We start from the raw sequence: 115,541 nt of genomic DNA, 5'->3' as shown, positions 1-115,541 counted from the left end.
CGTACATGTCAGTGTAACATCGTTTGTTCAATTTAACAGTAGGGGTCTATTTGTTTCAATTTTTAAAAAATAAAGACACAATTGAGACAACGAATAAGAATATGACTTATTTGAGATTCTAAACGAAAAAAGAGACCTATCGAAACATTAAACCTAACTAATATTGACCGGTTTCTAATCAATATTTGAAAAAAAAATGGTATATTGCTTAATAAAAACATTGACCAACAACTACAAATTTTACTAATAAAAATAGTCCAAACAAATGTTAATAGAAAAAAACTTAGAATAGTTCCATTCAAAACGCTATGTGAATATTAATTATTCTTAAAAACTATTGTAAAATGACAACTTTTTTAGTTTAATATAGTTTTTATATCGATAATGAGCTTAAAAATAAATTATTATAAATTTTAAATCAAGCAGCTTATTATTTTTTTTATAAATTAAGTACTACAATAAGCATTGTTTCAAATTTTAAATACAGCAAATTGATATATAAATTTAAAAGTATGTTTTAACTTAACGTAACATCTTAATTTAGCATATTTACACTGTTAACTGAAATATTACAAATTAAGTATTAAACAAAAATAAATCAGATGATTATATAACATGTAATTACAATCAATCTTAAAACTTAAGTTAAATTTATCATAATATGTGTAAAATATTTTAACAAGGATTTATACAATACAAAAAAAAACTATATACTTATGTAATAATTATACTTTAACTGATCATAGATGGTATCATTATTTCTCAACTTATATGATAAACCATAAATAAACAAAAAAAAAACACCATGCTAATGTAAATTTAAAATCATACTACTTATAAAAATTAACATTAATTCACATGAATAAATAGTTCTCTTAGAATTTAACACATCATAGTCAATCATTAATAGCATAAAGAATCACATATATATATATACAAAGGTCTTCATGGTTATTTCATATATAATTATATATATATACATATATATATATATATATATATATATATGACACGGCCTTCAAAAGACTATAATGTATCTAGTAGAATTTGATATCAGGTATCTGTCATACTCACTTATGTCTTTCAAAGGTTTTAGTTACATTGTGGTAAGATAGTATCAATACTAGATTTTTTTAAATTTCTTCTAGTGAGACTTTCTCGTCTAATGAGTCAAACACACACATAACTCTTGAGTTTATGATATTTTTTTATTGGCTTAACCAAACTTTTACTTGCTAAATGAGTATACTTTCTATATTGCCTATAACAAATTTGTCCATCGAGAAATAGTTTGTACATTAAGTAAAAACATTAGAAATCTTTGCAATGTAAATTTTACACTTCTCTCTTAGTGAACCATATTTGGATATTCAATAATCAATTCAATTTCACTAATTTATTACTATGATTTCAAATCACTTTTTACACAATAAAATATATCATTTTATTATCACATAAAGATCACAAGTCATCATATAATAGTGTATTTAAATCTTAAAATTATTTTCTCTCACTTGGATAAACGGTCATAACTGAAAAAATATTCTATACAAACTCTAATCACAGTATATAAAAATTTTTAATCAACAATCATAACAAACTCTAACAATCATAATCATAATCAAATAAAGATTCATCTTCGATCTTTAAAGATCACATGTAACCCAAAATATATTATATCTAACATATTTCTTAAAAAACAAAAAAGAAAGGTTTCAACAAATTTAAAGAAAGATGATAATTTTTTATAAAATGAATCATTAAATCTATTTACATTAACTATTACATTCCTTAAACTATTTTTTTCTTATCATGTTAAACAAGTTGTCTTCCCTAAATTCAAATGAAACTAAACATAAATAACTATAACTATAAAATTGAATAAATAATTATTTTTTGAATCGAGTAGTACAAATACAAATAATTTTAATCAATGAATACAGTGATTTGATATATAACTTTAAGAACATGTTTTACCATCGAACCTATTTTGTAAGCTCAATTTTCAAGCATTGAACAAAAAAGAGGTGAATAGAGAACATGTATAATATTAGTTAGAATAAATACATCAGCTCTGCTGTGAACAAGACTTACATAATTTCGAATGCAAGATTTATATTATTGAGTTTAATTTTACTTTGCATATAGTCTCATCTCATTCTATCATATTATTTTTGAGATTTTATTTTAATTTAAAAAGCTTATACTATTCATATTTAATAACTTTTGTTTATATTTTTAATATTTGAGATTTTTTTAAAAGTATCTTTTAATTTTATAACTTGAAATTTTTAATTTATGTCAAACTTTTATACTTGAACGATGTGTCTTAAAAAAAATCAAGAAATACTCTTTTCACACGCTATTTAGTGTTTTTTTTAATGAGATATTAAATGGATTTTAGTCAACACCTACCCACTGCAGTTATTTATAATAAACTAGTTTTATGTTTGATTTTGACAACCCTGGTAAGAAGTAATCTGTAGATGATATATTTTAAGCTTAAGTATATTTTTGTTAGCAATAAATAACATTTTTGTTCAGTTAGTTTTGTTTTTCTTTCTTCGGTAAAAATATATTTAAATTATATTGACTTAGATGAATAAATTAATAGATTTGAATAAAAATGTTGATTGTGAAATAATATTAAAATAATTCAAATGAAAATCTGCACAATTGCATGAAATTAATCAAAATTTTATTTAAAACATTTGTTTATTTTCATAATTTTTTTATATATTTATTTAATTATAATACGATCGTTTCTATCTTTAAATGAATTATTTAAAAACTAATTTACATAATAAATAATTTCATAGTAAATATATATTATATTTTTAATTGTAATACATTTAACGAAATTATTTTAATTCGAAAAAATAAATAAAAAATGGTAAGTAACTACTTTTAAACGTTTACTATATTATCTTTTAAAACAATATTTATTATAAAATCATAATAAACCTAACAAATTGCTTTTATTACCTATTTCTCACAATTAGCTGACATTTCTATAAAAATATCTATTACAAACAATATAAAATATATTAAAACTGAAATTTTATTTTAGTTTACATTTACAAGTAATGTAAAAAGTTTATTTAGTAATAAATTAAGTGATTTTAACCTTTTTAATTTAATATATATAAAATAATCTCAGCATAGCCTTGCTATGCAAGGCTCAGCAAAGTAAGAATGAACCTGTATTTAGATTAGAAGAGGCACAGGGTGCTTTACCATTAACTATACCTAGTCACCAGTCAGACATATTATTCAGGTTCCTTAGTGAGCCGCCGGCGTTGCACATCGTTGCCCTCGTTTTCGTCGTGTTCTCCGTCACTCTTGCCGCCGCCGGAACTTATTCTCTATCCGCCGAACGCCACGAATTCCGTTCAGATGGCTCAAAACGGGAAACCGCCGAAGCTTCCTGTGGAAGGGAAGCGCAACATCCTAATCACCAGTGCCTTGCCTTATGTCAACAACGTTCCTCACCTCGGAAACATCATTGGATGTGCGTTGCATTATCTCTTCTCTCATTATTTGTCGTTTCATGGCTCTTCTCTCATTATTTGTTGTTTCATGGCTTTCTTCAATTTTTGTTTTGATCGATTGAAATCCAGGATTGAATCTGTGTGTTTATCTTGTTTGTGTCACCGAGAGATTAACGTTTTGGTTTGATTTTGACTAGGCGTTCTGAGCGCCGATGTGTTCGCTCGCTACTGTCGGGTTCGGGGTTACAACACTATTTACATCTGCGGTACTGATGAGTATGGAACCGCGACAGAGACTAAAGCCATGGAAGAAAAGTGCTCTCCCAAGGAGATCTGTGACAAGTATGGGTTTCTCTTTATTATTATTATTTTTTAAAATTTAACATGTGTTATATGTGTTTGCACACTCACAATTATGCTATTTCCATGTGATTATTCATTCGTTATGTGGTTAGGGTTAATGGCTTAGCTTGGCTTATATTCAAAGGATTGTTTCAAGTGAATATTTCATGTTGTGTTGGACTTGATTTGCAAGTCTATCTATGTGAAGTTATCATACAGTCACTCATTACTTCAGCGAAATTTCAATAATACTCTTACTCTCTCTGTGTTCGTAGATACCACGCTATACATAAGGAGGTGTACAAGTGGTTCAACATAAGTTTTGACGAATTTGGGAGGACATCATGCTCTCAGCAAACTGAAGTTTGTCAAGAAATTTTTAAAAAAATATTTGAGAACAATTGGCTCTCCGAAAACACAATGCAGCAGGTTGTTTGGCCGAACTGTATCTATTTTTTTTGGCATTGGTATTATCTTCCTATTTGTTTGAAATTGTAAGGGTAGTTTTCCGATTTCAATTATTTTCAAGGATGTGATTGTTAAACGCCTATTGTATTTCAGCTTTATTGTGACACGTGTGAAAGGTTCTTAGCTGATAGGCTTTTGGAGGGAACCTGCCCGACTCTGGGGTGTGAGTATGATTCTGCTCGAGGAGACCAATGTGAGAAGTGTGGAAAACTTCTGAATCCAACAGAATTGAAAAATCCCAGATGCAAGGTATTAACTCGCCCCACTTTTAAAATTTAACACCTGGTTTCACTGGTTTATTAATTAGTGGTTTCGTTCCTATTTGACAAAGCATCTGTTATAATTGTTGTGGTCAATTTTAGGAATTGACTGAATTTCTTAATTGGAGTTTTTAGTAGCTTTCGTTTTGGTACTTTCGTTTTGTTCCTTAAGTTTTGTTTTCCCTTTGTGAGCTTTCTTCTTTGGTTCCTTTCTATACCTTTTTCTTTTAGTAGGGCTTTCTGGAGTACACATGTTCTTTTTTACTTTTAACATACTTGCACAATTGTATGGTTGGGGTAAATGACAGTTGATTTCTTAATGAGATTTTTGACATCTATAACAGTTTTGTCAGAAAACTCCTCGAATTCGGGATACAGACCATTTGTTTCTTGAACTCCCTTTATTGAAGGACAGATTGGAAAAATATATCACTGAGATGTCTGTGGCTGGTGGATGGAGTCAGAATGCCATCCAAACAACAAATTCATGGCTCAGAGAAGGACTAAAGCCACGCTGTATTACGAGGGATCTAAAGTGGGGGGTTCCTGTTCCACATGAAAAATACAAAGACAAGGTCAGTTTTCTATTGATTTTTCCAATATTTTTCGTTGTTTTTCCATTTATTAACTTTGTAGTTTGTCTGCTTAATTTTGTAATATTGGAAGGTTTTCTATGTGTGGTTTGATGCACCGATTGGGTATGTGTCAATTACTTCATGCTACACGCGTGATTGGGAGAAATGGTGGAAAAACCCAGAGAATGTGGAGCTGTATCAGTTTATGGGCAAGGACAATGTGCCATTCCACACTGTAAGTTATTGACTTTCTACAATTTGAGGATTTGTATGCCATTATGTGTCTGTGTTTACATGGGACAATGTATCCATCATCTTGTTTTTTTATCATTTTCCCTCACTGATCAGTAATTCTCCAGCTGAGTTAAACGTTCATTCTAACCTGATGGAATTTATTCTCCAGGTGATGTTTCCATCTACTCTACTTGGAACTGGTGAGAAATGGACTTTAATGAAGACTATCAGTGTTACCGAATACTTAAATTATGAATCAGGTTAGTTATTTGTTTTTCAATGGTTTGTCAGTTGTCATTATAATTATAAATATCTACAAAGAACAGTTATAGATAGGAGAAAAAAATGAATCAAAGAGGTAAAATAAGAAAAATTTTACACTAGATAAAATCAACTTTTGAACCTGAAATTTTAAAAGCATACTTTTTTCACTTCTCCATAATCACTTAAAAACTTATAAGGTTACTAGTTAGGAATGAAATACTTATCTCATTTGAAAAGCCCCCATTGGCTAGAAGTTAATCTAATATTTTCTGTGGACGTGAGGATAGTTGACATTTAGACACTACGAATTAACTAAATTTAGTGAGAAATTATTTTTAGGTAAGTTTTCCAAGAGCAAAGGTATCGGGGTATTTGGTAATGATGTGAAAGATACAGAGATTCCAGTTGAAGTATGGAGATATTACTTGCTCACAAATAGGCCTGAGGTAATTCTATTTAACAAACTTTATGAATTCTGTTTTGCCTACCTGTCTTATCTCTTGTTAAACATTAATGGATATTCTATTCTTTATTCATTTGAATGTGCTTATGTGATGTAGGTATCAGATACATTATTTACATGGCCTGATTTGCAAGCTAAATTAAATAGTGAATTACTGAATAATTTGGGCAACTTCATCAACCGAGTTTTGAGTTTTATTGCCAAACCTGCAGGTTGGTCAAACTCTTGCATCATTTCCCTTCAAGTGTCTACAGATTAGCTGCTCCAAATCCTTTGAAATTACCATCATTAGTGTTGTGACTGTATATATGTTGGAGCTATTGATTAATAGCTGTCCTTTTTTACAGTTTTTGGAAAGTCTTAAGATCCATGGCCATTACTCTCTTCATTATTCCAGTTGTTTATTAATTTTTGTTTTCATTTAGTGTTCATTCTTGTTTTCTAAATCATACATGACTCTGTATTGTATAGGTCAAGGATATGATTCCATTATCCCCTCCATTCCTGATGATGTAAGTGGTGACTCCCATAATTTGACCAAAAAATTAGCTGATAAAGTTGCTGCATATATAGACCAATACATAGAAGCAATGGAGAAGGTAGTCCATCTTCCTCTTGAGACATGATATAGTAAATTGAAATGACTATGGTACATTGTCTGTTGTTTTTACCTGAATATTATCACAGTTTAATGGTATTTCTTTCTGCAATCTTTTTAGGTTAAACTAAAGCAAGGATTGAAAACTGCAATGAGCATATCTAGCGAGGGAAATGCATATCTCCAGGTAACTTTGGAGAGGTGTTGTGTTGCACCCGAAAATACAATACATTATATATTGTATTATGTTCATGTTACATGGCTGCCTTTTGAAATTTTTGTGCAATTAAATTTACAGGAAGCTCAATTCTGGCGTCTTTACAAGGAAAACAAACCACTCTGCGCTCTTGTCATGAAAACTGCAGTTGGGATTGTATACCTTCTGGCGTGTTTATTGGAACCTTTTATCCCATCTTTCACACTCGAAGTAAGTAAACCTCCCAGTAAACGTATGTTGCACTTGTGACAGTACGTTTTAATTATGTTAGGTATTTCAAGACATTCTCAGTTCTTGTCTGTTGTCTGGCATTAAGGTATTTAATCAACTAAATTTGCCTGCGGAGATACATGTCTCACTTTGTGACGATAAAGGAGATGTTGATAGGGTAAAAAGGCCTTGGGATATTGTAAGTTCTGGTCATAAAATTGGAACACCCAAGCCATTGTTCAAGGAGCTGGTAAGTTGCCTTCTTTCAGAAAAATTAGTGAAGTAATTCTAGGTGTGCTTTCACTTTATTGTCATTGATGGTTCCGAAATTGTTGACCAGAAAGATGAAGAAGTGGACTTCTACAGGAAGAAGTTCGCTGGAAGTCAGGCCGATAGGATTGTGCGAGCTGAGGCCGAAGCTGAAAATGTTGCCGAGAAACTGAGGAAAACAAAAGTTTCAGGTGTTTTATCCCACTTCTCCATTTTTAATGAGTGTTTTGAGGTTAGGAAGAAGGAAAGCAAAGTCGGAATATGTGGGTATTATCATATAATTACTTAGGTAGACAACTTCCCCGCTAAAAAGTGACAATTCAAAGGTGGTGTTTATGACACGTTTAGTTGAATGAAAGATATTTTGTGGTAAAAATATACTGCTCATTAAACTAAGAAAATTTAATAGTTTACACAATGTCAGTTCTTGAAACTTCAAATCTTTTTTATATGGATGCATGCAAATGAAAAAGTAAATTTCAAATAGAAAACAATTAAACCACTTAAAAAAAATAATTTTATGATATCTATATTGTATCTGCATCTCTACACTTTATATTTTTCTAAAAGTATTTGTAAATAATTGGTTTAACTTGTATTTTTGCCAATAATGACCCCTTTGGAGCATGAAAAAAAATTTGAATTGTCCAACGTAACAATATTTTGTTACGTTATTTTTGCCAATCATTCAGTTTACTGTTATTTATTTCATTTTAATATTTTGTTAGCAAAGAAAACGTAACAATATTTCACTAAAATTATTAATTTATTTAAAATAAAATCTATAATTTGTTTTTCAAACATAATATTTTCTTCCACTAAAATAGTTTACTTAATAATGTTGACGTCCTGTAATTTACATGTTGAATTGGTTTGAGTTTAGTGTAAAACAAAAACTGATTTTAATACAGATTGTGTTGGTTTGTGTAACCTGGCTATTATAAAAGTTGTTATATTTTTCTTGTGCATATTACATGCTATATAAATTTTTAATTTTATATTGGTTTAAAAATATATTCTTGTTCTTAATTGCTAAACATTTATTACGTTTACTACTTATTTTTTCTATTGTTATCATATTATTTATTTCATTTATACCCAAATTAAGAGGATTGTTAAACCCAGTTAATATAGTAAAAATAAAAAATGAATGAAGATAAAAAAAAGACTAAGAAGAACATTTGAGTACTTAAGTATAAAATATATTAATTTAAAATTAAAAACTAATTGCTCATGTCATAAGATTGTTTTAGGTTGAGAAATAATAAATTCGATAATTGAATTCATTATATTTGGTTTGGTTCGGATCTATAACTGAATAGTGTATAACCTAAGTAATTGGTTTGATTTGGATTGTGGTCTTCATTGGGTCAGTTTTATCTTATGGACACACCGATGTCCAGTATTATGAAGTAGCATTCTTCAGTTAAAAATTTGTGTTAACTCTAATAAGTTAACACGTAAAATTTGATTGGTGAATAACTTAAATCCTTTTTTATTTATTGAATTGCCTTGGTCAATGTTTTAATTTTGTCCCAGAGCTTAAATTTATTTATTGATTTCATGCATTTCTTCTTAATTATTCATTAATTCTTTAAAAGTTTAATAAATACAATTTTCATTCAACTAGTCTTTTAAAATATTAGGTATTTAGATTAAAATATAAAAAATAACCTGTTAATTACTATAACAATCTCAGATCAAAGAAATATATTATGTGTGTTTGGCTTTCTGTTGGTGGGGTGTTCTGATGCACATTCAACTCAGTTGATGGTTGTAGACTCATTGAATTGAAAGTTCATTTGACTCTTTTTGAAAGGAAAACCAAATGCTCTACATTTCCTTTCTAGAATTTTTTATTAATATTTTAATGTAATGTTAACTATTAGGATTTCTTAATTGAATTAGTTCAAGTGGTTCATAGCCAAATGTGCATCATATTTAGAAAAAAATATGCAAGTCTTTAATTATGTAAGTTATTTATGTATGCAAGTTATTTATGTCTCATTCTCAATAATCTTATGATTAAGAAAAAAGTATAAGATTACAAAATCATCATAACAAGTCTTTAATTTTAATCAAGGATCTTGTCAAAATACAGAATGCATAGTAGACATTGGACTAAATATTGGGTATTTAAATATATAATGGTTTTGAGTTTGTATAGACTCATTACATTTGTTATGTATGAATAGAGGATATTTTGTTTCCTGTAGAATAAAGATTACATGTCTATACTAATAAATATAATATATTACTCTGATTTTCAACACTCCCCTCAAGTTGGAATGCATAATTTATATGAACCAATCTTATGTAACCAATTCTTTGCCTCCTTATAGATTCGGCGAAAATATCTGTCAACTCCTCACTAGAGTTGATGATGCTTGTGGTAGTATCTCCCACCTCACATCGACCTCTCTTAAGTATTAGGTTAGAGATGATATGTAAGACAACCTAATTATCACATATCAACATCATTGTTATAGGCCCTCACATCATGAGTTTATTGGTTACTTTATCTGCACGTTAGCAGCGAGCTTAACATCTTCACCATTAACTAAGCTTGTTTGAACCATGATTTAAGCTTAAGTCAGTCTTCAATTTTTGCAGGGCATTATTTTTCTTTAATATATAAACAGAACTGTTCAAGATTACTAATGCATGTTAGGTCTATTGTTTACTACAGATGGGAATGGAAAGAAAAAACCAGCAAAATCATCTAATGAAGCTAAAAACAAAGCCGTGCCTGAACCAGATATTACCATCACAAGGCTTGATATTCGGGTTGGCCTTATAACAAAAGCTCAAAAACATCCCGATGCAGATGCACTGTATGTTGAAGAAATTGACGTTGGGGAGGAACAGACCAGAACTGTTGTCAGTGGGCTCGTCAAATACATACCACTTGATGAAATACAGGTTTTTGTCTAACCAGAATTAATTTAACAAGTTGCGATCGTATTCCTTTTTAACTGATTATTAATTCATACTATTGACTCTCTTCAGAATCGAAAGGTCTGTGTTCTTTGTAACCTAAAGCCAGCCTCCATGAGAGGCATTAAATCCCAAGCCATGGTTCTTGCTGCATCAAATGATGATCATTCCAAGGTAAAGAAAAATACAAAATACAATATCTATGCCATTGCCTCCTGACTCCCTTTATTTTGGTGTTTTTTGGGTTCCTTTGAATTGCTTATCCACTGAGGTGTTGGAGGAATAGATATCTGATTGCTGTGCTTCCTCCAGGTTGAGTTGGTTGAGCCTCCCAGTTCTGCTAAAGTTGGAGAAAGAATTACATTCCCAGGAAGTGAAGGTAATCCTGATGAACTCTTAAATCCAAAGAAGAAAGTTTGGGAAACATTGCAAGTCGATCTTCACACTAATGAGGATCTGGTAGCATGCTACAAAAATGTTCCACTCACCACCTCAGCAGGCGTTTGCAAGGTTTCATCCATACGCGGTGGATCTATAAAGTAGACAAGCATCAAAGTATTTGGAGTTCAAAATGAGAAAAAAAAGGCAATTAAAAAAAAGTAGAAAAACAATTCTTCTCACTTACCATCCTATTGGCAGTTTTGTTGCCTTTTTCGTTAGCAGTAGATGTAGAATTGCTTGTGTAATTTGATTTGTTTTCTTCACCTTCATTTCAACTGCTTTTTTTGATGAGCTGGAGCCAAAATATCGACATTTTTTTTAATATAATTTTGTTTCCTATTGAAGGAACATTGCTGGTTTACTTTTTTTTTCTTAGTATTTGCTTTTCTTTCTAGTTTATATTTAGGAGATCTGATTATTGATATTGTAATTTTCAAGATAATCGATAATCTCCAGTTACTTTAAACACAAATGAATATTTATTTGCTCCCATTTCTAAATAGTTTCTAACATAATTCTTTTAAATGGAGTCAAAATTTTCTAGACAAACCCTGACATAGTCACGAGTTCCATGGCATGGACAATTTGGAGGTTATTATGAATTTTTGAATGTCTTCACTGAAATAAATGACCTGTGGGTCTATCTACCTATAATGTTGGTTTCATATACTATAGAGGTTAAACTATATTTATAGTTTATAAGTTATTTTTGTAATTTTTAGTTGCTTATACTTGCATCAATCATATAAATTTTACTTCATTTAAATTAGATCCTAAATTAACAATTTCATGAGTAAGTTGTTTATTTCGCTGTAATATTTGTTTTTCTTGGAAGTCTGCATTTTTCTTTGAAGTCATTTAGGCACCCTAATTTTGTCATTAATTAATTCAACAAATTTTGTTATCATAAATTAAAAAATATATTTGGGATCATAACAAAACAATGTAGTCTTTATTTATGTCACAATTATCTCAATAAAAATGTCTCCATAGAATTCAAATCAGATATGGAGTTTCAATAATCGTTTTCAACTGAACTATTTTTTTTTTTCAATTATTCTTTTAGTATTAACTCTATCTTTCCTCACTCTACCTTTTCACTTAATTTAAAAATTGTCTTGATTCTCTTCTCTTCAAATAATAAATGAATAAGTATGTAGGGGTGGGCAAATAGAACTGAACTGCACTGTACTACTAAAATTTGTAAACTAAAAACTAATTTGTCTAAACTGAACTGAACTATAAAACAGTTCAGACAAATTGAACTGAACTGTTTTTTGTTTTATCAAACGAACTGAACTATACTAAATTGTACTAAACTACAATATAAACTAAACTGAACTAATAACTATAATAATTTTAAACTGAATTGTACTAGTTTTTAAACTCAATAGTATAACAATACATGTTCTTTTTAATTGAAATTTATTTAATATTTATTTTATTTTATTCATAAGTGTCTTACAAATTAACTTTTTAATTATTTGATATTATTATTTTCTATTTTATTTATATTTCTTTTATCATTATATGTGTATGGAAATTATTTTATTATATTATTTATTTATTTATTTTATTTTATTTTATTTTTTATTTTTTTATTTATATTTATTTTGTCATGAATATTATTTTACTTTCATATTTATTTTTTTAATTTTTTATTTATATTTTTTTGTTTTATATGTGTATATAATTTATTTACTTATTTTATTTTAAAATAATTTTTTATTTATATTTATTTTTTTCCCTCGTAAAATTGTTTTATTAATCAATTATTTATTATTTATATTTTATTATGTAAAAATTAAACTAATATTTATTAATTATTATAATATAATAAAAGATGATACTAGAAAAATTACTCTTAATAACGTTTGTTAATTTTTTTATCATTTGATATTTCTATAATATTAATTATTTTTACTACATTACTATTTTTTTATGATATTTCATTATATATTTATTTAATAAAATTTAACGTTAAAAAATATATTTTAGTTTTAGTATGTAAAATACTATCATTTAAAAATAATAATATTGATATTTATTTTAAAGTAAGTTAATTTTTAAAATAAATAGTTATTTTAGTGTGTGGGCTTACACACATTTTAATATCATTAAAAGTTTATTTAACATATTTTTACATATTTAATATGTTAAAGAATATAATATATTTAAAGTATTATTTTTTTTATATAGTCTTTTTTTTATGATTTATATTACTTAATCATTTAATAAAATTAAATTTTAAAAAATATATTTTATTTTTATTACTTAAAATAATATTATTTAAAAAGTAATATATGTTTATTAATAAAAAAATATAAAAATTTGTGATAAAAATATTTTGTCTTAAAAAATTCATTATTAATTTTTTATTTGAACGGTTTCTTTTATTAATATTAACGTTTTCTTAGCAAGACGGAGCAATTGAACGAAAAAAGAGTAGATACAGTTCTCACAGTTAACTGAACCGAAACTGTTATAAGTTCAGTTTTTAAAAACTAAACCATAAAATAATATACTGAACTTTTAGTAAAAGTGGATCAGTTTTTTTAAGTATAATATAGTATAGTTAACTATAGTACAGTACAGATCAGTTATTTTTGCCCAGCCCTATAAATATGTACTTTAAAGTATATTGTAACACCACGAAGAATATAATTGCTCAATAAGTTTTTAAAACAAACTTTTATACCTTTTTGAGAGGCGTAGCAAGCATTTCAAAAGTTATCATAGAAGGAAATATGAGACAAAAACAAAAAAAATTAACTAAGGTGAACACAAGGATCACCTTTTAAAATGTAAAAGATATATATATATATATATATATATATATATATAAATATTCATCAATATATTTTATTATTATAAAAAATAAATAATAAAAAATGTATTTATTTATTTTTTATAATTTATTTTAATATACTTTTATAGTGAAATATAATTTTTTATTTATTAAAATTTGGTAATATTTTTTATATTTTAATTTAAATATGATGTTGTCTTTAATTTACAATTTTAGAAATTTATTTTTTATAATCAATTATTTTAGAAATTATACTCTAAATATATCAATATACAACTAATTTTATTCTACCACACCAATCAAGTCTCTTTTATTTTATTTTATTTTTCGTCTTTCAAATTCAAAATTCAGTCCTTAATCAAAATCATAAAATTAAATAGATAAATGAATGAATTAATAATAAAACAGGGATAATACATAATATCTACAAAACTGACCTATTTGTAAAAAGAAATTGTATATTTGAAATATTTAAAATTAAACCATCCTTTTATAAACAGATAGTATTGAGACAATTGGCTACATTCCCATGTAAGTTAAAACCTTTCTCTAGGACCTATATCTCTCTCTATATATCATAATTTTCAGATTAAGTTATATTTTTTTTATAAATAGATAATATTAATAAAAATAGTTGGGAAATTTTGTGATGTCATTTGTAAAACTTTTCTTTATAAATGGACTAGTTTTATATTTATTATTATTATTATTAGTTATAGATATATTAAATAATTTTTTTATAAATAAATAATATTAATAAAAATAGTTGGCTAAATTTATATGTACCACCACGTGTAAAACTTCTCTCCAAATGAACTAATTTTGTATACTCTATTATATATTATAGATATGGATAACAGATTATAAATGTTTAACATTCTTAATTTGTAGCGTTATTAAAAAATTAAAATATACATCGTTGTTAGTTTATTTTACAAAGTCTAGATGTGTTTATGATTTATATTTTGTCCATATAGTCTTTAAGACCTTTTTGTCTTTAATAAATTATTTAATTTATTTTCAAGAATCAGAAAAAAATACTTTTGCATTATAAAGAACGTCTAAAAAAATTCATTGAAGAAAAAGTAAGTTATCATTTGTTATTGAAAATAAATCGGAATCTATAATAATATTAGAAATAAAAAACTAAATTGATGACTCGTGTGTGAAGAATATACAATCTAATTTAACAATAAATGGTAATTAAAATAAAATAATTTTCATTATAATTACCAACGACATAGAGTTGAAAATAAACTTTTTTTTAAGCTTTAAAAAAGTAAATAAAATAATAAGTGGGGTAGAATAATGGGCCAACAAAAAGAAAATTTGGGCATCGAAAGAGTGACAAAGCAAAACACAGCCCATAGCTTCCCGAAGCATCAAAATAAAATCTACACAGTCCCTTTAAGTGCGCCTATCTTCCTTTCCTTCAAACTCTGCTTCAAATTCAAGCTGTCTTTTTCATCTCTCCTTCTCTCTATATATACACAAACATTTATTTTAATATTTCCAATAATAAAAATTAAAAGTCTAAGGCAGTTCTTTCTCCTTGAAATATCTCTCTTTCTCTCTCGCGCTCTACTCTAGGGTTTTTCTTGCTCTGCCGTACACTACTCACTCTAGGGTTTTATCACTCTCATTCCATGGCCGCCGAGAAGCTCCGGGATTTGAGTCAGCCGATTGACGTTCCCCTCCTCGATGCCACCGTCGCTGCTTTCTATGGCACCGGATCTAAAGAAGAGGTTTCTCTTTCCGTTCTTTCACTTACACTTAGGGTTTAATCACTCAATTCAAATAACTCTATGTTTTCGGCTTGGTTCTGGCGTATTCGGTTCTGTTTTGTTTTACCAATTCACCTCTTGTTATCACGTGCAATGTGGAGTTAAACTGAACCTATTTGGTTCGGTTGTGTTGTTTTTTTACTAGTGTGGTTAGTTTTTAGAATAATATGTTTTATTTAGAGAATGTGCTACTAAGGAAGACCTTGTGTTGTTCTTAGCCTGACTGACTATTGCGTACATTAATGATGCAGAGAAATGCCGCTGATCAGATTCTGCGTGACTTGCAAAACAATCCTGATATGTGGTTACAAGTCATGCATATTTTGCAAAATACTCAGAATCTGAATACTAAGTTCTTTGCCTTACAGGTTTGGCTTATGTAATTATGAGTTTGTTTTTCTGTTATGCGGAATGGGGATAAATAGTTCTTGTTAAGGATCATTATTAATTTGTTGTTTTTAGTTTCAATAGTAATGCCTGGAGTATTCTTCCAGTGTGGTATTGACTTGCTTATAGTTATAACAACAAATGTGGGTTTCAGTCCTATTTAGTCTTGACTTTAGAACATTTTTGATGGTAATGTTTGGGTAACATGTGTGTGGTCCCCTTCTAACCACATGTTTTCATTCACAAGGTTCAAATTTGATACATTGTTTAAGGAAATTGAGTGTAGTAGTTAGAGTGACACTCTTTCAGTGGGATTGTTTCTAGCATACCAAATTTGAGTCAGGGATCTAAATCTTGGTCATAGTTTGATAATATTAGTTGGATGTTGCATTTGAAAGGATCCTTGGTGAAGTAAGGAGCTTTACTTGTCCTCATGGATGGTTTGTGTGCATCTTGGGAAAATTGCTGTACCATAGGTCTTGAGTTTAGTTGTCAAGAGGATTGCCCCAAAAACAATCATTAGATTTGATTATGGGTTTAAACTCTATTTGAGCAATGACTTGGAAAGCAAGATTTGTCGGGAGGTGAAAAGTTTTCTATTTTTTGATAATGTGATTAAAGATAACTTTATTAGTTTATGTATTTTTTTCTTTTACGTTCAGGTTCTAGAAGGTGTAATTAAGTATAGATGGAATGCATTACCTGTTGAACAGCGAGATGGAATGAAAAATTTCATCTCTGATGTCATTGTACAGGTATGAACCGCATTTAAAGAAATCAGAAACTTGACCTTTTCAGTTTTTCGTAGATCCTCTATCATTTATCTCATTATTGATTTTTCTTGCGTAGCTTTCTGGCAATGATGCTTCATTTCGATCAGAAAGGCTGTATGTCAACAAACTCAACATTATATTAGTTCAGGTAAAAATAGTAGCTCTGTTCTGTTATTTGGACTGACTATTAGGATAAAATTATCAGTCTCACAATCCATTGTTCATCACATATGTTTTATCCCATATTTTTCCATAATTAAATTCAACCCTCTTACGAATATTTTGTCTGTTCTCCATATGTGAGTACATATTGCTTACAAGTTGTTTGGATTAATTCTTTTGTTTCTTCTAATCTGTTATTTGGTGCATATGGCTTGTTTTTTCCTTTTGTTATGTGTATTGGAAATTGCCTCTGCATACACACACACACATACACACACATATATATGTATGTAGATACATGTAGATATAGATATATAAATAGATATAGATAGATATTGGTAACATACATATGTGTGTTTGAGAAGCTTAATACTTTCATATATCAAGGTGAAAAAATCTGCTATGCATTATTTTACCATCATTTGGTATACATGAATTTGTACACTGCTCAAGTCCCTGCAATGTTGGGTTTACCTTGTGCAGATTTTGAAGCATGAATGGCCAGCAAGATGGCGAAGTTTTATTCCCGACCTTGTCTCTGCAGCTAAAACTAGTGAAACAATTTGTGAAAATTGTATGGTTATATTGAAAGTAAGTTCAGACTACTTCACCTTAGATTCTGTCCTAATGTAAATTACTGATCTAAATGATGTCCTTACAGCTTTTGAGTGAAGAGGTTTTTGATTTTTCAAGAGGTGAGATGACCCAGCAGAAGATAAAAGAGCTTAAACAATCTTTGAACAGGTAATTCATTTCGATAGACCATAACTGAATGTCATTTTTTGTGCTTAGCATTTTAATTTTATTTTGTGTTGGGCCTGATTTTGCAGTAGTAGATTTGTAAGGTTTTTGCCATTTAAATTATTTTTAGTTGAGATGCTATATTATTTTTAGTTTACTAGTGTGAGATTTAGTGACTCTAAGAATGTCGAGAGATAATATCTGCTTTTATTAGTTGTTAGGTAGATTTGATGATAATAATGTGGTAGGGGCCAACATAGATTGCGATTGGTGTAATTGTTTATTATTTGGTGAAATAACTGGAGGGCTAGATTAGGTTGATTGACATAAAAGGATGTAATTTTTTATCAGCCATGGATTGTCTTTTTCGGAACTGAAACTATCTTCAGAAAACAACAGAGATTTAAGAATAGTTTACTGCTGGGCTCGTTTGTAACCACACGTTAGCATACTGACTTATTTGTTTCTAAATTGGAATCATTTTCTCCAGCAGTTCCTTTGGTGTAAATTTACCGTGTGTTTTTAGATAGCATACTTTAAAGTGTTTTTGCTAGTTATGTATTAAGTGATTTGGTGTGATTTTTCTACATTTACTTTGTATGAGTTGTCTATTTACCGCTAATATTTACACTGGTTTTTGCAGTGAATTTCAACTCATTCATGAGTTATGCTTGTATGTGTTATCAGCCTCCCAAAGGACCGAACTTATTCGAGCGACTCTCTCTACATTGCATGCCTTTTTATCATGGATTCCCCTGGGTTATATATTTGAATCACCATTAGTATGTGAAGTTTTCAGTTGAAATGTCCTTTTTTTTCCTGAGGATTTCATAGACTGATATTTGCTTTACGTACCAGCTTGAGACACTCCTCAAATTTTTCCCACTCCCAGCATATAGGAACCTAACACTGCAGTGTTTAACTGAGGTATATTCCTCCCTTACGTGCACTTGCACTTTTCCCTAATTTTTTCGACATCAATAATTCACTATTTATTATTGCAGGTGGCAGCCCTTCAATTTGGAAATTATTATGATGTGCAGTATGTCAAGATGTATAACATATTCATGGTCCAGTTGCAGGTTTGTTTTGATCTCCACTTATGTAATCATTTGATTATATTGAATTTATTTGTTTCATTGATTTTTGACATTGTCGTGTTTATTGCAGAGTATACTCCCACCAACTTCAGATATTCCTGACGCGTATACAAAGGGCTCAACTGAGGAGCAAGTGAGTCTTTGTTGAAAAAAGATGCCTAATTTGCCTTATTAATTGTGAAAGTATTTGACTGACCCTTTTTTCTTTTGTGTAGGCATTTATACAGAATCTGGCACTTTTCTTCACATCCTTTTACAAGGCAAGTTTAATTTTTTTCTGTATGACGTTTCTCATGGGAGATGTCTTCTCTTTTATTTCTAATCCTCGTAACAATATTTTGGAACCTTTCTATTTATGCAGGTTCACATTCGTATCCTGGAATCCACTCAAGAGAATATAGCTGCTTTGCTTGTAGGCCTTGAATATCTTATCAACATTTCTTATGTTGATGATACTGAGGTTTTTAAGGTATGCTGATATTGAAATGTTCTTGCTTTTAAATATTTCTTCTGTTATGAATGCTTGTGTTTAATTTTATGTTAGTCTTATAGATGTCTTCTGCATTCCCTCCCAATGGTTAGCGGACATGTGTGCATTCTGGTTTTGTTTGCGTTCCACTTCGGACTTTTCTAAATTCCTAGGTTCATGCTGTATCTTGTTTTATTAAAAAATAACAGGTCTGTTTGGACTACTGGAATTCCTTGGTGTCGGAGCTGTTTGAACCACACCGAAGTTTGGACAATCCTGCTGCTGCAGCAACCCTGATGGGACTTCAGGTGATCTCTCTCTAATGCTACCACATTGATTGTTAAAGTCAAGGATTAACAATTATCTTTTTCTTAACTAAAAAACTTGTTTAGCAAAATCTGAGTTGGTTTATAATATTCATACTGAAAAATGTGCTAGGAATAAAATTATTTCAGTTTTTTATATACTGCTGGTCTTTTACTCATCTTTACAACAATTTCATAATTTAATAGCATAATCTTATTAGGTTAAGATAAGATACATAGTTGTGAAAGCTCTTAATTAATTAAACTAGTAAAATTACAAGGCAATTAGTTTGATAGCAGTTGTGCAGTCATAGTTTTACTTCTTTTACTCACCCTTTTCTCTGCAATTTTGCTTCCTTTGCTCATTTTCTTCATTGATTTACTCTTTATTTTTTGAACTTTTAGAAGAAGCTTTGTAATGTATAGTTCTCTGTTTTTTTGTTTTCTTGTGTGACTTCCTCTGTGTGTTTCACTCTTTTAGAAGATTTCATTTTCAAGTATGACAAAATAGATTGACCTTAGGTGTTAAAATGTAAAAATATTATGCTGGGTTATATAATGCATGAATCATTTGTTTTGTTCATATATATTTTAATCAATGTAATTATTCGCATATTTTTTATCTCCATGTCTTGCATGCTTCAATCTTCTTTGCAAACACACTTGGAATATGTTATGCCTAAGTGTTACTTATGTATTTTCATCAACGTAATAAGTAGGTACCAGCAATGCTCCCTGGTATGGTTGATGGACACGGTTCTCAGCTTCTTCAGCGCCGACAACTGTATGCCGGTCCCATGTCAAAGCTGAGAATGCTCATGATATGTCGAATGGCAAAACCTGAAGAAGTTCTCATAGTTGAAGATGAAAACGGGAACATTGTTCGTGAAACCTTGAAAGACAATGATGTTCTTGTTCAGTACAAGGTTATAAGATGACATCTTAATTCTCCTAAATGTCAGTGTTGAATATGCATTACTATACATGAAAAAACTGTCTCTGTTTTTTATCCTCAAAATAGTGTTTTAATAGATTGGTTACATTTAATATTGGTCGTGATATTTATTTACTTTTAGACACTTTTTCATGGATAAGCAGTGGGGAAAATGCCATATTACTACTCTAGATGCTTAGTACTCTGATTCAATTTTGATACTCTGAAATATTATCATAACTCTAGTGAAATTTAAGCATATCATAGAAATAAGTATAATCTAATCCAATACATATTAAAAGCTAATGCAAACTAATTATGCTGCTTAAGGAAGTCCTCAAATAAGAAGAATTAAAGTCCTAAATAATATCTAATTAGAGTTAATCTAATCTGTCACTCACTTGTCATTGTTTTTTATACAGATTATGAGGGAGACTCTTATTTATTTATCACATCTTGATCATGATGATACTGAAAAGCAGGTATATGGATCTGAATACCTTTTGTTTTGTTGGGAAATGCAATCGTATTATTATTTTTGTTTCGTATTATCTGGTTTAATAATTGTTATTGCTAGGAAATTCACTGTTGTTTTATAAAGTATGAGCCGAACTTTCATTTAGTGAATGGTAAAACCACAGTATCAAATGTTAAAATACAACATTAGTGGACTCGAGTCAAACTGAATAAGCTGAAGATGTAGCTATGTAATTCTTTTGGCTTAGATGTAAAGGCTACCTATAATACTGTTGTATGTTTGGGCTGGTACGTATGGCTTTTTGTTTCTAATGTTATTTTGTAATTCCAGATGCTGAGGAAATTGAGTAAGCAGCTTAGTGGTGAGGATTGGACATGGAACAATTTAAATACACTATGCTGGGCAATAGGTTCTATATCCGGTTCTATGATGGAAGAACAGGTATTCTAAACTTCATGCTCTTGACCAATTGATATTATGATCCTATATGCATTCAATTTGAAAATCAAATGGGGAGTTGTACAGCCCTTGAAGTCTTCTTTTTGTAATTGTACCATGTTGGTTTTAAATTTTTTTTACACATAAATTTTAGGACAACCGTGTTCACTTTGTTGACCTAAGTTTTATTAAGTAGAATATTGGAGAACCTTGAATGATATACTTGAAGACATGAAAGTGAAAAAAGAAGAAGCTTACGAGAGATTGTTTTATCTCAGCTAACTCCTCATTCGTTTATAGGAAGCCTTGCATCAAAGATGTACAACAAAAGTAAAGATCAACCTACATAATGGTTAGATAGGTAAAATATGGTGTATACGTCAATCTATTCTAAAAAGTTAGCGTATTCAACTAACTCTAACTTTTTTGACATTCCCTCAAAGCTGAAGTATACAAGTTATATGTACCAAGCTGAAATTTGTACACTGAATTTGAGGTCCACTCAAGGACTTAGTCAACATGTTTGCTAGTGTGATCGTTGAAATTGTCAATTTTTTTTGCAAATTTCCTTATGTATGTTTGGACATCAATTTTTCTTGAAGAAAATGACATTCAATCTTTTTGTATGTTTGGTTTTCTAATTTAAATACATGATAATGGTTGCGAGTTAACTCGTTAACTCAGACGAGTTATGTTGGTAGTCATGGCTTCCAAGTCAACTCGGAAGCAAACTTGTTTTTCAACTAGAATAGTTAGAACCGGATGTGAAATTGGTGAGTTTGTATTGATTTGGCGAGATTGATTCATTCATAGCTTGACTTTCTTAACTGTTTTAATTTTGTTGACTACCTCTGTATTTTTGGTGGCATTCTTTTATTAGGTTTGATATTTTTCTTCACTATTTGTAGTTAAATCATCTTGAATCTTTTGCAGGAAAACAGATTTTTGGTTATGGTCATTCGTGACTTATTAAACCTTTGTGAAATTACAAAGGGAAAAGATAACAAAGCTGTTATTGCAAGTAATATCATGTAAGAATTGTTTCCATGTGACATTTTCTTTTGTATTTTGTTGTTTAGCACTGCTTTTATTTTTCTTATGTATTTTTTGCAGGTATGTTGTGGGCCAGTATCCAAGATTTTTAAGAGCTCATTGGAAATTCCTTAAAACTGTTGTGAATAAGTTGTTTGAGTTTATGCATGAGACACATCCTGGAGTTCAGGTTATTTTTCCTACTTTGGAGCTTTCTGTCTCTACTTTTGCTGGCATGTTATTTCGCATGATACAAATCATGGTTTGGTGGAATATGATCTTAATCTAAGCTAACCTCTTGTTATGTTTATTTTGTTTGTTGGTCGTCAATTGTTAAAGCTTTCTATAATTATGTTTCTTTATGTTTCAGGATATGGCTTGTGACACATTTCTGAAAATAGTGCAGAAGTGCAAGCGTAAATTTGTGATCACTCAGGTAATTGGCTGCAAGTTTTTCTTCCAAGAAATGTAGCCATTTTATTATACAAGCTTGCATATTGAGTACACGGTGTTTTCTTCATTACGAGATTGTCCCTAACTGTCACAATGATTGGTATTTCAGGTTGGGGAAAATGAACCGTTTGTGTCTGAGCTTCTGACAGGCCTTCCCACCACCATTATGGATCTTGAACCTCATCAAATACATTCCTTCTATGAATCTGTATGCCTTTATAAATCTTTAATTCATTGGTTAAATATATATACATAATTTCCCATACGCTCTATTTGTATACTTGTGTTTGCACATACTTAAGTTATATTCTTGTATTTGTATACTTGTGTTTGCACATACTTAAGTTATATTCTTGTATTGTAGGTTGGTCACATGATTCAGGCAGAGTCTGATGCGCAGAAGAGAGATGAATATCTTCAGCGATTGATGGAGCTCCCAAATCAGGTATATGCTAAATATTTTTCTTGATAGACAAGAATCTAAATCTTTTTTTTCTTTTTAATATTCTGTAAACCATAATATTATATGTATGCGACTTTCCACTTTTCTTCAGAAATGGATGGAAATTATAGGGCAGGCTCATCAAAATGTTGAGTTTTTAAAGGATCAGGATGTTATCCGGACAGTGCTTAATATATTGCAGGTATGGCCTTAAAATCATTATAAAATTTTGTTGTGACTCTGCTGTATGTTCTTTATTTAGCTCTCTCCATGCTATTTAAGTAATTTGGGTTTATAGGCTTATTTAGTATATTGTTTCATGTTAAGTGATAGAAAGTCTTGAATTAATTTGTTGTTGATGTTTGCCTAGAGAATGGTGAGTTTGTTCTCCTTGTCTTGTCCTGGGATTTTTCAGCTAGGAAGCACCAACACTTACATAGAATAGGGCGGTGCTGTGTTCAACTTTCCTTAACTGTCACAAATAAAATATTTTTTTCAGCTAAAACATTTTGTTGACACATGTTGTACACCTTTATATCTCTTGCTTGGAGAGGAATAAAGAAAGTGACACCTTGAATAGAAATAGTAAAAGATGATTTGTTATTCCAGGCAAACTATAACAATTGTTTTTATAGTGTGAATTTTATTTGTCTTAATTCTCAATTGAGAATTTTGTCATGATGAGTATCTATATTAGTGGTGTCACTGTGTCAGTGTTTTCTTCAGTGTCCATGTCAGAGTAGGTGTACATGTTGTGTTAAGGGAACATAATTCCTTATTTAGTCCTTTAGCAAAATAGAATGTCTTCATTCATAATCTTTGTCGTTTTAAGTTTCCGTCAAGTTGGTTTTCATTTTTAATAGTTAATTGTTCTGCTTGTAAATTAGCATTCAATCCTGGGTCCTACCCACTTTTGTTGTTAAGTTTGTGATTTTAATCTCTCTTACTTTCAGACGAATACAAGTGTTGCATCTTCTTTAGGGACATATTTCTTGCCCCAAATCTCGATGATCTTTTTGGACATGTTGAATGTGTACAGGCAAGTTCTAGTTTTTTATATTCAGGGACTCTCTAGTAAGGAAGTTGTTATTCAGCAACAAATAGTTTGATATATATTTTTTTTTTGCTGAATCATGTTTTCTTTGTATTCTTACCCCAGAATGTACAGCGAGCTTATTTCAAAGAGTATTACTGAAGGGGGACCTTATACTTCTAGAACATCCTACGTGAAACTTCTACGGTAAGACCATCAAAAAGATGTATTGGTTGTGTACTCTGTGATTATTGTTGACTCTACTACTAACCATGTTTATATTCACGCAGTTCGGTCAAGAGGGAAACACTCAAGCTGATTGAGACATTCTTGGATAAGGCGGAAGACCAACCACAAATTGGCAAACAATTCGTGCCTCCAATGATGGATCCTGTTCTTGGAGATTATGCGAGGAATGTTCCTGATGCTAGGGAGTCAGAGGTTTTGTCACTGTTTGCCACAATTGTGAATAAGTATGCTTCTGTCACTTTATTTTTGTTTCCATTCTTTATTGACTGGTGTGGTGCTTTGAAATCTAATTTTCAGTTTGTATATGTTCTTTACCTCCTAAGAATAGAGTAGTGATGTCTTTTCTGTTAGTTTTGAATAGTATGTGTCGTTCATCTCTTTTGTATCTCTCTTCCAGATATAAATCTGCAATGATTGAAGATGTACCACGCATATTTGAAGCTGTCTTTCAGTGCACACTTGAGGTACTGTGTAGGATATTCAGCTATGATACAAATGTCCTTGTTTATTATTATTATTATTATTATTGTTATTTGTAATTGAGACCCATTTATTCGATAAGTAGCTCCTTCCATTCAAATATTTTTAAATAGCTTTCTTTTGTAAAAGTATATTATGTTATTTTTATATCAAAATTGTGTTTTAGATACAAATTTACTGCAAATATTCAGCTATGATACATATGTTCTAGTTTATTATTATTATTGTTATTATTATTATTATTATTATTTGTAATTGAGACCCATTTATTCGACAATCAGCTTCATCCATTCAAATGTTTTTAAATAGCTTTCTTTTCTAAATGTATATCAGAATTGTTTTTTAGATACAAATTTACTGCAAATGTTAAAAGGCATATTTGGAGAAGAGGGATAAATTTGGACATGAGCATATTTCTGATAAACTGGTTGAGTTTCTCCACATTTGATTTAGACCTGTGTGGACAGACGTGCAGAGTTCTAGTAAACAGAGTAGATTAGATGAATGGTAGTGTAATTGTCAAAGGTGGGCGGAGTTATGGGAGATTTTTTAGTTAGTTGTTTGTTTGTAGACATGATCGACTATAATAGAACACTGGTGTTGTTTCATCCACTATAGAAGGCTTAGGGTGGTTACTTTTGGATGCTTGAGGTTGAAGTTCTGTAACTTGTAATTTCTATCAATTGTGATGGCACATAATTATTTTGTATTTGCAGGTGTTTAATACACTGAACAATTGTTTTTCTTTTTATTCTTTCGTGCAGATGATTACAAAAAATTTTGAAGATTACCCAGAGCATCGCCTCAAGTTCTTCTCTCTTCTTCGTGCCATAGCTACTCATTGTTTTCCTGCATTAATCTGCCTGTCAAGTCAGGTTGTGTTATGTTCTCTATCTCTGCTTACGATATACCAGTCATAAGCGGTTTTTATTTTTGTTTTAATTGTTGACTGTGTGTGTTATCAAATTTTGTGATCTTGTCTGTCTGATGTTATTTGTAATTTTTGTGCCAGCAATTGAAGCTTGTTATGGACTCTATCATATGGGCTTTTCGGCACACTGAAAGAAATATTGCTGAAACTGGGCTGAACCTGTTGTTAGAGATGCTAAAGAAGTTTCAGGTGTGGTCTTTCTGCATACTAGTTTTATTTGTTCACTTTATGCAACCTTTTCTTTTGGGATGATTCGTTACACGTTCTCTATTCTAAACAATAAGTTATAATTTTTCATCCACAGTAAAATTAATCTTGTTCTGTGTTGGCGAATATGTTTGTTTTCATATATATTTTGGTGGAATGTTCTTTGTAACAGGGCTCAGAGTTCTGTAATCAGTTTTATCGGACATACTTTTTGACAATTGAGCAAGAGATATTCGCCGTGTTGACTGATACTTTTCACAAGCCTGGGTTCAAATTGCATGTCTTGGTGCTTCAGCATTTGTTCTGTTTGGTACTGTGTCACAATCCTTTGTTTTTCTATTTTGTAAAATATAGCAAAAATAACGAGCTGTCTTTTTCAGGTGGAAACTGGTGTCGTAACTGAGGCTCTTTGGGATGTTGCTACTGGTCCATATCATTACCCAAGTAATTCTGCGTTTGTACGAGAGTTTACCATAAAACTTCTAAGCACCTCATTTCCCAACATGACCGCAGCAGAGGTAAATGTAGAGAAATAAATAATATTTGTCTCTTGAAACAAATGACTAATTTGAAGAAATTTGCAGGTTACTCAATTTGTTAATGGACTCTTCGAGTCAACCAATGATCTATCTACTTTTAAAAATCATATACGAGATTTTCTTATCCAGTCCAAAGAATTTTCAGCTCAGGTATTTATTTAATTCATTGAGCTAATGGTATGAGTTATCCTTCACATTGTACCTAGAAAGTTACACTCCACCTTACTTCGCTTTGGGTTGGTTGTTTTAGTGACTTTATGGATTAGCATTTTGCTCTCTAATTGGTAAAATTATCAATAGTTTTAGTTTGCTTTATATGTGCTCTGTAAATTGTTTTGGAACTTCCGTGAGTATGTATAGAAGAGAAAATTAAGAAAAAAATGAAATTAATTTTGACTTCTCTAAATTTTTAATATGCACAAAGATTTTTTTTTTTCTGGAGAAAATTGATTCGAACGAACTCAATGTGGGGTTTGTTGACATTTTGACTATAGTTTTACCTGTAATTCAATTCAAACCTGAGGTTTATCAATTGCCTTTTCTCCGCAGGATAACAAAGATTTATATGCTGAAGAGGCTGCGGCTCAGAGAGAGAGAGAACGACAAAGAATGCTTTCTATTCCTGGGCTTATTGCTCCTAGCGAATTGCAAGATGAAATGGTGGACTCGTAGATATGCTAGATAGTGTCGGAGTTAATAGTAATACGGTGGGCATTTTAACTTGTTTCACAGGCTTTGATTGAATCCATTGCCAGGTACTTTTGAGAAGAGATGATGCAGAGTTTTCCTCCAACTTTAGTTTTCCTCCTCTTCCCAATATTTTAAATTGGGACTGGTTTGGCAGTTCCCGATTTCAAAGTTTTGGCTGGCCGGGGATACTGCCTTGTTCATGGGTGAGTGTAGATTATTCAATTTCTAATTGGGGATATGATAATATTCTGTTATTTGTAAGGGGATTCATGAAGGCATCTATATCTTTATATAGAATCGCAGGATGGAAGACTCATTCCGAGTATTGATGACTCCTTAGGTGTGACCTCCTAACCTCGGGCGGTTTGTGCAGAAAACCCTTGTGGTTTGATATTTTGTATTTTTTTCCCTCACCAATTAATTTTTAGGGATATTGATTTTATGTACCATGAGTGCACTTAATATATGGTTTTTCATTAATTAGTGTGTCTTCATTCTCTCCCAATCGAGAGAAGATATTTTTTCTATACTACTATTGTCTTTCCATAGTTAGTAGTGAATATCTTTAGTTTATGGTCTTTTTAATTTTATTTAATTTTAGGTTCTGTAATGTAACGCTTATTTATATTTATTTAGAAAAAGGTGGCGGAACCTTAGGGTAGTGTGCAGTCAAATTTTTAGGGGGACAATTAAATACTTTTCGAAAATTATTTTAGTTAAAACTGTAAATTTTTAAACTTTATTAAAATGTTATTTGTGAAGACTTTCTTTACTTTCTTTTGTATGCCTACTAGATCTGTGCTTCTTTTCCCTATATATCTTTCTCTATGATCTGTATACCTTTTATTTTCATCGATTGTGTACTTGTTTTCCCTTCTTCCCAGTGACTCCCTTTTCTCTTATTGTCAATTTTTCTTCTCTACATTGACGGCAAAATGTCAATATTTACATTTTTAATGTACTTAGATATTATTTTACTTATTATATATTTTAATGAATTGATAATTATTTTCAATATTAAGTATTTGTTTTGATAATATATCGTAGGGACTAAATTATTCCATCTTAATTTATTAAGTATAATATTTTAGAAGATACAAATTATTTAATTCAAAATAGTTTTTTATGTTTTAAATTTCAATTTTGTATCCAAAATTTTAATGGCCAAACATTTCAATATTTTTTGTGGAATCCCTCGCAGTTGGGATGGTGATTGAATACAAAGTTCGTGTTGGTAGTTGGAGTTTTGTATGAAATCCGCTCCTAAATCTTGATGTAATTTAGAAGGGAATGAATGACAATAGTTGTGGAGAGAGGATTTTGTGAATCATTTGAGACAGATTATAAGTTTGCCCTTGAAATGATCGCGGGAGGAAGGAAAGCATTATCTTTTGGTTGGTTAAATTTTTTCATACTATTCAGCCCATTCTAGCCAATACCCTAGAAACTTTATTTTAGGCTACTTAATTTCTTTCTGTTATTTTCTACCATTGCCACTGAGAGAAAACTTTATATTTGAAACTCCATCTACTAACTGATGATGACACTTTATGGTGGTTGTATTTTTTTCCTTTTATCAAAGCCAGACGTCAAAATAAAGTAGTTCACTCATTGGAATTGCAGAATACGATAATTGCAGATGAAAGGAAAAAATAAATAAATCAAACATACAAACATTTAGCAGTTTTAGTTTAAAAACACCAATTTAGGGCAAAACCCACACCTCTGAGTAGAGTTGAGTATGGAGTTGCAGTTACCTAAATTTGCATTATAGACACTCTATTTGTATAGATTTGCATTTTACGGAAATTACTCTTTCAACACACAAGCTATGCGGCTAGTTGACACCTATAAATCTTTTCTTAAAACAAATTCACACACACACACACACACACACATATATATATATATATATATATATATATATATATACCATTTAAACACTGAACACAAAAGTTTGTTATATTTTTGTATTATATAAAACTCTTAAAATGCCATTTGAAAAGGAAAAATATATCAAAAGTTCAACAATTTAATTAGCATGTAAATGTAAATAACAAATTCACTCAACTCATGTTTTTAAAATATTAGTTTTAACTTTTTAAAATGTTACATTCAACATTAATAATAATTTAAAAATATTTTTGGTAATATTTTAGAAATAACAAACACTGAAAAAGTTATACAGTCCTTTTATATAATTCCACAATTTTAGTAGAGGATTATTAAATTTTATTTGTAATACCGTTACATTCACGCGAATATAATAAAAGTATATATTCCATCGGATTGTTTTAAATTTTACTTTTGGTTCATTTATTATTATTTTTTATTTATATTTTAAATTTAATTTATATTTTTTTCTATTATAAATAAAATATTAAATTTTTTCAGATAATATTCATTAATAATTAATTGTTTCATCTAACATGTGTTAAGTTATTAGATATATATTTTATTTTTAGTTAATTTGTTATTATTTTTTATTTATATTTTAAATTTAGTTATATTTTTCTATTATAAATAGAATATTACATTTTTTCAGACAATATTCATTAATGTTAATTGTTTCATCTAACAAGATCTTACGAAAAAAATATTCGTCACCAAATTCAACACATTTCTATTGTGTACTTTGTTTTATTTTTACAAATATCCATAAATTTCGAAATTAAATTGTTACTTTTTATTCTAACTAATATTAAAATAGACTGTGATCTTCGTATACATTTTATTTTAAACTTAATAAAATGAATTATTAATGTCAACATGTGACGTTTTTCATTAAATCAGAAATTGTATTTAGTATTATTATTTAAATCGTATACATACAAATGAAATAGAAGAATGTTTTTGTTTAAAATATTGTTATATAAAGTAAGAAGGAAAAGGAGAAGATCACATTGTTATTTTGATTTGTATTATTGATTATTGATTTGTGCATTTGTTGTTAACATGGAAGTGATGGTAGGGGAAGGAATCGCCCATTGAAATCCCTTACCTGTTATTCTGATTAGATTCGAAGCTTCACAATTCATCTTCTGCTTTTCTCATCACAAATCGATTATTCTCGATTTCATCCAACGCAACATAATAGAAGAGAGGCATGGGTCAAACTTTTCGGAAGCTCTTCGATACATTCTTCGCCAATACTGAGATGCGGGTCTCGTCCTCATTCCTATTTTTTTTTTTTTACTTTTAAAATTTCAATAACGATTAGTAAAAGCATGAATATGTCATTCTTTGTAAGTTTGATTTTGTTTCAATTATTTGCTTTTAATAGTTTGCGTTTACATTCAGCTATCATCATGAATTATGATGTTGCCTAGTCTCATTCATCTTCTAAGCACTCATTCTTAATTTTTGGATGAGTTTCATGTTTATCCTTTTCTTAAACATTTTCTTGGTTTAGGTTGTCATGCTTGGTCTTGACGCTGCCGGCAAAACTACTATACTGTACAAGCTCCACATTGGAGAAGTTTTATCTACTGTTCCTACAATTGGTGGGTTTCATTCTAAATACATAGTTTAATTCTTTTGAACAGATTTCATAGTATAAGCTAATTATCCATTTCTGTCTTGATACCCAACGGATGCCAATCGTGTACTTGTCAGTGATCTACATATATGTGTGTGTGTATTGTTTCCATGTCTGTTTAGATTTGTTCGTACCTATGGAGATTTTTTTTCTGCATTGCCATGGTAGTTTTTTTATTAATGGGTTTTGAGGAATATCTATTAGCACTTCAGTTTAGTAGAAGAAAAATTAGAAAGAACCAAACTATATGCCGTTTGTTTGAGGCTTATAAATTTCTAGTGTTTTGCAGGTTTTAATGTGGAGAAGGTTCAGTATAAGAATGTTGTTTTCACAGTTTGGGATGTTGGAGGGCAAGAGAAATTAAGGACACTTTGGAGGCACTATTTCAACAACACTGATGGTTTGGTAGGAATTAGGAACTTGTGAATTTTTCCTTGTGTTACAATACAACCATGCAATTTGGAACCTGTGAATCTTAATGAAAATACAACTCATGCAATTTGGAACATGTGAATTTTTCCTTGTGTTACGATACAACCATTCATCTATGCGATTGAACTGAAAAGACATGATACAGTTCTATAGTTGCCAGATTGATAAATATATTATGCATTTATGCAGATATATGTTGTTGATAGTCTGGACCGTGAAAGGATAGGGAAAGCTAAGCAGGAATTTCAGGTAATAAAATCATAACATGAACACATATGCCATGTTATTCAAAACTATGTTTGAATATATCTATGGATTACTTGCAGGCAGTCATAAATGATCCGTTTATGCTCCACAGTGTAATATTGGTGCTTGCTAACAAACAGGACCTGGTATGCCTTCATTCTTCATTATCCTTGTTTTTTTTGGATGAATGAATTGTTTATGGTTATCTTCATGAATAACTATTTTGTATTTGGCTTTCCCAGCTAATGCACCCCACCATGTTGCATCCTATTGTGCGAACATTCCTAATCAAATTTCATTTTAAACTGTATCAAAAATTGGTTTTTCTTTACCTTTTTTCGCTTTGTTTGTGTTGTCTAAGTTGGAAAGGGTCAAACTTAACTATAAGCCATGTTTGCCTAACTTTTTATGACTTAAACTAATTAATGGTTAAAATTCAAAAATCCAAGCCTTAATAAAGTTGAAGTTTTTTTTTTTTACCTTTTAGAACTACTTGTCTTAACTTTTATTTAAAGGCTACTTCCAGCCCTTGGTTTTCTTTTATAAGAAATAAGCTCTTTAACAATTATGTATTTGTCTCAGCTCTTCTCTCTTACTCCAGTGTTTGTTACGGAAGAAATAAAGGCGGGTGGGCGATGAAGGGAGAGAGTGAAAGTTGGAGATTGTTAGTTGTTTGGTTGGATGGAAGTATAATGAAATATTAAAAAATTATTTGGGACAGGCAGTAAAAATTTTGGCAGTGAGAGACAATGATCTGTGATGGAATTCTTGATTTTGTGACTATAATTTCTTAATTTCTTTTAATATTCAGAGTTCTCAGAAGAAGAAAACCGAAATAAAGTGTGGTAGAAGATAAATCTTTTTTCTGTTTCCTGGGTAACATTTTCTATTAGTAAGTGCTTTGTTTTCTTCTTGTCTGCTCATGATTCTGCATGACCATAAAACATTTAATACCAGAAAAAAAAAATCACTCTATGTGTTAGGATATAGGATGATAGAATAGGTGGGTTTAGGAGTTAAGGGTGTGGGGGTGTCGGTTGTAAAACGGGTAGCGGGTCAGTGCTGATATAAATAGAGCTCTTGTAACTCTGTAGAGGATTATCGGGTATTATTTTGTAAAGTCAGGTTTAGCCTATAGAGAGAGGTTATGCTCTCAACCAGGGAGGTTATGCTCCCAACCCCATTCTCTGTAAAGTGACAATTCTACTACTGTGAATAAGAAAATCCATTCTTTCATCTCTATTATTTGTTGTCAGTGGGTGTTATTGTTTGGGTTTCATCTCTTTTATCGGCATCGAGAGGGTGTGTTGTTAGGTTCCAAACCCAGGAACCTAGCAAATTGGTCCGACCTGCCGGATCGAGATGCCGTCGGAATCGTGTGAGGGTGAAGGAAATTGCAGTTGATAGAATGAAGGCGCAAACAGGGGAGCTGCGAGCAGATTATGCAGCAATATGCCAAGATTATGCTGCAATAAGCCAAGATTATGCTGCAATACGCCAAGATTTGCAAGAAATCATAAGGAGGTTGGGTGGTCGAGGCCACAACCAGGACGGCCAACATTGGGACCAGCGAGAGGAAGAGGAAGGGGAGAGAGGGGATGAACGCCATGAAGTGTAACCCAGCGGGAAGAAAAGGGTAGAATTGCCAACTTTCGAAGGGTTGGACCCGTTAAACTGGATCAATAGGGCGAAGAGGGTTTTCGAGCTTCAAGGAGTAGCGGAGGAGGAGAAAGTGTGGTTCGCAGACATAAGCATGGAGGGCAGCGCGGGCTACTGGTTTAGAGCCTGGAAGGAGAAAGCCATGGTGACAAGGTTTGGAACCTATGTTGAGCGTTTGGCAGCATCGAAACAGACGGGGACGGTGGCGATGCGGATTACAAAGGATGTTGAAGAATTCCAGGGAGGCGAGAAGGTCGGGAACGGGAGCGGGATTGAAGACCAATCGTCTTGGGGACGACCGAGCGAAGAAGTGACACTGTCCGAGACCTATTGCAAGTTACCGAGCGGTCAGAGGCCGATCGCCATAATCCAGGACGACCGTTCGGTCCAGGCCATCAGTGGCCAAAAAAGAGTCGAGGGACGGTTATTTTGGGGAAGGATGAAGAGGTGGAGACTGAGGAAGCTGAGACCGAAGTAGAGCGGAAGCAGATGGAGATGTCTGTTTTCTCGGCTGGAGGCCTCACTCAGCCAAAAATGATGAAGCCGAACGGTTTGATAGGGGGCCGAACGAGTATGGTTTTGACCGACAGTGGAGCCAGCCACAATTTCATAGGCAAGGGACTGGTCGAGGAACGGGGTTTACCCATGGAGGATACCCAACCATACCAGGTGAGCTTGGGGGATGAGCAGAGGAAGAAAACCAACACAGACTGAACGGTCTGAGGTTAAGCGCAATATCCCGCAATATCCCAGGTGAGGTTGCCTAGCAATCCAAGACTGAATTAGACCTGAAGCAGACGGAGTTGTCCACTCTCTCGGCTGGAGGCCCTATTCAGCCAAAAGCGATGAAGTTGCACGGTTCGATAGGAAACCGAACGGTGTTGCCCGTTAAAGGACGAAACCGAATGGTGTTGCCCAGTATAGGACGAAACCGAACGGTATTGACTAGGGTGTTCAATCAAGGAGGGAAGAAGGTATTCAGCAAGGGGGATCCAACACTAGCTAGAAGGTGGGGGGAGCCAGAAGATTTGTTAAAAATAAAGGAAGTAGAACTGTGGACCTTGGTGTGGGATTTGGGGGTGATAGGAAGGAAAGACGAAGAATGGAAGATAGTGGAGGAGGAATTGCCACCACCTAAGCCTCCCGACCTGAATTGGTGGGCAGTAGCCAGTGGATTCTCTTCAGATGATAACAAGATGATGAAGAGGAGCCAAGAGACCAAGTTTTTCGGTTTCAACCTTGAGGACAAGGTTGTTCTGCAGGGGGTGTAATGTTAGGATATAGGATGATAGAATAGGTGGGTTTAGGAGTTAAGGGTGTGGGGGTGTCGATTGTAAAACGGGTAGCGGGTTAGAGCTGATATAAATAGAGCTCTTGTAACTCTGTAGAGGATTATCGGGTATTATTTTGTAAAGTCAGGTTTAGCCTGTAGAGAGAAGTTATGCTCTCAACCAGGGAGGTTATGCTCCCAACCCCATTCTCTATAAAGTGACAATTCTACTACTGTGAATAAGAGAGTCCATTCTTTCATCTCTATTATCTGTTGTCAGTGGGTGTTATTGTTTGGGTTTCATCTCTTTTATTGGCATCGAGAGGGTGTGTTGTTAGGTTCCAAACCCAGGAACCTAACACTATGATTATCAGTAATTGTGGTAGTGGCAGACCGTTCTTTTTGAACAAACTAATCCCTTCCAAACAGTTTACGGAATTTTGCACTATTATCAGTCTAATTATAATATCTGTTAATATTATTTTTTTCTTTTTCAGAGAGGAGCAATGTCACCAAGGGAAGTATGTGAAGGATTAGGTCTCTTTGATCTCAAGAATAGAAAGTGGCACATACAGGGCACTTGTGCTCTTCGGGGAGATGGCCTTTATGAGGGCTTGGATTGGCTGTCCACAACTCTGAAGGAGAGAAAAGCTGCCGGATATTCTTCAATAGGACTAGGAACTTCATCCATCTAATTTTTCAAGGTTTGAATTACCATATTATCTCAATCCTTAGCCACCTGCTGTTTATCATCCCGTTACACTGTATGTGTATTCTTTACTGCAGACGTATTTTGGCCTCAGGATGACTTTGTAGAGTGCGTGGCTGTTCAAAGATGAGGTGAGTGATTATCAATTTATTTGGTTTACATCTGAAGCACTGTTAGTATGAAGCTGTTTTGGCTTCTAGAGTGGGTGCTTAAGATACGTGACTTACTCCAGTTATACAAATTTGTGTATGAAGATTCATCAACCAAATTCTTTTTGGCTTGTGTTATGCCTTTCTAAGTGAACGTGCACCACATAAAGGGCCATGGATACTAGATCACTTGTTCATTCTCCCGCCACTATTTCTGTGTGCTTCTGACTAATTATTGCATTGGGAGCTTCTCGTTATTCTCGGGAACGTTTTATTGTAATTCAATTCAATTGGGTGGCTGCTATTATTTACCTTCTTTTCCCCCTTTATAGCATTATCGTTGGAATTTATGATAATAGAAGCTACTAATGCTTTAGTTCTCACTTCAGTCAACATCCATGAAGTTTCTTATGTATATTAAAACATAGGCTTAATATTTCTGGTTTTCTTTCTATTTACGTTTGACTCAATGTAGTCAGTTATATTTTTTAAAAAGACTCTTGGATCTTTTTCGGTAGATCAAACATTAAAACTATTCTTTCAATTTTGTTTTTGGGATTGGACAATAAATGTGTAAAAAGACTGAGTGATTATATTTGTAGATATTAGTTCATCCTCATCTAAACGAAGTTAAATGTGATTTAACAAAAGGGATTTAACCGCATTAAGTAAAAAATAAATAAATAAAAAATATTGAATCAGTGTTATAAATGTAATATCAAAATTACTATTAAATCTTAAAAATTAAATCATTATTATAAATATTATTATTATTAGTAGTAGTTGTTGTAAGATATATTCTTTAGTTATTTTCTTTCGTTTATATGATCTCAATGAGATTTTCTTTAAGATTTATAAGTTCAGTTTTATTCGGACTGCCATAATATCGACAGACTTCATATTTTCTTTTAGAGAACAAGATGTTTTAGTATTGTTTTTCTAACGAATTAGTACAACAGTAAATATGATCCCATATTAGTTTGTAAGAATGATAAAAAAGAAGCACCATATAAAACATGATCAGTATATTTCTCCACAGATCTTCACTTATTTTAATGTATCGGCATTTCAAATTATATTAAGGGTCCAAATTAGGTCTCAAGAAAATTCTGAATTTAGTCTTATTCATAACGGGTAAGTTGTTTTTTTTCTTTCTTGTAAATGATTTTAATTTGTTTTTGTTAAATTAGAAATGTTGATGAAGATTAAAATATGAAAACTATGGTTACACAATACCTAATACAAATTCAGGAAGACAATAAAAATACAGAAAGAGAAAATGAAGCGAAAATATTAAAATAAAGGAAATAAAAAGAGAGAGAAAGAAATAGTGATAAGCATTTTGGGAGTTGCCAAATGTTGAAAAAGAAAGGATTAAGTGAAAAGGATGGAAAAGAAATCGCAATTTAAGTTCTAAAGTTGTACTTGCTTTTGAAGAAAATACCAAAGAAGAAAAGCAGGGTCTGTTATATTTCTGCAAGATTTACATGAATATGATTCTTTCACACGGTTCAGTGGTAGCACCATTAATTTGTTACAGAAGAACCATTGTACAACAATTAAGATATTCAGTATAACTGAGAGGCAATCAGTGTAAGAATTCTCATCCAATCCAACTGCGAGATTTATGCAGCTATTATTACAGGTGATGCACAAATCATTAGCCAAACATTCAGAGACAAACACCACCCAAACCTAAAACTTGGTGCATGATTCTATCTATCTATGTCTCTATCTATATGTACATTCAAATTCAATTGCAACAAAACACTCCAAAATTTATACTCACCACAGAATCACCATCTTTCATCCTGTAACCAATTATTTTTCTCTTTTGGCCCAGTGGGACCTTCCTCACCATAAAGTTCCACTGGGAACTTGTTAAATAAGCCCTTCACAGAATACTTGAGCAGCCGAGGAAGAGCATTGATTACCTTATCCAGCTCAGTTTTTGAATCATAAACAATTTTGGGGCCCCATTCTCTCATAAATTGCAACCATTGAGGTTCAGTGATCTCATTTTCAAGATACTCAGCTGCAACAAGCTCATACTGAATACTAGAATCCACATACAAATTACTGCGGGCAGCATCATTCCTAATGCCAATGCCAAGTTTTGAAGAACCTTGGATGCAGGTACCAGCATGAGGGTAACTTGCATGTCCAGATTTTGATGAGTAAACAATAGCTTTATTACCTTCAATATATTCCAAGTCACATGCATCCACCCATTCACCACCACTGTGCTGTGAGAAGTATATACTGTAGAGTTCTCCACTGAAGTTGCTTATGCGAAGTGTAAAATGCTCCCAATCACCAACATGCTCTCCAATCCTGCTCAAAGGAATATCCTTGATTCCAATTTTCAGAGTGGCTGGTCCATTGAAAGGGCAAAACACCCACATTGCAATGTCAGTAAAAGTTCCTCCAAAAACAGGCTTCACATGAACATAAAGCTTTGCACTTTTCAAGTTCCCACGTTTGACAAGCTCCCTTTTATCATCTCTTGGCAAATCTATCCAATATTGACCATCATTTGTTCCCCCACCTGGTAGATTTGATCCATTTGCATCAATTTTCTCTCCTGCAGATACACCCTTTGTGTACAAAACTGCTCCATTGTTGAAAAACCATTCCACAGAAGATGGCAAGTAAATTTCCTTAGGATGAAAGAAAATAGTAGGGCCATAATGCTTAATAAGTGCATGTATTTGTTGCAAATTTGGCATTGCTTGCAATGCAGGATTTAAATTCTTCAAGCATGCAACAGGTACATCTTCTCTCACGGTCCACCAGCCATTGCTGCAGAAAAAAGTCCCAACAGAAACTCCTTTCCCTAGTATGCCACGATCACAAGGTCTCAAACTCCACACCTGAAATGAAAACTCCGGAACTGTTGAGCCAGCAGTGAGTATTTGGCGATAAGGGTCACATCTATAGGTGAGATCGGTACGAACACAGCACATTTCATCCAAAAAAGGCTTCACAGGTTTGGTAGTAACCAAACATCCAAGGGCCTTGTAACCTGCAGGAGGTTCAGGTACCCAAAAGTATACGCCTAAAGTTTTCAAACTTCTTCCATTTTCACCCCAAACCAAACTAAAATCAAGGGGATTCTTCATAGGAGGTAACTTATCTTGATTGTTACTATCAGAAGTTTCAACTTCCCTTGCAACAAGTACAAAACCCCTTAAAGGCTTGTTACTGGATTGACAATAATGACCAAGAATACGAAAACTATCAGGTACTCCTACAGGCCTATAGAATGTAACAGCTTTTTTAGTGTCTTGCATAGCACTGCTACTCCAAATAAACTCAAACCTAGTGACCTTGGAAACTTCTATTTCACCAAGATTTATACGGCCGGAAGCAAAACCTTGTCCTGTAATGAAACATACATATAAAATTATTCAGATGTCTCAAAATGTTATGTGGCATTGAGACTGCAATGTAATGCAAGCACAACATTGTCATTTTTTTTTCTTGGATAGGATATCACAGCAATCTATCAGGGTAAAATTGTTACTTTCAGCAATAAACTTACAGCAAACCATCCCCAAAGATAAATTCCTGAAAGAATTCAAATTTGATGAATTATAATATGTAAATCGTACTATCATGAAGATGTTAATGCACTGAACTTTCATTAACATCAAGTCTCATCAAGCATGCAATGGGAAAAGGTACATAAATGATGACCCAGAAAGGAATGAGAGTGAAAAGAGCAATCTAATCTGCTCTGCATACACTGGAAGAAAAACAAGACGTAATTGTATGCATAAAGGATGAAAAAAATTCATAGTAGTCCTCAAAAATCCAAATAATAACGCATATTGATATTAAGGAAAAGGCTGATATGATAAATTGACACCTTGAGGCCATATAATAACGCATATTGATATTAAGGAAAAGGTTGATATGATAAATTGACACCTTGAGGCCATTGAGGGATCGGAGACGGAAGAGAAAAGGTTTGAGGAGGAAACGATAGAGCCATTGCATTTGTATTCCAAGGAAAGAACTTTGAGCCACCCATTTCTCCATTAATCGCAGGTTCAGAGTCCTTTCTAAGTTCTTGCATGTTACCAACAGCCCTTCTTATTCTAAATTAATAAAGGAATTTTACATGCACTCTTCATGCGTCATCAATATTAAAAATAAGAAAAAGAAATGATTTTGAGATACAGATTTCATCCTCAATGAAACATGGAAACAAGCTCAGTTTAATCTATTTTTATTTTGTGTTGGAACTCTATTGTGAAAATCATTTCTTTTTTAACTTATCTTTTGACATGCAATTGTTGATGTATACAAAGGAAGGAATAAAATAGAATTACCGTTTCATTGTGTGGATATTTTTTCCTAAACGAAAAGGGATTCTTTTATTAATTAATTGTGTTATTATATTTTAAATAGTTTAAACGATAAATCATAGTGAACTACCTTTTATTTTGTTTAATTTAGTCTATTTCCTTAATAATCTCTTTGAAACCTTAGTTAAATATAAATAAAAACTTTTTCTATTTGAGTTAGCTATTATAAAAAAATAACCGATTTTTATTTGAGTTTCAACTTTTTACTATATTTTATGAAGGTCTAAAAATGCTACAAGGACAATCCATAAATGACCTAGCCCAAGTCAAACCAAGTGCTGGTCCCCTAAAAATGCATGTACTTCTGACATAAGTTGCATGTTTAATCTCTTGTACAACCGAAACCTCTTGGTTACGATCTCAACATATTAAAATTTTGAGAGGTTGTTCATTGGCCATTTTATGAGGTTGTTCATTGGCCTTTTTAGTTCTAGGGTGAGCAGGAGAATGGCATTAATGATCCAATCATTGTTAAAAAACAACTAATATACAACAACTAACAAATCACGGATGACAAAGTTCATAAACAAGTTTGTGTGTTTAACTTTTAAAAGCAAATCTACAGTGAGATATATTCAACTTCATGGCACCAATACAAGCATTGCATCCAAAGTTACAATATAGAAACTTCGTTCTGTTTTTAAATGTTAAGAATGTCTAGCTCCAATGATTACCAAAATAGGGATTAAAGCACTCTGAAATGACCAAGGGTCCACGTTGTCCTCATAGCATTTGGAGCTCACTGAACATGAAAGTGTCCAAGTCTTTCAGCTCATCAGAGTTTACGGGTTTAAAGATGCACACTAACCACTAAGCTTAGAGATTATTAGCATTAGGTTCAGCATTCGTTTCAGAATTCGTTTCTGATGATTTATCGCCTTCAAAAGTTTCCATGTCAATGGTCATATCATCTCCCACATCAGCCTCAGTCATTACTTCGTCTTTGTCAGGCAACTGAGGCTCGACGCCATTCTGTGCAGTAACATTCTGAGCAGTATCCGGTTGCAGATTCTCCTTTTCATTTGTCTTCTCTTGGTCTCCTGGCACTTTTGCTGTTGCTTGCGGGTATGGATCAGTGCAGATTGTCAATGTAGATGTAACTAATAAGTTCTACATAGAAAAACACCAGACAGACAGAAGTCGAGTAAATTGTTTTTTGTTATTTGCAATCATAAAATATCTAACTTAAGTAGCAATCATAAAAATCAATGACTAACCATTTTTGAAGTAAACGATATTATACAGTTCTTAATTCTAAAAATATAAAAATTGAACGCAGCAGTGCACATGCCAAATTGTATAGCATACCTTTTCAAGAGCTAAAGCAAGCTTAGAAAGATTTGGGTAAATGCCTTTTGCATCCAATAGGATCTGTTTAATGGTAACATTAGATATTACGATGCTAGCATGTTAAACATGATGGTAATAAGGTTCCATATAATTCACAGCAGAAAGCCGGATTTACCTCACAAAGTCTTTGCAACGTAAATGGAGGACCATCAATGAAACAAGTAAGAGCTGCAATTCATAAATAAAAGCATATCAAAATATTTTAGTGGAACTTATCCCCCCAAAGAATATCAACAATAAGTCCAACAGTAAATAACACCTATGCAAAGAATCTAAGCAACAGTATGAGATCAAAATATGCAATGAAAAAAGATGATCTTGTTATTAAACTATTTAAGATTTGTTGCAGGCTTAAAATTGAATTTGGCTGGGTTGAGTCTATGAAACTAGCTATCCGAAAGGATTTCTCTAGCAGCTAAATGGCCATAACTTTTGGAGACAATATCATTGACATCGAATAATAGATCAAAGGGGATTCAACCAGATAATGTCAACCTAATGCTCAATGGAACTAATCTCAGGGGGTACTCTTCGAAAACTTTCGGTTTCTTTAGGAGGGAATTAATCCCCAAATAGACATGCAGTAAAATGGCAGTCAAAATTACTAAAGAACTTCACATTTGATTCTAAATAATTGGCATTGTCTGTCAACATTGAGCACTCTACCGGAAGATTTTGTCAACACTAAATATTCTACACGAGGAAAGAAAAAACTGACCATAAATAGCTTGTAACTTATCTATGTAGATAACCATAACTACACATGCAGAAATATATTGAACACACACACTTAAAGCTACGACAATGTTTTGAGAACTAGACCACACTGACTACACATTCCAGTCATGAATTGGTCCGATCAAGTCTAGAATTAGTAGCAAAAAACAGAGAAACTGGTCAAACTGTTTGAATTGGCCTCAGTCTGACAAGTTGAACCAGCTCAGAGCTTGTTTATAAAATGCACCAAAAGGGAGGAGTGTACCAAACATGTATCCCATAAATTTTAATAGGAAACTTCAACAACTAGACCATTGCTGTGGAGTTCAATAGAATTAGAATGTGTTTCAACATTATTGTCAGCAATCTTATTAGTTATTGTCAAAAGTAGTTATAATGTTTATGAAATATTTTTAGATCTTAATGGAAATTCACCAATGTAATGATTTCTAATATAGATATAGCAAAATTAGATTCACCTAGTTAATGATACTGAACAAAATAGTAACATTTCTAAGTTATACATCTTGAACCTAGACAGGACTCACTATTGGTTCAATGAATGGTTTGGACTTTAGATGGGATACCTTCATCTAGTTTATTAACCAACTCAATATAGGATTCTCCCAAAGTCGCATACTGCTGCTCAGTAGTCAATTTTGCCTCAGGATACTCTGCCAGCACCTGTATAACAAATTCAAATACGTAGAGAAAGGCAAAATTTCAGAGTGAAAAATACAATATATGCTGTAAAAAAAACTATGATAAATGAATAATGAATTTAGGAGTAGCATGAACTGAGACAAAAAACTAAAACAAAAAAACAAAAAAGTTACATCTAGCATACCTCTAAGAATCAACAAAATATATATAAAAATGCATGCTAGCATACCTCCCCATACCTGCTTCAGCTGAAAGGATAGCATGCTCTTCAACTTATCCCAGTCATGCCTGTTATTAAAAATTTCATCACATTAGCCTTTTAAATACAGATCCATGTCCAAGTCAACTATCATTAAGTTTATCCGTGGTAATCAATCCCAGATAGCCATGCATGCTACAAATCCTGAGAAGTGTTAAATTCAACACAAAATTATGATAACCATGTATGAATGCTCAAAAATCAAGATTACCTAAAGGTCATATAGGATAAAGTACACAATGATTTTCGAGCAACATATCCAGCAATTAAGAGGATAACACTGTAAAGACTGAACTTAAGAAACATATATTAAAACATGTCACAGTAATTCCAACACCCTGTCGCAGGCTGAGCTTGTGACCACACAATAATGCTGTGATTCAGCACAACTAAATACTAATGGATTTGCTGGGCACACTCTGGGCCCGGCAAAGCAACCAAAAGCAATAACTGAACCATACTTAATCATTGCTTCAAACATTGCAACATCATTGTAATTAAATTGTTAATAATAAATGAAAATGTTAGAAAAATAGAGTACCACCGCTTACATACAATTCTTGCCCCAATTGATTTGCAAAAGATTTAATATAATTCACTTAATGCCATTAACAACAACACTGTGCCTCAAGTTTTTCAACTGATCAAACTAAATCCACTATCAAAAGACCACTCAATGAATGAGGCTGAGTTTGTGCCAACAATCAAATGACAGTCTCGCATTTGAAAACTCGGCTACCTCATTCAAACATCATCCATTTCCATTTGCAATTCGCAGTGGCACGACATAGATATTGAAACTTAATGATATCAACTAAAAAATGCCAAAAGGGTAGTATATTTGAAATTGCAAACAGTGAGGATTAAACAGCACTTCTTTAGAACCAAAGAGCCGTAAGGATATTTGAACCTAGAAGTAACTTATTCTCACAGACTAGTGACAGGCTAGATTGTTTTTCATAAAAAAGAAAGGTGCACACGTGCAGTCTAAGGAACCAACAAGCACGCTTAAGTTGCAGAGATGAAGAGCTAAAACAAGTAGCACTTTAGTAGTGCCTTTCTGGGTCAAGCAAGACACATCTTTAGCACATTACTGATAACAATTACAGAAAAAAGAAGAAAAAAGTTCAACTCCCAGCCATCTAGATTGCACACTCACACCAATGGACTGAAATAGTCAAATGGCTAAAAGAGGAACTAATTGTAAGTCCATGGGATGGAACTCTTAATAGGGAAAAGCTTACTGCTTTCAAGCTCGAAAATCTTAATCTTTTGTATTTACTGCAAAAGTTACACACCTACGTAATAATTTAAACAAAGATACAACGCAAAATAGTAAAATCATTCACTACTGTCCTCTTCCATTCTCTTTCAGGGAACCTTCGGCCTAAAAGTGTTTAGAGTTAAAACTCCAAGTACCAAGTACAAACCCTTGTCTTTGACTAAAATCACAACCAAAGACATATCATATCCTGTATATTATCTAGTAAGATGTTCGGTAGTGCTACATCATATCACACGCATCTGAACAGAACCTACAGTTTGTAGCTTCTGCATTATTTCCAAACTCAACATAATTATATACTGACACGAGCTTCCTGACGTGTGCCCAAACAATGCCCTACCAAGTCCCAAGAAAGTAGGATTAACTCTATAATGTGAATAACTAACTCAAGGGAAAAAAAAAACACCGCCACTATCTATCATATCTTTTGAACAAAAGCCTGAGAAAATAAGTCGGTACTCCAATAACTCATACCAGAACTTCCCGGTAGATGCAATAACTTGCAAAGTCTGCAAAACTTCTTCCCTCGAAACATCTTGTTTTTGCTCAGCCTCTCTACTGAACCAAAAATCGTTGAATTAGGTATAGCAGTGATTTCGCAAAAAGGAGAGAGTGAAATTGCAATCACCTGTGGTTCGACGCGTCATCATTGTGGACTTCATTTGAAGAAACCGGTGGCTGATGTAAAATCTCATGTGGTTGCGTCTCCATGAAATGAAACTGGAATAAATCGCGAAAATTAACAACTCCCTCGCCGAAAATTGAAACAGCGGCAGTGCACTGGAATTGGATACGGTGGAGATAAAGATACATACCTATAATATTAGTTGGACTGGATTGGAAAAAGTGAAGCGGCGTGGTGACGAGAGGTTTCAGAAGATTGTTTTCGTTAGCAGCCTCCGTCGCCGTCAGCGGAGGAACTGCGTCGAGGTGTTGTATGCGTTCGTTGGGCTCTGCCTACTTGTATTGGTCCAATGGACTCTCAACGTCCTGGGCCTTTCTTATAACATCTCAACGCAGCTATTCACACATCCTTGCTTCTTCTCGTCGCTCTCTCTTTTGTTTTCTTCATTTTCCTAAATTACCCCTTTTCTCTTATATTCTCTGCTGATAAAAAAAATGTTGTGAATTTTTTTAATTAATTAAGTCAACTGAGATGAAAAAGGTTAGAATTAAATTTTTTAAATTTATTAATAAATGATCTGTATTAAATTGATTCACTAAATAACAACACGAATGAATCAGATTAGATCAAATAATCTTTTGACAGCTCCATTTTTCCATATTTTCTATCGCTTTCTTTATAACATATATTAAAAAAATTTAATATACATTAAAACATTAAAATCAATATAAAAGACACCACACATTCCATCAACTACTTACTTGTACACTTTTTTTTTTACAGAGAACTTACACATGTATATTTAAATTAAATAATTTTTTAACAATTACACATGTATTTTTTATTTGTTTTATTTTCAACCAAAAAATTATATTTCACACATTTATACTTTCTTTATATTAATTATTATTCATTTATTTCGCTTTTTTTTTTCTTTTATTTATGTTTATTTTTCTACCAAAACACATCATAAGTGGTTATAATAAAATAAAATAACGTAACTTTAATCTCAATACTTGTAAAATTCATTTTCAATTTAACAACCATCTTAAAAATATAGCAATGCAGCGAGTCATTATTGTAAAAAAAACTAAAATGTTTTGGACAGGTGAAAAGCAAACTCGGGTGTGAAAAAAAAAGAAAACTACTAATATTTCATGCTTATCAAATACATTTTCAATTTAAAATAAATAAGAAATTGACTTTTAAATCTATATAATTTAATTTTAACATTTCAAGTATAAAATAAATTGATTTTAATTCATAAATGTTTAGACAAAACCTTACAATATTCTATTAAATTTTATGGAACTGTTTATTAATAAAATATATTTTAACAATCAATTCAACAGTGAATGTTATTTTATGATTACATTATATGACATTAGAGACTAAATTAGCAATGCCTTCAGAAGATGAAGATAAACAAATATTTATTATTAATTTCTTCGAGAAAATACTAATTAATTAAGAAAACATAAAATCCTAACCTGTGAATTTTCGAACCAAAAACATAAAATATATATTTTACGCAATGCATGGCAGAATAATCTACTAACTCGTGATTTTTTTTAGGGTGAATTTAGTTTTAAAATAATTATCGAATGGGTTAAGTCATGTTTCGTGGACACTACTTTATTTTAAAGAAATGATGAAATATATGTATGATTTTTTATCTTTAATATAAAGTAATGAAAAAAAATACATTTTTCATCATCACATAACTTTAATGTAAATTAAGGTTGTTAACACGACTTTAGTGTAAGAAATGTTTTAACAGAGTCTCCTAATTCTATGATGACTTTAATGAAATTTACTTTTAGCTAAAGTCACGTAGCCTTACAACGATCTTGAGCTTAATTAAGAATTCGTAATCTTCTTCCATTCAATAATTATCCGTAATTTCATAACTAAATTAACTCAGATTTGATAAAAACCTGCAACTTGTACGGTTCACCTATACACATGCACATGTTTATATAAGATTTCAATATTGCATTTTATATGCCCTTGTAATATTTTCCCTCTTTTCACCATCCAAGGCCAAGCAGGCTATATTGCATTTTAGTTTAATTCTATAAAAAATATGGTAATAAATAACAATTTGCTTTCAGTAAAAATGCACTTGGGATATAATTAGGATATACTAAAAAGGCACTATTGGTGCATCGGAAATAAAAATTCCAGAAAAAGAGTTCTTGCAACCAGCAAAATTACAAGAAAAATCTGCCAAGTGACTAAGAACACAGCTATAGAGCACCAAACCAAAGGTTTGGTCTTATGCTAAAACATCCGTAAGATTTATTTGGAGAGTGCAAAATTTCAAAGTTCAAGTTTTCGCTATGATATTCAGTCATCAATCTGAGCTTCCCCATTTGTCATCTGATTCTGTGGCAGTACCTGCAGTGCAGTTCTTTTCTTATCCACTTCCTGCGCGTGTAACATAAACAGTGAGCACACGTAATCAAATATAAATAGATGGCGAAAGAGGGATCAGCCTAACCTTATTAGTAGTCTTGTTGCAGTTTGATTTTTCACCACCTAGCTTTAAATTCTTCAGCATTCTCTTAAGTTCCCCCATGGTCTTGTTATGCAGATCATCAGATGTCACATTTTCCTTCAATGGGTCAGAAACAACTGATTGAACCGGAGCATCGGAGGACACGTTTTCCGAAGAGACTATGACGTTATCTTGGTCTGGCATGGCAGAAACTTCTTCGGAAACAACCTCGCCATCAATAGGACTCGAAGCAGATTCAACTGAAACCTGTTGATGAACAAGAGAGATTTGAGGACTACATTATCAACTGAATACCAGAAAATACATTATCAACTTCCAACATAGCTTACCTGTCCTGTTACAGGTTCCTCGGATTCTTCAGCTTGTGCCTCAGCAACATCAGGAACGCTATGTGTCACTGCTTCCATCTGCTCTGGTTTAACTTCAGCTTGGAGCTCACCAGAACTAGAAATTGAGTCGAGCTCGGGAACCCCTTCAGAACCAATCATCGAGCCACTTTCCTTGGCATCTTTGTCCTCAACAGCAAGAAGCTGGTACTCTTCATCTTCTTCAGTTTCATCCTTCATGTCCTGGTTAACATCGCCAGTGTTGTACTCCATAGTTTCATTTACGCCCGTTGGAGCATCACCGCCAGGTGAGGTGATCGAGGCAGCGACATCCTCGTCAGCAACCACAACAGTCAAAGTTGGAGTATCTTGGTAAGTAACCTCCACTTGAACTTCAGATGTCTCAGAAGGCAAAACCTCTAGCGTTGCCACAGTGCTATCCTCAAGTAAAGGTAACACTTCGGAACCTGCAAACCGATCAATAAAGATTAACACTTAGAGCCCATGCTGAAGGACGCTATATGTACAAGTACTAACCATCTAATTAACAATTGCTACAAAGAGCATAAACAAACCTTGATCATCAGATCTTCCTTCCAGTAAACTAGAATAATCTGATTCATCCTCCACTTCTGGCTCATTGTTCTTATCTTCTTTATCATCACTCTCATGGCTGATTTTTCCATCCATGAGCTCAACTTGTTTCTTTTGGCTGACCAAAGCGCGATTGTTGACATCTTCATCACTGCTGACTTGGTCACCACACTTATTGTTGACTTCGTCATAAATCTCGCAATCAGTTATCATAGAAAGCGAACCAGCAACACCTTGATCAGTAACATCCACCGAAACGTTATCAGGTACCATAGCATCAGCGGATGCCTCGACGGGAAAACTTTCTTGGCAGGCTCCAACGCCTTCCTTATTTTCAGTTTCTAGGTCCGAGGACTCACAAGTTTCCTCCAGATCAAGTAACGGGTCAGGTCCTGAAATGTGATCAAATGTCATTATCCAATCACTTCACTGACGCAGTGACGCATGCAATCAACAAAGTAGAACTAAGCACAATAATAGACAACTGTTTAGAAGAAGAAAAAACAAACCTGCTTCATCTGATTCATTTGGTTCAGCCCCCAACTCCAAGCAGTTGATTTTCTCCCGTTCACCTTCATCTGAACAATGTGGTTCAACTACCGTATCAATTTCTGTCACATCTGAAGCAGACTCGTGTGATTGGCATTCATATTCAGTGTTTTGTTCTGAAAAGACTTCGGACTCCTGAGTATCTTCAGAAACCACAGTCGAGTCCATCTGCAAACTAGATCCTGCATCAATCACTCTCACAAGTTAGTTTATTAAAAACAAAACATCGTTAAAAACAATAAAAATATTCAGAAAAGGACAGATCCAACGTACCTTCTTCAGTATGACACGAGTCTTCCACTTGGTTCGAGACATTACTCAGTTCTTGAGAAACATCATCATCGTCAATCTTGACAAATCCAGAGTCTTCAGTGTCAATCAAACTCATCTTTGACAATCCGTTCTCCAACAATCTAACCGACCTCCTCGTGCTATATGTTCTCTGCACTGAATTACCCCCGGCGGTCTCATTCTTGGTGGTGCAAACAGAAACACTAGTAGCTCTTCTCCGAGCAACGGAAGCTGCAGCAACTGTTTTAGGTGCATCATTCTTATCACCATCTTCTTCAACAATCTCAACCTCTTTCTTCTTACGAGTAGAAACTGCAGTAGCCCTTCTCCTACCGGCAGCAGGAGTGACTGGTGGAACATTGGCGTCTTTGTTCTCTTGCTCCGTTACTTCTGATGCATCATTCCTATCACCATCTTCTTCTACAATCTCAACTTCTTTCTTTCTACGAGTAGAAACTGCAGTAGCCCTTCTCCTACCGGCAGCAGGAGTAACTGGCGGAACACTGCCATCTTTGTTCTCTTGCTCCGTTACTCCTGATGCAACTCCAACTCTAGCCCCACGTAGAGGCCTGGCAGAGGCCGAAACCTTCACCGTTGAACCTTCAACTTCTGCTTTCGTTGCTTTCCTTTGACTAGAGGCCCTACCAGCCGTACGCAGATTGACATTTGGGGTTCCAACATCAGCCTCGCTTGAATTCAAAACCTCATCCAATCCTTCAACCTGAAAGCAATCAATTAAAAGAAAATGAAACCCTAGTTTAAACAACGGAAACCTTGCACACCAGTTCAAACAAGAACCTCCGTCTCTGTGAATGAATGGAACAGTAACACGTTACAACAATAGGCGTTTCATTTCCACATCGCGCAGTGATTGAAAAAAAAAACAAAAATTAAAACAAAAATGGAAGGAAAAAAGAGTGGAATGTTTACTTGATCGAGAGCAGCGAGAGCGTCAGCCATGCCAAGATTGGTGATGTTAGCGGGAATCTTGTTCTTCTTGCAGAGTGCTTGTAGCTGCTTCCTTGAAAGGGAGTGGAAATCCATTGATAAGAGAAGGATCGAAACAAAACAAGGTGTTTTGGGTTGTTGAAGATGCGGCGATGGAGAGCGGGAGAGACAGACACTACAAGCGAGTGAGGAGCCTTGGAATCAGTGGGGGTATTTATACGTTCAATTGCAAGGGTTAATCGACGTGACGTTAGACAATATAACCGTTAGAGCCTACTTTTCAAATTTGAATTTTTGGGCCTGGGCCAAATGTTAAATCGGTGGGTCGGTACATTCACTTTGACCTAATATATTCAAGCAACCTAATAACAGTTCAAATTACTTTATATATTTATTTTAGATTAATCATCAATAAATATTTTCCTATTCAGATATTTCATATGTTTTTTTCTCGTTTCCTAATATGGCTAAAACAATGTGTATTTTACTCATTTATTTATAATTAGTGCTAAAAATCCATAAGCCTAAACAATCTGCCTTTTACTCTGTTATACCTTTAATACAACTTTTAATCTTTATTTCTAAAATAATTTCTTTAAAATTAATTTTGGACATTTTTAATTCTTGATTCATGATTTTGATTCTTCAAAAAAAATTCCCACCATTTTAATCCTTATATTTTAAGAATATGTAATTTCAGTCCAATCTTCAATTTCGTACTCTTTTATTTCTTTTAAATGTTTGTATTTTCATTAATTGATATTTTTTACGGTACCTTAAATGAATAGTGTCGGATATAGACTTAAATGACGCTAAAATAAATAAATTTAAAAATTCAGAATTCATTAAAATTATATATAATTTTTAAAATATAGGAACTCTATAATCATGATAAAAATATAGGCCAAAACTGCATATAAAGAATGAACAGTAAACAGAAAATTTTAACTTATCCAGTTAAGAATAACTTTATATCATAATTTAAATAATTTATTACAAAAAAGAAGTATAATTTACATATTTAAAGATATTTCTTATTATAAACTTGCTTATATTATAATTTGTTTTAAAAAAGCAGAATAATTAATAATAGTTTGTAATAATAGTAATGCTATTGAAGACGAATTTTTTAAGATATTCACTATCATAAAATTACACAAACATTTTCATGATTTGTTAATTAAATTAATCTTTTGAACTAAAAATTTATACCGTTAAGATTTTTCGTAAATTTATATTTTAGACTTTTTTAAATTAAAAGGTAACTAATATAAGCTTTTTCAAGAAGAAAATGTCACTTTAAAATTCGTTAACTTTAATTCACTTAAAGTTTTATTTAAATTTATGTTAAATAACCATGGCACTTTCCCCATATAGATACAACATTGGCATTAATATTTCACTGTTTCGATTGTTATTTTGAATTTTACTTTTTCCTCGTTGAAATGTATTTTGAATCATTGTTTACTTAGCCGCCAACGTGGTTATATAGATAAATGTTAATCAAAGCATCAAGTTATAAAAAGGATTAAATTTTAACATGAAATATCAACTTTTTTACAAAAAAAAAAAAGAAAAAAAAGATAATAATTCACTTAATTGAATTATTAGATCAGTAGAATGCATTCGAAACGGTTTAAGCATGCTGGCACTTTCTGATTAACAAATTAAATTACATATTTAGCAATGTTTAATACTGAGTCTGTAATCTAACTCAGTACCACTATCATACCATAATGCATAATAAGAAAACAACAAAAAGAAATGTCTAATGCAAACCTACCAAATGCCATAATCACAAATAGACCCAGCAATAAGCAGCTATGTACATGTTCATGCAACAGATGCATCAATTTCCACATTAGATATTGAGCATTTTATGTTAGAAATAAGCGATAAATAACAAACTGTAGTAATGTATATTTGTTTGTGTATTCAGAAAAACTTGGGACTTAATAGATTTTTCCGCTAAAACACATCAACATTTAACTACCACTGCACTAGATTCGAGTAGAGTTTGAACTTCCCATCAATATTGGAACAAATAAATCAATAACTAGCTAGTTGCAGTTCTCAGGAAACCAAGATCCGGCAAATGTACACTTACAAGACAGCTAAATAATTTCATGTACCTTTTATTTATCTAGACTAGATACATGATGAATAGGGAACTATACAGCATATTAATCCTTGAAATGCTGACACTAAATTGAATAGGAATTCCCTATGTTGGAAAAAAGACATGCCTAATATATTGTGCTACAACTGTAAGATTATTGTTGCCATATAACAATGTACATGTAACCTATGAATTTCTATCCACACCAGTATTCAGCAAAGCCACATTACTAGGTGTTTTCAATGGAGGCCTATTAATCTTCTCGAGTAATCTACTAAACACTAACTGGACTGGTATGCAAGCTACTGTAGTGGACCCAGAAATGTCTGGTTTAGTCAATCTATCTGTTTGATAACTACTGCTATCATGTAATGGCTTTCTACTAAAATTATGCTCAGTAGATAATGAGGACAGAGTTCGAGTTTTTTGGCAAGATGACAAGCTCAATTTCTTAGGCACCTTTTTTAAGGATCTTTTTTCTGCTGAAGAACGATGACTTTTAAGGCCACTCCTCCTTTGAAGGCTAGCCTGGTGGCTGGAACTTCCAGCATTTAAACTTTTATATTCAAAGCTTTGTTCTTGATCTGAAAAGGGGAACTCAGCCGCACCTTCAGCACCATTTGATGATGGTGCATGGGGGCGCGGGATGCGAAAATTTGCAGTTCTCCTTGCAGTCCTCCATGCTGGTGGAAGCACACTACTTCCCTCAATACCAGTCACATCATTACTGAAGTCATCAATTGTAGGAAATAGAATATCAGATGAGCCATCCCTGAGAGCCTCAACCTGGATTGGGTGCCCTACTATTGCCCTCCCATCTAATTTACTCATGAGCGAAATGAAGGGCACACACTCTTTACGATAGCTTGCTTGAACTTTCAAATCTACATCAACTAGCATCGGCCTGACCCTACCGCCAAAATGATTACGGTCATCGTACAACGGAGAATATGCTTTAGCATCCCAATGTCTTTTAGAAGCTAGATGATCATCATAGGCCAAATCATTCCAAGCTGCACCACGATGAATTTTACTTTGACTTCTTGATATAGATCTAGAAGACAGAGGGTATTCATCTTCCAGTCCAAAGTTTTGATCATCGTCATCAAAGGTATCACCAAAATCAAATTTGTAGCGGTGCAAACTTGGACTATTTATATTGTGCCTTAAATGACTACTCTTTCCTTCAACATCTGCTCCTGCTCCATACATATTACATTTTCCATCAGAAGCACCAACAGACCTCTTTACTAGATTCCGATTATTCCTTTTCCCTTTTAGTTGCCATTTAGACACAGCTTCATTACTTGTTATTGAGTCACGAGGATAAAGGTGAGGCATGTCACTGGAATTTGCTAATTCATCAAGCTCCTCGCTGCTAGTGCTTTCATGTTCTTCAGCATCATGACCAGTTTCTGCAGTTATAGGAACATCCTGAGTAAAGCCATGAAGGATGATGTGAAAGAAAGCTAAAACAAAGTCAAACACAAACTGAAACCTAAGTGCTTATGATGAATGAGACACTAAATCCCACACAAATTGGAAGTGACTCCAAATTTACATTACAAAAAACCAGTCAAAACTAAAATATGCACGATAGGACAATTCCTTCTAAATCCCTCTCTAAAGACTCCAATGATAAGCCTTGGCAATTTGGCATGTTCACAGAGCACACAAGAGAAGTGAAAACACTAATTTAAAGATACTGAGAGAATGGATGTGCCCGTTTTTTACGTAGTTTTTTTCTCAGGGTGTGGCAAATAGATCACACTACTAATACAAGGACAGTACGAAAATGGCAGAAATTTAACCTGAAAATATTGTCATCTCTTCATCCAAGTCTGGTTCTGTCTCCGAAGAATCAGAATCAGAATCACTACAGGCTGTTTCTGAAGAATCAGATTCAACATCATCCATAAAAGTATATTCAGTCTCTCCAACCATAGAACCATGATAAGCAAACTCCCTTCTGCGTTGGGAAGGTGACATCTCAACACGGGGTAGAGTCTCTCTGTAATCAAGAGAATCACTGGACTCGGTCGGAAAATACACACATCTGCTCCTCTTTGCTCGTGAAGCTCCTAATTGCCCAGCCCCTGGAAACAGAACTAGTCAGGTTAAAATATTCAATAAAAAGGAGTGCCTTGTATGCTTCTTAAAAATATTTATCACTCTAACTCAATCTCTCGTCTACCCTTTTTTTTATCTTTTCTACGGAATTTTACCATTCATGTGAACAGTACTGCCAGCGCGTATACCACCGGTTGCAAGAGCCCGAGCACCATCATCAACCGTACGTTTCTGGTAAATGTTAGGTTCAACAAAAGATGGAAACTTCTTTTTTGCAGGGGCAATTCTGAGCCCAAAATCCTGCAAGTCTCTCATCCGAGGTGTTGTTTCAGAATAATCCACTTCCCCGCGCAGCTGATTGCCATCCTTGGCCATCTCTGGAAGAAAGAAGCCTCCAGCAGACTCACTTTCACAATACATAAAAGAACTTGCATGGTTTTCATTGTCATTTCCCAGTGTTTCCGGAGGCGATGCAACTGCACCCTTTTTAAAGGTATTTGATGGTCTACCACCTGATCTCCCTTGCTTCTTCAAAATCTGTTTCTCAAGCTCAAGAGCATGAAGAATGGCGTCTTCTCGGCGCGCATACTTCTCTCTCTTCTTCAGCGGTCCCCCCTGAGCAGATTCGGCCTTTTCAATACAATCATCAAACTCACCACACCGAAATGCCTTAACACGCTTGGATTTCTCCAAATTGTACCAATCCCTAAAAAGACAGAAAAATAGCATAGACTGTCAAAGAATGCTAACAGATGGATGCATTGCACACAAAGAAAAGCAAGAAACTTTGCAGTGGTAGCTAACACAGTCGCGAATTCGAAATCGGTGAAGAAAACTTACACGCTGGCGTCTTCTCTGCCGAGGAGCTTGACGGGGGTTCCGGATCGGGGTGAGGTGAGGTGAGAAGCGGAGAGGTCGTCGGGGCCAAGGATTTGACCCGGCCACCACGACCCGTTCCTCCGACGCACCCACACGATGGATCCAACGCCGCAATCCATCATCCGCTTCCCCGGCCAACCGATGAGCGCAGGATCCGGGAACCGTCGTCGTGACTGGAGGATCCGAATAGAGGGAAATGGGTTAGGGCAAATGTTCCCATTCAGATTTGGGGAAATTTCATTTTTTTGGAGCTTCAATTTTATTCGTCCTTTTCTTCCAATCCCTTGTATTTTTTTCCGGCTATACTAAAATAACCTACTATTATACATACACTTTCTTTGTATTTTGGTCTTCGTATACGCTTGGTTTGGGTAATTCGCAACTCTCAATAAGCCTTTATTATTTATGCATTTTAAACTCTGAAATTCCGTGTCCTTTTAATACTCCACTTTATTTTTTTTTCTAAGTTAATTAATACTAATTACAAATTAAGAAAATAATAATTAATTATGCTAATTTTTATATTTAGTAAATAAAGAAAGCATTAAATGCTTTTGACCTATGACTATTAAATGTATCTGCTCTTTATTAAATACTTTCTTCGAAAGTATAAAAACAAAACCATGCGGTGATTTATATTACGCGTAATCTAAATTTATCTTTCTTATTCGATTAATGTATTGATAACAATTAAATAAATAAGGAGGAATAAGGTTTGATTTTTATGATATCATAGGTAATTTTCATTAAATAAGAGTCATGAACTTTTTTTTTTAACTTTTAATAACTTTAATTATCAATAAATAATGAACTGTAAAAAACTTTAACAGTAAATTATGTGAGTTCAAGGCTAAAGTTTTGAGCAGCTTCGAAATGAAAAAGAAAAAACAAAAATGTCATTAGAGGGAATGAAGAAGACAACTTTTAGATAGGAGATTAAAATGCATTTTGTACATTTTAATTTCTGAGACGCGAAAATAAGTTTAAAATTAATGAAAAAAAGTATGTTTAATAATTAAGGTTTGATGAACATAGCGACTTTTCTGATGTTACATATAACCAAGTGTTTGATTCTATAGATGTTATACGTGTAAAATACAAAGTAACAACAATTATAAAAAGATTATTTATATCCTTTTAAGTTTAATTAGGTTTATAAATTTAAATATTTTTAAGAAAATCTTCAATTGTATTTTCTTTCAAAGCTTATATCAACACCCATTTAGCGTAATGGATTAATATTTGATCATTTTAAATAAAACGTGAGTTGAATTGAAGATAAACAAAAATTAAGAAATTACATTGAATAAACTCCACAAATATTAATATTAAAGTACTAATTAATGTTGTTTTTATATTAATTACATAATTTTACAATCAACCTCACATTAAACAAATAAGAAGCAAAGGTTTTTCATTTGATAAGTTAGCGGGTTTAGGTAATAAAAAAATATAAAAAAAAACTAGAGCTCTCAAAATGGGTAATCCGGTTCGATCCGTCTTGACTCATCACGGTGGGTTAAACGGGTTGACTCATTTAATTATAAATTTTTTAAAAATAAAAAAATATATAATTTTTTTTAATCCAAATCTAAATAAAAATCACACTAAAATGATGTTAAACTCCAAAGATAATTCAAAATAAAAAAAAAAGTATTGCATATAATCCAAACGTAATCGAAAAACATGTACAAAAGATGAACAAATAAGTTTTTAATATTGCTAATTTTTAGATCACTTGTTCATTTATAATATTAGAGTCTTGAATATATAAATCTATAATATTTTTCTCTTTAAAACATTTTATTCTTTATCACCATCTACAATATAATAAAAAAATGCTAATTAATAATATTGAAACACAAAATAATAAATAATTAAATTAAATTAGGTGGGTTGGTGAGCAAACACGGCTTACCACGGGTTCAACTCGGTGAGTCGGGTTCTAAGTGAGCCGGATTGGCTCGCGGGTTACAACCCATTTTGACAGCACTGAAAAAAACAATCATTTAAAATTTTTCAAACAATGTCAATACTAATTTAAGTAAAATGATTACATTATATCGTTTTAAATAAAATAGAGACTGAAAATAACAAATTAAAGATACACATTAAATAAAACCCCTAAATATTGAAATTAAAATACTAGTTAAGTTTATTTTATATTAATTACATAATCTTATTTTTTATAATGTATAAAAACAAACAAATAAAACGATAAAATAAAATGTCACATAAACCAATTAATATTACTATAAGAAACTAACTAACTTGAAAAATATACAATTTTTTTAAATACTTAACAAATTAACCTTTTTAATAAAAGTTGAATTACAAATAACTAAATCTAGAAAAAAAAACTTAAAGTTTAATTAATTTTTTTAATAGTCTAGTTAACTATAGTTAAAAATTGAAAGAGTGTTTTTTTATTAAAATCATTCAAAATTAAATTAAAAACATAAAAACTGACAAAAAAACAAATGTTTGATCACATGGATAGTTGTAATAAGATGACATATCATACTTTTTTAAAAAGGTAGAGATGTCAAAATAAATTATAGCTCACGAGCTAATTCAACTCACATAGATTAAAATCGGATTGACTAAATAAATTTTAGATTTTTTTTAATACTCGATTCATAAGATAAACTAATTTTAAATGAGTTAAACGTAAATTAATTTATAATTTATAAATAATAACATTTTATAAGTTGTTATTAGTCTTTATTAATCTTTCTATCATTTGTATAAGTTTGTTTATTAAAAATGTTTACTAATTCTAATTATATAGTTCACAATTTGATAATTTTGTGTAGTATAATATTATTAAATAATATTTAAATAATTTAAATGTTTAATTTAATTGTTTGTTTGTAAATTATATAAGTTAATATTCAATCACAATCTTTATAATAATATTTGAAAAATTAAATAAATACCTGTTAGTCTTATAAAAATTGAATTAAGTCCATGTATTATGATAAATATACAAATAAATTTTAGAAACAAAATATTCTTAGTGAAACAACACACTAACATACCAACCAACTTATAATGAATCAAGCGAAATTACAAAATTTATGATTTATGAGAAAATAAGTTAAGCTAACCTTATATTCTTTTAGGTCAACCCTTGTGAATTAAATTCGTTCATTTTAAAAAGTTTATTACAATTTATCTGTATTTTAAAATGATAAAAGTGAGATAAAAAAAGTGAGATAAATTAGAGAGACTAAAAACAATCCAGTTTTTATTCAATCAATTTTTTATTTATTTATTTATTCGAAATCACACCTGACCCAAAAAAAAGTTTTCTCAAAACTATATGTCAACACCATGCACCTTCACACTAAAACCATCAATAACATGATAAATCACAATGGCATGGATTGAAATGTTAATCGAATGCACGTGAATTAATCATGTTTTAAAAAGCAAAATATGTGATCAATCAATCAGGGACGAAAATAGTTAACCCCGTTAAACAATACATCAATAATTAGACGTGTTTCTAAAATATATAATAAAAAAGTAAATTGATTAAAATATGAGTTCATATTATTTATTAAATTTTTTATATTGTCTTCTCAATATTAAAATATTTGATACTTAATTTTTTTAATATATTTTAAAATATCAAAATTAATGTAATAAAATGTAGTTTAAAGACATAACAAAATAAAGAGATAATCCAAATTCTTAAAATCCTAAAATATAAAAAAATAAGCCAATTCCGACGTTTAAAAGTGTGAAGAATGCGATACGAAATATAAAGCGATTGAAGTTGTATTTGCCATTGTTGAATATCGATCACTGTTCCACCATTTTCTCTTTCACCATCACTACCTCGTGTTTCAATTTTGGAGGTTGTAAACTGAAGATGAAGAATTGGCAGAGGGAGGGTTGGAAATGGCTATCAAACATGGCAAGTTCCTCTGTTCGTTTTCATGGAAACGTTGCCGTTGCTGCCAAACACAATCGCAATCCCTTTACTCTGACTCGGCCATTCGGAAGCGCCATTGATGGTGGAAATGAAGTGGATCTTCATCGATTGACGAGGGAGTTCCTCGCAAAGCTTTGGGTTGATGATAGAAAAATGAGAAACTACGGAGGGAGGAAATTAGTTAAATATTGTGGAGGTTATGGTGGTGACCCGCGCTGGTTTTCTGCTTCATCTGGTGCCGTCAGAAGAGGTAAACGACGGCTCGGTTTGAAGCAACCCCCTATCAGTCAATCCGTCTCTGAATTCTTCGAATCACTGTCTCCCGAAGAGGTATTTTCCTGTCCCTAGTTTGCACTTTTTTTGTTAATTCATGTTATCATATATCCTGTTAAGCATTGTTGCATTGTTATGCTAGATAGTGAGTTTGGATCTTGATAATCATGCTTGTACTTCCTGCAATTACTTGGGTTGAACTATATCATGACTGCCACTCCTTTCATGTAGATACAAATAAGGGTGTTTTTTGCATAAAATTTTGAAACCAATGAGCATTTATGGTTTTTGTTTTTTATTGTTTTGGAATTTAGTTTAGGCATACTCTTGTTTACTAATTTTGTTCCCTTAAGAAAATCACAAACAAATGGTCCTACTTTTAGATCCTTTTTGTCAACTTTGATATGGACGTGTTCTACTTGCCCCTTTTTTATTAGGCCAAGGTAGCACCACTGCTTGCCAGGTCCAATTTGCTGATTACCAGAGATATCGAGTGGGCAAATCTTGTAATGGGCTTTGAACAGGTGATCATCTTTCTTCTAGAATCCGAAGCTTGGTTCCTTTAGCTATATTTAAGCAACTTTTTAAAAAGTCCATTTCACATTGTGTGTAAGGGATACTTTGTATTTTGAGGCTGTGTGACTTTACTCTAATATTAACTTTTGTCCCTTTTGTTCTTTCTCTCTTGACTATTACTCTTGACTCCAAGTCTAATTTTGTGATTTTGTTTGGTTGGATTGAAGGAAAATCGTTATGCAATTGTAGATGCGTGCTATCCCCAGTCGGTCAGTGACAATTATTATCTCATTTTCATCAAGTTATACCATCTGTATGTATTTTTCTTACATAGCTTGTAGCAATGATGGTTGACCTTTTAGTCTATTTGTTGCTATGATGCAGCCCGTAGGTTTTATTCGTGAACAGAGCAATGTTATTACCAGACAGGTATTCATTTCAATCCTTTGAACTTATCTTCCTTTGATTGTTTTATTCTAGAACATGTTTCAAGTATCATCCACATGGAAATAAAGTAGTAATTATATATTTTTGTTGTTATAAATCATTTTGTGGTAAAAGGGATCTCATGGTCAATAACATCACTGAAGAGTTTGGTTTTTAACTGATTCCAATGACATCATATCATCTATGTAGCCAACCTCACCTAGCTAATGGATAAGGCTTTCATTATCAACCAAACTTAGATGCCTGCATATTTTTTAGATAAAGATCCTTTCGTTCTGTTATTCATTTCTATATCATTCCATACTTGTAGACTGTTTTTTTGGCAACCTCCAAGAACAAAAGAAATTAGAAATACCAATACTTTCAAATAGAGGGTGATAGATATAGTTTAAAAATCCCCAATAAAGAATAAACAATTACATCAGCATGGATATAAATTTTTCGCCACATGTCCTGAGAAGTTGTTCGGTCAAGTCCTTAAAACCTTACTCGTTGTCCCTTATATGGTTCAGAAATACAATTGATATTTCAAAAACTTCCAAAGGGAAATGGGCATTGCATAATCTGTCTTGATGACATTTGGCAAATCCACCTCCCAGCCTTTATCTTACATTTAAATCTTGATTTCCCAAATCAGATTTAACAGATAATAAGTTCCAGTAATATTAGAAGACACAGGCAATTTACGAGGAAAAACACACCTTGTTTGAATATTAGTGCACCAAATATCGTACTACAACACATTCCTATTAACACTTACTCTAAATTGCAAAATGAATGATTAGAATCCTGTCTTACAATATGTGGAATGAAAACATCCTTTTAACATGACAAGTCTAGTTTTGTGTTATGAAAGGGTCATCTTTTTTGCTAACTTTTACAGGAGAGTGATCAACTTGGTGTCCATTAGTAAGTTCTTTGTTTGTCCAAAGAGGTAGATATTTCTAAAGTTGTGTTGGGGTTCAGATTTGGGTACTTTGTGCATTAGTTGGGATCTGGAAGGAGTAATTCAATTGATGCATTTGCAAGTTATGTGATTCGTCTTGGTTTGATTTGTGTGTGCTTTTCATGCATGTATTGTGAATTTCATTTCATTCCATTTCAACCTTCTTGTTGCAGTTGCTTCGTCTAAGGCGGCCTTTTGTTGCACACATAACTGACGGCTTGGGGAATGAGCTCTTTAGGGTAAGGAACATATATTTTTTCTGTTGGTTTTGTTTTATGCACATGAAAAATTTATTTTTATTCACCTTAGCGAAATAAATCAAACAACTTTCATGGTTAGGTTCGAAGACCCTTTTGGTGGATAACAAGCTCAATTTATGCAGAAGTTGATGGTAAGGTATGCCAAATGTTGTAAATTGTTTTGTATGAGTAAGTTGTTTTTCATGACTTTGGTTGTTAATTGTGTTAAGTCCTCTCTTTAGGAAGTTGGAGTAGTTCACAGGAGATGGCATCTCTGGAGAAGAATCTATGATTTGTATCTGGGGTAATATAAAGATACTATTTTTTTACTTGTTATAATGAATTATCAAAATCATAATGTCCTTACATATCTTTTTACATCCGAATAGTTCTTTCCTATGGCCATTGGATTCAATTTGATATTGCTAACAGTGAAAACAGAAGTTTAACTGTCTGTAGAGGAAGTAATATGGACCGTGTGATTATTTAATTTGTGTCCTTTTGTTTTTTTTTTTCTTTTTCTTTAGCAACCTGAACTATATTTGACATGGTTTTGATTTTTGTGTGTATTTAGTATGACATTTATATTTCAAATTTTTCTAAGATAACTTGATTATTGGATGCCAAAATTTGCAGTAACAATTATCTATTATCTATCTGTAATTTTTCACTTCATGAAAGTCAATTAGCATGTTATCTTTCCCTAACATATTTCCAAATAATTGGTCATTTTCTTTGTCTTTTTATGTTTGGGAAGGAGGAAAATGGATTTCATTATACCAGTGGCCATAATAGGAATTGAGTTGGAAACAGTTGAAATACTAGAATTAGTAATGGAAGAAATAAAGGTTTGGTGAAGATAGCTCTCTGGCCCCATTGGATTACCACCCTCCCACCAAAAAAAAAAAGGAATCTGTATATAACTCGATAGGAAGTTTATAGAAGTTGATTTTGTTCTAGAAGAGATGCAATGGTAGTAATCTATGATGCCATTGTGTATCCATATGATCGACCATCTCGATATATAGTTCAGTTCTCTGACACAGCTTTCAATATATAGTTCGGACAGCTTTCTAGCCAGTCCAAATATTTAGGAAACTTTAAGCCGTGGGGTGCTAATGCTTAGAGTTCACTGGTTGTATGGCTGCATTGTCCATGCAGCTTCTAATGAAGCAAGGGGGAACTTTATAGCATTTTATTCTAGATCTTGTGTGTTTGCCCTTGTTCCTCATCTAAGTCTTTTTCTTTTCGGTTTTCATTTACCATTTGTTGCTTGTATTTAGTAAAGATAGAACACGGGTCTTAGATCTTAAAGATAGAACACAGCTTCTTGGATTCTCCTTGATACAAGTTTGATTCATTCTGCAGTTTTATGTGTGTGCTGTGTCATCAATAATGATGCTCTATCTGAGAATAAAATTTGATTGACTACTTTTATTCGAAAAATTGTTCACATATGTTCCTGACCTATTTGATTCGTTTTCTTTGAATTCACTTTTGTTCAGAGGGATCTAGTTTAAAATTTGATTGGCTACTTTTATTAGAAAAATTGTTCACATATGTTCCTGACCTATTTGATTCGTTTTCTTTGAATTCACTTTTGTTCAGAGGGATCTAGTTTAAAATTTCATAGCATTCGTCTTTTGTACAAAATGTGAGTCTAATAACGAAATTTGCAGGAATAAGCAATTTGCTGTGGTAGAGAATCCTGGCTTATGGAATTGGACATTCACACTGAAAGATATTAATGGTGAGGTGCTTGCTCAAATAGACCGTGACTGGAGGGGTTTTGGCTTTGAGGTTGGTTTTTGGCATTTATGTATTGCTTTGTTAAAAAATTTTAGCTTACCTTTGTTAAACATGCTAATCATTGACTGCTATTTTTATCTTTTATCATTACTTGTCTTTTAAACATTCCAAGTAAATTTTTCCTTTCGAAAATATCTATGGTTAGATTGCGATTTCCATTGGTTTTGTTCTACAAATTAAATCTTAATTTGATATTTATCATAATCAACCACATTGCTAAGTTATCTATATGGCACCTGGTAATTGACAACTAATGTTATTAAGCACAGTTTTTTCAAGTTTCAATTGAAAGTTGAAACGATAGAATCATCTAGTATATATTTATATATCTATACTATAATTATGGGTTCTCCCTCCAGCTTTTAACCAGACCAACAGCCCATTATTGACCTGTGTACCATAAATCCTTGCCTTGTTTTTTGTCTTCTTGTTTTTCAAGTGCAATGGATTTAACTTCATACCTATATCAAATATCAACTTTTCTAACTGTTATTGTGAAGTCATTTAACCGAAGAATTTCATGTTCAGTTCTTCAGATATTTCAAGTGTTGTGTTGGAATTCAAACCTGAATTATAAGTTGACCGAAATGTGCAGATTTTGACCGATGCTGGTCAGTATGTGATTCGATTTGGGAGTTCTGACCCCAGCTCTAAGATTGGTGCTGCTAATGCAGTAAAGTCTCCCTACACCTTTTTCTCTAGAAACCTTACCCTTCTCTACTCTTGACTAATTGATATGATGTTCTCTCTGTAGATTGAAGACCTGGAAGTCAGTCGCACACTGACCCTTACAGAGAGAGCTGTAACTGTAGCTCTTGCTATATCATTAGATAACGACTACTTCTCAAGACACGGAGGCTGGTAAGCTCTTTGGATTGTTTTAACATGACTGTTTATTGTGTAAATAATGTTTTGAGAAAAGGATCACCTTCAAACCTGTTGGAAAATATCACCTGCCTGCTTGCTTTTTCCTTATTAGTACATTTCTCTTGTTTTACTTGCTGGCAGTCAGAAAATTGTAAATGGTATTGATTTTTTTTTTTTAATTTGGGATGTTAGGGGACTACCCTTCCTTGTTGCCGAAGAGTAAAATTGATTTGACAGACAGTAAAATCTGGTTATCTACTGCCAGCATATCTCTGAAGCCATTCTCTTCCAAGTAGTTTTTAAAATTGAAGGTGTTCTATGCTATAATATCAAATTTGACCCCGTTTCTATACTCGACCTGGTTTGTCAGCGGGGTATAGGTGTATTAATTTGTACTTTTAATCCCTGTACTCATCGTTAGTTTTATTTTGGTCCCTGTGAAAATTAAAGCAGCTATGGGACATTTGAATTTTGAATTAATTTGAATGTTGACCAAGTAGTTAATGCCGTTATTTACCTAGAAAATGACAGTCATTCTGATATTAGTTGATGTCTTATTTACCAATGAGATAATCTAGTTGATTGAGCCACTGCATATTATCGCAAATCATGTGTTAAAGAAAGTAAATTGAGTTTTAGAGTTATCCATTGAAGAACTTTTGTTACATGTTAAATGCACTACTGATATAGGCAAAAGCTCAAAATGTCAGCAATTGAAAAACAATGCATCACTAGTAACAGGCGATATCAGTTCTCTCACATTGTCTCCAACTGCTCTTTTTTGTATTCAATCATGTCACAAATGCATCAGAAATGCTCAAATTTCTGAAATTTATTTCTTAAACGAGTCTGACATTGATTCTAGCAAACCATTATTTACTTCGTGTTCGTCAATGATATAAGGCTATAGAATCTACTTTGTGAATATGAATTGAAGCCGTAACAATTATTTCTTGGGTAACATCTTTCAGAGTTAGTTGAAAGAATTAGAGATAAGGAAATTGACACATTAACGCTTACATAAATGTTTGAAATTCTTATGGTTCAAGAAATGTTGTTTTTTCTATTTCACATTAAAACGTTATCTTAAATTGGTAATTTCTGGATCATATTCATTGCTGTCGTATATGTCGTAATTAGAAGCTCAATATCCAGATAGAAACGAATGATTGTTTTCCGGAAAAAAAAAAAATTACAGAATTTTTGTGATCGGAAAAATAGATTCCGTATGTGATAGGGTGCAGATAGAAATGTGATAGGTATAAGAAGCAATAGTCTTGAAATTTTGATAGTATGGGCCGGAAGCCCAAAATAAAAATCAAGATCTTAAACCGTACAATTATAATTAGTAACTGCACTTACAATAACATAAAAAGACTCTAACACCCTTCATAAAAAAGAAAAGGAGAATGTTGTTGAGAAAGGAGAGAAAATTCTGAAAATAACTCGTTCCAAAATGTTTTTCCAACATATATTTCACTTAAGTGTTTTAAAATACTCGTTCTATAAAATTATGCATTTCAAAAAGTTCATTCGAGAAACCTTATTCTGAAAAAAATTGTTCGAAATGCATTTGATTCATTTCAAAAATTCTGTTTCAAAAATCTTCTGAAAATTTTTCTAAACATATTCCAGAAATCACTCTTACGGAAAGTAAGAGTAAAATGATCATTTTTAGAATTTAAAAGGGTCCGTCCGCATAGAAATTGTGGGGTGCAGGAAGCCACCAAAAGATGCTATGAGATATAGGTAAAATATTACAATATTGTTTAGTTTATACTTTAATTCTCTGAAGTTAGAAGATGATACTTATAGGTTACATAATTGTAGGTCTCTTTAAACATGATATCCAAAGCTACTCCTGCTAAAGAGTTCTAACAAATCCAATTATAAACACAGCCAAAAGCACAATTTCCCTCTCAAAAGTGAAGCATATGCACATACAAACCCTAAATATTAGAATTAGGGTTTTGGTTAAAGCAGTAATAGGAATCATGTGAACTGTCGTCTAACGTATGTGTCTTCATGCACAAAGACTGGATCTTGATTAGTCTGAGATGGAATCTGAGGTTGTGCCATGGCTATGACCCCTTGGTTGGGATATGGGTATTGCATAGCATTCTTTTTCTCAGTTAGGGAAATGTAATACACAATTCCAAATGCAGCACTTGCAAGGGATAAAATTGCACCCCCTGCAAACACTCCAGCTTTCACCACATAGCAGTAGTAGTACCCAAAGTACACATTCTCTTCACCTCTTTGATCATTCAGTGCAGCACCAGTAAGCAACAGCAGAAAACCAATTACAAATGTGAACCTGTTTCAACACACATTTACACCAATCAACTCAACTATTTCAATTATACAAGCATGTGATTTTTCTACTAATTGTAGATGAAATCATTTAGCCTACTGTTCTGGAATAAACCTCTGCATCAGACACAAGTTAATGTTGTTCCACTCCACACACAAAACCAATGTACTCGTACAACAGAACAGGCTTTGTTTGTGTTATAAACTCAAACGAGATTATAAACTCAAGAATAAACAAAAGAGATCTATGGTAGAGAATGGTATTTGTGTTCATGAACTTGACATTTATTACTAAATAAAATCAGACAAATGCACACAGTTTAAAAGAAAGAAAAGAATCGAGACTGATCATACAAATAGTACTATGTTTCTACAACCATATGTATATGCATATATATCAAAAGAATAATCATGATTATGTACCTCAAAACTCACTAGTGTAATCGTGATAGTTCAAAATTGCTTCTCATTCAAAAATCTTTGCTATCAGTTCCCTATGTGTGTACATTGTAAATAAAATACTAATTCCATATACTCCACATTGTAAATATCAAAATTGCTTCTCATTCAAACGTCTAAGCATGAAGGAATATAAGCCATCGTGCAAAAGAAACGGAGAAGATTCCTTTAAAAAATAAAATACTAATTCCATATACTCCTCCACAGTTTACCTTAAATATACTACCCTAAAAATGAGTTATCCAAATCCATCTTCACTGCTGAAGAATCATGTCTGCTTTGTTTAAAGCCGGATTCTCTTTAGAAGAATGAAAGCACCAGAAAATCAACTACTAACAACAGTTTTTAAGCTCCGCCACATTAAAGATGAACTACTTGATATGGTACTTTTTAAGCATAGAGGTCCTCCCACCTAATGGACTGGTTTTTTGGATTGGATTATCTTCTTGTGTTTGAGTCCTAACAATTAGTGTTTTTTATTGAGAGTTGGGTCACAGAAAGGACTACCTCTTGGTTGAATTGAGGTGCAAACTAAATACTGATAAATGAGTGAAGTCATCTCAAGGAGAAAAGAGGAAACACCAGGTCAGTGACAACAGAAGGTGACAATGTTAGAAGTCTCATGCTAAAGTACGATGAAGTAGATGACTGAAACCATCTCAAGGGGAAAGGGGCTACCACCAAATCAGTGTTGATAAGGTGAAGTTCTAACGGATGTCAGTCTTAAAGGAGGTTCAAATTGAGTAGAATAAGCTACGTGATGAGATACTTAAACTTAAGGTTCTCCCACCCAATGGACTAGCTATTGGGTTGGACTCTCCTCCTGTGCTTAAGACTTAAGAGTAACTATCTAATAAATCTTTTTAGCTATATATTGTTCGTCTTTTCATTTTTATCCAACATGAAACTTCTAGCACTACTTAAATTCCTAACATGGTATGACAAACAAAAAGTACAGAGTAAAAATTACCAGGACAAAACAAAGCAGGCCAGTGCCACCTTCCAGTTGGAATCTGGGATTTGGGAACTTCTTCTGCAACAAACACACCCAGTTGCAACATTTATGATTATTTGAGATACCATAAGAGCCAGAGCCGCAATTAAACCAAGACCCATGGCAGGACTTCGAGGATACGTGCACTGATTGATAGAAACAAAATGAACTTGAGAAGCCTGCATAAGTTACACAACAATACTCATTATATCAACTTTTGCTTATAGTGAACATAAACACAGCAAAACTTACAACGAAAAAAAAAAAAAAAGGAATGCACGTTCCTTGAATACTGAACTGGTGTATTATCTACTCAAAACCTGTCAACATAAGAGTTTACATGAACGACATCATCGTTCCCTTTCCTTTCTCTCCCCTCCAAGGATTCACAGAAAAAACCCCTTGCATGTATCTAAATGCATGTCCTTTCTACAGACCCTATCCGTCCCAAAATTCGTAGAAAGAAAAGGATAACGGACTAATCACCATACACAACAAGTAAAGGGGAAAAGCAAAATCTTCAAGACGAAAATGGAACCAAGGAAAACAAAAAGTACAATTTAAAAACAGCCAATCATAAACGCTTAAACAAGCGAAAATCGAAGATTTTGAGAAGACTCATGATAACCCATCAAAGCATGCCCTTAACAGTGGCAAGCACAAGCATTAGACCCAACAGACATTGAACTAAAAATAACGCAAAAGATTGATCCTTTCGTTGATGGGTATTCGAGAAAACATTAACAAAAGACACAAACCTTAATCCTTGTCGCTTCAGCAGCGAAGCTAGTTGCAGCCGCCAACAGTCCGAGGAAGCCAACGACGCAGCACACTATCAAAGCCTTTCTCTCCATTCTCTCTGCGAATGGAATTTGGTTGACAGAGATAGTGAAAGTGTCTCTTTCAGAGAGTGATGTTAATTAAGAGAAAACGAAAAGTTGGTAAGCAGCGATGAATGGAAGAGGACAAGAAGCGTGCACCAGGCGACAAGTTCAGAAGACCACGAAACTCAAAATTAAATATCCTCAAATTAAAATAAGATTTTCCAAAATAATTTTATATTTATTATTTATTGAAATCTTAAGATTTGTAGAATATTAGATGAAAATAATTCAACAGAAAGGGTGAGATAATTAGTTTCGATTTTTCTAGAGAAAATTTAGGGGAAATCCTGTTAATTTTTAGAAAAATTAACTAAATTGGGTAACTATTTTTAATAGATTTTAATTAGTTAAAACAAAAGTTATGTTTAGTTACGAAGTAGCAATGCTAAAAAAATTTGTTGATACTATGGTTGTTCATGAAAAATTAAAACCAAAGAAACCGAAAAAAGGTTAAAAAATCCCAACATTTAAATATTTATGTATATTTTTTATTCTAAATAATTTTTTTAAGTCAATTGTTAACGTGAAGTTTCGAATTTGACTAAAAATCAACGCTAACTGAACTGAGAACTTGTAAATAACTTTTGTCATCTTCTCAGTTGCTTATTTATAATGATATTTCCATTTTGATCTTCATTTGTAAAATAAATTTTAATATTTTTTGTTTACAAAAAATACAAATTTTCAAGTTGATATGTCATTTGTGTCCTTAAAGAATATAGTGGATGATGAAGTATATTTAAATTAATATTGATATTAACTGTTAAACGGTGAGATTATATTATTGGAAATATTAGAACAAAATTCTAATTATAAATATCATTACTTTCAATATTTCATCATACATGATGTCAATATTTCATCATCAAGTCCGATGAAACAATGCTACTAAAATTAATTATCACTTGTATTATTTACTTTGGAATTTAATTTAAATATGATTATTGACCTTAAAGATATTATATTTTAATTAATATGATTCGAGATTGTTTTAAAATTTTAATACAAACTTTTGACGGAATTTTATTTGTTCATTGTTCACACCATAAGAAAAAACTTTTGCAACTTCCATATTATGAACTTGATAAATTTATTTAAGTACGATGCACTCAATATATTAAGATATATTTTACCATGACATAATATATACACAAATTAATAAAAATAAATATTTAATAAGCTATATATGAAATACTGCTATTTAAACATGAAATATATGTTAGATTGTGATTAACTGTACTTTTTCATTATGATATTAACCTAACATTATAATTTTATTTAATATTATATCTCCTTTTTGCAATTATTACTTGCGTTTATAAATATTTTCATTTTTTGTAGAAGTAGATTTTTCATAATATTAATAATTGAAATTAAATTATGTTTATAGATATTAAAAATTGGGAGAAAAATAAAATTTGTTTTCATGTGTAGAACTTTTAAAAATAATCGTTATTTTGAACTATATTATTTTTAAACATGTTTTTTAGTTCAAAAACATTAGCCGGAGTTAACTTACTACAAGCTTTTATGCACATTGTTTCTTACTATGCATTGGACTATGTGAACTTCCTTTCCTCCTAGCCCTTACATTGAATTAAATGTAATTTTTGCAAAAATTAAAATTAATCAATTTTTAAAAAATTGTAAACTAATTTAATCTTCTATATTTAAAATTGAGTAAATTTAATTTCTTAATCAAATTTTAATAAATTTATTTAAAATTTTAAACACTTTTTTCAATCAACATTAAAAATATATATCTCTCAAATAAAATATACAACTCAAATCTTATTAAAACATTAAATAAATTTAACAAAATTTAGTTAAAAAAAACTAAATTCATACCATTTTAAAGTTAAAGAACTAAATTAGTTTAAAAGTTAAAAAAAATCAATTTTCACTTGATATTGAAAAATAAAAAACATACTTAACATTATTTTTTTCCTACAAAATTATATTTTCGAATTATACATATGTAGATATTTGAAAATATAAATATAGATAATATAGTGTAAATATATTAAAGAAATAATACACTTCGAATTACACAACTCAAAATATAATATTTTTATATAAATCGAAATATTTTAAAAGAATAATACAATTCGATCGAAATATAATATTTATTTTAATATATTTCGAATATTTTTTTAACGTATTTCGAAATTTCTAATCCCATTTTCCTATCATTATATACATTATTGACAGGCCTTTTTCTCTTAATTCCATGCATTCTAAATTGACTCCCTTCGCATGGAGTATTGAAAACGGGTGAAAAGGGAATAAAATTATAATCCGAGACAAGGATGCTCAACTCAAACGCCTGCATTTACTCTGAAAGACATGCTGTGTTTAATATATAGACCATAACATTTGTAGCATCCAAACCGAAAGGAAAACATAAGTCCATGATTGCATATGTAGGTTCCTTGGACACTTCCATCTTTAATGAATAACAAGAAGATTTTACCATAAAACTCAAATTTAATTATATAATACTTGGGTACACTGGTCCCTTAGACAGACCAAGGCGAACTTCCATCCCATGATGCATGTCGGATGGCCTGAAAGTCTCCGAGTCACGGGGGTCTGCAAATAACGTCAATGACATTGAGAGACAGAAGTAAAGCAATAATACGTCGTATCCCAATGAATAAAAAAACAGCAATAGTTAAGATTGCATTACTTAATTATCATGGATACCAAATTCACGATCATAGCCTCAAATCATTAGAAATAACGTCGCTCAAAATATTAAGCCTAGTTCATACATCCCATGCATTTATCTTCAACTATAGCATTTAAATTACAATGCTCGTCAAATCTTAAGCGAGTCAAATATGTTTTTCTATTTTGAAAAAATTGTGTTTCGTTCATAAACTAAGATATATATCTATTTCATTCATGTGCTATATAAAAATCATGTAAAACATTTTTTCCCACCATTGCATATTTTAACACCATTGAGTATTTAAATATATTTGACATCCTTGATCCCTGATTGAGGGTTCAAAACCTGATCTAAGTCTAAATAAGTCGAAGATTCTCAAGATATATGAATCCACTTCGAAGATTTTAATATAGATTTCTCTTTATATCCTCAAACCATGCAAGTCTACCTTTATAAACATCTCAAAACAAAAGGAATATAACTGCATGCATGTATCCCTCCTTTTCATAACAAAAGCTTTGTTACAATCATCTCAAAACAAAATGGTATTTAATTGCATATAACACCCAACAAAAATTATCATTCAGTTATTCCTACAAACATAACAGTTCCAAAACAGTTGAGAATATTGTTTCAAGGTTTGGAGCGTAAGTTCTTCCGATTCTTATATAAAAAAGAAAAGATCCAAAACCCTGTTGTGGAGTTCATGTCAAGTACTGATAAAGCACAATTATAATATTTCATTTTAATTCAGAAAATGAAGCACAACAACCACAACTCTTAGAAATAACAATTACAAGATTTTGTGCTAATGAACCATAATTTCAATATATCATACAGGAAACACAACTTAATCTGAAATCAAATGTTTCAAAGCAGGCTAATAAACACGAAAAACAAAGACAGAGCTTATTACCATTTAGACAATCCTCAAAACCGAAGTGATCAATGCTTCCTGTAACAGTCTCCAAGCCCAGCATTGAAGATGGAATTGGTCCAGGAGGCCGCTGGAACCTACAAGGAACATTGGCACTCCATCAAATTCAAATGCATTTTTCCATTAATAAAAACATTTTTTATCCCAAATACAAGATCTATAACGAGTCAAGCTTCTGCCTACCTAACCATCCCTACGAACTATCAAAATGGTAAGGTGATATTAATTAATCACTAATCAAAATCTCATTCACATGTTCTTAGCTCTTTTCGTATTCATAGAGACACCAAAATTTTAGTGTACAATACAACTCCTTAACCAGCAACCAATGACACAAACAGGAACTCATGTCAAATTATCACTGACGCTTTAAATTTTGAAACACACTAAGAAACTACACCAAAATATGCAATAGATAAATCGAATCCAAATGCAGGTACCTAGACAATATTTGCCTGTCAAGCTCCTCCTTCAGTGGAAAAGCAGTTCCATACAAATTAACTTTACATTGCCTCTTCATAGCTTCTTCCATCCTCCTTGTCTGATAATCACAAACACACACACACAAAAAAAAACGAACACTTAATAGAGAAGCGAAAAAACAAACACGTGAATATGCTCGAATCGATGAAAGTTTAGACTATTTTCAGCTAAGCATTTTTTGTTTCGAAATGAAACCCTAATTAAAAAGGGGAAATAGGCAGCACGTGGAATTGGAAGAAACGGTTCTATAGTGAAGTTGATGAAAACGGAAAAGGATTAAAAGGAGAAATTGCAGTGAAGAGAGATAAATAGGGTTGAGAGAAATTACGGATTGGAGAGACGATTGGAGAGGGTGAGAACCAACAATGTCGCTTTTGACTCCATCGAGTCCGAATCGAAACGAGTCGTTTTGGAGCCCTCCGATCTGGTGCGGGATGTACTTTGATGCAGATGCGTCTTCCATGTTCGTCTTCTTCGACCTTCGTTCTTCGTGTTCTTTTTTCTTCACCAAGAAAAGAATGAAGAAGCCACCGTGCAAAGGAACGGCTTTTATATAAAGGGATTTCTCAGTCGCCAAAAACTGGAGTATTTAGCAAGTTAGACTTATAAATTTATAATTTTCGTAATTTGAAAAAATAAAATTGAGGCTAAAATTGTTATTCTCATTCTATATTTTTGTTTTTCCAATTTTAATTTTTTAATATCTGGCATATTTTATCAACATGCGATAAAATAATTAAAATAGAAAATTAAAAAAATAAACCTCTATACATTTTATTGTAATACTAAAATTACAGATTTTTTATGTAAAATATCACTGATTTTATTTCTATAAATATAAACTATTTTATTAATTATTCAATTATTTAAATAATTAAATATTTTTTATAAAATCAATTTCAGTTAATTGAAAATTAATTCATAGCTTTAAACTTTTTTTATCAAAATATTAATGTCATATTTTAAAAACCACTCATAACCAATTTTTAGATTCTCACAATTTATGTATGTATTATGTAACATCCAAAAAATACAGTATAAAATCATATCATATAATACTCACAATTAACAATATTACACTTTAGTTATGAAAGAAAAATGAGGTACGTTTATGGCCGAACGGCCTTACAACAATACTTCAAAATTTAAACTTTACAAAATGAAAGACTAAATCGAACGGTTCTAAAACTATGCTTACACCGAACAGTTATACAAAATAAAACTAATTCTAACAACCGAACGGTCCTATGGTTCAGCTTTTACGTTCACTTCTTCCAAAGCCTCTTCTAGCAAACACTCGTCATCTTCTGCTCACATCCATAGGATGATCATTGCAACAAGAAGAATAATCGGATGAAATGTGTTGGATTATGGACGAGCGTTCCGGGGAGGAATGACTCATGAATGAATATTGAAATTGGTAAAGTATGAATGTGGGCATGCTAAGTTGGCGGTTCATCCTGATGTTCCGTGAGTACTCGTCCTCACGTAGAGGAGGGTAGGTCATGTGTGGGAACGGCAGGAGGTCCTAGTCCTTATGGTTAATTTGGACAAATAGGACTAACCTCGGGTGGCAGCTGTTGAGGGTATCCCAGTTACTACATCACCCGGGTGCACGAACGTCGTAGCTACACATATTTCATACAGTCCGGACAGTCAGTCTAGTATTAGGCTTTGTATGAAACATATGATGAATTATCTTGTTTGTTTGATTGTGTGAAATGTATGTTTATACATGAATTAAATTACATAAGCTTACCCTGTGTTTCCTGTCTTGTCTTGTTTTGTACGTTCGTCTTTGTCATTGCAATGATCATCCGTGTGGATGTGAGCAGAAGGAGACGAGTTGCTCGAAGAGGCGCTGGAGGAAGAAAACCTAGTTGAGGTTGAAATCAAGACCGAACAGTAGGACGTTCGGTCAGTAGTTTAGTTCTATAGTGAGGTGGTCGTTCGATCACCTTCCCCTTTTGATTTGTATGACCGTCCGGTATTTGGCTTTTGTAAACCGTTCGGTCAGAAGTGTACCCTTGTATAGTTGAATTTTCTCGTACTGCTTTGTAAAGCCGTTCGGCCATAACCGTATGCTCTCCTTAGTGTAAGACTGATCTGAATTATTATTAAATGTGATTATTCTATTATATAATTTTAAACTGTATTTTTGGGATGTTAAAGTAATCCAATTAAAATATCATAACACATAATTATACTTATCACAATTTTCATAAAAATAAATAGAGGCAAAATAAAACTTGGAAACAAACAACTAACTTGTCTTTTATAATTAATTTTTCTAACTATGTCTAGTTTACATTTTCTTAATCCATGAATAATAAATAGTCTGAAATTTGTCTTTCTTTCTTATTAGCATGGATGACGATGAATGCACATAGGAGTATATCAGTGCAGAGACACCAATTAAGACTTATATTAGTTACTAATAATTAATAATCAATAACACAAATTGGATTTGGATTTGAATTTGATTAGGGCAACCTAATTCTCTTTTGTTTTCCTTGATCATCGTGAATAAAGTTCCATTGATATAGATTCCGTCCAGGTTCATTCCTGGCTCTTGCTGGTCACATAAAAACACTCACCTTTTCGGTCTGCGTGTTTGTCCCACACTGCTTATTTTTAGGGAAGGATATTTACTTTCCACGCGCTTCATGCAGTGTACGCCGGCGAGTGCTTTACACTCACAGTGTTGTAACAAAAACTAAAAAAAAGTATGCATGCGCGTGGCACACACCTCCCCCGAGCGAATATAGGAATCTTTGAAAGCGTTCTCGTGGTAGGCACGTGAACAGAGAAACAAAACCCACTTTCTCTTTCTCACCAGTTACACCACTGCCACTACCACCCAATCGCACTGCTTTGTTTTCACTCAACACTGCACAAAACCCTTATTCTTCATCATCTCAATCTTCTTCGTCGTCCTTATCTTCCAATTTTCCTGTTTTCTCGCTTCCTCCTTCTCCACCTCATGACGACGTCGTTCGGTGCAGCTACCACATCGGCGGCGCTGAAGGACGCCAAGCTTCAGATCCCAAACTTCCATGGCTTGAGGCCTGCCGCCGCCTCTTCTCTCACGCGCAATGCTCTCCCGCTTCCTTCATCCACGCGTTCTCTCGTCATCACACGTGCCGTTTCTACGGTTTTTTCTCTCTTCTCTGTCCATTTCTTCACTTCAATTCATTTTCCATTTACTCTTTCTTTTGTCCTTTTAGTTATTATTAATCTTTTCAATTCTCAATTTAAGCTTCTGTGTTCGATTTGTTTAATGTTGTTTTATAACGTGCGTGGTCGTTTTCAAAAGAATAAGGTGGATTACTCTGGAGTAATGTGGAATTCTAATCTCGTTATTTGTTGTGGTTGTGGTTTCTTTGTAGCCCGTGCAGCCTGAAACTACCACTGTAAAGCGCAGCAAAGTTGAAATATTCAAAGAACAAAGCAATTTCATAAGATATCCTCTGAATGAGGACATGTTGACGGATGCCCCTAATATAGGTGAGGCTGCCACTCAGTTGATCAAGTTTCATGGAAGCTATCAACAGTACAATAGAGAAGAGCGTGGTTCTCGGAGCTACTCTTTCATGATACGTACTAAGAACCCTTGTGGGAAGGTTTCAAACCAACTTTACTTGACCATGGACGATCTTGCTGACCAGTTTGGGATTGGGACGCTTCGGCTCACCACCAGACAAACTTTTCAGCTCCATGGTGTTCTTAAGAAGGATCTTAAAACAGTGATGGGTACCATTATTAGAAATATGGGCTCGACTCTTGGTGCGTGTGGTGACCTAAACAGGAATGTGCTTGCTCCTGCTGCGCCCCTCGTGAGAAAGGATTATCTTTTGGCTCAGGAGACTGCGGAAAACATTGCTGCGCTCCTGTCTCCCCAGTCTGGTTTCTACTATGATATTTGGGTAGACGGAGAAAAGATTTTGTCATCAGAACCGCCTGAAGTAGTTCAGGCACGGAATGACAATTCTCATGGGACAAATTTCCCAGATTCACCGGAGCCCATCTACGGTACTCAGTTCTTGCCAAGGAAATTCAAAATTGCTGTTACAGTACCAACTGATAACTCGGTGGACATTCTCACAAATGACATTGGTGTTGTTGTTGTCACCGATGAAGCAGGGGAGCCTCAAGGGTACAACATATATGTAAGATGGATGTGGATAACCGTTGAGGGATTTTTTTCTACCATTGTTCTGACTGGGATCTTTGAATTTTTCTTGCAGGTAGGTGGAGGAATGGGAAGAACTCATAGGGTAGAAACCACTTTTCCTCGCTTGGCCGAACCGTTAGGTTATGTACCAAAGGAGGATATTTTGTATGCAGTGAAGGCAATTGTTGTCACACAACGAGAAAATGGGAGACGAGATGACCGCAGGTATAGTAGAATGAAATATCTGATCAGCTCTTGGGGAATTGAAAAGTTTAGAAGCGTGGTTGAGCAGTATTATGGCAAGAAATTTGAACCTTTCCGTGTATTGCCAGAATGGGAATTTAAAAGTTATCTTGGCTGGCATGAACAGGTTGGTTCTCTAGATGATCGAATAAAAGCAATGTCTCTATGTTTGCTTGTGTGTCCATAGTATTTTTCATCGATGCATGCCATTCATAGTGATATAAATTTGGAATGATGAAAGTTGGATGATAGGATTCACATGTTTGATGTCTATTTGTTGATTTAACAGCTGAGATGGATCTTATACTTGCTTTATTGCCTTTGATGTGTGTACTTGTTTCAGTTCTGATATGCCTGAAAAAGTTTGATAAGCAAACATAGAAACCTAAAAAAAATCTGGCACATTAGGTAAATGAAGATTAGTTTAAATTTTCATATTGTTGGTGCCTTGTAGATTTTACTTATAGATATGTGTGTGTGCGTGTCTGTTCTTGCTTTGTGACTGAGATATCCTTTGTATGTTGTTAAGCATTCTGTTGTTGGCTCATTCTTTGGTGTTATTGTCTTCTGCTAAAATAAAGTTCCATTTCCTTATGTTTTATGTATGGGCTCATTTGTTGGATTTCATCATCCAGGGTGATGGCAAATTATTTTATGGGCTTCATGTTGATAATGGTCGAATTGGTGGAAAGATGAAAAAGACATTGAGGGAGGTTATTGAGAAGTATAATTTGAATGTGAGAATCACTCCAAATCAGAACATCATCTTGACTGATGTTCGTTCTTCATGGAAGCGTCCAATTACAACAACTCTTGCTCAGGCTGGTCTGCTGGTGAGATGCTTACAGTTTAATCTTTACATTGTTTTCTGTATTAAACAGTGTTTGTTAATAAAGTATTTAATTGATTTGTCCCTGCTCACTTGACACTTGACATTGCTCAAAAGCCTTAAATTTTGAGTTTCATTTATAAATCATAATTTCTTGGCATTTTCCTTGTGTTTCATTGGGAAACGTGCATATCATTATTACAGATAACAATGGTAACTTTTAGGAGTTTGTAGATCTGATTAGCAGTCGCCCTTGTGATGGATTGTTTTTTCGTGTACTAAAAGTTCCAACACTAGGGAAAGTTGTTAGTATTTATTTTCCTTTTTCAATGCCCTTCTGATTGATGCTTGACATGTATGATGAACTGGTGATTGAAATTTCCCTTATCGTATTTTGGTTAATTTCTTCCATAGTACACTTGCTTGGCATCATGCTCAATGTTATTCTGCTCTTCTATTTTCCTTCTCATTGCTTACTCTTTTTTAGTCTCATCTCTTTCTTTGTTTCTGAATTTATATTTTCAGTATTTTAAAATCTTTTTTTAATTAGACTATAATGACCTGTTTTTGCTGTGAACAGCAACCTAGATTTGTAGATCCCCTCAACATAACAGCAATGGCATGCCCTGCTTTCCCATTATGTCCACTTGCAATTACTGAAGCTGAACGTGGGATACCTGACATTCTTAAGCGTATTCGGGCTGTTTTTGATAAGGTATCGCTTCAGATATATATGGCATTATTGATTTGATGGAAATCACTAATATATACTTAAACTCTTTGCTGTCTGCAATTCAGGTTGGTCTGAGGTATAGTGAGTCTGTAGTTGTAAGGATAACTGGATGCCCTAATGGCTGCGCTAGACCATACATGGCTGAACTTGGGCTAGTTGGTGATGGCCCAAATAGTTACCAGGTTTGCTGATCAGCAGTTCAACCCAATTACAATTGGTAGAAAAGTTCAGCAGAGTAACATGCTCACTTTTCTTTTCTCGTGCAGATTTGGCTTGGAGGGAACAAGAAACAAACATCATTAGCTCGAAGTTTCATGGACAAGGTGAAGCTTCACGACCTTGAAAATGTTTTGGAACCTTTACTTTATTATTGGAAGCAAAGACGTCAATCTAAAGAATCATTTGGTGACTTCACAAACAGAATGGTGAGTTTTGACGGTATATCTTTTTACATGTGATCTGTACTAACTCTTGCTTTAATCTTTAAAGTGATAGGTAAGTTTGGTCTAAGTTACTCCGTTTTCTGTTTCCAGGGATTTGATAAGCTTAAGGAACATGTTGAGAAATGGGAAGGTCCGGTGGTTGCACCATCACGCCACAATCTCAAGCTTTTTGCCGACAAGGAGACGTACGATGCAATGGATGAATTGGCAAAGCTTCAAAACAAAAGTGCTCATCAGTTGGCCATGGAAATTATCCGTAATTATGTTGCTTCTAACCAAAATGGAAAAGGTGAATGATTTCCGTTTACTTAGTCAGGAAATGTATGAGAGATGTTCCTTCGTGGTTGACAGAAATGGTGGATGGGCAACTCAACACAACTCTCTGTTGTTACTGTGTGGTAACTCTGGGGATAGACTAAACTAATGTTTGGGTTATTAATATTTTTTATCCGAAACCGCTTTGGCAAGAATCTTTCGGTTCATCATTTTCTTCCAGTTTCTGAACACAAAATAAGCCTTCCTATCATTTCTGTATCAAATTTTGGCTGTCAGACAGCTGGGTTTTTTCTCCGCAGTAATGTTGTTAGGTAAGATCTTGTTGGCTTTTTGTTCTTGCTCAAATAAAGTTCATTGATCAGGATTGTAAATTGCAATCATGTTGTCAGTGACTAATTACAGAACATGGTGTGGGAACCGTATATGTATGTGTTCATCTCTTCAGTTGGTTATTGTTATTTTTATCGGCAATTCTATTGATTAGAATGTAAAGCTGACATGGTTTTGAGCATGAGAGAGTTGCGGCAAAAGCACCAAAATGGTACAAGTTTTAAAAAAGTCACATAGATAAGTCGTGTTTGGTAGTCTTTACTGTGAAGTTGTACTTATTAAAGTGAAGTTAATCTGATAGTACTTCTTCGTAAAGGGAAACTGATGTAATTGTTGATCAATCGAGTAAAAAACTCGTTATAGCAGAAAAAGAGTAAAAATGCTATATGTTCTTACAATTATATTATAGATTTAAAAATAACCAAACATTTATAATATTTAATCATTAAGGAAAACACCATCACATGATTGCTTACACAAGTTTCTTAGTTTTAAATTTGATTAAGAAGGTTTTAACTAACTTGAAATAACTTTCAAACAGATAAATTTTGGAGACATCACAAAGACGTATATACAAAGCTGTTTTTTGAATTGTAGAAAGAGTATATAAAGTTTGATTATGAAGAGAGAGGAAAACATAAAGGACAAGAAAGTGCTTTTGGTGGCATTGAATAATCTCTTAATTAGCATTGATTATGAGCATAATGCATAAAATAAGCATTTGACTTGTCTGGATACTTCCATTACCAACATGTCAGAGCAACAAGGCAAATCTGCAGTAATGCTAAAATTCTTTAATTTCAAAAGCTGCTATAAACAAATAAATCAACTTTCATATTGCAAATTCAAGTTTTATTATAAACAATTTCTCATCTCACAACTTGCATCAGATAAAGACAAAGTTATAAATAATAGTACAATTTGCAACGGTAAAATCATGAAAATCTTCGAAAGGAATTGATTAATAAAACGTAGACTCTGCTTTTTATTCCATAATTTCTTTGTTCCGTTTTCCACCCACAAAATTAAAAATTGAAAAACATGTCTACACAGCTTTGAAAGAATTGAATTTTTTTAATTATTTTTTAAAAGAAACGTTGACAGCACTGATGATGAAATAAATAAACTTGGTTTTAACGCACTATCGATTTGAATTGCTGATATTTCAAATTCCAATGCTCCCACTATATTTAAAAAACGAATGTTCCAGTTTTATACAGCTTAATTCAATTTCAACCAGTGCTTCCTGTCTTCATAGAGTTTAAATTCAATTTTAACTTATTCCACCAAATGCTTTGAACTTTTATTTTATTGTCCTGAAATTTATTGCTCACGAGTTAATGTTATTAGTTTACTTAAATTTAAGTGAGTTCAAACAAAAGGTTAATTACAAAATACAAAGTTAATTAATATATTAAAAAAATTGTATGCATAAATGTAACTACTCGTATGAGCCGGTCATCGAGACGAATTATCGATTCTACGATACAAACACAAAAACATGAGTCCAACTATATAAGAGATTGATATCACTTTATATCCAAAACTTTAAGGTGATGGATTAATGAGTCTTACACCTTTGTGTAATAATCTACTCTCTCATTTTTATCTAATGTGAAACTTGTCACAGTTAAATTTCTAACTGAAAATAAAAACTTGTAAATTTTATATTCAATATAATTCATCATTTATCATATAAAAAAATAATTAATGTTTTTGGATAAAAATGACTAAATTTACGTTTAGTTTCTGTATAAATACCTATCATAATCAAAGTTTAATACAGAAAATAAAACAAAATCATATCATAGTTTTGAGACATCCATAATTAACTAAAATAAAACCCAAGCAAAAAGTGGATGAGTGACTTCATAGATCCAAGGTGTGCTCTGAAATTTAGAACGGTGAAGTAAGATCCGTGAGTGGTGAAGACAAAAAGAGAGGAAATAATTTCGATACAAGTTTCATGGTTTCTTACATCTACTAGCACTTCATTATCAAATTTCACCAAACTTTGTGAGTTTTGGTTTGTTTGAGAGTGATGACCAATCAATCGAAACGAGAAGCCCAAGAGAATCTGAGTACCTATAGTGCATGAGACAGACACAAAAACAAAACACCACACAAAGGATAACCTTATACAATTTTCTCTTATGTCTTTGGTTCTAATTCATTTAACTTTATCTAACTTTTGAAATATCATCTCACTTCACAGTTTAAACTTAAGTGAACATTGTACTTGTTAACTTATTCTAATGCCTCTTTGATTTTAACTTCAACGTGCGTAGATTAAGAAAAAATTAATTTTTATTAATATAAAGATTTATTATTTAATAGTTGAACTTAAGTAGGAAATATTCACCTGGTTATGATACTATGTGAAGAAGTAAACTTAAACCCAACTTAACTCCAGAGACTTATAAAATGATGTTTGTATCCATATATATATATATATATATATATATATATATATATATATATATATATATATATATATATATATATATATTCCAAATTAAAAAATGTTGGACTTTTTACATATATAATAACATATATTTGATAAAATGATTAAAAAAATATATTTTTTTTTAAATTAAAGAATAAAGAATTAATGTAAAAAAGTTGTATTTATTAATATATTATTTCTCTAATAGAAATGATCCAACCCAACCATGCAAAAAAAGAAATTAAAAAAAAACGAAAAGAAAAAAACAAAAAGGAGAAGGTGCCAATTAACTATGTCCAAACGAATAAGATATAAAACTGTGCTGACAGCGTGATGCCATTAATAGCAACTATTCACTCTCTCTCTCTCTTCTTATCGAATGTTTTCAAAATATTAAAAAATATTTCATATATTCAATAAACAAAATATTTATATTCAATAAACAAAATATTTATATTCAATAAATCGTTTTAAATTCTTACCATAGACTTTAATCGGTAAGTTTCTATCTCGTGATGTTATTTATTAATATACTTCTTTTATCACATTCTCTAGTAGAATATTTATTAACCTTTTAACTCCATTTTTTTTATTTTGAATGTAAACATAAACATGTCATAAAATATCAGTGATATTTCTCTACAATTAAATATTTTCATATTCATTAAGAATATTCGTTAAGTATATTTTTTCAAAGTAAGATATTTTGTATTTCTACCACATATATCTCTTATACAAAAAATTATATATTAATTGATAAATTATAAATACATAAATTAATCACAACCCAATTATAGTTAATTACTTTCTAAATAACTATTATCAATAATTTTGATTTAAAATGATATTTAAGACTTTCGTCTGATCTCCCATCTTTTCTAATCATGTGATTAGTATATTATTTATCTGAATTGTAATACTTTGTAATCATAGACTCTAATCTATTATCATTAATTTTTGATGACCTCTTCTAATCAGTCTTACTGTTATAACCGTCAATCATATACTAAAAAAAAAAATATATATATATATATATATATATATATATATATATATATATATATATATATATATATAATATGTTCAAATTCCTAAGTAGGGACAAGTTATATTTATTAGAAAAAAATGTATTTTTAGATTTAAAGATTAAGCAAAGTTTAAGACATAATTAAAATATAATTATATTTAAGTTGATGAAAAAGAGACATAATTGGTATATAATTGAGCAGATAATAGCAATAAATAAGAATTGAATAATGGATAACGGCTAGTGTGAAATTGTGTGCATTGAAGAGAAAAGTAGAGAGCAGTAAAGAATAAAAATGGTGGTTGAGCTTGAACGGCACGCACCAGTGACGAATGAGAGAGACGCAGTTTCAGAAAACTCCTTGTTTTCTGTGACTTTCTTTAAAACCCTTTCTCTTTCTATTTCAAAAATCACCACTTTCTTAAACATGTAAAATGATCATAAAAAAATAAATATTTGTATTTTTAAAAATAAATTAAATAAATGTAAAAAATTTATGGATATCAAAATATTATTTTTCTTTTCCTACCATCTTCAATGCTGTTTTCATTTTTATCTCATATTAATGGACAAACCAAATAACCTGCTTTCTACACTTTGTTTTCAGTAATTCAATCTACCCAAAGCTTCTCAAGAATGTTTCAATTTTAAATTAAATTTTCTTTTACACAAATAATAATTTTCTTCATCGATAATACTAGCATTAATTAAAAATACATAACGACATAATTAATTAGCATTAACCGCACATTCTTTTAAATAAATCAATTTCAACCATATTCTTTTGAATAAATCAACATCATTAATCATAAATTCTGTAAAAGTTTTATTTCGGGTGTAAGTTTTTTTTTTAATTATGATTAATTTGATATATTATTGGTTTATTATGTGGGGATGCTATTTTATCATTCATTGGGTATCACTTTTATTTTTTTTGTTATTTTGGTTGTAATTATGTTGACTTTTAATTATAATTTGGCTTCTCATTTTTTTAATCAATCATTGATTTCCAATTACACAATTTTTTGTGCTTTTCAATTTTAGTTGAAGAAGATGTTTTTACTTTTAAGAAGAAATGAAGCGATATATTTTCTTTAACTAAAATTAAAATCCATAGAAAATATTTATAAATTGAAGAACTCTCTTCCTTTGATTATACTATTTGTGAAGGATAAAAATGGTTTGTAACACTATAAAAACTTTTATTGTATTATGAGATGTTTGTATATTGAAAATTTTCACTTAATTTTAAAAAAATGTGATTTTCAAAGTAAAATTGTTATAACTACCCATATTAATTGATTATGTTTTAATCTTAATTGATTATATTGTTCTAACTCACTCAGAAATTGAAATAGTTTTAGAACTAATAATACTAAACCTAATCAAACAAATATATTATAATTAATAATTAATGATTAAAATTTATTTTACAAATCATAATAATAATCTAAGTTACACTATATTATATTTATATCATTTAAATAGTATAATATAAACAAATTAACATTTTAAATCATTGTTTTTAATTTTTACTTAGTTAAAAAAATTATTTTTATCTAAAGTTGTGAAAATAAATCAACTCATCCCCTTTAAACTCGACCTAACTTTGACCTCTAAAAAACATATCAGATTAAACTGGCTCTATCACTTAAGAATGATTTGACTTTTACAATTCAATCACATAAGATGTCGGGTTGTTAAACAAATTGACGGATGAAGACTTTTCAAACTAATTATAAGTTAAAAGAGTTTACTTAAACAAGTTGTCGTTACAATTATTTCATACATCGATCGAGTAGTATCAAATCTGAGTTGAATTATATCAAATATTGATCAATTGTATCAAACCTCAATCAATCTATTGGATTGGTTAGTTTAACATGATGAACTTTGCCAAACTATCAAATTAAAGTGATCATTCTACCTTTTTTTAACTGGATTACCAAACTAATCCACTGAACTCAACCCTTTTTAGCACCTTTAGTTTTATTTCGGTTTCAAACTTGTAATTTGAAAATAATATAAAACCAGATTAAAAACACTAACCCAAACCGTCAAATAAATTATTAATTACGAAGAAGTGGTATGCTTAACCCTAACCTACTAGACTTACTTTAGTGTATTTATGAAGGGTTATCTTTTGTTCTCCCTACTAAATTATAATTATTTTGTTGTCCTCTTATGGAATTAAGTATGAAAAAAATCTTACTCAGCTCAAACTTCATTCGTGGAGACTCTGTTTTGCAACCCTCCACGTTACAAAATCAACCATATTCATTCTATATTTCCTCTTTACAATCTTCAACAACTTTCAACTTCAAAATTTTCCAGTTAGAATAATGAACTCATTTTAAAATTTTCAAATTAAATTCTACTTGTGCGCATCTTAATCATTTTTTTAATTGACCTCATGTTTTACTCGTATTGCAGAGTGAAATCACAACACGAAGAATCTTCCTACACATTGAAGATCATTACCAAACTCTACGAAAAAGAGGAAAATAACGTATCTTTGAAGTATTTCTGCTAAATTTTATAATAATTAATTAAAACACACGTTTAGATTATTTTTAAGTTGATAACACAACAACTTCTGTTCACTAATAATATATTAACATTACATCATATAATCTTTTTTATAATTGTGGGTGCCAAATGGTATAAAAAAAATTCATTTATTCTTTTAATGAAAATTATCACATTGAAATTCGAAAAAATATCATCATTAATGAATGTGAAAAGATAAAAATATATAATATTTCGAGGAAATATAAAACATGAATGTTTCCTTAAAGTTTTATATTAGAAGAAAGATCAAATTAATTTATACCTCAAAGATAAATACATTTTTGTGTGATAAAATCCACTTGTAATTAGAATCAAATAATGACTGATGTGTCAAAATAGACGAGATAAGTATGTCTTAGATAAAAATAAAAGAGTTAAATGATATGCAAAAAAAAAAAAACTTACAAGTATTAAATCTAAATATTTTATATTTGAAGTGATGTCATATTTCTTAAGTAAAAAATTTCTTCCTTCAAAATAGTTAATCTTTCTTGTTTGTTTTAATTCTAATATATATAAAATTATATTTTAACACATAAATTTTTATATTTATTTTACATTATTTTTTTATTTTTTTTAACTTCTTAAAAAATTACAAAAAAATAATTTTTATGATAATTTTTTTCTTGTTAAATGAATATAAAAGTATCTCACCGTATCATTATATATATATATATATATATATATATATATATATATATATATATTATATTTGATTTTTTAAAAATACTGAAAACTTATAAATAAAAAGAGTGTTTTGAAATGAGGAAAATTGAAATAGTTAATAATAGTTATATATTTAAAAAGGTACAAAAGGTAAGTTAATGATGTAGTTCACTGTAATCTAGGGATTGTGTGTGGGATTAACGTAGTAAACGAAGTGTGAATAAAAAGGTAAAATGAGTCGATGAGTAGTAGTAAGTAACAGTGGCCAAGGTTTTAACGTATTGTGTTGTGTTGGTGCAAGCAAAGCGATGACAGTGCATGTTGTGTTTGTAATTTGAAAGTGACCTTTTTCAAATTCCCGTAAACCAGTAACAGTGTCCAACGTTGGAAATAAATAGAAGAGAGAAGCTCCAACCACAAGCCACCCAAACAACACAAAAACGCATACCGTAAAACCTTGTCATTTACAACACACACAACACAACACAACCTTTTTCCATTTCAAATATCTGTTCTTCCACTTCACGAGGTTGCACGCCAACAACCTCTTTCTCTCTCTTTCTCTCTGTGTGTCTGATACTGCTGCTGCTACTTCTACTACATACATACATAGGACTATCTCACATTTAGATATTCTTTGTTCTTTTTCTTTCAACTTGTTGTTTCCCTTGCATGAAATTGAAAACATGGCAACTGCAGCATCGAGAAGACCCAAGTGGCGCCACCACCCTCCGCCTCCTCCAACCCCGAGGATCCTGCACTTTCCTCGCCGGAGACCCTCTTTCCGGAGGGACGTTAAAAGCAACAATAGCAACAGGTTGGGGACTCTGATTGATCGAGAAAGACGTGCACGTCCTCCCATAGTGCTGTTGGACAACAACGGTGGCAGTGAGGGTGAGAGGAGGAGGGAGAGAGTGGGGAGTCTCGAAGGGTGGGCCTTGGAGGAAGAGAAGTGGAAGTTTCAAGCAGAAATGTTAAGGGCTGAATGTAACTTGTTGAGGATGGAGAAGGAGATTGCGGTTAAGAAGTTGCAGAGGACTCGTGTTAAGATGGAGACAACTCTAAGATCTGCTCTTCACACACTTGTTTCTGTTAGTCTCTCTCTACCCTCTTTCTCACTTTATTCATTTCATGTTTCTAAATTTTACCTCCTTTTTCAAGTCTGTGATTATGTTCCAATTTTCATGGTTGATGGTCCAAGTCCAAACTTTTGCTACTTGATTTGTAGAAACGTCTTCTTCCTTGGTTTTCTGAACAAAATCAGTTTTTTGTCACATTTGATGCATTGTGAATCGGTTGGGGGCTAATTGGGTAGATGGTTTTCAGTGGTCGTGTCGTTTCACTTGTATTAACTTGCAAAGTGGGATGATGCAGGGAAGAATCAGGATTTGTGAAGGGAAGAATGTTGATATGGTTTTGGATGAGGAGATTCATGAGTTGACTGAGAAACTTCAGAGATTGCAGAAGAGGTCGAAAGTGAAGGATTTAGGAGCCAAGAAAAACAAAAATTTTGACAAGCAAGTCTGTGTTCTGCAGAGCCGGCTAGAGAAGCTTGGAGGATCCTCAGATGAGATATATATGAGGGAGTTTCAAGAGATGGAAAACATAAGCCTGTCAATTAAAAGGTGTAGCGGAATTGATGATAGCATTGTTGCAAGTGGAAAACTGAATGTAAGTATGATATAACCTTGATGTTTTGCCCTGGCACATGTTTTGAGTTTTGACTATTATCTTACCTTCTGATTTCTTATGCTCCAGTTATGCAGATTTTAGTAAAACTAACTTGGAAATGACTAATTTGTGTTTGAGAAGGATATTTTAAAAATGAGTTTAAAAGATCTTCGAAGCATCGTATTTTTGAAGTGGCCACTGTACTTGAAACTTTGAAAAATCAAATTTTTACTCAACCAATTATAATCACTTCAAATTTGGTTTTGAGGAGGAAAAAATTGTGGACTTTTGTTATATTACTGTACAAAGCAATTAATATTGCTGCAGACAGGTTCTTATCTGTTTGATTATCAGGATGAAGGAAATCACAGTGCTTCTTTTTGTTATGTTTTCTAGAGTGAAATTTCAATCTCCAGTGAACTTATCTAATTTGAGCAAAGCTTGATTAAGGCACTTTGTTTTGTCATGTGATGTTTTGTTCTGAACGGATTTTGTTTAATTTACAGGTGGAGATTCTGAGGAGAAAAATGGAGGGATTGTCAAAGGGAATATTATTACAGAGAATGGAGGAAGAGTATAACTCACTGCTGTCCAGTGCTACTTGTTCTCTTGCTAGTTCTGCTTCAACTTCCAAGAGAGTTGAACTTCAAGATTCATCTTCCATGAGAGTACCTCAGCGGGTATATTCATGATTTCTTTGTTGATCACTAGTTCATAGCAGGCTATTGTTAACAATCAGTGTATACTATTCACAAACACAATGTTGGCTAAAGTGCACTGCACTTGATCTTGTTTCATCCAAGTAAAAACTTGCAGCATCAATAAGAAAATCTTGACATGAATTGATTTGAGTGGTCAATCTTTTTGATGTAAAACACAGTTTTCTTTACTAACTGAATCAAGAAAATGGATTCTTACCAAACTTTGAACTGACAAACCATGCAGGAGAAACTATCTTGTGAAGGGAATCCATGCTCAGGGCACTGCAAAACTGTCGTACGGAGAATTGTAGAGCAAGTTAGAGCAGAGACTGAGCAATGGTCACAAATGCAGGAGATGCTTGGTCAGGTGAGGGAAGAGATGGAGGAATTACAAGCTTCTCGAGATTTTTGGGAAGATCGAGCCAAGCAATCTGATTTTGATATTCAATCCCTTCACAATGCTGTAAGATAGATACAAGTTCACTGATATCAAATTCTTTAGTCATATTTGACACCTATAAATTTTTGAACTTTACATGATCAATGTTTCCATGTTTTTCATCTGATGATCAATGTCCCTCTAACTGAATAAAACATGCCATGTTTTTCATTTTCATGGATTTGGTCTCTGAATCTTGGCACCTGTGTTTGTTTTCTGTGGCAGGTGCAAGAATGGAAAGAAAAAGCTGTTTCATCTGAAAGTAAAACGAAGGAACTTGAAGCAGAACTCTCCATGGTCCGTGGTGATCTTGAAAGATTGAAGAAGGAACAGAATGTGGTGAAGGGGACCAAATGCTTGCCCATTCCAGTGGACACACAGAATGAGCTGGAGAAGCGAATAGTGGTTTGTTCATCAAAGAAAAATAGCAACTTTACAGAAAATAGCAAGCACGGTGATGTTCAAAGGAGTGGAGAAAGAAAAACTCATGGTGGTAATGGTGGATTCTTAGCTCCAAAAAGATCACCACTCAGAGACATTGGCAACTCCTCATTGTTGATGAGACAGAATGGCAAAGCAGTTTTCCCTTTGCGTTGTCATATTTCTACTGATGTTGAGAAAATTCACTAGTCACTCTCTAACTCTCCACTTCAACGTATTAGGCCTTTTGGTTCTGACATAAAATTGCACATCCTAAGATAACAGTGCACAATGAATCACTCAGGCTTTTCATGTTTTAAGATTTGTAGTTTGAGATCTTTCATGTAATATGTACTATATGCTATGAGAAATAAGGTAAGCATTCTGAAAATCCCTGATCAGTGGTGTAACTGGAGATTTTGTTTGTCAAAACAACAAAATTCGTACAAAGTTCCTCAAGTAATTTTTAAGTTGTTCTGCAATGAGAAACTGATTAGATAAACTCATGTTTTAACTAGATCACCGTCAAAGAATTCAAATCTAAGTCTAAGTCTTACATTGTATAAAAATGAGAAAATGAAACAGTATAGTAAAAACTCGTTAACTCGTTATTTTAAAGTTTTAGGCAAAGAATGATATCAATTTTTAGTTGGACTGAATCTTGATGTTGTATGCCAAACACAAGATGTTGCAACATTCAAAATGTATAAGGAGTTGTATTTAAGTTAAAGTTTGTCACGAGGACATCAAATTCAACAAAGCAATTGTATTGTTCAGTGAGGAACATGTTAGCATTTAATAAGGAGATGGGTTTTTCTTTGTTCCAACGTCATGCACCATTTAATAAGGATGTGTTGTTAGCAATAAGCTGGGAACTTTTCTTGTTGAAAGTTGATAATGGATCCATTGAATTAAGGGCTGCTACATTGTTTGAAAATTTTCGCTAGTTTTTTTCTGGGTTAATACTTGTCTTCTTGGTTCCATGTTTTTGAATTTTTAGTGTTAAATTTTTTGTATTGTCCCTTTATTAAGTCTTCAAAATTTAATAATAGAAACAGATTTGATATTTTGAAAATTCAACATTGGAAAGTATAGGGTTTGAACTCTAAATATAACCACATGCAAAAAGTCATTTTTTTTTTTTGCTGTCTAATGATGATGAGTTCATATTTAAGATTGAAGTTCTTTTAGAGTTATATGAATGGTGATTTAATAGAATGGAATGGGATAAAGGTTCTTGTGTTTGTGGTAAACAATGCACCCCCATTTGCACACCCACCTCAAGCAATTCAATCTCAAGTGAAAACAAAATTGTAAAATGCATAAAAAAGGTGAAAAAAAATAAATATTATAAATTTTGTATCATAACCCTAGAACATAATAGTACTATTATTATGAATTTTAAGTATAATATATATATATATATATATATATATATATATATATATATTTTTTAATTTGTTAAAATAAATATTTATCTCATGCATTGAATATATATTAATTTGTGAATTCTTAAGAACCATTTTTAGGGGATATTTTTAATCTTTTTAATCTCTTATATAATTAAATTTATTTATTTTATTTAAGATTAAATTTAGGTCCAATTATTTATTTTATTATTATTTTTGTTGAAAAGTGTCAAGTTGATCTTTTAATTTGTTTTTGTCTGTGTTTGAATTTTTTTAAAAATTGATTTATTTTTTATTCTTCTACAAACAGTGTTAAAATGAGTGTCATAGGTTGATTTGTAATTTTTTTATTTTTTTTTAACTTTTTTTGTGAGTTTAATGTGACATGGTCTCAATTTAATTTTTATGTTTATTTTTTATTTAATTTAATTCTAATTTTTGTAAAAATGAAATAAATTGTCCCTCAAAATTTACTTTTTTTTCAATCTATACCTTTAATTTTATTGACTTTAAAATATTTAATATCTCAATATATACAAATATTTAAAGTTAAAGATATAGATTTTAAATGTCGTTTAAAAATATTTTCATAAATATTTAATAAAAATGTTATTTTTATTAAAAATATCAAGATTTATACAAAAACGTTTTGTTTAAATATGAAGGGAACAGTGTTGTTTAAAAAATTATGATTAAATTAAATAAATAAAACAAATATAAAGACTAAAAAAACTAAATTAAGATAAAACGTTGTATTATTATTGTTACGTCATATTGATTATATAATGTTATACAACTTTAAAATGACAAGTAAAAATAATATAAAAAATTAATAAAAATTAAAAAAAACTCACAAATTGATACGTAATATTAATTTAACACCATTTATCCGATATTAATGGAAAATATGAAGTTGAATCACTTTTAAAAAATAGTGATGAAATTGAAACTAAAAAAACAATTAAACAACCAACCTAACAACGCCGTATGAAGGTAAAGTGTCTGGGGAAGCTTTGAAGGTGTTTGACAAAACGTTGAAGAGAAAAATGGGAATGGCGTGGTTGCAGTTGCAGAGAATCATCACCAAAGGAGGTGCTAATTTGATCTCAACACTCCCACACTCTACGCCTTCTTCTTCTTCTAGACTCTTCTCCAAATCACCCCACTATGCTGGTAATCTCTTTCTCTATCCTTCTGTTTTGCTGCATTGATCTCTAACCAAACAAACACGCCCTAATGTATTTTTGTTTGCGCCAAATGCAGTGAAGGTTGGAATACCAGAGTTTCTAAACGGAATTGGGAAAGGGGTTGAGTCTCACGTTCCCAAGCTCGAATCCGATATCGGAGATTTCCAGAAGCTTCTTGTCACTCGCACCCTCAAGCTCAAGAAGCTCGGCATTCCTTGCAAACATGTATATATTCCTTATTCCTAATATTTTGGCTCCATTTTTTCTTCTGCTTCACGATTGCTTTCTGCTTCTTTAGCTTAATGTGTGAAACAGATTCATTGCTCTTGCAAAATTTGTATATAGAGTGATTTTTTTTTTCAGCCTACTCTGTATAAAATTTGGGCTATTATCGTTTCCCTATTTGTCGCAAAGAAATTGGCAATTCTCCAAAAGTAAAATCTGGATGGTGACCTGTAGAGGAAGAATAAGATTACGCGTTATGTGAAAATGGTAATAAATAACAATGAAGGGAGATTGGCGAATGCTGACAGTTGAGATCAAAATTAAAAGTAATACAGGCTGAGCTACATACAGAAAGATAAATGCATTTAACTTAAGAACTAATTGATCACATCCGCAGTTTACACGCGTACTTCAGTTACAATCAGTCAAGCAAGACAACTAACTAGTAACGGAATTAAATACCTCAGTTTGATTTGTGTTTAGTAACTCCTGGAAGGCACTGGATTGACTTGTTTGCTTTATTAGTTCAATCTATGTTGAATTGTGGCCTGGTTTTTTCTTTAACTCTGTAAGCAAATTTGTGTTTAAATCGTTGAATTTTATGACTGGCATTGTAACTTTACATTTTGTTTGGTTGAAGGGGAATTGAGGGAAGGGGAAATGAGGAGTTGAGCATTCCTCCCCTCCAATCATGAGATGCCATTTCCCATTCAGTTCTCTCCCTTGTATTAAATGGTCCTTTAAAACGAGGATGAATGACCATGGTTTAGTGAAATTTATCAAATTGAGGGTCTTGATTGTAGGATTATCAAAGGGCTTTTTAGAATCTCTATACGGCTCATAGTGCACCTTGTTCTACGTGATAATTTGTTAGACATTAATAAAGCCATTTGTGAGCCGTCATTCAACAGTTTATGCTTTTAAAGGAACTGGTATTTGACACAAATTACAGATTAGAAAAATATGTATGACTTTTGAACCTGCAGATTTTCCTGTCTTTGACAAAATTTATTCTCCTCTCAATGCCTGCTACCTTTTCTATTAATTTCCCTTCTGCTCTGTCATCAAGCCATTGGACTGGCTCTGACATGCTAGTAGAAAAGGGTTACATGTACACATTGTTAAGTGATTAGATTTTCTGCATCTTTCTGTGTTTACTAAGATGTTTTATGTACTGTTGTCATCTTCATCCTGGCACACTACCTGTGTTAGATACATGGTTATATGATTGGATCTTCTTAACATGGGTTATCTCAGATGCCACTATAACCTCTATTCTGTCTTACATTCGCGTATCCAAGATAAATTTGGACAAATCATAGGGGCTGTTATTGACTCTAATATAGGAAGTAAAACGACTCCTTGTCATGGTAGTCAGTTCTTGTGAAACAATTCAGGTCAGATTTTTAATCCCATAACTTGTTCATTGGGACTGAAATGACCTCCACCTTATGTTAGGATTGGGTTTTTGTACTTACATGGATTTTAAGATACAATCATTTCTATTGTCCACAAGACATACAAATTGTTCGATTAACTTGCAAACTCTTCCTAACGACTAGTTTTTGCTTTGCAGAGGAAGTTAATATTGAAATACACACACAAGTACAGGCTGGGATTATGGAGGCCACGTGTTGAGTCCATCAAAGCTTGATTGGTTTCTAACCAGTACGTGGTCACTGTCTGTTAGATCATATTTCAAATGTTTAGCAGCAGCAGCAGAATGACAGTGCTCGACTTTACAAGAAAAGATCAAGTCACTTTCTTTAGACACCACAGATCTTTTACAAGAAAACATATTCCAAATTGGGTTGCTTAGGAAATTCGAATTCTGAAATATCACAATAAAATGTGTTTTTTGAGGGGACATTGCTATTTTGTGCGAAATTTCTATTGGATATGACTACCTGAAAAAGTCATCATTTTTTTTCTGTCTAATGATGAATTCATTGTTAGTTAAGATTGAAGTTCTTTGAGTGTTATAACTTGGTGATTATTAAAAGGGAATTGATGGAAGTTGTGGTTGTGGCGAACAATCCACCCCCACTTTGCACAGCCAGCGGAAGCAATTCAATCTATAAGTGAAAAAAAAAGAAGTGACAAAAGAAATATTGTATATTTTGTATCATAAATCTAGAACATAATATATGACTTTAACTTACTTCTATTATGAATTTTAATTATAATATAATTTTATATTTTTATTTTTAATTTATGAAAATCAGTATTTATCCCATGCATAGCAGAAGTCTATATATATATATCTTAGTTTGTAATTTTCTTTTAAGAACTATTTATGGGAATATTTTAGTTTTTTTATTAAATTAATTTGTTTTTATTTTAAATTGAATTTACTATTTTTAAACGTTTATAATAATTGAGAATAATTTTATTGTGAAATAAAAAAAATACCTTTATTATCATAAGTGTGTAATATAATTTAAGAATTTAATTATAATATAACTAATAAATTCCATAATATTTATTTTGGAGATTGCACGAGGAAAAAAGTAGTACTTAATAATAAAATCACAAAAATACCAAATATCAATAAATTTGATAAAGTGGAAATAAAATTCTTAAAAATGTATAATATTTTCTTCTTATATATTTATTATTATTTATCTCTTTTAAAAGAAAATTAAAAAAATATTTTATATTTAATTATAAACTAAGGCGTGATTGATTCGTTAACGTCAGTGTTCTTGTTAATGTCATCGTTATTGTTATATATTTATTTAATTAATATTATTGTGAGTTATTGTTATTGAAACAACACAACACAACCCTCCCAAGGGAACATTAAAACCCTTCTTTTCCCTCTTCATCTTCTTCCAAATTCTATTTGCTTCAACTCATAACGTGGTCGTTTGAAGAGTTTCAATCTACATTTCTCACCGTCATGGTATTTTCCATTTCTCTGTTTCTTGCTTTTCATTCCTTTGATATAACCATTATGAATTGTGAGGATTCTAACCTAACGAATCCTCCTTATTTCTCAGCGTTTTCTTTTCTGTTGTATGTTAAATTAGGATTCAGATCTACAATCTTGTACTTGTTTTTTCTCTCTCTCTGTTATGCGAGTTTTTTGGTTGATTTTGTTAAGTTTTATGGAATTTTCTTTGAGAACTGAGGATTAAGTAAAACTTGAACCAGTTAAACTTCCGTTTGAAGCTCATTTTGATTCTTACATAATTTAAACACTTCAGTTCAAAATTACGAAGCCGCATTTCCAGTTCATTACAATTCTGCTTGGTTTTCAAAACCAAATAATGCACAATCCTTGTTTGTTATTTGGTTTGTTCAAGATTTTTTCCTTAGAAATGCTGAATGCAGAACAAGATATTCCTGATGAGGTTCCATTAGTATCCAGGACATTTACAGTCTATACTGCTCTAAGTTTCCTCACCTACTAAACTGAACATTCCTGGCTTGTGGAGTTTCTTCTAGCTCAATGATGTGGTTGGTGATAACTTTAGTGTGAGACTATCTTTAACTGTTACCGAATAACGTGATGTATAATTGCTTGATCTTTATATAATACTGTTAAAAGTTCCAATCTATTTGTCTGGACAAGTGATAATAACATTAATTAATCTCGGATATTGTCTATTATGTGGAGTTACCGTTCCCCCCTCATATGTATGCAATTTCATCATCTATAATTGAGAATATCTAGATGACATTCATATGTGTCGTGAGTTGCCTATTTCTTCATTACATGTAATTTCATCATATTTTATTCTTCAGATTATGAAGATGACTTTCATAAACAAGCTTGAAAGACAAGAGAGTGGAACTGAAATATGACATTCTCTACCCTGTGATTGCATGAGACAGATGGCACACGTCTATGGAGCAAGATTTATGTAGTAAAGGACGTTTAGGTCTTTCCATATAATAGTTTGGCCCCGCAGGCCCGTCTGAAATTAAAGAACTTATTGCAATGGATCCTGGCTTGGCTAATAATTCTTCATCGCCTCGTCCCAGATGGAGAAAAGTAGCATATGGTGGTATGCAACCTGGTTATGATGACAATCATACAGATGAATCTTTCCTTGAAGGAATGGTGATGAATGCCAGTGTTGTAAAAAGGGACATGCTAAAGGTGATGCTGGACTCAGTATCCATTTCTGAATATTTATGCATTGTTGCTCTTGTTGTCTTGGTCTGGACTTGTACACTTACATCAACTATTGATGAAAATTCTCTCCTGTTGATTGATGTAAGTCTGCTTGTTTCAGGCTTTTTAATTCTCCTTTTCACTCAAGAAATGCTTTCCCTTAGTCTCCTTCTCCATTATGTCCTTAATATCTCCTTTTTCATAACCGTGTTATATGTTTTGGCTCCCATCTATCAAACTCTTACAAGGTCCATTAGTTCGGATTCCATTTGGGCAGTAGCTGCATCACTTCTAGTACTTCACCTTTTTCTGCATGACTATTCAGAATCCACGGTCAAAGCCCCGGGGGTTCTTAAGAATCCTGCATTGACCAGTTGTATCTCTGTAAATGCTTCTGTAGTAGCCTCTGTTTTCATGGCTTCTCGACTTCCATCAAGACTACATGTGTTCGCTATCATGTTATTCTCCCTTCAGGTTTTCCTTTTTGCTCCACTTGTTACTTACTGTATTAAAAAATATTCCTTCCGCATGCACCTATGCTTTTCTCTCAGTTTGATGGTCATGACCTTAAGTTTTGTGTACATGCTGCATCGCCTCCTTTTTGTGGTGCTGCTTAGTCTGTTGGTTTTTGTGAACGTGGTCTGTCCTTATTGGCTTATAAGGATTCAGGAGTACAAGTTTGAGATCAATGGACCTTGGGATGAGGCTAAACTTTGTTTTGACATTACCGACTGAAACCTGGATCATGGTTAATGTTACATTGTAGGACCTCGTGTGTTGTTTAGGTTGGAGTATAATTTGCTGACCCCTTGAACTAGTTTTAAGTTAATAGTTTATGGGAAAATTGTTGCAGTTCGTGTCGGGGGAGGGTTGGAAAATGATGATTGTATTCATGCTTTAGTGATTAATGATGGTTTAAAATTCTGTGTACAATGGAAGTACATTGACAATTTGGAGTTTCATTCGTTTTTTACACATTCAAACCAACTACTTTTGATCACCTTTTCACTACATTCTCTCAAAGAAATAAATAAATTCCTAAGCGCTTTAGCTCTTACATGTAAGGCGTATTGCTTATACCTGATAATTTTAAAGATTGTTGGTTACAGAATGGCTCATGAATTTGAAGTCATTTACAAAGTGTATACAGCAAAGCATCTTTTCTCCGACTCTTGTATATGCTTTAAACATGTGTATTTCCCAAACACAGCTGCACATGACAGTGATTTGCAGCGTTACAAACCAATAGATTCTTGTGGAGAAATTGTGATGTAGAATGATGAAGGGTCAGCAACATTAGTATAAGCTTTTTCATTATTGTATCATTTGTGTATGATAAGAAAAAAAAATAGAGAAGACATTTGTCCCATAAAATCTTTTTGCGTTCTTTGAAATATGGTAGTGAGAATATTTGTTTCCATATTTGTTAGGAATTTATAAAAAGTTACCATTTCTATAGTCTTTATTTCCTCATTAAGTGAAAAAGTTACCTTTCTATGAGAATGCGGAAAGTTATTTTTAATTGAAGGGTACTTTATGGAGGCTTCAGGATGCATGCCAGTGATGGTGACGGTGACGCATGCGTTCTTGGACGAGTGGAATGGAATGCGCAGAAGATTTTCATAGAGTATCTCCAAGGTAAGTGGACCATGTATGTTATAGCTTTACCATTATTTTTGACTTCTTGGATTGAATCACTCTAGTAATGCTACAATGATATTTTTTTTTTCTATCGTGCATTAATCTTTAATGATAAATCAAAGTAGATCTACGTTACAAATGTTATTATATCATTAATACAGGTGAAATTCAGAACAAAGGACATAAAGCATAAGTCCACCCAAGTTCAGGAATAATGTGTGCAATTTATTTATCCTTTTATATTCAATCCCGTGGCAAACAATATTAACCTGATTGATTAAATACAGACCATATTTCACAGTTAGGATAGATCACGGATTAAAAGTTGATAATCTTCTTTTCTCTGAAGCTTTCCACAGTCTCCCTGACACTCACTTCCAAAGGAGTAAACTCTATTCCAAAGTCCTTCTTTGCCTTGTCTGTGGAAATCTGGTATGTTGGCATATACGGCTCATCGACCTCACACCTGAAAACATTATTGAGATTTGAGAAAGTGCAAATGTTGTAATTAAAAGCAAAAGCTAAATGTTTAAATGTTCTGTGTGCACACACAAACACGGACCATGATATTTTAACAATTTTTTTTAACAATTTTTTGATAACAGATTATATATCACTATTTTATTAGTCGGACCAATTACAAACTATCACATAAATTATTGTAAAAGAATTATCAAAAAAAGTTGTTAAAAAGATATTTTTCCACACAAAAATATAGAAAGATAGAAAGAAGTGAGTGACGGTAGATTATCTATGGAATTCGACATTTACAGGAGTCAAAGTTATATAGAAGTTGCTTAAAAGACAAGCTCACTTGAGACAATCATTTTACACATATGGAGTCCAAATTATTTGGACATCCGATATGATGGAATGTATGCAATTATGGCATCACCATTAAATCTCAGGAATAGGTCATTAGGTACACTAAAGCAACCATAGTAATCCTGACGTGTGCACACATACACAAACATCTACACCAACTTAAAATTAACGTAGATCGGGTAAACAACATTAGTCTTCAATAATGCAATTTACGCAAACCTGGGTCTCAAAGAGTAATAAAATTTTAAGAAAGAAAATCTGAGTGTAATTTTTGTCACTTTACTCCTGTCATTAGAAAACCCCCTACACGATACACTTTCTGCCATTTTGGTCCAAGAACTCCACCATTTACTATCACTTTCGTTCTTGAACTTTACCACCATTTAATCCTGATTTTACTTATTTTCTTTTTGATCCTTGAACTTAACCACTTATTGCTATCTCAATGATAATTTTTCAAAAACATTAAAATGAGAACAAGTGATTAAGTTTAAGTGCTAAAATGAAAACAAATGGTTAATATCAGGGACTAAAATGAAAGTAATTCACAAAGTTTGGATACTGAAATTTATAGTAAGTGCATTATTATACTTTTCATAGACTTCTTTTTTAATTTTCATACTTCAAAATTTTAACTAACAGTGCATTATTCTTTTGGGACTAAAGTAATTGTTTACCGTAATCATTTTCTTTGTTTTCCACGATACCCGAGAGCACGACTGGTATAGTTAATATATTTGATGGAGCACATTTCTCAGTTGAAGGGTGCCATTTAAGGTGTATTATGTAACTAAGCTTAGAAAGTTTAGATAACAAAATTCAAAAAATAATATGCATAAATTGATGTTAAATAGCAACAAAAGTTTGATTTACTTTATCATCTAAATTTTTTATCTTACTTGTCAAAAAGTATATCAATTTCAGTACAAAATAATTTCGTTTTCCAGTTGAATTGAGTTTTCAAACAAGCCATATTGCTAGAAAAGGAATTTAAAAAATGGGGGTTCCAATTCATGCTTTATAAAATTAAACTTACTTATCTGGAATTTGAAATGTAGGATACAAATCACGTAAAGTCCTAGCAAGCTCAGAGTAGTGTATGACTCTCTCGGACAAACAGTATCTTCCACTGGCCGAAGCGATCTCATAAGCCAGAATATGAGCGTTGGCAACATCTTTCACGTTGACCCACCCAAAAGATCTATTTAGAAATGGTTTACCTGCATTAAATAAGCTAAAGAGTTAGTACTTGTTTGGAAAATATATTAATTCAATTCTCCCAGTGAATATTTTGGTTATTGGATTTTAAAATAACTGGTTAATTACTCATGAGTAAATGATAAAGTTGGAACAATCAAATATGATAAATTCGTAAGTGTTTCAAATTCGTTCGGATTTTTAACTCTTTTTTTTCATGAGAATGGGTGAAAAGGTAAAATAATGAATTGTTGAACTGTATCGGTATACAAAATACAAAGATTCACTCATGTATCGTATCTCTAAGATAGAGTCAATTAAGATCCGTGTAGTGATATGTATCAGTAAATAGTAAAACTCAATACTATCGTAAGATATGAACCAAACAATGACATTAGATAAAAAGAAAAAAAGATTGCATACTAAGATGGATGGGTTGAGGAGAAAGAACTTTCAAAGGAAAGCACTCTTGCCTCCAATGCAAGAAAACTACTCCAGAGACGTAAACATCACATCTTAATTAGCATATATTAATCTTAATAGTTTCATTTCCATTTTCTTTCTTGAAAACAAAAAAGGAAAAAGATTGGATGGTACTTAAAAGGTCCAGTCTTTTGTGCTTATTTTGTTTCAACAATGTGATAGTTACTCACCTATACGACAAATAATAAAAACAGTTTCCCAGTTTAAAACTTTTGTGGAAGCACTAAACAGTATAATTACACTGTTGTTAAATATAAATACGAAAAGATAACGAAATCTTACTACAGAGTTAAAGTTAGCGTCTGGCAAACTTTTTATTTATCTCTTTTCTCACCAAATATTAATATTAAACACCATACATATGATAAACCAACAACTCAATGATAATAAAAGTAAATATATCGGTCCAAAGTTTATTTTGTCAGGGTTTATTTTATTAGTTCAAAACATTACTTATATCAATAGACTACATCATTCTCAAATTTATCCCAAGAAAATTCAGTTCTCTGAAAATTAAATTCATAAAAACTTAGGCAATATATATTCTTAACGGAAACAAAAACTGATATTAAAACAATCTTCTAAGAATCAAAATATTAATCTATTGCAATGATTAACTTTAGGGCACAATACTCCCTTCAAAGGAATGCAACTTGTTCTGAAGTCGCACTTATTTTATTGCAATGTAGTGTATTTGGCTTAAGCATATTGCATGTTTTACTAAACTAATCCTGACTCAAGCTTTATCAATGAAATAGGATGCTTATCTATCTTTCTTGAGGGTGACAAAACATGAGTTCCGAAGTGGATCTATTTATCTTATAGTAGATGAACATGGGTTATTTTAAGCTTAATGTATCCTAATTTCTAACCTTGACCAAATTGAACGCCGGCACCCATAATATCACGATGAGCAAGTCCCCAATAATTCTAACCCTTAGTCCCCACAAACAAAATACCCTGCCTCCAAGTTTGTTTGTTTATTTTCTGCGAGATAAAGGAAATCTTGAAAGGAATCAATCCATATTTGACCCTCTTATAAACAGCATCAAACGCACACAAACCCCAAGGGTACAAAACCTAGCGATCCTCCAAGCTACAGCAGTAGTAATGCATTAGAAGATTCAATTATCATTAGGTACCTTAATCTTATCTAATAACATAAAACACCGAATAAAAGCATAAAACACATTTGATAATATTTAGTGTGTCTCGTGAACATTTATAGACATTAAACAGTAGAAATTAGTCAAGGTAGAACATATTCAGAGCTAATAAGTAGGGAGGCATGAAAATATGTCATTAACTCGTTATGATTTAAATGCAACATTTTCATTCCTCAAACATAAAGTTTAACTAAGAATTGTAGTTATTATATTATTAATTCGTTATAATATTTGCCTTTGCATATTTTCTGTTTCCTTTTTCCTATTTCAGTTCGAACACGTGTACGTCAGAATTCTAAATGCAGGAAAAGGAGATAATAGAATTTTCATACAGCATAACTTCAAGAGTAAATACAAATTACCGTTTATTAGGTTTAAAATTGGCTCAACGCTTTCATTAATCTCTGCTTGTAAGAGAGGTCCTGCTACCATTGTTGGGTTAATAACAATCATGTCAATGTTGTTTTCATTTACAAATTTCCAGGCAGCTTCCTCGGCCAAGGTCTTTGAAAGCGTGTACCAGAACTGAAGACAAAAAATAGAAAATGCACGAAAATATGAAAGCATGGTAACACACTCTAGAAGACAATTTACAGAATATTGGAACAAATATATTCGAGATTGACTTACAACTTAACAGCTATTATCTACTGAGTACAAGATTGACAGTACTAAACACTTGTTGAATAATGTTAAAACTTGAAACAGTTTAATGGCTCATCTCTTCCACTACTGTAGCACATGCACTAGTACTACTGGTGATGCCAAAGTGGAGTCAGTTACTGCAGCAGTGGTTGTGTCGGAAAAACGGTTTCTCATTATTCACAGAGGAACAATTGCTCTTAAATAGAATACAAAGAATTAATAACAGAAAATCCTAAGTTATGATTGATATAATCTATCTCTACAATTCAGGATCCTGTACAATAAGTATAAAATACATTGTGAGCATATTAAACTTCCTAATTATGGAATGTCATTAAATCTCCTAATTATGTAACTAAAACTGTACAATTGTCAGCATATAAACTTCCTTAATACAGATCAATAACTCGTGTTATTCACATGTAGAGGTAAGACATAAATTTTGTTTACAGAAAAACAAATGTCACTCAGTTCCCAACAAACTACATCAAAATCATATATTCCACCTTTACGAGCTTCAGGATTTCATTTCAACTAAATTTTAGCAAAATAACACAAACCTCTGATTCCCTACAGAAATCTGGATCTGAAAACCATGTCTCATCAACAACTACTTCAGGACTTTTTGGTTTTCCAGTAAATGCAACTGCAGAAATAGAAGAAGTTAAGACAACACGCTTCACAGATGGCGATTTTGCACATGATTTGAGAACATTAAGAGTTCCCTTCACTGCAGGATCAATCAATTCAGCCTGACACAGGAAAACAAAGGTCAAAATAAAGGAAACAAGAAGAACAACTCTTCAGCATAATATTTCCTTCCAAGAGGAAATGCCGAAGGATATCTGTCAGTCAATTATCACATGCAATAAATCTATCCTCCAATCTACCATACTAAAAAAAATGATTTAATTAAATTTTTTACGAATGTTTCAGAAACCTAACAAGCATTGAATTGTTTTTGGAATAGTACTAGTACCTGTGGATTGTTGACCACGAAACGTACAGGTGAAGCAGTATGAAAAACAGCGTGGCAACCTTCGACAACGGAATCGAACGAACCTTCTTCTAACAAATCCGCTTTAAACAGATGCAGCCTCTCTTTTGCTCCCTCAAGGTTAGCCAAGTGCGACACCTTTTTCGGATTACCTACATAACCATACCATTCACATCCATTCATATTGATGCCAATAACCGATTAAGAGACACGGATTAGGGATTAGGGTTAGGGATTAGGGTTAGGGATTAGGAATGTGAATGAAACAGACCTTTGTCGCGAACTGTGGCTCTGACTGTGTAACCACGTTGAAGAAGGAATTTGACGATCCATGAAGCAATGAAACCAGAAGCTCCGGTCACGCACACTACCTTACCTCTCGTCTCGTTCATCACTCCAACCTACTCTCTCACTTCCTTACAGCCCTCTGGATTTGAAAACCATGTCTCATCAGCTACTACTTGAGGACTTTTAGGTCATTCGTTATATACCACTGCAGCTGTAGGAAGTGAAGAAAACCCGTTTCACATATGCTAATTTTGCATAGGATAACCATGCTTCGTAACGACAACATTTTAACACATGCGATTCGCACATATTGTTAATTATTATTATTTATTGTAAAATAATTTTGGATTAATAATATATATATATATATATAATGTTAAAATGTTTTCAAAAAAAATATTATTAACATATTATTATTTTTTCACATATTATTTGCAAACATTGTGACGAAAAAAGGAAAACAAAAATAAATTGAAATATAAGATTTTTTTTCATAAATGGTAATAAAGTGATTAATTATTGCTCTAATTTCAAGTGACATCCTTAAATCCCTGTGTTGTACGTTTTAGAAACTAGGGTTCTATATTACTAATTTTAATGTATGTTGATGATATTTTGGTCACGCGAAACAATGCCACCAACAAACTCTAGCCAAAGCCAAGATGCTAAATCGCAACCATCACCAATGATTTCTTCTTCAAAGCTTACTGCTCATGCTTCAATAACCTTTTTGGATCCTACTCTGTCTAGACAAATCATCGGAGCTCTCCAATGTTTTACGTTCACCAAGCCTCATATCACCTTTTCTGTTAATAAGATATGCTAGTTCATGCATAATCCGCAAATGCATCATTGACAAGTTGTCAAAAGAAGGTTAAACTCATTTAGTGAGTTTTTCTCAATTAGATTTTCATTTTATCTTACTTTTCAATTTAATCTTAAAAAATAAAAATTTAAGTCAATTAAACTTCGTTAAAATAACGGAGTTAAATATTTGATGAGCGGGGATTTTGTCGTAGCCATTTTTTGAAACGTGGCATTCTTACGTCTTTATGCGTGGAATATATAATTAAAAAAAAAATTATTAAAATACCCAGAAAGGAACTTTCCCTTACAATGTCGATTTCTGATTAAGCAACTAAGACATATGCAACAAAAAGAGAACGCCGTAATGGTAACTCCTCTAGTTCCAAGAATCAAGATATCCCTCTTGTTATGTTCATCAAGCACCACTAACCTCTCTCCACGAATCCCTTTTGCAAACCTCAACCGAAAATTACTAGTCATATCGAACCCTTTCCCCAGACACTCTAATGTCACCATCTCAACATTCTGGGAGAGGCTTGGAACAATTGGAGTGCGCCTCTGGATTTGCTGAATTTAGGGTTGTTGGATTGGGAATGGGATCGGAAGTGAACCCTAAATTAGTTTCTTGATACACTATTCACGCAACTTAGATTTTATTTCCCCCAAATCTAAGTTCCTCTCTTGCGGACAATAAGTTCTCCTCCTCTCGTGGCGAGTGAATGTTGTAGTGGCGTTCCGACGATTTAGGGTTTCCTTTTGCCTTTACTATTCACGATTGTGATGCTTGATGGTTACAAAATGAAAATTTTGGGGTTTAGGGTTTCCAGAATTGGGAATTTAGGTTTTGTTATTATCTTAAAATTGAGATTTTTGGTTTGGAAATTCTTTTTAGGAGTTATGTTCTTGTTTCTCAAATTATGTTTAAGGTTCGAATTCTGGTTTGAGAAATCTTATTTTTTGATCTGGTTGCGTTTTTGTTTGGGGATTGGGATTGTTTGTGGTGGTTTCTACTTTAAAAGTGGCTTGTAATGGCGAACACTAGGTTAGACTCGTTTTAGACTTGATGACAATAACTTCGAGTTCCTTACTGCTATGAAGAGAAGTCATACTTAACAACAGTGACTTTGTTGCAGAAACAAAAATATTATTAAAAATAAAATAAATAGAATTTAAAAATAATATTTAAATTGCGAGTCAAATAATGATAATAAAAAAAAATATTAAAAATTGTCAAATTCTATATATAAAATTATATGAATGACATGTTTCAAATACTAGTCACATCAACCTACCAACTTATTAAAAACTTAATCCGTTAACTCAATTTAACTACCTGAGCTTAATTGTAAAACTAAATTGGAGAATTAGATAAAACGAGCATCTAACAGAAAAAAAAAACCATAGGGCTACTGAAGGGTTTAACATTAAAAGAATGCTGCAATATATAGAAAGCATTCAATTTCATGGCATTTGTTTTTCTCCGTCATCTAACATCTCCTTACAAGCTTTTTAGTGACTATGACTGGAGTTTCGATCCCCCCAACGTCAAATCAATATCATTTGTATTTATTTTGACAACAACATTGTTTTTATGTTTTTTTTATGTCACTAATTATTGATCATGGTTGTCATTGTTGTGAACTGTGAAGAGTTCAAATTTGTTACCTCCACCATAGTACAAAGTTTGATGATTTTTCATCCTTCCACCGTTATTGCTATCCCTATCGCTATTGCCCCTTGCCTTTTTAGCACGTCAAGGAACCCAATATTTAGTTGTTATATTTGAATTTTCTTATTATAGCATATGTTTGATGATTTACAAAAATTTAAAGGATCATTTTATTTGTATGATATTTTGGTGTGATGATTTATACATTATTATTAATGGTGAAGATTCCTTATATGCTTACTCCTAAATATTTTTTACATATAACATAAATTAGTACATAAATAAAAATATTTACTTTTAATTTTAGTATATTTGATATATTTTTCATCCTTGAATTTTTAAAAACCTAAACAATTTCTTTTTGCACTTCTAAAATATTTGTTTAAGATCACTACTTATTAGGATGTCTTCTATCTGTATGACCATTATTTTATACAAAATTTAAAAAGTTTGTACGAGACTTTTTATTTCTAAATAAGCATTGATATGTGTAGACTATATTTACCTAAATATAAAATTTAGTTAATCGTTGGTTTGTATTTATTTTGCTAATTTTATTTAAAAGAAATATTGTATAGCTGCACACATTGAATAAATCTTAGTTTTCATTTCAGATTTAGTAAAAATATTAAACATTAATTATTTTATACTAAATCTTGAATTGTCCGATTACACATTTTTTGAAAAATTACTTTTCATAGTTTGTTAATACATGTGTATTAAGTATAATCTTAAAATTAGAGTAATTTCAATTCAAATCATTAATGTTATTTTCCATATACTTTGAAGACCAATGTAAAATTTTGTCAAAATTTTATCAAATTTAAGATAATAGATTTATTTTGCATGTGTTAACGAGTCAAGAAAAACATTAACTTAAATGAATAGGATCCCACCTTCAATTGAAAAAAAATGAGGATTGTATTGCATTAGTTATAATAATGGAGTTGCATTATTGGATCAAAATTGAATGAATGCATGTCAAATTAAGAATAATGAAAAAGGAGTTTATGACTACTTGCAATGTGTTTGGTAAAATGAATAACCTATAAAGGGGACATTTTATTGTCCATGTGTTCTATTGAGAAATTCAAGTGAATCTAAGTCTCACATTGAGTAAAGATGAAAAAATTGAATAGAAAAATTCTTTATAAATTTGTTGTCTTTTTTTTTCTGTTAAAGATGATGTCAATCATTTATTTAGATTGGACTCATATCTAATTAGTATTGTCGTATCTCCTTAGTGAATCATCTTTCAAAATTTTAATCGTGTTTGTTGTTTAAAATAAATGTATTAGAAATTTAATAACATATGTAATTACCTATTTATCTTTATCTTTGTATTATCAAGAACTATTCAACATGAATATGACACAATCAAATATTGGATATTTAAACTATATTGAACAGAAAAAAACGTTTAAGAATAAATGAAAGATCATTGATAAAAAGATGATATATAACGCCGTTAATCTATATTTTTTTAGATAAATAAAGATAGTTATTAGATTTATTATTGTTTAAGTAATTTAAGTTAAATAAATAATTATTATTTTAATATAAATAGAATATATAGATTGATATAGCTTTTTTATTTCTTTTAATCAGATTTTGGATTTAAGTCAAAATGAACGTTTTTTTTTAATTCTAAAGTTTACGTTGATTAATACAATATTTCATAAATTTACGTCAATGGATATCACACCAAACATAAATTTACTTATAGTTAAACTATATCCGTCCTAAAAATTAGGATTAAAATACAATACTTTTGCTAAAGCTCATAATCGGCAATGTTTATAACATAAGAAAAACTCATTTTTTATATTTGTTTACGTGAATTCATTGTAAACGAATTTTGTTTATGAAACTCTACAACAGTCGTTCGTTTATTATCATTTTCTCATTTATATATTTTTATTTGAAAACAATTAATATTTAGTATATTAATAAGTTTTTCCATCTTATTTTTCAGTACAATATATTAGTGATGAGATATTGTTAGGTAGTTTTGTCAAAATGGATTGAAAAAATTATAATTATCTTTTTTTATAAAATTTATATATATTCATCTTCAAAATTGTTTCTGTGTAAGCATTTGTTTTTCACATAGGTTTTAATCTGTCAACACTTTCTTATTCAAAACAAAAATATATTCTTATAGAAAATTCCTTTTATTTTTGTTTTTCACATATGTTTTAATATTGTTACATTTTGAACTTGTTGATTACCATTGTGTCTAAATATCATGTCATGTCATGATGTTATTATATTCAAAGAAAAATGTCTAAAAACTCAATATAGTCTGGAAATTATAAGATTTTCTTAGAATTAAAAATATTCATAGAATACCATAATACTTTCTATAGAAAATTTATTATTTTTAATTTCAATTGAGTATACCCGTTTTTTTTTTGGTTCAGCTTTGAATGAATTTAGTTGAGCTTACAAATTAACCAAAATAAATAAATTAACATATTTGGTATACTAAAAAGTTTTTGTATCTTATTTTTTAATGATATATTAGTGATGAGAAATTGTCAGGATATTCATTTAATAATTTGATCCAAGCAGCAGGACAACGCGTATTTAACACATATAAGACAAGGTAATTGGAATATCTTGTAATGTAATAAATGTAAGGATAATGATATTTTGATAATATTTTTTTTACAATATTTTTACACTGTTTATGTGTCATTCTGTGATCGGTCTATATTAGTGTTTATGACTATTATTATTAATTTTGAAATAATTTTGGACCAATCACAGAATGACACGTAAACAGTATTAAAATGTTGTCAAAAAAAATATTGTTAAAATATCATTATCCTAAACGTAAATATCTTAAAGCAAAAAGGTGCATGCGTAGCAGTAAGGTGCCACCCTCCTCACGTTAAGCACTTCAAAAGTAGTCATTGTTGACGCAAAGTCAATGGACCAATGAAATATTAATAGAAAATATTTTCTTAACAACTTTTTTATAATTTTTTACCTCAATTTATGTGATTATTTATAATAAATTTAATTTAAAACTAATAAAATAGTGATATATAATTTAAATTTAAATGCATTGTTGCAAGCTACACTTTTTCTGGTGCTTAGTTTTTTCTTGATCTTAGTACTCCTCTTCCATTTATATTGCTGTAAACTCTGATATAAATGGAATAAAAAAACTATTGGAACAAAAAACACATTATTTTTATTTATTGAACATTCATATATAATAATAACAAAAATAATGTAAAAATTGTTTGCAGAAAACCCTAACTCAGAAAAATAACGCAATACCAGTACTTATATGCGTAAAAAGAAATTGAAACTGGAAGAGAAAATTCTTATTCGATCAGAGTTGAAATTAAGAAAAGGTTTGGTTGAGTATATAAATGGAATTGTTTTATAGAATGACAGTTATATATATAAACAAATAATCATACAAATTTTGTAAAAATTCAATAAACAAAAATAATTCATTAAAATTTGTATTTATTTTTCGTTTAAACTTTTAGTAAATAAATAATGATATCATTTACATTTATTTGATATTCAAATAAAATATTATATCATATCACGATGTTGCTGTATTTAAAGAAAAAGGGCTAAAAGTAGTCATTGTTGAAGGAAAGTGAATGAGCAATAAACGATTATATTTCTTCTTTATATGCTATTGCCAGCTACACGCTATTGCTTTTTCAGCCACTTTTCATACTATGCATTATGCCATTGCAAGCTACACACTATTGCTTTTTATTTCTAAATAACCATTGATATGTGTAGGACTGAATTTACCTAAATATAAAGGTTAGTTAATTTTTGGCTTGTATTTATTTTGCTAATTTTATTTAAAATAAATATTTTATTGATGTATACTTCGAGTAAATCTTAGTTTTCATTTCAATTTTAGTAAAAGTGGTTAAACATTAATCATTAGTCTTAAATTGTATGGTTAGACATTCTTTGAAAATTATTTTTCATATAATTTGTTAATACATACAAAGTAATCTAAAAATTGGAGTAATTTCAATTCAAACTGTTTAAGTTTATTTTTTAGATACATATTGCTCACTTTGGATATCAATCTGAAAATTTGTCAAAATTTTATTAAATTTAATATATTAAATTTAATTTGTATGTGTTAATGAGTTAAGGAAAGGTTAATTTAAATAAGTATGATCTCACATTGAATTGGAAAAAAATAAGAATCATATTGCATTATTTATTACTATAGAGTTTGTAACATATGTTATGGATTAAAATTTGATGAATGCACGTCACGTTAAGAATAATAAAAAATGAGTTGACAATGATTTGCATTGTGTTCGGTAAAATGATTAACATATCAAGGAGACATTTCATTGTCTATGTCTTCTGTTAAAAAAATTCAACTAAGTCTAAGTCTCTTCAGTAAAAATAACAAAATTAAACAATACATAAAAAAAATATATATAAAAATATCGTTTTAAGTTTTTTTTTTTGTTAAAAATTATTTCTGTATCTTATTTGAATTAAATTTACTTTTTATTAGTATGGTGTCTTCATAGTGAATTATCTTTCAAAAAAATTATCAAGTTTATTGTCTGAAATAAATTACCTATTTATTTTTTATATTATAAAAAATTACTGAATATGATACAATCAAATATTATATATTTAAACTATATTGACAACAAAAACATGTTAGAAAAAGAAATGAATGATTATTTATAAATGATATATAATGTTGGTAATCGATTTTATTTTTTTACATAGAGTATTTAGATTTATTATTTTTAAGTAATTTAAGTTAAATATATTATTTTAATATAAATAGTATGTCTCGATTGATATAGCTTTCTTATTTTTTTAATCATAGATTTTGGATTTAAGTTAAAATGAACAATTTTTTTTTTTAAATTCTAAAGTTTACGTTGATTAATACACTATTTAATTTCAATTGAGTATACCCGTTTTTTTTGTTCAGTTTTGAATGAATTTAGTTGAGCTTACAAATTAACAAAAATAAATTAATTAACATATTTGGTATACTAATAAGTTTTTCTATCTTATTTTTTAATATGATATATATTAGTGATGAGAGATTGTTAGGATATATATTTAATAATTTGATCCAAGCTGCATATAGGACAAAGGCGGGAGTGCTGTTAGCAATTTGAATATGTTGTAATGTAATAAATGTAAATATCTTAAAGGAAAATAGGTAGAAAGTGCAATGCAAATAGCAGGAAGGTGCACTTCAAAAGAAGTCATTGTTGACGGAAAGTGAATGGACCGACAAACTATTATATTTCTTCTTTTTATGCTACTACACGCTATTGCTTTTTCTGGTGCTTTCTTTATTTATTATTGCAGACACTTTTCATAGCATGCATTATTGCAAGCTACACAGTATTGCTTTTTCTGGTGCCTTCGTAAATCTTGTTACTCTTCTTCCATCACCAACCACATACCCAGTATCACTGTCTACACGCTCGTCCACCCTGTAATGGCAGACAGTGTAGTTTCCTTTGTTTTAGATCACTTAGCCCAGCTTGCCGCACGCGAAGCTAACTTGCTCTATGGCGTGGAGGACAGAGTCCAATCCCTACAGTACGAACTTCAGATGATCAAAGAGCTCCTCAATACCACAAAGAGAAAGAAGGGAATGCAACATACTGTTGTGAACCAAATCAGAGATGTGGCCCACTTAGCTGAGGATGTCATCGACACTTTCGTAGCCAAAGTTTCCATTTACAAGAGGAGAACCCTTCTGGGGAGGATGCTCCGTGGCTTTGGCCAAGCAAGGTTGCTCCGCCACGTAGCCCACAAAATAGACAAGCTCAAAACCACTCTCAACGAGATACGCGACAACAAGGACAAATATGATGCTTTCAGAGAAGCCACTAATCAATCCGCAGCAGAAGAAGAGGAGGAGAAGGAAAGGTTGCAATCACTGCACAAGCTAAGAAGAGACGTGGAGGAAGAACACGTGGTTGGCTTTGTCAAGGACTCCAAGGATGTCGTCAAGCGACTCCAGGAAGGTGGTTCGAATCGTAAAGTTGTCTCTATCGTTGGCATGGGGGGATTGGGGAAGACCACCCTTGCCCGAAAGGTCTATAATAGCAGTCAGGCGAAGCACCACTTTGATCGTCGTGCGTGGGTTTATGTCTCAAACGAGTGCAGAGTTAAGGAGCTTTTGCTTGGTCTTCTCAAGCATTTGCAACAACAACGTAGCGGCAACAAGAAGGGTAAGAAAAGCGTGGAAGACGTTAACAACCTGAGTGAGGAGCAGCTGAAGAAACAGGTGTTGAAATGCTTGGAGAAAAAAAGGTATCTTGTGGTGATAGATGACTTGTGGAAAAGGCGGGATTGGGATGAGGTGCAACATGCTTTTCCAGACAACAACAGAGGCAGCAGAATATTGATAACTAGTCGTTTGAAAGAGGTGGCCTTGCATGCTGGTGATGATGTTCCTCACAATCTTCAGTTCTTGAGTAAAGAAGAAAGTTGGGAGTTGTTTTGCAGGAAAGTGTTTAAGGGTGAAAACTGCCCTTCTGATTTGGAGACCTTAGGAAAGCAGATGGTTCAAAGTTGTCGTGGTTTGCCGCTCTCCGTCATTGTTTTAGCAGGACTGCTAGCCAAGAAAGAAAAATCACATAGAGAATGGTCTAAAGTGGTAGGTCATGTTAATTGGTATCTGACTCGAGATGAGACCCAAGTGAAGGATATAGTTCTCAAACTCAGCTACGACAACTTGCCAAGAGCATTAAAACCATGTTTTCTCTATCTTGGGCTATTTCCTGAAGATTTTGAAATACCTGTTATGTCATTATTGCGACAATGGGTTGCGGAGGGTTTTATACAAGATACAGGAAATAGAGACCCAGATGATGTTGCGGAAGACTACTTGTACGAGCTCATCGATCGCAGTTTGGTCCAACCAAGAGTGGACTGGGATGGAGATTTGGAGAAGTTTCAAGTTCATGATCTTCTTCGAGATCTTTGCATATCAGAGAGCAAAGAGGAGAAAGTGTTTGAAGTTTGCACAGACAATAACATTCTAATCCCTACCAAACCTCGCAGACTGTCCATTCACAATAACATGGGTCACTACATTTCTTCAAGCAACAATGACCATTCATGTATTCGTTCCTTGTTTTTCTTTGCGCCATATCATGATGTTGGTGGGAGAGAGTGGAAATGGCTTTTGGACGAGTGCAAATTGGTTCGAGTGTTAGACTTTGGATCTAACAGGTGCCAAAAGATCCCTTCCAATTTAGGGAACTTCATCCACTTAAGGTACTTAAGAGTAAAAATTTTAAAAGAGCCATTTGTTCCAGATTCAATACTTAACCTTTGGAATCTACAAACCATTGACCTGAGTTTTTATTCCATTTACGACATTCCAATTTCTTTCCCTGTCCAAATATGGAAACTCAAACATTTAAGGCATTTGAGTGTAGGAGAATCTATGGAATTGCGAGGAAGATGTTCAGAATTAGATGAGAAGATGTGGAATCTTCAAACCATCTCTCGTCTTAAGATCAATAAGCAAGCAACATCTCTAATAAAGAAAGGAACATTTCCCAATATTAAGAGGATGGAGTTGTACGTTGATTACCAAGAATTACCTAATTTATTACCAAACTTAGAACTATCGAAGTATCAATTCAGGTTTTTGACATCGGAATTTCTCTCGGAACAAGTGACTCACATCTTACAAGAAACAAATAATGGAGTTGAAGTTGAAGTTGATGTCAACGATTTATTTTAAACATTTATTAGTGTGAGATTTATTACAGTAAATAGTTGGTTATTTATTTTATAAATGTATGTTACATGTGAAATATTAGTAATATTTTGATTTTTTGAATTTAAATAATAATTAACTATATCTATATCTTTTAAATACTGAAAGGTTTTCTAAAAATTAATTTAAATAAATATTTTTTAACAGAATAGATCCGTATATTCATTTTCATTTTCCACATACTCATTTTTATTTGCATTTTTATATTTAATAAGTATATTTCATCATTCTCATGTAATGTCACGACTATGTCAATTTATTTACTATTCTACACATTAATTACTTTTTTTTTATAAATATAAAAATAAAATAAACATAATATTATTAATGATTTGATGGATGAAAAAAAATATTCATCATCAAATATTAAAAATATATATAATTACATAAATATTAAATCAAAATAACAAATAATAATTGAACAAAAATAAAAATGATAAATAAGTAAAAATAATCAAATGTTAATTTAATGAGATTGAAAATTGTATTTTATTTGAACAAAATCATTAAAAAAAAGGTAACTAAAGTTGTGATAAAATAATCAAATTTTTATCTTAAAAGTTATTTATTCAATGAACTTGAAGTTTTTAAAATGTCATAAAAAAGTAAGTTTTTAAAATACTAAAAAAATTGAAAATAAATAAAAATTATCTAACTAAAATTTTAAGAAGAAAAAGTATTTTAAACCTTTCGGTTTATTTTGAGTTACAAATAAAAAATGAGTATTTTAGAATTTAAAACAAAAACAAATATAAAAATGAAAACAAAATAAATACATGCATATCTGTATAATTAATTTTAAATATTAAATACAATTTATATTTATACTGGATATGTTGAATTCTCTATAAAGCCTATAACAAGTTCAATGAAAAAGTTTATTTGTCATTCTTCACCTAAGCATAGTCTACAAATTATAAACGGGAGGACTTTCGTTACGAGGATATTTTTTTAATTTGTTTTTACTATGATTATATATACAATTCTATTTTACCTTTTTCATCACTATATATTTGCTTTCCGATTAGTTATAAATTAATTTAGATAAAAATTTCTATTTTCGGTTCCAGTTATTTGGTTGAAGTGGTTTACCTTTTTATTATATTAAAGAAAAATATCATTTTAACAATTTTTTTTAATAATTTTTTATAATATAGACATGACGATTTGTGATTGGTTCGTTTCAAATATTTTTTTCAAACAAACCTATCAAACAATGACATGTGACCCATTGTCAAAAGGTTGCTAAAATTAGTTGTTAAAATATCATGATCGATACAAATATTAAAAAACTAATTATTACATATTTTTTATATTTAATGTAGGATCATGTAATACTTAGTTTTCTAATATTTCTATATCACACTACTCATTCTATTAGTTTAATGATAAATTTTAAAATATTAAAACTTGTAAATAATATTTATTCAGATTAAAATATTCTTTAACTATTACATTAATTAACATAATAAAATATTATGTCTACTTAAAAATATTATATAGTCGGATAACGAAATCCATAGGATGTTAAGAACATGTATATGAAGAAACATCCATTTGTT

The 115,541-nt window shown here is 31.8% G+C and overlaps 16 protein-coding genes across 20 annotated transcripts; 9 read left to right on the top strand and 7 right to left on the bottom strand.

Annotated features, from left to right (window-relative positions):
* The first annotated feature begins 3,179 nt into the window (after window positions 1-3,179).
* LOC108340578 (probable methionine--tRNA ligase) lies at window positions 3,180-11,131 on the top strand. Its single transcript, XM_017578054.2, has 17 exons — window positions 3,180-3,511; window positions 3,689-3,833; window positions 4,109-4,262; window positions 4,395-4,550; window positions 4,906-5,136; window positions 5,228-5,371; window positions 5,540-5,630; window positions 5,974-6,080; window positions 6,195-6,309; window positions 6,569-6,696; window positions 6,817-6,882; window positions 6,994-7,122; window positions 7,229-7,372; window positions 7,463-7,583; window positions 10,082-10,314; window positions 10,402-10,503; window positions 10,642-11,131. Exons 1-17 carry the CDS (start codon window positions 3,397-3,399, stop codon window positions 10,870-10,872), a joined length of 2,412 nt encoding a protein of 803 aa, XP_017433543.1. The 5' UTR covers window positions 3,180-3,396; the 3' UTR covers window positions 10,873-11,131.
* Window positions 11,132-15,011: 3,880 nt separating this feature from the next.
* On the top strand, window positions 15,012-27,686 carry LOC108340452 (protein EXPORTIN 1A). The gene is made up of 32 exons (XM_017577849.2): window positions 15,012-15,324; window positions 15,615-15,731; window positions 16,413-16,505; window positions 16,600-16,671; window positions 17,169-17,276; window positions 17,347-17,429; window positions 18,070-18,208; window positions 18,285-18,353; window positions 18,431-18,508; window positions 18,597-18,659; window positions 18,742-18,786; window positions 18,888-18,995; window positions 19,205-19,303; window positions 20,020-20,226; window positions 20,657-20,716; window positions 21,043-21,153; window positions 22,084-22,181; window positions 22,264-22,372; window positions 22,553-22,618; window positions 22,745-22,843; window positions 23,000-23,080; window positions 23,190-23,279; window positions 24,031-24,116; window positions 24,237-24,317; window positions 24,401-24,583; window positions 24,757-24,823; window positions 25,604-25,714; window positions 25,852-25,959; window positions 26,150-26,287; window positions 26,358-26,495; window positions 26,562-26,666; window positions 27,066-27,686. Exons 1-32 carry the CDS (start codon window positions 15,226-15,228, stop codon window positions 27,186-27,188), a joined length of 3,234 nt encoding a protein of 1,077 aa, XP_017433338.1. The 5' UTR covers window positions 15,012-15,225; the 3' UTR covers window positions 27,189-27,686.
* A 2,410-nt stretch (window positions 27,687-30,096) lies between these two features.
* On the top strand, window positions 30,097-35,520 carry LOC108340679 (uncharacterized). 3 transcript variants are annotated; one of them, XR_001833245.2, is made up of 8 exons: window positions 30,097-30,369; window positions 30,619-30,709; window positions 31,034-31,149; window positions 31,366-31,425; window positions 31,503-31,568; window positions 34,849-35,055; window positions 35,138-35,191; window positions 35,315-35,520. XR_001833245.2 is itself a non-coding variant. In XM_017578197.2 (7 exons), the coding sequence occupies exons 1-6, from the start codon at window positions 30,313-30,315 to the stop codon at window positions 35,044-35,046; spliced, it is 588 nt and encodes a 195-aa protein (XP_017433686.1). In that variant the 5' UTR covers window positions 30,098-30,312; the 3' UTR covers window positions 35,047-35,055; window positions 35,138-35,520. The 3 variants fall into 3 exon arrangements, 2 of the variants coding, with proteins under 2 accessions (XP_017433686.1, XP_052733629.1); XM_017578197.2 differs by having other exon boundaries at window positions 30,098-30,369; window positions 35,138-35,520; XM_052877669.1 differs by lacking the exon at window positions 30,097-30,369 and adding an exon at window positions 30,419-30,451 and having other exon boundaries at window positions 35,138-35,520.
* A 1,070-nt stretch (window positions 35,521-36,590) lies between these two features.
* On the bottom strand, window positions 36,591-39,672 carry LOC108339866 (hypothetical protein At1g04090). Its single transcript, XM_017577085.2, has 2 exons — window positions 39,143-39,672; window positions 36,591-38,591 (listed from the first exon to the last, which is right to left on the bottom strand). Exons 1-2 carry the CDS (start codon window positions 39,288-39,290, stop codon window positions 37,006-37,008), a joined length of 1,734 nt encoding a protein of 577 aa, XP_017432574.1. The 5' UTR covers window positions 39,291-39,672; the 3' UTR covers window positions 36,591-37,005.
* A 455-nt stretch (window positions 39,673-40,127) lies between these two features.
* Window positions 40,128-44,829, bottom strand: LOC108338812 (uncharacterized). 2 transcript variants are annotated; one of them, XM_017575842.2, is made up of 8 exons: window positions 44,672-44,829; window positions 44,485-44,576; window positions 44,331-44,414; window positions 42,552-42,600; window positions 42,237-42,333; window positions 41,048-41,100; window positions 40,891-40,953; window positions 40,128-40,692 (listed from the first exon to the last, which is right to left on the bottom strand). In XM_017575842.2, the coding sequence occupies exons 2-8, from the start codon at window positions 44,565-44,567 to the stop codon at window positions 40,399-40,401; spliced, it is 723 nt and encodes a 240-aa protein (XP_017431331.1). In that variant the 5' UTR covers window positions 44,568-44,576; window positions 44,672-44,829; the 3' UTR covers window positions 40,128-40,398. The 2 variants fall into 2 exon arrangements, with proteins under 2 accessions (XP_017431331.1, XP_017431332.1); XM_017575843.2 differs by having other exon boundaries at window positions 44,331-44,411.
* Window positions 44,830-46,606: 1,777 nt separating this feature from the next.
* Window positions 46,607-49,913, bottom strand: LOC108338932 (zinc finger CCCH domain-containing protein 19). Its single transcript, XM_017576007.2, has 7 exons — window positions 49,693-49,913; window positions 48,745-49,483; window positions 48,432-48,653; window positions 47,904-48,314; window positions 47,332-47,795; window positions 46,985-47,248; window positions 46,607-46,911 (listed from the first exon to the last, which is right to left on the bottom strand). Exons 1-7 carry the CDS (start codon window positions 49,804-49,806, stop codon window positions 46,831-46,833), a joined length of 2,295 nt encoding a protein of 764 aa, XP_017431496.1. The 5' UTR covers window positions 49,807-49,913; the 3' UTR covers window positions 46,607-46,830.
* Window positions 49,914-51,721: 1,808 nt separating this feature from the next.
* LOC108340748 (uncharacterized protein At1g51745) lies at window positions 51,722-55,121 on the bottom strand. The gene is made up of 4 exons (XM_017578306.2): window positions 54,740-55,121; window positions 54,055-54,605; window positions 53,641-53,925; window positions 51,722-53,244 (listed from the first exon to the last, which is right to left on the bottom strand). The coding sequence occupies exons 1-4, from the start codon at window positions 54,898-54,900 to the stop codon at window positions 52,016-52,018; spliced, it is 2,226 nt and encodes a 741-aa protein (XP_017433795.1). The 5' UTR covers window positions 54,901-55,121; the 3' UTR covers window positions 51,722-52,015.
* A 3,425-nt stretch (window positions 55,122-58,546) lies between these two features.
* LOC108339730 (altered inheritance rate of mitochondria protein 25) lies at window positions 58,547-64,363 on the top strand. The gene is made up of 11 exons (XM_017576929.2): window positions 58,547-59,051; window positions 59,432-59,518; window positions 59,738-59,779; window positions 59,895-59,939; window positions 61,077-61,142; window positions 61,243-61,299; window positions 61,385-61,446; window positions 62,822-62,942; window positions 63,547-63,624; window positions 63,706-63,812; window positions 64,011-64,363. Exons 1-11 carry the CDS (start codon window positions 58,659-58,661, stop codon window positions 64,039-64,041), a joined length of 1,089 nt encoding a protein of 362 aa, XP_017432418.1. The 5' UTR covers window positions 58,547-58,658; the 3' UTR covers window positions 64,042-64,363.
* Window positions 64,364-65,532: 1,169 nt separating this feature from the next.
* LOC108339757 (protein VASCULATURE COMPLEXITY AND CONNECTIVITY) lies at window positions 65,533-68,588 on the bottom strand. Its single transcript, XM_017576956.2, has 3 exons — window positions 68,343-68,588; window positions 67,561-67,763; window positions 65,533-66,135 (listed from the first exon to the last, which is right to left on the bottom strand). The coding sequence occupies exons 1-3, from the start codon at window positions 68,436-68,438 to the stop codon at window positions 65,811-65,813; spliced, it is 624 nt and encodes a 207-aa protein (XP_017432445.1). The 5' UTR covers window positions 68,439-68,588; the 3' UTR covers window positions 65,533-65,810.
* A 2,190-nt stretch (window positions 68,589-70,778) lies between these two features.
* Window positions 70,779-73,141, bottom strand: LOC108339605 (cyclin-B1-2). The gene is made up of 4 exons (XM_017576762.2): window positions 72,891-73,141; window positions 72,520-72,620; window positions 72,059-72,156; window positions 70,779-71,060 (listed from the first exon to the last, which is right to left on the bottom strand). Exons 1-4 carry the CDS (start codon window positions 73,023-73,025, stop codon window positions 70,960-70,962), a joined length of 435 nt encoding a protein of 144 aa, XP_017432251.1. The 5' UTR covers window positions 73,026-73,141; the 3' UTR covers window positions 70,779-70,959.
* A 2,252-nt stretch (window positions 73,142-75,393) lies between these two features.
* On the top strand, window positions 75,394-79,724 carry LOC108340489 (sulfite reductase [ferredoxin], chloroplastic). The gene is made up of 8 exons (XM_017577909.2): window positions 75,394-75,716; window positions 75,952-76,731; window positions 76,810-77,106; window positions 77,615-77,812; window positions 78,389-78,523; window positions 78,607-78,723; window positions 78,808-78,966; window positions 79,075-79,724. Exons 1-8 carry the CDS (start codon window positions 75,546-75,548, stop codon window positions 79,279-79,281), a joined length of 2,064 nt encoding a protein of 687 aa, XP_017433398.1. The 5' UTR covers window positions 75,394-75,545; the 3' UTR covers window positions 79,282-79,724.
* A 6,992-nt stretch (window positions 79,725-86,716) lies between these two features.
* Window positions 86,717-89,982, top strand: LOC108339736 (uncharacterized). The gene is made up of 5 exons (XM_017576935.2): window positions 86,717-87,391; window positions 87,675-87,971; window positions 88,478-88,651; window positions 88,917-89,135; window positions 89,337-89,982. The coding sequence occupies exons 1-5, from the start codon at window positions 86,987-86,989 to the stop codon at window positions 89,739-89,741; spliced, it is 1,500 nt and encodes a 499-aa protein (XP_017432424.1). The 5' UTR covers window positions 86,717-86,986; the 3' UTR covers window positions 89,742-89,982.
* A 1,891-nt stretch (window positions 89,983-91,873) lies between these two features.
* Window positions 91,874-94,388, top strand: LOC108339801 (uncharacterized). The gene is made up of 3 exons (XM_017577013.2): window positions 91,874-92,113; window positions 92,204-92,352; window positions 93,929-94,388. Exons 1-3 carry the CDS (start codon window positions 91,987-91,989, stop codon window positions 94,004-94,006), a joined length of 354 nt encoding a protein of 117 aa, XP_017432502.1. The 5' UTR covers window positions 91,874-91,986; the 3' UTR covers window positions 94,007-94,388.
* Window positions 94,389-95,125: 737 nt separating this feature from the next.
* On the top strand, window positions 95,126-97,450 carry LOC108340415 (phosphatidylinositol N-acetylglucosaminyltransferase subunit C). Of its 2 annotated transcripts, none has more exons than XM_017577790.2 (2): window positions 95,126-95,257; window positions 96,193-97,450. In XM_017577790.2, exon 2 carries the CDS (start codon window positions 96,299-96,301, stop codon window positions 97,208-97,210), a length of 912 nt encoding a protein of 303 aa, XP_017433279.1. In that variant the 5' UTR covers window positions 95,126-95,257; window positions 96,193-96,298; the 3' UTR covers window positions 97,211-97,450. The 2 variants fall into 2 exon arrangements, with proteins under 2 accessions (XP_017433279.1, XP_017433278.1); XM_017577789.2 differs by having other exon boundaries at window positions 96,103-97,450.
* A 794-nt stretch (window positions 97,451-98,244) lies between these two features.
* On the bottom strand, window positions 98,245-103,969 carry LOC108340414 (phenylacetaldehyde reductase). Its single transcript, XM_017577788.2, has 6 exons — window positions 103,701-103,969; window positions 103,412-103,581; window positions 102,993-103,184; window positions 102,150-102,312; window positions 99,978-100,161; window positions 98,245-98,582 (listed from the first exon to the last, which is right to left on the bottom strand). The coding sequence occupies exons 1-6, from the start codon at window positions 103,819-103,821 to the stop codon at window positions 98,435-98,437; spliced, it is 978 nt and encodes a 325-aa protein (XP_017433277.1). The 5' UTR covers window positions 103,822-103,969; the 3' UTR covers window positions 98,245-98,434.
* Window positions 103,970-111,542: 7,573 nt separating this feature from the next.
* On the top strand, window positions 111,543-113,824 carry LOC108340521 (disease resistance protein RPP13). The gene is made up of 2 exons (XM_052877666.1): window positions 111,543-113,468; window positions 113,633-113,824. Exons 1-2 carry the CDS (start codon window positions 111,676-111,678, stop codon window positions 113,673-113,675), a joined length of 1,836 nt encoding a protein of 611 aa, XP_052733626.1. The 5' UTR covers window positions 111,543-111,675; the 3' UTR covers window positions 113,676-113,824.
* Window positions 113,825-115,541: the final 1,717 nt, after the last annotated feature.

This window comes from Vigna angularis, chromosome 5 (assembly GCF_016808095.1).
Source record: "Vigna angularis cultivar LongXiaoDou No.4 chromosome 5, ASM1680809v1, whole genome shotgun sequence".
Lineage (NCBI taxonomy): Eukaryota > Viridiplantae > Streptophyta > Magnoliopsida > Fabales > Fabaceae > Vigna > Vigna angularis.
This window is presented reverse-complemented; position numbering and strand designations above follow the sequence as displayed.

What these genes read in the sequence shown, in the direction of transcription:
- LOC108339736 (XM_017576935.2), top strand. Translation starts at nt 86,987, where the DNA reads ATGGCAACTGCAGCATCGAGAAGACCCAAGTGGCGCCACCACCCTCCG. An exon ending in CTCTTCACACACTTGTTTCT is followed by an intron (nt 87,392 to 87,674) that starts GTTAGTCTCTCT and finishes GGGATGATGCAG; the next exon opens with GGAAGAATCAGGATTTGTGA. An exon ending in TTGCAAGTGGAAAACTGAAT is followed by an intron (nt 87,972 to 88,477) that starts GTAAGTATGATA and finishes TTTAATTTACAG; the next exon opens with GTGGAGATTCTGAGGAGAAA.
- LOC108339866 (XM_017577085.2), bottom strand. Translation starts at nt 39,290, where the DNA reads ATGCAAGAACTTAGAAAGGACTCTGAACCTGCGATTAATGGAGAAATG. An exon ending in GATCCCTCAATGGCCTCAAG is followed by an intron (nt 38,592 to 39,142) that starts GTGTCAATTTAT and finishes GTTTCATTACAG; the next exon opens with GACAAGGTTTTGCTTCCGGC.
- LOC108340414 (XM_017577788.2), bottom strand. Translation starts at nt 103,821, where the DNA reads ATGAACGAGACGAGAGGTAAGGTAGTGTGCGTGACCGGAGCTTCTGGT. An exon ending in TCGTGGTCAACAATCCACAG is followed by an intron (nt 103,185 to 103,411) that starts GTACTAGTACTA and finishes TTCCTGTGTCAG; the next exon opens with GCTGAATTGATTGATCCTGC. An exon ending in ATTTCTGTAGGGAATCAGAG is followed by an intron (nt 102,313 to 102,992) that starts GTTTGTGTTATT and finishes TTTTGTCTTCAG; the next exon opens with TTCTGGTACACGCTTTCAAA.
- LOC108340452 (XM_017577849.2), top strand. Translation starts at nt 15,226, where the DNA reads ATGGCCGCCGAGAAGCTCCGGGATTTGAGTCAGCCGATTGACGTTCCC. An exon ending in CAACCCTGATGGGACTTCAG is followed by an intron (nt 19,304 to 20,019) that starts GTGATCTCTCTC and finishes CGTAATAAGTAG; the next exon opens with GTACCAGCAATGCTCCCTGG. An exon ending in AGATGCTAAAGAAGTTTCAG is followed by an intron (nt 25,960 to 26,149) that starts GTGTGGTCTTTC and finishes TCTTTGTAACAG; the next exon opens with GGCTCAGAGTTCTGTAATCA.
- LOC108338932 (XM_017576007.2), bottom strand. Translation starts at nt 49,806, where the DNA reads ATGGATTTCCACTCCCTTTCAAGGAAGCAGCTACAAGCACTCTGCAAG. An exon ending in CTCTCGCTGCTCTCGATCAA is followed by an intron (nt 49,484 to 49,692) that starts GTAAACATTCCA and finishes GATTGCTTTCAG; the next exon opens with GTTGAAGGATTGGATGAGGT. An exon ending in AGGAACCTGTAACAGGACAG is followed by an intron (nt 47,249 to 47,331) that starts GTAAGCTATGTT and finishes GTTCATCAACAG; the next exon opens with GTTTCAGTTGAATCTGCTTC.
- LOC108339730 (XM_017576929.2), top strand. Translation starts at nt 58,659, where the DNA reads ATGAAGAATTGGCAGAGGGAGGGTTGGAAATGGCTATCAAACATGGCA. An exon ending in TGGGGAATGAGCTCTTTAGG is followed by an intron (nt 61,143 to 61,242) that starts GTAAGGAACATA and finishes TTTCATGGTTAG; the next exon opens with GTTCGAAGACCCTTTTGGTG. An exon ending in GGAGGGGTTTTGGCTTTGAG is followed by an intron (nt 62,943 to 63,546) that starts GTTGGTTTTTGG and finishes CGAAATGTGCAG; the next exon opens with ATTTTGACCGATGCTGGTCA.
- LOC108339801 (XM_017577013.2), top strand. Translation starts at nt 91,987, where the DNA reads ATGGGAATGGCGTGGTTGCAGTTGCAGAGAATCATCACCAAAGGAGGT. An exon ending in CAAATCACCCCACTATGCTG is followed by an intron (nt 92,114 to 92,203) that starts GTAATCTCTTTC and finishes CGCCAAATGCAG; the next exon opens with TGAAGGTTGGAATACCAGAG. An exon ending in TCGGCATTCCTTGCAAACAT is followed by an intron (nt 92,353 to 93,928) that starts GTATATATTCCT and finishes TTTGCTTTGCAG; the next exon opens with AGGAAGTTAATATTGAAATA.
- LOC108339757 (XM_017576956.2), bottom strand. Translation starts at nt 68,438, where the DNA reads ATGGAGAGAAAGGCTTTGATAGTGTGCTGCGTCGTTGGCTTCCTCGGA. An exon ending in CTGAAGCGACAAGGATTAAG is followed by an intron (nt 67,764 to 68,342) that starts GTTTGTGTCTTT and finishes TAACTTATGCAG; the next exon opens with GCTTCTCAAGTTCATTTTGT. An exon ending in GCCTGCTTTGTTTTGTCCTG is followed by an intron (nt 66,136 to 67,560) that starts GTAATTTTTACT and finishes GTGTTGAAACAG; the next exon opens with GTTCACATTTGTAATTGGTT.
- LOC108340578 (XM_017578054.2), top strand. Translation starts at nt 3,397, where the DNA reads ATGGCTCAAAACGGGAAACCGCCGAAGCTTCCTGTGGAAGGGAAGCGC. An exon ending in ATACTTAAATTATGAATCAG is followed by an intron (nt 5,631 to 5,973) that starts GTTAGTTATTTG and finishes AATTATTTTTAG; the next exon opens with GTAAGTTTTCCAAGAGCAAA. An exon ending in TACCACTTGATGAAATACAG is followed by an intron (nt 10,315 to 10,401) that starts GTTTTTGTCTAA and finishes GACTCTCTTCAG; the next exon opens with AATCGAAAGGTCTGTGTTCT.
- LOC108339605 (XM_017576762.2), bottom strand. Translation starts at nt 73,025, where the DNA reads ATGGAAGACGCATCTGCATCAAAGTACATCCCGCACCAGATCGGAGGG. An exon ending in GACAGGCAAATATTGTCTAG is followed by an intron (nt 72,157 to 72,519) that starts GTACCTGCATTT and finishes TGTTCCTTGTAG; the next exon opens with GTTCCAGCGGCCTCCTGGAC. An exon ending in TTTTGAGGATTGTCTAAATG is followed by an intron (nt 71,061 to 72,058) that starts GTAATAAGCTCT and finishes CGTTATTTGCAG; the next exon opens with ACCCCCGTGACTCGGAGACT.
- LOC108340489 (XM_017577909.2), top strand. Translation starts at nt 75,546, where the DNA reads ATGACGACGTCGTTCGGTGCAGCTACCACATCGGCGGCGCTGAAGGAC. An exon ending in CTCAAGGGTACAACATATAT is followed by an intron (nt 76,732 to 76,809) that starts GTAAGATGGATG and finishes TTTTTCTTGCAG; the next exon opens with GTAGGTGGAGGAATGGGAAG. An exon ending in TTCGGGCTGTTTTTGATAAG is followed by an intron (nt 78,524 to 78,606) that starts GTATCGCTTCAG and finishes TCTGCAATTCAG; the next exon opens with GTTGGTCTGAGGTATAGTGA.
- LOC108340679 (XM_017578197.2), top strand. Translation starts at nt 30,313, where the DNA reads ATGGGTCAAACTTTTCGGAAGCTCTTCGATACATTCTTCGCCAATACT. An exon ending in ATCTACTGTTCCTACAATTG is followed by an intron (nt 30,710 to 31,033) that starts GTGGGTTTCATT and finishes AGTGTTTTGCAG; the next exon opens with GTTTTAATGTGGAGAAGGTT. An exon ending in TCAACAACACTGATGGTTTG is followed by an intron (nt 31,150 to 31,365) that starts GTAGGAATTAGG and finishes GCATTTATGCAG; the next exon opens with ATATATGTTGTTGATAGTCT.
- LOC108340415 (XM_017577790.2), top strand. Translation starts at nt 96,299, where the DNA reads ATGGATCCTGGCTTGGCTAATAATTCTTCATCGCCTCGTCCCAGATGG.
- LOC108340748 (XM_017578306.2), bottom strand. Translation starts at nt 54,900, where the DNA reads ATGATGGATTGCGGCGTTGGATCCATCGTGTGGGTGCGTCGGAGGAAC. An exon ending in CAGTACTGTTCACATGAATG is followed by an intron (nt 53,926 to 54,054) that starts GTAAAATTCCGT and finishes TTCTGTTTCCAG; the next exon opens with GGGCTGGGCAATTAGGAGCT. An exon ending in AGAGATGACAATATTTTCAG is followed by an intron (nt 53,245 to 53,640) that starts GTTAAATTTCTG and finishes CTATAACTGCAG; the next exon opens with AAACTGGTCATGATGCTGAA.
- LOC108338812 (XM_017575842.2), bottom strand. Translation starts at nt 44,567, where the DNA reads ATGGAGACGCAACCACATGAGATTTTACATCAGCCACCGGTTTCTTCA. An exon ending in GCATCTACCGGGAAGTTCTG is followed by an intron (nt 42,601 to 44,330) that starts GTATGAGTTATT and finishes TTTTAATAACAG; the next exon opens with GCATGACTGGGATAAGTTGA. An exon ending in TTGCTTTAGCTCTTGAAAAG is followed by an intron (nt 40,693 to 40,890) that starts GTATGCTATACA and finishes TTTTCTATGTAG; the next exon opens with AACTTATTAGTTACATCTAC.
- LOC108340521 (XM_052877666.1), top strand. Translation starts at nt 111,676, where the DNA reads ATGGCAGACAGTGTAGTTTCCTTTGTTTTAGATCACTTAGCCCAGCTT. An exon ending in GGGAACTTCATCCACTTAAG is followed by an intron (nt 113,469 to 113,632) that starts GTACTTAAGAGT and finishes ATTTGAGTGTAG; the next exon opens with GAGAATCTATGGAATTGCGA.